Source organism: Zootoca vivipara, chromosome 16 (genome assembly GCF_963506605.1).
Source record: "Zootoca vivipara chromosome 16, rZooViv1.1, whole genome shotgun sequence".
Classification (NCBI taxonomy): domain Eukaryota; kingdom Metazoa; phylum Chordata; class Lepidosauria; order Squamata; family Lacertidae; genus Zootoca; species Zootoca vivipara.
Window position 1 is genome coordinate 21,767,303 of NC_083291.1, and position 114,085 is coordinate 21,881,387.

Genomic DNA, 114,085 nt, shown 5'->3' on the forward strand with positions numbered 1-114,085 from the left:
CATGTCTTCTGCCCTACCAGTCCTAATAGGAAGCAGGAGTCACTGCAATTACAGAAGAAGAGAAACAGGCAACAGAAAGCAAGTGAGTCACAATATTTCACCAATTCTCTTCTTCCATTCAGGATGCATGTCCGTAGTGACTCATGGAGAAATATAACAGATGGGCTCCACTGAGAGAGTGACATGGAGTAAACCTTTTGAGTGTAAAAGCCAATTTTATTTCAGAAAAATGTGCTTCTGCTATCCAAAGTATGATGAAAAAATACTTCTAGAATACAGAAGAAGAAGAAGAAGAAGAAGAAGAAGAAGAAGAAGAAGAAGAAGAAGAAGAAGAAGAAGAAGAAGAGGAGGAGGAGGAGGAGGAGGAGGAGGAGTAGTTTGGATTTGATATCCCGCTTTATCACTACCCTAAGGAGTCTCAAAGCAGCTAACATTCTCCTTTCCCTTCCTCCCCCACAACAAACACTCTGTGAGGTGAGTGGGGCTGAGAGACTTCAGAGAAGTGTGACTAGCCCAAGGTCACCCAGCAGCTGCATGTGGAGGAGCGGAGACGCGAACCCAGTTCCCCAGATTACGAGTCTATCGCTCTTAACCACTACACTGTATGAAAAATACTACTTTAATTATTTTGTAGGAGACATTTCAGCTAGTGTGGGTTTTTTTTTTACCCCTGTATATCTAGTTAGATGCGCCTATTGGAAAGTCCTTTCCCACAAGTATTAAAAGCTGCATTTATCCTCCTCTGCACCTTACAAATAGCACCACTGACACTTCTACACAACCAGCAATAGGAATGTAAGCCTGCAAAGTTCAAGTCAAATACCCTGAGCTGAAGACTGCCTGGCTGAGTCAAGCTTGAGACATTGTTCTGTGATTTATTAAGGTAATTTGAGTTAATGTTTCACAGCAGTGCATTTATATTAATCTAAATGTTGGGTGTGGGGGAGTGACAGGTTGCAAAAGATCCCTTATCAGCCTTTCAGCTCTGTATTCTATGAGGATTCTTGTATTTCCAGATGCCTTGTCATTTTCAAGGATTCTTCAGCTCCCCTTTGCAAAACTCTCTGCAGAGTCAGAGGGGAGTGGTTAGAGGGAGAAGACTGGCAGGAGGAAGAGTCAGAAGCTGAAGAGCTAACAGGGCTTAGTGAGCAGGGAGAGTCTGTGGCAGAGAGAAGCCCAGAATCAGAAACTGAAGCAGGAGAAGAATCATGGAAACATAGAGTTGAAGGGAAGCTGAGAGGCAAAGATGGTCCAGGCTCATGAAGAGGCATGAGGGTCTCCCCACTTGTCTGAGGATATACCAATGACTGGTACCTAGCCCAGCGTTGCTTCCTTGAGTTCAGGTCCTGCCATGATGGGCTGCAACCACCGCCCACCCTGAGACTGGGTAAGTAGCCATTAGCAGCCAATGGCACGAAGTGAGGACGTTCATAAGATAAAATTTCTGTCTTGCTGGGTGTGCACATTCCAACATTGGGGGGGGGGGAAGCCATTTTGAGGTACCTTTTTATTACCTCTCTGTGATATGTGCATTATAAAATACGCAGGCGCATGTACATCCAGCTCAGGGATGTCTCTCGGCTTCAGGCGTTTTCATACTGCCTATGTCAGGCATCCCCAAACTTCAGCCCTCCAGATGTTTTGGACTACAATTCCCATCTTCCCTGACCACTGGTCCTGTTAGCTAGGGATCATGGGAGTTGTAGGCCAAAACATCTGGATGGCCTCAGTTTGGGGATGCCTGACCTATGTGCTGGCTATTGCTGATGGGGAGTTGCACTGCTGGCTGAGACTGGTGGGAGTTGTAGTCCAAAGCATCTGAATGACACCTGGTTAACCAAGGCTGCTGCACATTTTCCCAGGCTTATGTGGGAATGACAAAGGTGACTGCAGCAGCAGTCATGCTTGGTGAGGAAATTCATGAAAGGAATCCCAAGTCTCCCCACTGCATCAACACAGCAAATATAGAAATCCTGTCATGTGGTATTGAGGGTATCACCCCTTTAAAGGAGCTATAAAATTTTTTAAAGAATAATTATTAACAACACACCTGGAGATTATGGTGACAGTTTTACACACACACACACACACACACACACACACACACACACACCAACACTAATTTGAGCAACCAAACACCGGGGTTATTTGTTTCTTCTCTATATTGCCTCCAGTGAATAATAACACAGAGAGAATTTCCCCTCATGAGGTCTCACATTATCTTTATTTCCCCCCCCCCTTTGTTAGGAAACACGTAGGCTGGAAGTGTTTGCTTTTCCTCTGTCCTTATCGTATTTAATTAAAGCTCTTAAGAATGTTTCTGATAAAGTAGTGAGTAGACTATTCTGTGCCTTACGCAAACAACAATTCTCCCACAGCCGATGCCTTAAGAAAAGCCTTGGTGAGGGGGCGAATGCTGCAGTTTGAAAGGGATTAATGGGCAGAATGTGACTTGTCACTTTCTAGCCATTATTATCATTATCCACGAAGGCTATTTCCATCAAGGCTGGCTCCCAGTTAAATTTTTCTCATTCTTGAAGTTCCTGCCCTCATCCTTTTAATCTGCTCTTGCTGGCTTGTAGCAGCTTCAGCCTGTGGTATGTTTGTGTGTGGTGGTCAGCCAATGTTTGCAGCCCAATCCTAGGTGTGTTTTTATGCTGAAGGAAGTCCCACCATGTTCATTGGAGCCAACTCCCAAGGAAGGGACCGTTTAGGACTGCAGCCTCTGTTTTGAAATACTGGCCTCCTTGGGCTTGGTGGGTCAGAATAATTAACAGGATATTGTTTTATGCATTTGCCAGAAGAGAAGGCAAAAGAAGACACAGGTTTGTGTAAAATGCACACATACTAATTTATCTGTATAGGTGCAGATATAGAAATAATTACTATGGGAAGGATTCCAGCAGTGAGTCCCCTCAGCAGAAGCCATGCAAAGCAGACTCTCCAAGTGTCCCTGTTTTCCAGGGGCAGTCCCGGATTTACAGAAGCCATTACAGTTTCTGATTTGATCCCGGAATGTCCCGCTTTCCCTTAGGACATCCCTATTTTCATCGGAGAAATGTTGGAGGGTATGGAATAGGTTGTCCCTATTTTCATAGGAGAAATGTTGGAGGGGACATTTTTGTTTTCATCGGAGAAATGTTGGAAGGTATGCAAAAGGGCTTACACTTGGGCAGCTGGGCTTCCCACCCTTGCCTCCCCCTGTGCACTGACCAAGCCAGCAGTAAATCACACTTTGCAAGCTGAAGTTAACTCTTTATTAGCAAAACAGGATCTGCACAGGAGTGTCAGGCCTTGCCCCCATGAAGCAGTTGCTGAGGCTAAAGATCCCTGCCTGCCCACAGCCGGCTATGTCTCCTCCCTGTGGCATTCTTGCCAAAAAGTCTGCTGGGCCCACTGGGTTACAAGAACCAGAGAGGCAATCTGCTCGGAACAAATGGGATCATTAGTAACAGGAAGAACACGCCTTGCTAAAGTGTGCCTGTTAATGTTCCTAGGGTATTTGGGTGTGTGTGTGTGTTGTGTTATCAGATATGCTTCTCTCCAGCCCCCACCATTTGCCACTGAAGCCTGAGGGTCAGCATTCGTAAAGTTTATGACACTAACCCTTTATCTGTTTTGGCAATCAGCTGGCTCCTATTCTTTGTTTGTTGTGAAAACAGAAATTTTTTTTTTTCCAAGCAAGCTTGTAAGTAAATGAAAGAGCCACGATTGTTCTCAGGTGGGGTGCTTTCTTCTTAATGGGCTACAGAAAAAATGGAGGCAATGAAAAGCATCTTGCTGCCCAAAGCAGAGGGCCACTCACCCTGGCTAGGCCCAATGCCTTGCTGCACTATTCGGACACCAATTCCTGCGTGTCATAGCAGCACCTGAAACAGGTTGCTTCGTCTTGCTGCGTGGCAGGACTGCCTAAAAGGCATTCTAACTGTGCAGTCCATTGCTTGGGCGGGGAGGTGGGCTGAAGGCAGCTAATTCACCAGCATGGGGCAGGGGGGCGCAGCTGCCCCCCCAGAAGGCCAAACCGCAGGCCCGACTAGGGAAGCAAATACCCTGTGCAGGCTTGTTGACATGGGAGGGGAGGGGGGAGGAAACGCTGTTGGTGCCGCGGCTCCTCTGCGGCGGCTCCTCCTCTCAGCCCGCCCTGCCTACATTTGCACCAATCCCCGCCCACTAAAGCCTTCGCGCCTCCCAATGGAAAACCTCTCCTACCAAAGAGTTCTACTGGGCTGGCAAGCAAAGGAGACACGGCTCCCTGCATTGGTTGCAGCCGCTGCCGCGCTCTGCCTCCCGGTAGGCTGCACTGCGATCGTCGGCGCCGCGGGTCTCATCTCTTCCCCAAACAATATTTATCTGGCCCTCCAAGACCCTGACAACTTTGGTGGTGGTTCAAGAAAGAAAGAAAAATGACACAATGCTGATATAGGCAGAGGACAGCCCCCTGATGGAGAGAGGCAGATGACTCCTTGCCCAGTCATCAGATTGATCACTTGATGAGCGGAGATTGAGAGTGATAACTCCATTCCTTGACTGATTTGCACAGATCAACTAAGGCCAAGGGAGGTTGCCTGCCTCTGTGTGTGTCTGTGTGTTCTATGTGAGTGTATGGAGTCACCATTTGCTCTCCTACTTTTAAGGCTTGCCAGGTTCTGAGAGATGGGTCTGGAATGCTTTCTAATGACAACGTGGCAGCCAGCTGCTGCTGCAGCTCTGCCTGCTCCTCCTCTCCCATTTTTTCCCAACTTTCCCCCTCATCTGCCTCTGAGCTGTGACCTCCCGCAAACCACTGTTGTATACTGTACTGTCTTCCTCTTCTTCCTCCCTGGAAGGATCAGGATGGGGAGGTGGTCTCCACCACTCCTCCTCCTCTGCCCAGTCCCTGACAGCCAGCAAAGTAGCTGTGCACAAGGTGGCCATGTAGGAGTCACAAGCACCTGATTGGCTAGTACCTATGACATCTTGAGTTTCCTATACTGCCCTTGTGGAACTTTGCACTGTGAAAAGTTAAAATGGCAGCCCCCGAGTGGGGTCTGGGAAATTAAAATAACAACTCACTGATCAGAGTACTGCTGTTGCCCACCACAGCTACCAAATAAGGCCAGCGAAGACACTCGAACTCAGGACAAAAAGGAGAAACATGCTAAGAGGAAGGCACATTTGGCAAACCCTCACCATGATCAACTACCACCCAGAAACCTATGTCCCCACCGTGGAAGGACGTGTGGATCCAGAATTGGCCTCCACAGTCACTTATGGACTCACTGTTAAGACTGTGTTCATGGAAGACAATGCTACGAGTGATCGCCAGAGAAGAAGACTCTCTCAATTACATAAGAACAAACATACTTCTAGGTTCATTTTTTTATTCTATTGTTAAAGGAAAAGCCAGTAATGGATATATTTAGAAAGCAGGGTCCAACCTACTCCTACCAGCTTCAAGCTATTCCTTAGATGTAGGTGAGGTTATTTCAGAAGGGCTATTCGCTATATGAAAGGGTTGTTTGCTTCTCTCTTTCAGACCAGCTTAGGGTCATGATGTGAATTGTGTGACTAAGAATTTTGATGAAAACAGCTGCTTTTGTCCTTCCTCTCAGCTGGCCGCAATCAGAGAGAGAGAGAGAGAGAGAGAATGTGTGTGTGTGTGTGTGTGTGTGTGTGTGTGTTTCTTGCATCTCACTGCCCCACAGCAAAGAGAATCAAGAGGAAATATTCTCTTTGAAGTCTTTGTGCTGTGTGCTTTATTTTAAAAAAAAGTCTTAAGGCAGCAACGATGTGTTCTTCAAAGAAGGCAAGCCAACTGGATATAAAAAGCACCCATCTTCTCCTATAGCCACCTGTGCAGCAGACCACATGAAATTTTTACCAGCGAATTCTAATCAAAAAGTGCTTCTAAGGAGCATCACATGGAATGGAATGTGTGTTGGGGAGGGAAGGAAATGTCTCTTGAACAGAAATTCCAGTGTATAGAAATGCCGGCTGGGTAATCTTGAAGCCACGGCCTGAATAGCATCTCTGTGCTAATTCCTCTGTCCTCAGAAAGACAAAATAGAGGACTGTATTCCAAGATCTGGTTAGTTATTTGAAATCAATATGTGAACTTCAGCCTACTGCTCCTGGCCACCCGCCTTCCTGCCCATTCTGCTTCCTCCTCAGCTCTCTTCAGCTGCCTATTCCCACCACTACTCCCATCATGGAGAATCATGGAGAGAGGATCATCTTGGATCCTTTGCCTTTCTTGGTCCCTCTTTTGGCCTTAAAGTTGTTAGGAGATTCCCCCATTCCCCTCACAGGGCTACAATTCTCAGAGTTCCCCATGCAAAGGGATTGATTGTTAAACTTATCTGGAAATTGTAGCTCTGTGGGGGAATAGAGGGCCTCCTATTTTTTTTAAGGGCCTCCTATGCATTGAAAGCACTGTGAAACAACTGTAAACAGCAATGAATTCTGGGAGATGTATTTTTTTTAAGGGCGCTGAGTGTAGCTCAGCGCCCTTAAAAAAAATACATCTCCCAGAATTCATTGCTGTTTACAGTTGTTTCACAGTGCTTTCAATGCATGGTGAGAAAATGTCCCTTCCCTACCACAAAATTACATTACAATGTAGTTAGTGGAGAGGAGTAATAATTCTGAATCACTGGTACTTTCTTGGGGATCTGATCAAAAAGAGCTGCTCTGTACGTTTTTGAATTTTTTAGCCCCTCTTTTGCATTTTTACTGTTCTTATATTGCAAGCTTCTTTGAACGCATTTATGTGGGAAAGTGGGAGCCAAAGTGAAGTAAATCCATAACAATTCACTTCGTATCTCTCTTGGAAATGCATGTTAAGGGTGAAATGATAGGTCATGAATAACTCAGATTACCTCAGGTATGCTCACAGGGGCAAACCTTGGTTACGGCTCCATCCTTTTTTTGGAGCCAGCTAAAGCACGAGCCTGGGTTTGGATGACACACTGACTAAACCAAACCATGGTTTCTCACAGCACGGCAGCAAAATGGTCAGGGAAGTGGAACAAAGTTGTGACAATCGCCTCTCTGGAAGCCCACATGCTTGTGGGTTCGTGATGTGAACCATAGGTGCTAAATAAAATTTTACACGCTCTTTCATGACAGGTTGGCCACTGTGGGTGAAGCATACATAATCGTGCCACAGTTACCTCAGACAGTACTCAAATGGTTACTTATTTTTCAGTGGTTACCCCAGTGTTATACCTATGAATTAAGGCTTCTCTCACACAACAGGGAAGGGGATTGCTTTGTTTGTTTATACAGCCTCTTTGTTGTTGTTACAGCTAAGAGCTACCACCACCTTGTGTTTACCTCTTTGTTTAGCCATTTAGAAATCTCTCCTTTTGCTTAATGAGCAGCAGTTGCTGAGGTTGTTAGCGTATCTTCAGAAGGAATAGTGGTTACATAGTGCTAGCTGCCATTCCTACTGACTGTCAAGCTGGTCCCAGCCTGTGGAATTTCCTAAATACATTTTCTCACCAGGAGGATCCTGTCTGATCATTCCAACCCACTCATTACATTTCCTTCATCCTTTGGTGTTGAGATGATACAGAGGCCACAGGAAGTGAGGAATCTGTATTTTGGATGTGCATATTAAGCGAAAAAAGAAAAAAGTATATTTAAGCTGCTTTATATAACAGCCTCATAAACCTCCCAATACAGAATAGTCATTTGAGAACTCTATAAGGCCTAAGTGTAAAATTTAAAACATTGCACTGTGCACTGGCATTGTGTGTAGTTTGAGGGAAGATACAAGTCTCCAAAGGACCATCTTCTCTCCAGGGTGTGTGTGTGTGTGTGTGTGTGTGTGTGTGTGTGTGTGTGTGTGTGTGTTTTCAAGGTCACGAATCCCAGCTCAGCATATTTCTTATCCACTGCAAGTTTCAAATTGCCAGTTGCTTGAGTGATAAATACTGTTTATATAATTGGATTACCAGCTCCTGTTTGTCATTCGCTCATCTTGCAAATGTTCCTTTTGGCAAGTAGTGCTTGACTACCTGGGACTTGATGTAACACGGGGAGGGGGGGTGGGAAGTATACAAAAATACTTTGATGTGGCCTGTAGCTTCATTTGAAGCAATCAAAATGGATCCAGTTCTTCAAGGGACTGAACAAGTCCTTACCCATTCATTTTCACTTGAGAGAATTAAGATTCTGCCTGTGAGTCTCCTTCATCTGTGCAGCTACTTTTCTTTCTCACGCAAGTAAGAAAGAGGTTACATTCCGTGCCTCGTCCGCGCCAATTTTCTCCCCTTCTTTGATGATGTTCATTTAAAAATAAATGCAAGAATGCTGAAGATTCTAGCTGTGCAAAACTACGGTAGGTGTTAGTACAGAGTGAGGCTCTGCAACTTCCTTGGGAGCAAGTCTCTTTGAACTTAATGAAGCTTGCTTCTGAGTATTGGGCTGCCAGGCCACAGACGTCAAAGGGTGGCAGTAATTTTCAGAGATAACTCACACAGGGCTGGCCTAAAACATTTTGGCACCTGAGGAGAATCTCAAAATGGCACCCCGCTTCCCTGGCGGGGAAGAAGAGTTGAGTGAAGATCTATATCAGGAAAAAGGGGGAAATGACAGAAGAAGAAGAAGAAGAAGAAGAAGAAGAAGAAGAAGAAGAAGAAGAAGAAGAAGAAGAAGAAGAAGAAGAAGAAGAAGAAGAAGAAGAAGAAGAAGAAGTAGTTTGGATTTGATATCCCACTTTATCACTACCCGAAGGAGTCTCAAAGCGGCTAACATTCTCCTTTCCCTTCCTCCCCCACAACAAACACCCTGTGAGGTGAGTGGGACTGAGAGAAGTGTGAGTAGCCCAAGGTCACCCAGCAGCTGCATGTGGAGGAGCGGAGACGCGAACCCGGTTCCCCAGATTACGAGTCTACTGCACTTAACCACTACACCACACTGGCTCTCAAGATGACGCCCTTCTTTGGGTGCCACCACCCACTGAGTTTTTCTTGGTGGAGGTGGTCCCCGTGACATGAATAGGATATACTAGATCTACACAACCGACTCATTTATATTAGCTGTAAAAACATTTTGTTTATTTTCCCAGGCTGCTAGAACAATGCTCTTGCATACAGCCCTTCTGCTTCGCGACGTCTGTTTCTGATTTTGATTGATGTTGATTGCATTACTGTATAGTATTATGCTGTGAGCCACCCACAGGACTCTTTTGTGGAAAGGCAGGATGCAAATCTAAACATAAATGTAAATAAACAGTACGGTGCCCTTCCGCGAAAGATCCCAGATGACACAGAAGAAGGATGGAGTGGAGAAAAACAATAGGTTTCCCTTTGAAAAGCTTCACCTCTCTTTTCAAGGCTCCAGCATCCCTTAATTTATATACTGAGAGATGTGCCTCCTATTTCCAAAGCTCTAATACAGAAGGAAGAAGCCAAGAGCAGTTGATGTCTCCTTAAATTAGGAGCAGCGTGGCATGAGATGACTCAATATTGACATGGTTCCTGCTTCCATACAGCTGCTGCCACAGTATTTTTACCAGCAGTGAGGTCTGTTCATAGTCTCGACATCATCCATATATTAATATTGTTACAAAAGGTGCCTCCCCCTCTCTCTGTTGAGCGGGGGCAAGAGTCCCTGGGGTTCCAGGCACTCACCCAAGATCTGTGTTCCTTTGGAGAACTGAGACCCGGCAGAGACGGTTGTAACTTTAAGAAATATGGTTTATTCTCCCATTCACACCTTCAGTCTGCATGGAGGGAGTCCAGATCTCACAGCACGGTAATTTCAAGAGGTGCTTTCTCCCCCACAGCAGTGCAGCCATGGAGTCTCCCGGCCTGCCTTCAGCCAGCCTGACCAAAATGGCTCCCAGTCTTTCTTCTTCCTCCCAGAACACCTTGCTCAAAAACTCTCTTTTCCTGTCCACACCCAATTACCCTGGGCAACCTTCCAATTCACCTGTCTCTCTTCACACCTCGGGGCAAGGAGGAAGGACAGTTCTCTTGCAACGCCTCACCTTATATTGTTTCTTAATGGTCCTAGCTTGGCCAGGTCATTTTACATAGGCTAGTCCAGGAATTCCTCTGCAGCCTGTATTTCTCCCTTCACACCCCAAACAATCAAAATTCTACCATTTATTAATTTGTAGGGTTTAGGGGAGTCCCCCCCCCCCAACAAAAATATATATAACAATATACAAGAAACATACGGCTTTGCCCTGGGAACAGATATACAGTTCTACCTCAGCAATGGTGGTCTTTAAAATGAGTTTGGGGAACCCTGAGGTTCCTTCAAAGCTTAACAGGGAGTTCCCCAAAAAGAAGGAACAGCAAGATAAGCTTACTGGAAAGATAGCTTTCAGTACAAAATCTTCCACTGCAACGCAGAGCCACAGTGGGTATTATCTGAACTAGGATCTGAACACACAGAGTTCCAACAGGCCTTGTCAGTGCCCTGCATGTTCGCCCCCTAAGGAGAAGTCCAGCAACACAAGGGTGCCGATGGCAGATGTGAGGAGGAGATGCCACCCTATTTTGTGGAAATATTTACAACATCTAATTAAGCTTGGCTTTAGGAGGCTGCACCGTATGCACTGGTTCATGCAAAGCCTAATGAACTTCTGGAATTCATTAGTAGGTTGGTGGCGGCTGCTAGTTTAGAAGCCGTTTTAAAAGGATTAGACAAATTAATGGGGGATAAATGTATCTGCAGTTATTAGCCTTGAGAGCTGAAGGGAACATCTGTGTTCAGAATACAGATGGAGAAGAATTTTATTAGGTCCACATTTTAAAGAGAAGCGACCTGATTAGCACCTTCCAGATTTATACATGGGCTGGAATGCAATTATGCTTAGAATTTTGCTGTTCTGCAAATTTTGAAATACAGTTCTCAGCTAAAAGATGTACCAAAATGCACTAAAATGTGCATTTTAGGATAAAATAGATTTAGAAATGCATAAAATAGTATTTAAGTACATATTTTGTGATAAAATACATATTTGTAAAGGTAAAGGGACCCCTGACCATTAGGTCCAGTCGTGACCGACTCTGGGGTTGCGCGCTCATCTCGCATTATTGGCCGAGGGAGCCGGCGTCATATTTAAGCATGTACTGGTAGTTAAATACAATTTTCCATATGGTCCATTAATCTGCCATTTGTCCTTAATGCAGATATATCACCAAATCGACTTATGTGGCACAGACTAAAAACAGACTGATCTGTACATCCTGAGTTCAAAAGCCCTGTATTTCTAAAAATCACATGGGGCAAGCAGAGGATAACTGTTGCCTTCATATCCTTGTTACAAACTGCCCAAGATATCTGTCAGAGCACGGCTGGAAACTGAAAATTATGGACTAGATGGATTCTTGGTATGATCTTACAAGGATTATCTTGAATTATTATACAGTATTAGTTTTAGATTTGGATGTCCTGGTAGTTTAAAATGTTCTGTTCTGCTTCACCTTTGGAAACAGTGTATATTAATCTGACCTTAGGAGGACCAGAGAAATCTGCTACTCTTACAGCATTCTCTTTTGCAGATTTCCACAGAGTTAAGCACCCAGCTATGATCAACAATCTCATCCACTGCTACTACCCCACAGTTCTGTTTTTTTGATAGGTCCACAAAATCCTCATGTTGAATATCCGATTTTACATGCAAGTAAGCGGGTGGCGCTGTGGGTTAAACCACAGAGCCTAAGGCTTGTCGATCAGAAGGTCGGCGGTTCGAATCCCCGCAACGGGGTGAGCTCCCGTTGCTCGGTCCCAGCTCCTGCCAACCTAGCAGTTCGAAAGCACATCAAAGTGCAAGTAGATAAGTGCAAGCAAAGTGCCAGCAGGAAGGTAAACGACGTTTCTGTGTGCTGCTCTGGTTTGCCAGAAGTGGCTTTGTCATGCTGGCCACATGACCCGGAAGCTGTACGCCGGCTCCCTTGGCCAGTAAAGCGAGATGAGCGCCGCAACCCCAGAGTCGTCCGCGACTGGACTTAATGGTCATGGGTCCCTTTACGTTTAAGTATTTTTCTAAAATTATATGTTCACTAGACAATTATATGTTGTCTAGTACTTACCTTTGCAGTGGAAGTAATTAGGATCCAGAATACGGCACCAATGTCACAAAGAAGCACAGAGGTGGTTATCTGATAACTCAAACCTTTGTTGCTGACAGGTTATAATAATCTGGCTCGGATAAAGAGATCTTTGTTGAAATAATCAGCACCACCCAGGTAGGTACACATACTTGTTTCTTGGTCTTGGTGTTGATGGCCAAGAACAAGAACAAAAAATAAAATTAAATTCTGCTGCATCTGCGGTCATGTGTCCTCAGCGAAAGTGCTTGATGACTCTTGGTAATGAATAAATGGAATATTGGAAGAATGCTTAATCTGCGAAAGTAAATAAAACCAGCCAGTTAGGTCAGAATTGGATCCTGTAACTTCAGTTACCTTCATGTAATGACAAAAAATATTGTCTGAACACATACAGCTGCCTACACACTATGCCTTTAGCGCATATTCAAAGCACACCATTTTCCTCAAAGAATTCTGGGCACTATAGTTTGTTAACTCTGTGAGGGGGGAATTGCAGTGGCCAGAATTCTTTGGGGGGGAATGTGCTTCTAATGCACTTTAAAAGTAAACTCTGCACACATCCTAAGTAATCATTTATTCAACAGGCCTACTGTGTAATGATTACTAGTCGAGAGGGTAGGATTCCTTTCTTTACCATGCCAGATTCAGCTGCCTCTGCAGTAACTGAATACAACCCAAGGTTGGCCTTTCCCAACCTGGTGATCTCCAGATATTTTAGACTAGAACTCCTATCGGCCCCACTAAGCATAGCCATGCTGCTTGGGGCTGATTGTTGTCCAAAACATCTGGTGGCAGAAACTCCAGCTCCTGGGGGCCAAGCACTCTATTTTGGGGGCGGGGGTGGGGTCCCCAATGCCCCAAAAGTTCAGAGGCGAAGCACGGAGTCGAACATGGCGCAGCTCCAGTGGCCGGCTCCTTCTGTTCCTCCTCCTGCCACAGAGGGAAGGAGGGTCAGCACCTCCCACCAGGAGGAGGTGGAAGAGGAGCTGCCGGCCATTGAAGCCACGCAGCTTCCGTGTTCGGCTCTTCCCCCAGCTCCTCCCAACATCCTGACATCATGCGTGTGATGTCAGCCCCATTGCCCTTGCAAGCTGACACCTCTGTCTAGCGGGCACCAGGTTGAGGAAGGTTAATCTAGATTTCGAAGCCATGGGGTGCCCTGTCCCAGGCAAGACACTGTAATAAAACAATCTGATGTTTACCTGGAAGGAAGTCCCACTGAATTCAGTGCAGCTTCTTGCCTCCCCTGCAAGAAAAGTGCATAGGACCGCAACATTAATTTCTTTAATATGATTAAATATTAAATGGTACATAATTAAAGATTATTGGGAAAGATTGAGGGCACTAGGAGAAGGGGACGTCAGAGGACAAGATGGTTGGACAGTGTTCTTGAAGCTACGAACATGAGTTTGACCAAACTGCGGGAGGCAGTGCAAGACAGGAGTGCCTGGTGTGCTCTGGTCCATGGGGTCACGAAGAGTCGGACACGACTAAACGACTAAACAACAACAACAACACATAATTAAATGTTATGCTAAATTCTGTTAGAGGACTCTGGATTCTTGGTTTCAAAACCACAACGATTAAATAATAGTATCAAACTTGTCCGTTGCTCCAAGTCACTGGCAACAAATTTAAAACACACATGCAAGTAAAAAATACATTGCAACCGAAGCACATTTACACAGAGCATCACACACACCCCATAACAGCAGCAGAAAGCAGCCAATTGCCATTGTCGTTGAGCACTAGACAAAAGCAGCATTGCCCCCTCATTTCTGAAGATATATTTTTATCTTGGGCACCAGTTCCAAGCCATTCTGTTTGTGGGTTTTTTTTGCCAGCTGTGATCAGGAATGCTGTCTGAAGCAAATGACAATAATTGGGATTTGCAAAATGGCCAGTTCTTTTCAAAAAGGGAAAATGCGGCACAAAAAGGCTCATCTGTTTATGAACCAGCCCTCCAGGCCCTTCCAAGTTAACACATGAAGACAAGAGTTTTTATATGACACAGCTCTATTTGGGGGAGACTCAATGACTTAATGGGGGAAAAACTTTCCCTTTTTACGCTCCTTTGCACCATCCTTTGGAGGCCGCCCGCCTAACAAAGCCCTCCTATTGTGAGAGCCATGCTGGCGCAGCTGCAGGTGTCCTGGTAGCGACTGCAGGACAAAGGCCATTTGTTAATCAGCCGTGTCACAAGGCCCGTGGTCCACTTCTCCAGGCATCACCACAGCCTTCAAAAGCAAAATCTACACATTCAGTCAAAAGACCTATTCTCCAAGAATTTCTTAGCAAGTACTGTCCCTGGGGTATGTGTATATAAAAGCAGGGGTCTGTCTTTGCCCCAGTGCCCAGATCTGGCTCCTGGTCAGCTTGGTGATTCTTTGAAAGAATCTGTGTGGAGACTGTTGAGGCATTAAGAAGTAGGGGGTTGGCTTCCTCTTAGCCCCTTTCAAGATAAAGAACCACCATCAAAACACTTTTGAAAGTGAAATTGTTAAAGGGCCATGGCCCTAGAATGGATGAATTATACCAAGTTGACGTTATTCATTGAGTAATACTACATTAATATAAGGGACCCAGGTGGCGCTGTGGTTAAACCACTGAGCCTAGGGCTTGCTGATCAGAAGGTCGGCGGTTCGAATCCCTGTGACGGGGTGAGCTCCCGTTGCTTGGTCCCAGCTCCTGCCAACCTAGCAGTTCGAAAGCACGTCAAAGTGCAAGTAGATAAATAGGAACCGCTACAGCGGGAAGGTAAACGGCGTTTCCATGTGCTGCTCTGGTTTGCCAGAAGCGGCTTTGTCATGCTGGCCACATGACCTGGAAGCTATACGCTGGCTCCCTCGGCCAATAATGCGAGATGAGCGCGCAACCCCAGAGTCGGTCACAACTGGACCTAATGGTCAGGGGTCCCTTTACCTTTACCTTACATTAATATTATATTCATTCAGTAATACTCAGTAATATTATGTATTCAGTAATAGTCCATAATGTTATAAAAAGTTACAGGTAGGTAGCCGTGTTGGTCTGAGTCGAAGCAAAATAAAAAAATTCCTTCAGTAGCACCTTAAAGACCAACTAAGTTTATATTTTGGTATGAGCTTTCGTGTGCATGCACACTTCTTCAGATATCTGCATGCACACGAAAGCTCATACCAAAATATAAACTTAGTTGGTCTTTAAGGTGCTACTGAAGGAATTTTTTTATTTTGTTATAAAAAGTGTTGGTTTTGTGTGTGTGCACGCACACTTAATTGTAGGTTGCTTCAAGACTTTTGGGTAACATTTGGCTAACAACAGGTAGGTAGCCATGTTGGTCTGAGTCGAAGCAAAATAAAAAAAATCCTTCGTATCTGACGAAGTGTGCATGCACACAAAAGCTCATACCAACATAAAAACTTAGTTGGTCTTTAAGGTGATACTGAAGGAATTTTTTTTATTTGACTAACAAGTCAAATAAATAGCAACAGCAAACAACATATTGCATTTTTTCTAACAAAATCAATATGGCATACATGCCGCACTTTTATCTTCAGAATAAAATAGTCTTGGCACCCACCTGAGAGGTGCCGGAACAGACTTCCGACTGAAAAAAAGCCCTGGTCTTGTATAATCTCAGGTTTGTTCATTATCTTACCAATATTTGTATTATTGTCAGCACTGGTTGGTCACTTGGCACAGTAACCATTTTGATTTTAGCTATCTATAGCTGTCTGTTCATTTTTTACATTATCTTTCCCTCCGACCTCAATCCTCCTCTCCATTCCCTCAACCCACATGGTTATGCACTCCTGACAGTTTAGGACTTCACATCATGCGCCTGATGAAGTGGACTTTGGCCCATGAAATCTTACGTGCCATAATGACATTGTTCGTCATTAAGGTGCCACAATGGTTGTTCTTGAAAAGTAGGCTAGGCTGAGAGACAGAGTCACTGTGGGTGGATTTGAACCCAGGTTTCCCCCCGTCTAAATCAGACGCTATAAACACTGCACCACACTAGATAGAAAGCATTTTACTTAAGGTGGTTTACAGCAAAAACCATGAGAACATTGTCATAACAATGCAGTTGAATCATTTAAAACCCAACACAGCAGAGTCAGCAGAAAAGTGGCTTTGAGTCAGTGATTTTAACAGTGCCATGGGTTTGGCAAAATAGCTTCCTCCCTCAACCTAAACCTTGGGTAGAGAGAGTTGCATCGCCAGCCCTCCACCGTGGACAAGCCCCTGCTGCAGGCAGCCACTTCCCAAATAAATAGCAAAGAATCCATGTTGGGGTGAGGATGGAGAAAGAGGTCTGCTTGACCACAGCTGCCTAAATCCATGATCTGTGCACAGCTGCAGGGAAATGGAAGTGTCTCTAGAAAAGTTCCACAAAGTCCACACTTGGGTAATACCTTTATTAGGACCAAGCAAAAACACTCAATGTGGCAAGCTTCCGAGTTCTCCACAACTTTTCCATAATTACCTTACACACATTCTACATAATCCAGGCAGAAGCCACAGTTGCCTTCATATGCAGCCTCGGCCGTCAGCCGAGGCGGGGGCACCCTGTTAGGCAGGGGGCAGGGGGCACCCATAGGCTGACAGCCGAGGCTGCATGTGGGCTGTAATAACAGGCTCTGCTGTTGAGCTGCTTTCAGTCTCTGAAAGTATGCATTGTACAAAATGCATTTTCAGTTACCGGTATATTACTTTCCAAACATTTTAAAGGACCCGTTTGAGAAGCTCAAAACTGCAGCACACAAGGGTGCTTCCAGACAGCAGTTTGGTGTGGAATTGGCGCTGTTCATGTTCTAAAGCAGGGGTAGGCAACCAGGCCCGGCTCTAGGGGTAGTCTCGGTGGCGCGGGGCGCCAGGCCGGCAGGAGGGCGCTGCGCCCACCCACCAGGGCGGGGGCGCCGGAGCGATCTCTACGCCACGGCGCCAGGGTGCCCAACTGGCTTGAGACGGCCCTGTAGGCAACCTCAGGCCCATGGGCCGGATGCGGCCCAATCGCCTTCTCAATGCGGCCCGCGGACGGTCCGGGAATCAGCGTGTTTTTACATGAGTAGAATGTGTCCTTTTATTTATAATGCATCTCTGGGTTATTTGTGGGGCCTGCCTGGTATTTTAACATGAGTAGAATGTGCGCTTTTATTTAAAATGTATCTCTGGGTTGTTTGTGGGGCATAGGAATTTGTTCATTTTTTCCTCCAAAATATAGTCCGGCCCACCACATGGTCCGAGGGATGGTGGACAGGCCCACGGCTGAAAAAGGTTGCTGACCCCTGTTCTAAAGTAAGGGACGCAGGTGGCGCTGTGGGTTAAACCACTGAGCCTAGGGCTTGGCGATCAGAAGGTCGGCGGTTCGAATCCCCACGATGGGGTGAGCTCCCGTTGCTCAGTCCCTGCTCTTGCCAACCTAGCAGTTCGAAAGCACAAAGTGCAAGTAGATAAATAGGTACCGCTCCAGGGGGAAGGTAAATGGCATTTCCGTGCACTGCTCTGGTTCACCAGAAGCGGCTTAGTCATGCTGGCCACATGACCCAGAAGCTGTACGCCAGCTCCCTTGGCCAGTAGAGAGAGATAAGCACCGCAGCCTCAGAGTCGTCCATGGTCAAGGGTCCCTTTACCCTTATGTTCTAAAGTGTTTTGCATTGTCTACCTGATGTTGCTGCCATCAAGGAAGAAAAAGAAAGGTTGTCCTTTTTATTCATTTAATCTGGATTTACCCATTCCATGGAAAGTCAATGAACAAAAGTAACCTGTTAAGCATCAACAGTAATTGCTGGTGGAAACTTTCGGAAAACTTCCTTATACTGAGTCCTTCCTTTCGGAAACTTCCTTATACTGAGTCAGATCATTGGTCTGTCTAGCTCAGTGGTTTTTACCTTGATTGGCAGCAGCTCTTCAGAGTTTCAGGCAGGAACTCTTTCCTATGTGGAGAACCTTACAATGACATTATCTCAAAGAAAAAGAAAAAATACAATTCCCATACTCCCCCCCCCCCACATGACTTCCCTCAACTTCCTCTTCTGGTTCTTTACATATTAACTTCTCCTGCTTATTTTATTATATGTTAATATTACATTCTTTAGATTAAATATTGTTCTATTATTCTCCTTCTTATACCATAATTGTTTTCAAATTGCCTCTTACACTATTATTTCCCAATTTTTACATCTCAGTCTCTATGTTCGTTTTGTTAATTGTCTGTACTCAAACCCTGCTTGTGAGTTCACTTCTTTACAATGTTTCTGTAAGTACAACATAAATGGTTCCCAGTCTTTTTTTGAATTCTCTATTGTTTTTGTCTCTAACTTTCCCCAGTTAGCTTCACCATTTCCGCATAGTCCATAATAATAATAATAATAATAATAATAATAATAATAATAATAATAATTTATTATTTATACCCCGCCCATCTGGCTGGGTTTCCCCAGCCACTCTGGGCGGCTTCCAACAGAAACATTAAAATATACTAATTTCTTAAACATTAAAAGCCTCCCTAAACAGGGCTGCCTTCAGATGTCTTCTAAAAATCTGGTAGCTGTTTTCCTTTTTGACATCTGATGGAAGGGCGTTCCACAGGGCGGGCGCCACCACCGAGAAGGCCCTCTGCCTGGTTCCCTGCAACTTGGCTTCTCGCAATGAGGGAACCGCCAGAAGGCCCTCGGAGCTGGACCTCAGTGTCCGGGCAGAACGATGGGGGTGGAGACGCTCCTTTAGGTATACTGGACCGAGGCCATTTAGGGCTTTAAAGGTCAGCACCAACACTTTGAACTGTGCTCGGAAACGTACTGGAAGCCATCAGTTTGTCTTGTCATTCTTCTTTAGTTGGTATCTTGTCATCTTTCCATTTTGGGGCTAGTAACATCCTGGGACCTTCTGCATGCAAGTCAGATGCTCTGTCACTGAGCTGTGGCCTTTCCTCAGTTTTGGCAAGTGGTACGTCATGTGCGTGGTGATGTCTTGATTGGCAATCTCTTATCTTATTCCTCACCACCTAAATACATCCTAGCTATTTGCTTTCTGCCAGTATAAACAATTAACGTGTGCCCATTTCCACTGACTGTCCTATGCTGAAAGGTAAAAGGTAAAGGACCCCTGACAGTTAAGTCCAGTCGCAGATGACTCTGGGGTTGTGGCGCTCATCTCGCTTTACTGGCTGAGGGAGCCGGTGTTTGTCCGCAGTTTTTCCAGGTCATGTGGCCAGCATGACTAAGCTGCTTCTGGCGCAACGGAACACTGAAACCAGAGCAGCGCACTGAAATGCCATTTATTTATCTTCCTGCCAGAGCGGTACCTATTTATCTACTTGCACTTTTTGGCGTGCTTTCAAACTGCTAGGTTGACAGGAGCTGGGACCGAGCAACGGGAGCTCACCCCGCCACGGGGATTCGAACCGCCAACCTTCTGATCGGCAAAGCCCAAGAGGCTCAGTGGTTTAGTGGTTTAGACCACAGTGGTTTAGACCACAGCGCCACCCGTGTCCCTGTCCCATGCTGAAGGCTTGCCCAAATTCCAGCAACCCAGAATTCCAACAATTCCTTTTATTGTCACAATAATCCTGTGAAGTACCTGTGAGGCTGACCAAGATCACCCAGTGAACTCCAATGACTGAGTAGCAGCTTGGATTCAGGAACAAGTTCAACACGCTTATTAAACCCCACCACCTCTGATTGATGGCTTGGTGAACTGAGGGTTAGGCAAAGGACAAGGGATGTTTGTGAAGCTCAGCTTTTCCTCAGAACTTGCAATTGTTTAGCAAACTTTTGGTTCCTTATACAGTGGTACCTCTACTTACGAATAACTCTACTTACGAATGTTTCTACTTACGAACGGAGCTCCGTCCGCCATCTTGGATGCGGTTTAGATAGGATTTTTTACTACTCACGAATTTTTAGATACGGTTGCTTCGACTTACGATATTTTTCTCCCAGCAGGTCACTTTGAGACTCTTGTTAAAAGCAATGAGTAATATCTTAACAACAACATACACCAAAAAGGACATAAAATCCACTTGTTATTCATATTAATAATATGTCACGAAAGCACTTCAGCAACAACAACACTGGGATTCAATCCATACAATTTATTTTGCCCTGTCTTGATAAAGGGTTCCATGGAGATGAGCTATTTAATATTCATAAAGCTTTCTGCACACAGATGTTAAAGAAAGGCTCGAGTGATTAATTGATTGGCCACTGTTGAGCTAGCGTGTAACTGGAGAATTACCTTTGTTAGAGTAGATTCAGAAGCCATTGGAAGGTTTTGTCGGGAATCTAGTAAATAAAAGATTCCCATGTCTTAATGACACAGTAGTGTTATTGTGCCCAGTGGTTCAACAATTTCTCTGGAGAACTAAAGAAAGGCAAAAATGCAAGATGCGATATTTCTATTTCAGCATCCTTTCCGTGAGAGAGATAGGGAAGATTTGCCATCGTTGTTACACCATCGTAGTGGCAGCCACAAAAGCCAAATAATAAAGGGTGATGTGGGGAGGTGGGCATTAAAGAGATTTCAAATATTGATTCTTGAAGTTAGGGAGTTTAATTGTCATGGCTTCACCCAGAGTGCCAGGGGAATGGTAGCTGTGTTCAGAGGCAGAGAACTCTGCCAGAGGTCCCAGCTCCTATACAACAAATAAACAGGTTGGAACCACTTGACACTCTTGGCTCACTCCCCAAAAATTTCCGGGAATTGTAACTGTGTCATGATGATACATATCCCTAAAAGTTTTGAGAGCTGAGTCACATTCTTTTTCTTTTCCTTTTCCTAGAGTGAAATTGAAGGCACACTTCGTTCCTACTCCCCCCCAAAAGGCTTTACATTTTTAGAGTGTGCAAAATAAATAGTAATGATGATGATGATGATGATGATGATGATGATGATAATAATAATAAACAACTTTTATTTGTATCCCGCCCTCCCTGGCCAAAGCCAGGCTCAGAGCGGCTAACAACAAGTAAAAATAGCACAGTGTAAAAAACCACACCATCAATTACCATATATACTCTTGTATAAGCCAAGTTTTTCAGCATATTTTTAATGCTGAAACAGCCCCCCTCGGCTTATACTCGAGTGAGGGTCCCACTTACCTGTTCTCCAGTGCAGTGCAGGAAGCCTGTCGGAGGAGCCGCCAAGCAGCCTGGAGCGCAAGGGCAGCGTGCGCTGGGATAGGCGCCTCACGCACTTTGTAGCCAGCGACTTCGAGCAGCAGATGCGTTGCAGTGCCTCGCCGGGCTCCGGCTGCCTCATCCCCACCGTGGACCCCATGGCGCTGCAGGACCTGGCGGCTCTGGCCCTGCAGGCAGCGGCGCAGGTGCCAGGAGAGTCTGGGCGAGGCGGTGGACATGAGCATCCGCTCCATGTACACCCTGATGGCGCGCTGCGAGAAGCTGGACAAGACGATGCAGCCGGTTGCCAGCCTTGGCCCGGCATATCCGGGACATGATGTGCCGGAGAGCCCCTTGAGCTGGAGAAACTCAAGGGGCTCTGCAAATAGGCCTTGCAAGTCTCACTTGGTGCCTGGCGCAGAAACAAAGTAAGCTGGTTTCCAGACAACAACTCCTCTGTCCTCGGCGCCGGTGGCTTCCCCATCAAAGCCCCTCTGGCCTTTTTCTCTGTTGATCTCAGGACAATTGCATAGCTTTCTCTTAACCAAACTTTTGTTCGAAACTGTGCAAAAATTTACCAGTAGCTGCTGCATTTCCCACCCAAGGCTTATACTCGAGTCAATAAGTTTTCCCAGTTCTTGTGGTAAAATTAGGTGCCTCGGCTTATATTTGGGTTGGCTTATACTCGAGTATATACATTCTAAAATCGATTCAGAATCAAATTAATGGCAACCATTGGGTTAGCGTTCTATGAGGATTACAGATGGAGGGGGGTCAGACTGTGCCTTGGCCAAAGGCCTGGCAGAACAGCTCTGTCTTGCAGGCCCTGCGGAAAGATGTCAAGTCCCACAGGGCCCTAGTCTTTTGTGACAGAGTGTTCCACCAGATTGGGGCCACAGCTGAAAAAGCCCTGGCTCTGGTCGAGCCCAGCCTAACCTCCCTGTGGCCCAGGATCTCCACGATGTTTTTATTTGGAGACCGTAAGGTCCTCCGTGGGACATACCAGGAGAGGCGGTCCCGTAGGTACAAGGGTCCTAGGCCATATAGGGCTTTAAAGGTTAAAACCAGCACCTTAAACCTGATCTTGTACTCCACCGGGAGCCAGTGCAGCTGGTATAGCACCAGGTGAATGTGATCCTGCGGCAAGGACCCTGTAAAGAGTCTGGTCGCGGCATTCTGCACCCACTGGAGTTTCTGGGTCAGTCTCAAGGGGAGCCCCACGTAGAATGAGTTACAATAATAAAGCCTGGAGGTGACCATCGTGTGGATCACAGTGAGGTCAGGGTGAGATATGTAAGGATCCAACTGCTTAGCTTGGCGGAGATGAAAAAATGCCGCCTTCGTTATAGCTGCCATCTGCGCCTCCATAGAAAGGGAGGTGTCTAAGATTACACCCAAACTCTTAACGGATGGTGCTGGCACTAATTGCACCCCCGCAAGAGATGGGAGTTGCCCCCCCCCCAATCCCATATCGTCCCGACCCAGCCAAAGGACCTCTGTCTTCGAAGGATTTAACTTCAACCGGCTCCCACGTAACCATCCAGCCACAGCTTCCAAAAGTGAGAATTACTCTAGGGCAAGCCCCTGTTTTGTGCAATTTCCCCTAACTAGAAGGAAGGAAGCTCACAGGAGTGATTCATGCAGCATCTCAAAAGGAGACACCTCAGAGGGCAGGTAATTCTGCTACACCTCTGTATCAGGAATGAGGCAAGCTCAGATCAGCGCATGCAAAGAAACAGGGGGCCGCCTTTCCTAAGGGCAGGTACTGTGAGCTCACAGAGCTTTTAACTACTTCATTAACTTATTTTATTTGTAATGATGCACTAGCAGTTTATTATGCATGGCACACTAGCATTCCCCTGCACATAAGTTTGGGAATTTCTGCCTTATATAGTTCTGCCTATAGTTCCTAGAAGTAGGCATGGATGAATCTGTTCATTTTGGTTTCTATCTGTTTCTCAATTTTCCCGTCTTAAATTCAGTTCTCCGTTTTTCTGCAGCACTTAAAAAAAAATTGTCATGAAAATTCATCAGCAGTTTATTGCGACTTTCTCTTAATATGTTGTATGCAGTTTGGGCTCCCATGCAGATTTTTGCAAGCTCTCTTCCCTAATATAATGCATTTTTCATGTTATTTTAACTAATGTATGCATTTTAATGCACAATTCCCTGTAAGATAATTTCCCCTGGTTGAATAAGTGCTTTGCAACATTCAGAGAAGTGTGAATTTCATAGGGTAGTTGTGTTCCATTCACGAATTGGTTCGATGAGTACAAATAGGTAGTCTTTAAAATACAAACAAAATCAAATCCCTCCCCCCATCTCTACCCAGGAGTACTTAGTTTGAAGCAAACCCTGTTGAACTGACTCAAAACTGGTTTAAATTTGTAGTCTCAAGAGGCAGCTGGCAACTACATTCCCATTTACTCCCCCCTCACACCGCCCTTGTTCTTTCATCTTACTCATTTGCAATTGCTTCCAAAATTTGCCCTTCCAGATAACGAAGTACAAAAACAAGGTTTTCTGTTCTCTGGTCCCATGTGGTTGTTGCGTCTCCCTGAAAAATGGCATATGAATCAGAAAATTTTATTTTTAGGTTTTGCTAAAACAAGCAAACTCTCTCCTCTTACTACTGACATGCCCCTTTCCTTCCTGCTAAATTTCTAGGGAAATACTGGGTGAGTACATACATACAATGACATAGATTTCTAACTGTGAAAACTACAGTAGAGCGGTACCTCAGGTTAAGTACTTAATTGGTTCTGGAAGTCTGTACTTAACCTGAAGCGTACTTAACCTGAAGCGAACTTTCCCATTAAAAGTAATGGAAAGTGGAATAATCCGTTCCAGACGGGTCCATGGAGTACTTAAATTGAAAGTACTCAACTTGAAGCGTACTTAACCCGAGGTATGACTGGACTGCCTGTTTTCAAGGATATTGTTCCAAAGGGAGAAGGTATGGGTTTATAGGGTGTTCATAGTTACAGCAGCAATTGAAATTTTAAATAATAATGACAAAACATCGATTTCCTTGCAACTGCATGTTTGCATAGAAGGCTACAAATATTCCTCGATTTAATAAAGTGCTATCCTTGCATCAGTGGTGGGAAAAAAGGTGAGGGGGGGGGAGACTCTTGAAAGAAATGCTAGGTCCCTCCAGCTGTTGTAGGACTACAACTCCCATCATTCTTAGCTAGCAGGACCAGCGGTCAGGGATGGTGGGAGTTGTAGTACAACAACATCTGGAGACCCAAGTTTGAGAAACACTGTGTGATATTGCATTGGTGGAGGTAGGGAGAGTTGACAAAGGAATGCTGCACGGGGGGGGGCATGCTAGGTTGTCATGAATAATTTTGGATTCAAATGGTGTTTGGGTCGGCTGTTTGTGTGCTTTTGTATTTTATGATTTGATTTCCCTTGGAGAATGGTGTGGAAGGCAGGGCTTTGTGTCATATCTTGGATATGCCCGCAGGAACGGTGGGTGTCAGATGTGAGAGTAGAACAGCATCCATTGTGTGCAGATACTGCCCGGCCGTTTTGCAGTCTTTGCCCCTGAGCAAGTCATTTCCAGAGCACTGAATTTTTATGGGGGTGAAATCATGGCTGTTGCTATGAGCCATCTACATATCCAGTGCAATGGCAACGAGAAATTGGCCAGGAGGGCTGAGACAAATTTCTTTTTCTTTTTTGACATTTTCTTAAATTAAATTTTCATATATACATTAAAAAAACCATACAAACATATCAATCTCCAAATATACAATCATCAAACACATATCTACACTTAAAATTCCATCCTCTACCTCTGTACCTCTATACCAGGCATCCCCAAACTTCGGCCCTCCAGATGTTTTGGACTACAATTCCCATCTTCCCCAACCACTGGTCCAGTTAGCTAGGGATCATGGGAGTTGTAGGCCAAAACATCTGGAGGGCTGCAGTTTGGGGATGCCTGCCCTATACCCTCTTGAACCCAACTCCCCCTCACCTGTGTGTGATCTCAATGTCCAAATTTTTCTCATTGTTGTGTTATATCCACGTTAATCCTCTTATTCTGTATTTATTTTCTTATTTGTTCACCCCTGCATGTTTCACATATTATTTATGAACAATTCAAATCCGGAACCATATTTTTTCATATATTCCTTTACTTCTTCCCATTCTTTAATTACACTCTGGTTTGAATTACTCAATTGCCGTCAATTTTGCCAGTTCCAAGAACTCACACAGTTTAATCTGCCATTCTGTTAACAATGGGATTTTCTCTCCTTTCCAAATTTTGGCAGAGACAGATTTCATATCACCGCCTGTGGGGCAGCCACCCAACTAGGAACAACAGGACCTGCTGAGGCTAGGAGTCACCAGCTGTTGCCCAGGCAAGGAAAGAGAAGACGCCCCAGCCCCAGCCTGAGCACTAGGCCTTGCTGGCTCTAGTGGCGGCAGAAGCAGATGAGCAGGGTTAGACCCCTGAGCATGCCTCTGCCCCACAACGCATGCAGTGGAGGGGCGGAACAGAAAATGGCAACGTGGTCCATTTCTGCTTCTTTGCCAAAGCTGCCCTCCGCTCCTTCCCTGTGAGGAATATTTTCCCTGAGTCATCACTTTCTCAGGAAGGAAGAGGTGTGCTTTCCCCCCACCCCTTTGCCAATTCCCCACTTCCTCCTCCTTTCCTGGGATACAGGAAAGTTTCCGAGCACAGTTCGAAGTGTTGGTGCTGACCTTTAAAGCCCTAAACGGCCTCGGTCCAGTATACCTGAAGGAGCGTCTCCACCCCCATCGTTCTGCCCGGACACTGAGGTCCAGCGCTGAGGGTCTTCTGGCGGTTCCCTCGTTGTGAGAAGCCAAGTTGCAGGGAACTAGACAGAGGGCCTTCTCGGTAGTGGCGCCCGCCCTGTGGAACACCGAGGGCCTTCTGGCGGTTCCCTCATTGCGAGAAGCCAAGTTACAGGGAACCAGGCAGAGGGCCTTCTCGGTGGTGGCGCCCGCCCTGTAGAACGCCCTCCCCAGCGCCGGCTCTAGGTAGACCCCCGGTGGCGCAGGGCACCATGGCGCCGGCCCGCCAGGAGAGCGCCGCGAGCTGCGCCCGCCCGCTGGCTGGCCGGTCCGCCGCGCAGCTGCGCACGGCGCCCACCGCGCTGGGAAACGGGGCGGGAGGGCGCCGGAGAGATCCGGCACACCACGGCGCCAGGGGCGCTTAAGACGGCCCTGGCCCTCCCACCAGATGTCAAAGAGAAAAACAGCTACCAGATTTTTAGAAGACATCTGAAGGCAGCCCTGTTTAGGGAGGCTTTTAATGTTTAATAGATTATTTTATTTCATTTTTCTGTTGGAAGCCGCCCAGAGTAGCTGGGGAAACCCAGCCAGATGGGAAGGGTATAAATAATAAATTATTATTATTATACAAATATGAATAACTACGGTATTTTTTAAAAACAAAGGGCATGTTAAGATTCCATGCCCGCCTGGAGAAAACCACTCCCTGTGAGATGACTGATTTCCAAAATCCCCTTCAGTAACCAGAAAACCGTAAAGTAGCAATGACAGAAGGAAGCCCTTAGATTTGTGTATATATGTCTGAAAATTGGTATATGCAGATTTGCACCTTATGAGCCTTTATACTGGATTTTTAAGTACTTAGCAGTACCAGTGAAGGCAGGCATCTTCCCCCTGTGTCTGAACTGTGGGACAGCATTCAGTAAAGGAAAACCACCGGGCCTAGGAGCCAATTCCTAGCGCCTATGGGGGCTTCACAGCCCCCACAATAAAATATTTGAGGCGGCTGGGCCCCCACAAAGTTGATGGGCATTCAGGGGCGTAGCCAGGATCAAAACTAGGGGGGGGCAAGCCATGGTCGTTCAGGGGCGGGGCCAAGGCACGGGAGGGGAGGGGCCACAAAGTGGGAATGTGGGCGGGGCTACAGGGCCAGCGGGCCTGATGACATCGTGGCGGCAGCGGCAGCGGCCACCTTGTACTTCTGGGGCTGGCAGCGTTGGTGGCTACCCTGCTTGGCTGGACAGGGAGGGTCGGGCAGGCGAGAGGGGGTGGCAGGGCAGGCGACCCCCTTTCTTGAATTGTCCTACTCCTAGGCATAGCAGCCAACTCCTAGAGGCCTAGGTGCCTCCCCCCCCCCAATTACTGGTAAATACCGTATTTGAAAGAGTCATCCCCCCATGTTGATGGGCTTTCTATGTGGGGCTTATCTGCCCCCCCATATTTTATTAAGGATGGAAGAGGGAGGGAAGGAAGGAAGAAATAGAGAGAGGGATAACTCATATTGTGGGTAAAATAAAAAAATTCCTTCAGTAGCACCTTAAAGACCAACTAAGTTTTTATTTTGGTATGAGCTTGGTATCTGAAGAAGTGTGCATGCACACGAAAGCTCATACCAAAATAAAAACTTAGTTGGTCTTTAAGGTGCTACTGAAGGAATTTTTTTATTTTACTTCGATCCAGACCAACACGGCTACCTACCTGTAATCATATTGTGGGTGTCTCTGGGTGACACTGTGATGCTGGAACTCTGCAGCAAGAGGACGGGAGGGTCGGGCAGGCGAGAGGGGGTGGCAGGGCGGGCGAGGGTGAGGCAAGGCATGGCCGCAGTCACGACAGCTCCGAGGCGTTGCTGCATATCAGCATAATATTTCAACCATGGTTAAGCCCCACCTTAGGAAAAAATTCCTGCATTGCAGGGGGTTGGACTAGATGACCCTTGTGGTCCTTTCCGACTACAATTCTATGATTCTATTGATATATTACCATAGCATATGCATCATTCTGCTTTCTTGAATTGTCCTACTCCTAGGCATAGCAGCCAACTCCTAGAGGCCTAGGTGCCTCTCCCCCCCCCCAATTACTGGTAAATACCGTATTTGAAAGAGTCATCCCCCCATGTTGATGGGCTTTCTATGTGGGGCTTATCTGCCCCCCCATATTTTATTAAGGATGGAAGAGGGAGGGAAGGAAGGAAGAAATAGAGAGAGGGATAACTCATATTGTGGGTGTCTCTGGGTGACACTGTGATGCTGGAACTCTGCAGCAAGAGGACGGGAGGGTCGGGCAGGCGAGAGGGGGTGGCAGGGCGGGCGAGGGCGAGGCAAGGCATGGCCGCAGTCACGACAGCTCCGAGGCGTTGCTGCATATCAGCATAATATTTCAACCATGGTTCAAGCCCCACCTTAGGAAAAAATTCCTGCATTGCAGGGGGTTGGACTAGATGACCCTTGTGGTCCCTTCCGACTACAATTCTATGATTCTATTGATATATTACCATAGCATATGCATCACTCTGCTTTCTTGAATTGTCCTACTCCTAGGCATAGCAGCCAACTCCTAGAGGCCTAGGTGCCTCTCCCCCCCCCCAATTATTGGTAAATACCGTATTTGAAAGAGTCATCCCCCCATGTTGATGGGCTTTCTATGTGGGGCTTATCTTCCCCCCCCCAGTATTTTATTAAGGATGGAAGAGGGAGGGAGGGAAGGAAGAAATAGAGAGAGGGATAACTCATATTTGTGGGTGCCTCTGGGTGACGCTGTGATGCTGGAACTCTGCAGCAGGAGGAAGATACCGGTACGCCTGTACAGGAGCCTTGTAAGCAGCTTTCTCTCTGCTTGATTTACAGCAGGCACGTCCAACAGGTAGATTGTGATCTACCAGTAGATCACTGGATGTCTGTGGTAGATCACTGGTAGGTCACTGGCACCCCTAAAAAAAGCTCACCCAAATTTTTCCTCCTCCCTAAAAAAGTTGAACTATGACCTGAAGCCCTAAACAAAAATAATGGGCCTCCCTCCCTCCTAAAAGAAGCTCAACAAGTTTGACCTAAACCCAAAAAAACAGGGCTTCCCTTCCTTAAAAAAACTCAACAGCTTTGACCTGAACCCCCCAAAAGGGGGTAGATCACCCCCAGTTTTAAACTCTGTGAGTAGATCAGAGTCTTGGGAGGTGGCCACCCCTGATTTACAGTATACAGATGCAGGAGAAGGGGCAGACTGGAACACCACTGCTTTTTATAAACATCACTGTGTCTGTCAAAGCTACAGCCCCCCCTTTCTTATTCACTTCCTTTTAGCCTTGCAGAGCCACCTTAGTCAAATTGAATCCTCTGAGTCTGCACCCTCATTAAATCGCCAATAGAACTCTTAATGCTCCTGAATGCTCATTAACAACTCCCACTTAAGAACAATAGGGTGAAATGGTCAGCTATCGAATCTTGCCTGGGGATATATGCTCCATTGTCTTAACTGCTTAACTACTGGTAGCCACTTTGCTTTATTTATTTGATGTGTTTTTGTTACAGCTGTGTCTCCCCCCCCCCCAGCAAGCAGAGACTTAGCTGCTCTTGCTAAAGCAAAGCCCTTTCCACTTCAGTTTTTGGAGGGGAAAAGTGCTGGTTATGGTCTGTAAAATACATTAATTTTTTGCTTCTAGGGGGGGCAGCTGCCCCCTCCTGCCCCCCTGTCTACGCCCATGTGGGCATTCCCATTCAAATAATGTGTGTGCACTTCGGCGTGATCGCTTATGCAGGGCGGAGCTTACCTGGGCCCCCAATATCAAGTTGGCACCCCTGCCACCAGGCAGAAAGCGTTAACCACCAAGCCACCCTACCACCACCCCTCCAATGCCCCAATCTAGATTAAGGATGCTACAGTTTTCTTGAAATTACAAGAAAGAAGACCCCCAACTAAACATCAGGAAGAACTGTTCAACAGTGGAAAGGTTTCTCTCAGGAGGTTGTGGCCTTTGCTTCCTTGTCTGTCACGGATGCTTTTGCTGACATTCCTGCATTGCAGGGGGTTGGACTGGATGACCCTTAGGGTCCCTTTCAACTCTACCATTCTATGGTTCTATTATTTTAAAGAAAAAGAGAGGTCTCCTTTGGTCCGGAGACTGTGCTATTTAAGAGTTGTTGGGAGAATGAAATCCTTGTGTTCTGTTGCTTGCAAGAGGAGGAAATGGGGAAGGAGGATGGGGTTACAGGGTGCGCTGGGGGAAGGGATCTAAAAAGGGGGTGCAGAGAGAACAGGGGGCAAGGGAAACGAGGGGCTGCAGAATGTGTGTGTGTGTAATAAATGATAGTGGGGTGTGTTGTACCTTGCTGAGGTCGGTGCACCTGCGGGGTGAAACTAAGAAAAAGCGAATTGGGTGTGAAGAGAGGTCGAAAGCACCTGTGGCGATGCCGAGAAAGGCGAGGAGGGGATTAGCCGAGACCCGGGCAGAAAGAAAGGAAACGCTCAGAAATGCAGCCAGGCGCCTCCGTCCGAGTTCGTGAAATGCAAAGGCGACCCTCGTTCGGCATGTATATCATGCATGTAAATCTCTCCCTGCTCCGGGCAGCGGGATGTTTGGGGAGGGAGGGAGGGGGGGCGAGGGAGGGAGGCGGGCTGCGAGAGGAGGGGCGATTTTGCGGCAGGAAGAGGAGCTCCCGCGAGCCTGCAGCCGGGAAATCCTCCTTCGCTTGCACACACTCGCACAAAAATACACACACCCTCAGCTTGCCCGGGCGGCGATCCTTGCTTAGCCGGTGTAGAAGGAAGGCTCGCTAGGAAGGCTTGGTGGATGGCGCTGCAGCCGAGAGTCTGGGAGGTAAGAGTTTCCTTCCTCGCCGCCGCGCCGCCACCATCCTCCTCCTCGCCTCTTTCATTCATTGCTGGTTTGCAGCCCCAGCAGCAGCTGCGGGGTCCGGGCTGCGGCGCCGCAAAGGGGAAGCGGAGTTTCCTCCTCGCCGCTGCTGCTCCCCAAAGTGACGTTTGCCCATTGATTCGCAGCGAGCAGGTACGGGCGCGCGCTTCCTTTTGCGCCGAACCCGCTGCATGAGAGCTGCAGAGCGAGGCGTCGGGCAAAACTTTCCCCTGGCTGTAGGCAGGGTGGTGGGCGGTGATCGGCCTCGGGGGGCTCCCATCGGAGGCCGAGAGAGCTCATGGGAAGCGGGGACTCAGTTCGCCTTGCGCGTGGACGGAATGGGCAACGCGAGAAACGCCACTTTCCTGAAAGTGTCTTGCAGGACTTTTCGAGGTTTTCTCTCCATGCGTTTTGCGTGGGTGGTTTGCTCCGCGACGCTTACACACGTGTTGCGTCCCCCCCCCCCGCGCCCCGGTAGCTGTTTCACTCTCTCCTGTGGTTCACGAGGCGAGCGTTGAACAACAGTAAGCGAGGTAGCCTTTTGTTAACTGCTTCCAGGGGGGTTGCATTGAACTGAATGCAATGCGATGCATTTAATGAAACGCGCCCGGCAGAGCAGATGGCTGGCCGAAAGAACTTGCCGAGCATTTCTTCCCAGTAAGTTACTGGCAACGTTGCAAGGTTGGCATGTCGGCTGTTCCAGTGGCAAGGTTTTCCTTGGGTGAGCGGGGCAGATGCATTTCCTCCGAAGCACATGGCTTGCTAAAAAGCAAAGCAAAAAAAAAAGCTCTGGCGCTGCCCGGACGTCTGACTGGACCTTGATCTTTCCAATATCCTGTGCTTTAAAAACCAGATTCCTCATAAGCTGTATAAAAGACGAGAGGGGGTTTTACGGAAAAGCTGTGAAAGTCCAGACTGTAATTAGATATGGTGCAATAACCATATTCCACATTTCTTTCAACTTGGCAGTGTTCCTGATCCTTTCCCATATGCCTGTTGCAGGATTGCAGAATATACAAGTGTTAGTTTGGTTTCTTCCCTTTGGTGTTTCTAGACTGCAACCCCCAATCTCAGTGCCCTGGAAGGAAGTCCCATTGAACTCAATGGGCTTCATTTCTGGGTGGACATGTTCCTGGATCACAGTTCCCTTTTTAAGTTGCCAATTTCCTTGACTCTTCAGCTACTGCTTGCTTGTCAGCCTAACATTTTACAGCTGCGAGTACAAACATTGTTAGTGTTTATTACTTACCAAAGAGCCATATTTTAAATGTTTTATCAGGACTTTGTTAAGTGTGTGCCCCAGAAAGGCAAATAGAGCCCACTGTGCGGGGATTTCCTGTAGGGGCATGACACACCTGTTAATTCTACCTATCTGAGATTGCTATAAGGGGGAGGAGGGTCAAACATTTGACAGGCCACAGGGCATGCTTAGCGGGCTGCATTTAGGCTGGGGAATCACACACTGCAAACCTTTTGTTACTGATCTTAAACAGAGGACAGCTGCAAATAAAAAGTTTTAAGTGTGTTGTAAAGTGCATTATACAGATGTGACACTCGATGGCGGTGGTGAGCTATGACAAATTCAATATATTTTTCAAACCGTTTTTTAACAAAGCATTTTCACAACGTTTTTTTAATATGTGTGTAGATTCCACCAGAGTGTTTTGAAGTCAGTGCAGTGATCCCAGGGAATACTCCCCCCCCCCCCTGCACTGATTGTGATGCAACTGAAGCTTACAGGCGAAACTCGGAAAATTAGAATATCGTCGAAAAGTGCATTTATTACAGTAATGCAACTTAAAAGGTGAAACCAATATATGAGATAGATGCTTGACATGCAAAGCAAGATATGTCAAGCCTTTATTGGTTGTAATTGTAATTATTTGTCTTTAGGCGGGTCAATTATAAATGGAATGTAATTAATGAAGTGTAATAGCGATGTTTATTTTTGTATGATTGTAACTATTTGTTTTATTACTGTGGGATTTCCAAAAGAAAGCATTTGTAAAAATTAAAAGAAAAAGAAAAAAATAATAAGTTGCATTACTGAAATAAATGCACTTTTCTTCGACGATATTCAGATTTTCTGACTTTCACCTGTAAGTACTCTTGGATTCCATTGATTTCATATCATAGAATCATAAGGTTGGAAGGATTCCTAAGGATTATCTCAACCCCCTGCAATGCAGAATTTACAGCTGTCCCATATGGGGGTTGAACCTGCTGAAAATATAATACATGGGATCACTAATTGCAAATTATTTACAGTGACAAAAATGTGTCCAACTTGGCTGACATTCCGTGATGGGGTATTCTGGTACCATACCTGGAAATATAATGTGTTGGCTTGATATCCATAGGCAGAACTCTTAGGACAGGCATCCCCAAACTTCGGCCCTCCAGATGTTTTGGACTACAATTCCCATCTTCCCCGACCACTGGTCCTGTTAGCTAGGGATCATGGGAGTTGTAGGCCAAAACATCTGGAGGGCCGCAGTTTGGGGATGCCTGTCTTAGGATTTACCATATGTAGCTGCTGTTGCTTCATACAATGTCTTCCATTGTATGCAGTGGTAGAACTGTGTGACTTTTCTCACCATGGGCAAGAAAACTTGAGGAGCATCCTTTAGGAAGTTTTCCTGTACTGGGCCCATTGAAATCAATGGGGTTGCACAAGAGTAACTCATTGATTTCAGCAGGTCTTGTGCAAAAAAACTTTTGGGGGAATTGTGCTCACACTAATGTAGTGCCAAACCTGTAGTATTGACTGATCATTTACTTTGCAAAACTTCATTCGTTTTCATGCCAACTTTTCAATATTTGAATAATAGCTATTAATAAATATATGTGTTGTAGGCGGCTTAGAATAGATTCTCAATTTGGAGGATTTCTGCAGGAGGAAAGCTTTAATGAAACTGCAGAAAAAAATGTAACTTACATCTCCATTGCATAGTACCCATTGTATGAGCCATATTTTAAAGCTCAGCATATATTTACATTTAAAGCATGGATTTGATTATATTCCCAGCTCCAAAATAGCTTGAATATGCAGATTTGGCACAAAGATTATGCCAGTTAAAATGTAAGTCGGCCAGGAAAAGTAACATTAGCACTGATAGGGGTAGGGAGCAATCAGTATCTGAGCTGTCAGTATAGAAAATCATTGCATATATTTTTACTGGGCCTGCAAGAGTGATTCATCGCTGATGGGATTAGGAATGATATGAAAAGTTAAAATTGTAATGAAACGGCACTTTGGTGGATGCTACAGAAGTGATACAGTAGTTAATGTTGCATAGAAGGCTGAAGTGCTGAGTAGTTATTTGCCACCATAGTTAATTGGAACATGAACCACACATGTAGAAAGGCACTGTATGTCTAAGCGTTAGAAGTTGAGGATGTTTAGAGGATTCCCTGGTTAGCCTGGTCAAAGGCCTGGAAACGGCTTATGAGGAACGGCTTAGGGAGCTGGGTATGTTTAGCCTGGAGAAGAGAAGGTTAAGGGGTGATATGATAGCCATGTTTAAATATGTTTAAATATATAAAAGGATGTCATATAGAGGAGGGAGAAAGGTTGTTTTCTGCTGCTCCAGAGAAGCGGACACGGAGCAATGGATTCAAACTACAAGAAAGAAGATTCCACCTAAACATTAGGAAGAACTTCCTGACAGTAAGAGCTGTTTGGCAGTGGAATTTGCTACCAAGGAGTGTGGTGGAGTCTCCTCCTTTGGAGGTCTTTAAGCAGAGGGTTGGACAGGCATGTGTCAAGAATGCTTTGATGGTGTTTCCTGCTTGGCAGGGGGTTGGACTGGATGACCCTTGTGGTCTCTTCCAACTCTAGGATTCTATGATTCTACCGTATGAGTTCCTAGAGCCGGGTTGGATTGCCAGTGGGCAGTGTTAGAAATTCAGATATATCAGCTGGACACCAAATGGCTCCCTAAACCAAGGTTACAGTTGCCAAAACGAAATGTATAGTTGTCATTTTTTTTGCAAGACAGCTCCAATGCCTTATTTTTCAAAGAATGGACTGACTGGTTGCTTATCAGTTAAACATCTGACTTATTCAGATGACAACCTTGAGCTAGGTTAATGAAGAAAAGTCACTTTATCCAGGGAAAGCCTACATCTATATTGGCCTATACCTACCTCTTTTTCTTAATGGTGGCATGGACCATTCTTCACAGCTGTGATCAGTGCAGTGGGATGGGATAAGACAAGCTACAACAATTAACTATAATGTTGTTTACTGCTCCTCCTCAGGCTGCACGGAAAAAGCATTTTGGTTCCTGAAATTCATTGTAATTGTGCAAATAAAATATAACAGGTAGAATTCTACAGGAAGGGGTATTAGTGTGTGAAAGCAGTCAAGATCCAGTGATCCCCAAGCATGCACCTCCAGATGTCAGGCGCCTTCCTGATACCCAGGCATTTTTAACTTAGTTGCGAGTTTCCAAAATGTGCCTGGCTAATTTTGAACACTGCCTGTGGCCTTCCATGTGTTGATGGACTACAACTTCCACCATCCCTGACCATTGGTTATGCCTGATGGGATTTGGAGTCCAAGAACATCTAGAGGCCCATGTTTTAGTCACCCTAGTTTAGAAGCATCTGGCTGAGTACTGCTAGAAACCAACTTTCCTATGTTGGGGAGCCCCACAGGTTGGCGTCAAAGAGAGTTATTTGTGCTTTAATCCCATGGAAATCAATAGAACAAATTAGTCTAGTTGAGGTGTGAGGAATCTGTGGCCCGAAGGCCACCTAACCTCAGGTAAAGGTAAAGGGACCCCTGACCATTAGGTCCAGTTGTGACCGACTTTGGGGTTGTGGCGCTCATCTCGCGTTATTGGCCGTGGGAGCCAGCGTACAGCTTTCAGGTCATGTGGCCAGCATGACAAAGCCGCTTCTGGCGAACCAGAGCAGCACACAGAAACGCAGTTTACCTTCCCGCTGTAGCGGTACCTATTTATCTACTTGCACTTTGACGAGCTTTCAAACTGCTATGTTGGCAGGAGCTGGGACCAAGCAATGGGAGCTCACCCCATTGTGGGGATTCGAACCGCCGACCTTCTGATGGGCAAGCACCACCTGCGTCGCATAACTTCAGGTAGCCCTTGGAATAGTCTGCATCCTAAATTGGGAATCTGAGGCCTAACTCCATGTGGCCCTTGGTCTAATTTCAAGCAGAGGAGCCAACAGGCTAGTGTTGCAGTTTGCAGAAGGAGGTTGAAGGCAAGAGGACAGGCCTTTCTTGAGGCTATCCAGATTGTTAATGTCTCAGCTAAGTCTCTCGCTTCAGTTCTCTGCTTCTTCTTTGGCGATCACTCCTATCCGAGTAAGATTGTCTTCCATAAACACGGTTTTAACAATGAGTCTGTAAGTGACTGTGGGGGCCAATTCTGGATCCACACGTCCTTCCACAGTGGGAACATTGGTTTCCGGGCGGGAGTTGATCATGGTGTGGATTTGCCAAGCGCGCCTTCCTCTTAGCACGTTTCTCCCTTGCGTCCTGAGATCGAGTGTCTTCAAAGCCCATGACACCTTTGGTAAAGGCTGTTCTCCAACTGGAGCGCTCGCAGGCCAGTGTTTCCCAGTTGTCGGTGTTCATACTACATTTTTAAAGATGTGCCTTGAGACAGTCTTTAAACCTCTTTTGTTGACCACCAGGATTACGCTTTCCATTTTAAAGTTCGGAATAGAGTAGTTGCTTTGGAAGACAATCATCAGGCATCCGCACTATATGACCAGTCCAACGAAGTTGATGTTGAAGAATCATTGCTTCAACACTGGTGATCTTTGCTTCTTCCAGTACACTGATATTAGTTCGCCTGTCTTCCCAAGTGATGTGTAAAAATTTTCGGAGACACTGTTGATGGAATCTTTCGAGGAGTTGGAGATGGCGTTTATAAGTGGTCCGTGTTTCACAAGCATACAGTAAGGTTGGTAGTACAATAGCTTTGTAAAGAAGCATTTTGGTTTCCCTGCGAATGTCCCGCTTCAGTTAGGTGCCACCACGCTCATTAACTCACTGCTTGGCTTTAGGCAAGCCACCGTCATGTATTCTTGTCACGCAGACTATAACAGTACTGGCAAGATCCTGTACGGGGGTTATCTATACTAGGGTAATGTATGCAAAGCACTTTGCAAACTTAGCAAAAGCTGCTTCTTAATGCTGTTCTTATTGATTACATTTCTATCCCACTTTTCCTCAAAGGAGTTCAAGGTACCTGCCCACCTGCTTTATCCTCAACAATGACCCACTGAAGGAAATCAGGCTGAGAGAGTGGCTAATCCAAGAGGTGGCATTCAACATAAGTTTTATTCAGAACAGACCTGTTGAAATGTTGTTGTTGTTTAGTCGTTTAGTCGTGTCCGACTCTTTGTGACCCCATGGACCATAGCACGCCAGGCACTCCTGTCTTCCACTGCCTCCCGCAGTTTGCTCAAACTCATGTTCGTAGCTTCGAGAACACTGTCCAACAACAACAACAATAATAATATTTTTTATTTATACCTCGCCCATCTGGCTGTATGCAGTAGTCCCATATATATATATGCAGTAGTCCCATATGGGGATTGAACCTGCAACCTTGGCGTTATCAGCACCACACTCTAACCAACTGAGCTATCCAGGTTCTCAAACTTTTTCCTCTAGCCCACACACTTTCAGAATAAAAAAATTGCCGACTTTTTTATTGATAAGAAATAACTCCTGACAAATTGAATACATTTGACTGGATATACAGCATGCATGGTCCGAGTAGCAATAATTCTGACTTAGTAACTTGCTATTCAACTGGTCACCTGTGGTGAGTAACAATTGCCCCCAGGCAAATAGGCAGGGAAGCTTTACAAAAGTTGGTTCCCTTTTTCTGTTTGAGGCACAAGTGACTAACATGGGGTGGGTGTGAGTGGGCTGGTAACAACTTTCCCTGGCATGTCATTTTGAGGATTTATTTCCAAGGCTGCAGTAAATCCTGTATTAAATGAATTTTTTTTAACTGTGGGACGTGATAGAGCTAGAGGAATAGATTAGAAGGGGAATTTTTCCTTAAATGGGTGTGTTTCTCGTGGGGTCCTTGTAAAGTCAGCTCCCTGTTTCCATTGTTGTAGAAGTGGACAATATAGAAGTTATGACAAAGACAGCTGATGTTCAAAACTTGATGGATTGATAACCATCATTTGTTTACCTTCTGTCTTGATCTTCCATTTGTTAACTTTCTGTAATTTCAGATACACACACTTTAATGATCTTGTCTTAACAGTGTGTGCAGTTAACTAAAACTCGGGAGTTGCTGTGTCTTCTTCCCCCACAGGGTGAGCCCAGCTTCCATCTTATTTTATTTTTAAAATATTTTTTAAGATTTCTTGAATTAACAAAGGTGCGTGCAGTGTCACTCATATTTTAACGTGTATCATTTTAGCAAATCGGCTTCCATCTTATAATGTGATATGTACACACGTCATTTGTATCAAACACTCTACTGTAGTCATTAGTTTTTTCCTTCACCCATGCCTTCCACTCATACATTTGCACCATTTATTCATCACATTTAACAAACACGCAGAGCAATTTTCTTTTGTAAAAGTTGAAAAACCGTTGTGTTGCTGGCATCTGTCTATCTCAGGGAGACAGTGAAAGAGCGTGCCTTCAGGGGTAGAGTCAAACCGTTGGAGAGTTATAGCACCTGCTATGACTGTAGAAACCAATACAGGAGAAACATGTTTCATTGTAGCTGGGGCAGATGAAGGCATCCGGTTTTGCTGCTAAAGGTGAACTATGGTGCTTCTTCTCTCTGTGGTCTTACCAGGGATCATTCCTCCTTTGGTCATGGCTGTGGATATACGACCTGACTGTCTTGTCTCCAAGCACTACGATTGTCTGCAAGGGATTCCCATACGGCTGGGTCATAGCTGCCCAGTACCCCGTTTTCCCCGGGAAAACCCCGTTTTTTACTTACCTTTTCCCGGTGGTCCCCCGTATCACTTCATCTCCCGTTTTTCTCCGTTATTTTCTCCTGCCGGCGGCCATTTTTTTCCGATTTGCCCTTCTATGGGCACCAAAAATGGCCGCCGCCGGCTTCAAAAGTCACATCTACGCATGTCCGGAAGTGCATAGGCGCGACTTCCGGTGTCGGCGGCGGCCATTTTTTGTGCCCATAGATGGGCGGAGCGACACCGGAACTTGCGTCGATGCACTTCCTGACATGCCTACAAGCGACTTTTGAAGCCGGCTGCGGCCATTTTTGGTGCCCATAGAAGGGCAAAGCGACACCGGAAGTTACGTCGACGCAACTTCCGGTGTCACACGGCTGCCGGTCCCGGATTCTGCAGTCCGGGACTTGGAAGGTAAGGGCTGGATTAATGTAATGTTGGTAGCCTTCATGCCACATTTCATGCCCTTGGAGATCCCGCCATCCTCCTTTCTGTGTACATGACCAAGCCAGTATAGATGTTGCTGAGACACAAGTGTTTACATGCTGGGAATGTGGGCTTGGAAGAGCACATCTTTGTTTGAGATTCGGTTTTTCATGACGTCACAGGTTCCAGCCAATTAGTGCTGTGCACATTGAGCTTTTCCTCTGGACACATGGAACCAGTTTTTTCTGTGCTCGGTTACCTTGATAAGATTTCTTCCCATGGGCATCTTGTTGGCCATTGTGGTGCCAGACTCGATGAGCCTTTCAACTGATCCAGCGGTACTCATATGTTACTCATCCAGCGGTACTCATATGTTCTTGATATAGAAGGAAATATTGTGTATCCTGTAGGGCAGAGACTTGGAAAGGACTTTAGCTCCCTAGTTGGCAACTAATTATGCTGTATTATTAGAAGATGGGCCTACATTTTAAAACTATTTCCAAATAGATATTGAATACGTCAAGTTTCAGGCCACTTAACTTCAGAATAATTGTACTAATGAGTGAAACTAATTCCAAATAGATAATTATCTGTCTGCCTGTCTCTCTATCCTTTAGTTGTCTAGTGTCGTTTGATTGCTCAGTTGAAACAGATGTTAATTATCCTTTCTTTTCTTTTTTTGCCCCTTCTCTTTCTTTGTGCATTCAGTAACAATACATTTTTCAATTAATCATCATCAGATTTTTTGATTAGCAGTGTGGCCAGTTTTTAAAACGAGGGCAATTAACATTTTCCATTATAATCCTTTTGTCTTCTTCTTTCTGATCCAATTACTAGAATGAAAAGAGAATTTTGATCCTGCTGGGGGCGGCAGCATTCAGGGATCTAAAACAATTAGCTGCTGTACTGTGAATTTAAGAGCCATAATTTGGGGGTCCGGAAAAAGCAAACATGGAACATTTTTAGAGCTCCTCATAAAATATCACAACCAAATGACTGTACCATACCTCCCATTTGCTGAATTGTAGGTTTTTCTTTCTTAGTTGTGACTGAAACACACCCAACATATGGTAAATTGGTCAATCAGCTTAAGTAAAAACAAGCATTTTCCACACAGTGTACAGTAAATAAAGCAATGATTTCTTGAATTGAGAATGATGGGAAGGAAGGAAATAATAAAATGTTTTCAGGTCATTTTAAACCATAGTTAAACTAAACTATGGTGTCAATCTGAATGTGCAGCTGATCTTCATTCCTCTTGTGCTGCCAGGACCTAAACCATGGCTTGGCCGTAAGCGAAGAATAAATCTTGGTTACAGCACATGACTCATTTAGGGAGAAGGAAACCACAACTGTATTTTCAGAGGTCCCTCCCAGCGGCAGCAACACCAGCTTGCTTTGCATTTACATTTACACCATAGTTTAATTTAACTATGGTTTAAAAGTGACATATGGACCTGGCCACTGGGCTGCTGTAGCTGTTATCTAGTTTAAGGATTTGTATGGTGAAATGAAATCTTAAAATATTTATCGTTTCTTATGCTGCCATCACATTTATTCCACAAGAAGAAGAAGAAACCACTTTTTAAAACTGAGTACGGTACACCTTTTATATTGATCAGCAATGGCAACATGGAGCTGGACCTTTCCACAGAGTTTTCCATGAATTTTACTATTTGTGTGGGTAGATTCACATAGACAATGAATTACCATAATCTTTTTGGGGGGAGGAATGGACAACGGGGAACACTTTGTGCATCAGTAGTTTGCCAAATAAAAAATAAAAAAAAAATATTCTTCCAGTAGCACCTTAGAGACCAACTAAGTTTGTCATTGGTATGAGCTTTCGTGTGCATGCACACTTCTTCAGATACACTGAAACAGAAGTAACCAGACCCTTATATATAGTGAGAGGGTGGGGAGGGGTATTACTCAGAAGGGTGGTGGGAATGGGTGATTGACTGATAGGTGTGAAAACCCGTTGATGACTGTTAACGACTGCAATTGGTCTTACAGGAAAAAGCAAGGGGTGAGATGGCTAAAGATAGCTTTATCATGTATAATGAGATAAGAATCCAATGTCTTTATTCAGACCAGGTCTCTCCATGGTTTTAAGTTTGGTGATAAGTTGCAGTTCAGCAACTTCTCTTTCCAGACTATTTCTGAAATTCTTTTGCAACAAGACAGCTACTTTGAGATCTTCTGTAGAATGTCCTGGGAGATTGAAGTGGTCTCCTACTGTTTTCTCTGTCTTGTGATTCCTGATGTCAGATTTATGTCCATTTATCCTTTGGCGTAGGGTTTGGCCTATTTGTCCAATATGTTTGCCACACAGGGAACTTTGGCACACTTCCCGCACTGGTTTGACAAAACAGGTGGTGCTTTTGATTTCATCGCTGCTGTTCCTATTACTCTAATCATATTGCCAGAGACTTTGTGAACCTTATGTAAAGTAGGAAATACATGCACAAAGGCCCAAGGAGGAGCTACAGCAGGAACACAGACATGGCAAAGTGTCGTCCATTTTGATCCAACATGGCTGCTCTACTGTCTGCATAAAACATACCATGACTGCTGGGTGTGACGGAGGCTATGCAGGCCTAGCAGGGCTCACATACCCTCCAATCTCACCCCTTGCTTTTTCCTGTAAGACCAATTGCAGTCGTTAACAGTCCTCAACAGCTATCAGTCAATCACTCCCACCCACCACAAGGAGGGAGTAATACCCCTCCCCACCCTCTCACTATATATAAGCATCTGGTGACTTCTGTTTCAGTGTATCTGAAGAAGTGTGCATGCACACGAAAGCTCATACCAATGACAAACTTAGTTGGTCTCTAAGGTGCTGCTGGAAGGATTTTTTTTAATTTTGTTATACCCTCCAATATTCCTCTGATGATAATAGGGACGGTAAAGGGACCCCTGACCATTAGGTCCAGTCACGGACGACTCTGGGGTTGCGGCGCTCATCTCGCTTTACTGGCTGAGGGAGCCGGCATACAGCTTCCGGGTCATGTGGCCAGCATGACTAAGCCGATTCTGGAGAACCAGAGCAGCGCACGGAAATGCCGGAGCGGTACCTATTTCTCTACTTGCACTTTGACATGCTTTCGAACTGCTAGGTGGGCAGGAGCAGGGACCGAGCAACGGGAGCTCAACCCATTGCGGGGATTCGAACCGCCGACCTTCTGATCGGCAAGCCCTCGGCCCTGTGGTTTAGACCACAGCGCCACCCTCGTCCCTGAAAATAGGGACACCCAGTGCCATTTTTTAAGCAAAAGAGGTGCAGAAACACACCACGAACACCTCTCTTGTTCTCTTAGAATGGCAATGGCGCCTACCTAAGAGGTGCTGGGACTGAGTTCCTGTGAGTTCTGGCTGGAAAAAATGCCCTGGAGATGTCATATTCCATACACTCCAATGTTTCTCCAATGAAAATAGGGACATCCTAAGGACAAACGGGACATTCCAGGATCAAATCAGACCAGAAAAGCTTCTGTAATCCAGGACTGTTACTGGAAAACAGGGACACTTGAAGGGCCTGGGCTGAGATTAACACACAGTGTGTCTTTGTGTGAGTACTTATAGTGCTCATTAGTGATATATCTGGTTACTGCTCGATGTTTTTTAAGCCATAGAGAAATTGACTGACTTCTTTTTGTGGCAGACAGTGATACGTATGTTTGTCAAGTTCCTGTTTGATTCATGCTGAAACTATTTCTTCCGCTGCCCAACCCATTCCTATGTGCTCTTTGCTTTTCCACTATATTTGCAAAGGCGGTGTGACCAGGTCATAGAATGAACCTCATACCCCAGATATATGAAACTTATCTCCAGGTGGACAATAGGCATTGTATATTCTTCTAGGTACTTATTGTTAAGGCCATTGCTGTGGAATGTGTAAAAAACAACAACAGCCTGAACACCTTGAATACAGTCCAGAAAAAGTCAAGCACTTGGAGGTCCCAGTGATCTCCGTGGAGAAGCAAAACACCTGCTTTAGTTTTCCCTGTTTTTCGGGAACAGTCTCTTAAGGGTCTTCCAGCTTGAGATTTGTCGTTGGGAGAGGTAAGAAGCAAAAAGACGCAACGGGCATGAAAACAAAGGGAATTGCTATGCAGGGCCAGCTCTACTGTTAGGCAGAGTGAGGTGGCCACTTCAGGCAGAAGATGCTGAGGAGCGGAGAATGGACAGAGCTGTAAGTGGCGTGCAGTCTGCCCTGCACCCCCTAAGCTCGCCTGCTGCCCTCAAGTGCCCCCTCTCTGTCCCATCACCAGTGTTGTTGTAGTAAGAATCACTTGCTAGTCTGGTTGGCTTTTGTACGTACCATAGAACGAGGTATGTACTACCTTGCTTTTTGATTCAGGTAGCAACATGTCTTGGGGCAGCCCTGACTGTGTGTTACAAGAAAAAGGAGCCATGTGTTATGTGAATTCTCTCCTTGGTATCTATAATATCTTACTTAGTTACAGCCTGTGATTGGGGGGGACGGGGGAACGCCTCAACAAAATGCTGCCATTTTTAGCGGCAGCCTTATGTTCTCTGTAATGTGTACTTTTTGGGCCTAAAGGCTTCATGGGAAAAGTGGATTTCCCATGCATGCAGAGCTCTGAGTGGCGTTCCTGGGGTTTCCTTTGAGAATTTTGAGTAATGAATAAAGGACATGCTCCTGTGTGCAGACTCTGAGTCCTGTTTCTTGATTGTGGTAGAGTGTGATGGAATGTGGGAAACTGGCTAGATACATACACATAGTTGTTGTGTGTTTTTTAACATAATCTTTATTAATTTTTTTGCTACATAACAACTAAAAAAATCCTTTTTCTATCACTTCCAGTAGTTTCCTTATAGCACAAATATATACACATCGTGATAGGTAATGAAGATCAAAATAGGTTACATATATTAAAACTATAACATATAAACTCCATAAATTCGAAAATAGAAGAGGAAATAAGAAAGAAAAGAAAAAAGTTATTTCCCTTTCCCGACATTCCAACCCTGCGACTTCCTTTCTTCTGTTTTCTGCTGTCGTCCTTCTCGTTGGCGTTGTTTCTGTCATTTTCCAAATACAGTTTTTATTTCTTATTCTATACAGATGTCTAAACCAGATATTTACAATATTTTAGCACTTATTTTCTTGTATAGTTTCAACACTCAACATTGGTTTGGCCATTCATCTTATATTTTTCTTTTTTCCTAATTTGACACTTTACATTCCGTTTTGCGGTTGTTGTCTAATTTACTTGTAATTGAGTTAGTCACATATTTTATCGATAGATTTCATAAATTTGCTCCATTCTTTCAGATGGGTTTTATGAAACCCAGCAATGAAACCCACCTGAGACACATACACATAGTTAAGAATGCCAGTTTAGGTTTAGGTTTCATGCGTCTGATGGACTGTGATCCACAAAAGCTTATGCCCAGGATTTGTTAGTCTTTAAGGCACCACACTGCCCTTTGCTGTGTGTGCTTAATGGTTGTCCCACTAAATTCAATAGGACTGAAAAGTGATTAACGCTGAATGGATTGTGCCACGTAAAACATATGTTGTGAAAAAGTAATGCAAGCAGGCAACCATTCTAGTTAAGGCATAATGCAGTTTTTCATGCCATAGGCTGAGACACCTGTGCAGGTATCTGCACGGGGGACGGTGGGGCAGGGCCTATTACTGGAATTGTCTGGCACTGTATCAAGAGAAGAAGCAGTTAAGGGTCCTACTTCGGGGATCATCAAGTCCAGCCCCCTGCAGTTCAGGAATCTTTCCACCCAACGTGGGGCTCGAACCCTTGACCCTGAGATTAAGAGTCTCATGCTCTACCAAGTGAGCTATCTGGGTGGGAACTCTGCAAGCAGCAGCAAAAAGGAGGAACTCCTCAGTTCCTGTTTTAGGGCCAGAGCAGCCAGGTGGGTCCTGTTGCCAGGCAAGGGAGCGTGTGTGACAATACCCAACGGGGAAGCATTCATGCTACAGTTATTTTTAATATCCGCACACCGTATGATGAGCCCTACTGAAACAGAGCAAAAGCCCTTCTAGTCCACCTTCCTGTTTTCACATTGGCCAACCAGATGCATGGACCTGCGCGTAACTGCAGGATGTATGGAAATGTCCCCATATCCTCAGGGCAGCTCCACACTTCATCTGTGGGTGCTGTCATTTCCTTCAGCAGTCACATATAATGTTAATGGCAGGCGCTCATGCGTTGGGGAGGATGCCTGGCATATTCAAATAGGCACTTGCAAATTCTCCTCTGTTGCTTATGGGTTTGTTTGTTTTTTGAGGGGGTGGGGCACCCCAGAAAGTAGAATAAGTTTGTGAAGATGGGGAGGGGCAGAAATTCAGAAAGTTTTAGAGGAGTGGCATGGTGTGAAGGTCTTCCTCAAATTTCCCTGTATAAAATTAATAGCAGTGACGTGTTCTCTCTTTCCAGGTAGCTCAGTTGCATGGCAAGACAAATTGTTAAGAGCCGCTACACGGAGTGCAAAATGAACAGCGAAGCTCAACATACAAGATGCAGAGGGCAGTCCAAGTGAAGCAAGCGGGCTTGAAAATGTCTGCGTGTAGTGATTTTGTGGAACACATCTGGAAGCCGGGCTCTTGCAAAAACTGCTTCTGCCCCAGACACTTCCACCAGCTGCAGGCGCCGCCCCTGGACCTGGGGGTTAGCTGTGGCCTCTTGCAGGATCTGAATGGAACCAGAGCCAAAGCTGAGCCCACGGCTCTGGAGGATGACGGAGTAGTTTCCTTGCCTTACTCCAAGCCAACAATTGCCGTAAAACCGACGATGATAAACTCGGATGTTGCCGATGTGTGGGCGGATGGGAATCTGAGTGCTGATATCCCACAGGTAATGATTAACAAGGGAAATAGTGTGTTTTACAAGGTTCTTCTGTTGTAAAAAATAATTATTATTTGACGTAGAACAGTACTGGTATTTGTTATGACACAATTCCTGTAATTTTTCTTCTATTAGCAAATGGCTTGAGATTCTACTGCTTTTTGGTAACATAGGAAACCCTTGCAGAATTTCTGGGCGTGTTCCTAGGTTCTTAGTGGGCAACATCCTCTGGGGTTTCAGAGAAAGCTAGAAAGCTTTGCATGCTTCCTCCAGGGTGAGCTTACCTGTGAACCTCCAAATATTCTTGGTCTACAAATCCCAACCCCATCTCTGGCCTTGCTGTCTGGGGCTGCTGGGAATTGGAGTCCTGCAACATCTGAACGTCCACAAGTTAGCCACCCCTGACTTACTTTCATGCAAAACCCTTGCCAGCTGTCATGTTATCCTTTGGATCCAGGTGAGCCCTGCTGCTGCCCAGACTGACACAAGCAAGTTTTCATTTGCCCTCTTCTAGGCATCAGAACCATAGCTGCCAAGTCTCCCGTTTTCCCCGGGAAACCCCCGTTTTCCCAGCTGTTCCTAACTGAAAAAATGGATTTTTTTGTTTTTCCCCGGTTTATTCTGACGCGGCGGCCATTTTGGAACTGGGCGGAGCATGCTCAGAAGCGACTTTTGATGCTGCTGTACCCAGTTCCAAAATGGCTGCAGTGCGACTTCTGGCGCGGCGGCCATTTTGGAACTGGGCAATGCAGCATCAAAAGTCACTTCTGAGCATGCTCCGCCCAGTTCCAAAATGGCGGCAGTGCTACTTGCGGCCTGCTATTTCCGGCCGGTCCCTTATTTCTCTGGCAGCAACTTGGCAGGGGTATGATCAGAACCTTCTGACCCCAGCTGCTCGTGAGAGTCATTGAATAGGAACAGCACTGCTGCTGTAGAGAGTTGGGCAGCCAAGAATCGACCAGCCCTCCTTATATCCTCACCCCTTAACTACACAACAATCCAAACATCAGGTGCTAGGCTTGTGGTCAGAGGATCTACTGCTTCTTGTGGCTTCTAGGGATCCTAACCCACAGGACGCTAGGCTTGCCAGAATGGTAGGGAGTACTTTCCTTGATAAGTGGGCTTTTGGAGTTTGACAGCTGCACTATAGGGAGCTCTCAAGCTGCCCCAGGTGTGAATACTTGAGGAATTAGAGCTTTACGCATTCCAATACGAACTGATTTGTAGCAAAGCTTCAATAAGCACCAACTTCCATACTTCCCCAATATTTAGGGTTGCCAGACCTCAATAGTGGGCAGGACTTCTGTGCCTTTAATTGCCCTGCTCTCTTTTGAGTCTGGAAATCTTAAAGAGAAACCAGCAGACCCTTTGCTTGGAAATTAAACAAAGGGTCTGCTGGTTTCTCTTTAAGGTTTCCAGACTCAAAAGAGAGCAGGGCAATTAAAGGCACAGAAGTCCTGTCCTCTATTGAGTCTAGCAACCCTACCAATACTCAGATGTAGTTTACGGCTAAATAAAGAGTATTTTGAAATGTGTATTTTTTTTGAGAGAGAGAGAGAGAGAGAGAGAGAGAGAGAGAAATTGATTAAGTGTATTTAGAAGTGGTAACAAGAACTGAAAAACAGAAACAGGGCAGATTTATGAGTAAACACATGCAAAAGTGGCATGGGCTGAAAATAGACTCATTTGTAGATTGCTGGTTCCTAGGGGATCCCACCTAGGGGGTTCTATTAAACTCAGTCCTCTACACTGACTTGTCCCATTATAACTAACATGCTTGGAGCAAAATAAAAAAAAAATCCTTCCAGTACAACCTTAGAGACCAACTGAATTTGTTATTGGTATGAGCTTTTGTGTGCATGCACACTTCTTCAGATACACTGAAACAGAAGTCCCCAGACCCTTATATATAGTGAGAGGGTGGGGAGGGGTATTACTCAGAAGGGTGGTGGGAATGGGTGATTGGCTGATAGGTGTGGTAAACCTGTTGATGACTGTTAACGACTGCAATTGGTCTTACAGGAAAAAGCAAGGGGTGAGATGCTTGGAGCAAGTATAGATTACTTATCGGGAGTGTTTGCAATTGGTTCACCAATTCTTGTGCCAGAGTGAGAGGTGAAAATAAAACGAGGAAACATGGAAGTTGACAACTGGGAGGGTTTTATAATTTCGGATGGCAGGTTGAGTTCTCATACACGTTTTTGTAAAAATTGATAAATTAAGCCACCATGTTGAATTAATTCCCCATTTTAGAGACCTAAGAGCAGCAAGGCCCTATTTGAGACTGATCTTCCCCTATATGGGGCAACTTCCTCATGCTGGCAAGGTTAAGAATATTCTGATGCAGCTTCCACTGCAGTGAATAGGCACAAAGAAGTACCAGGGACATTGTCATTGGCTACAAGGGACAGATGGCAATGGCATTAGTTCCAGAACTGCAGTAATATCTCATGTGAACTGAAAGAAGGTGGGGGGTTTTCCCCCTGTGACATTCTGTTGGCAGGAAGCCGTTCCTAGCCGGCAGATCTGATGTTCCTTGAAACATCCGTCCAGATATCATGATGCAGGATATCTCAGCAAACGTGGTCTCCCACAAACAGACATTGAAGTGGAACATGAATCAGTACTTCCACCTGGGATTTGCCTTGAACTGTTCTGCCTCTTCTCCTGCTGAAGGGAAGGTTGTTAATAATGCTACAGAGTTTACTGTCATTTCTTAAACTACAATGTGTTGTAAGAAGCATTTCAGGCAAAGATGTTTGAACACAGCCGCCGCTGCCACCACGACACATCAAGAATTGTCACTGGTATTTTTTTAAAAAAACCCTTTTTGCTGCCTATTTAATGCCTTGGCTCTTTTCCCCAAGCAGGCATTTCCGCATTAGCCTTGATATTTTGCTCTAGGCAAAATTTGCCGGCAACTCTTTAACTGTAGATAAGACTTATTAAGTAAAGAAAGAGCAGAGTGGTTGGCAGAATGAGCAATTTATTTCATGCACTAACTTGAAAGTACTAGTGTTTCTAATTGGGCTTGGTTTTTAATGAGCAAAATTTCATCAAAACCAGTTAAAGCAGAGTTCAGCGTTCAGTTACCCACATGTGCCACCGAAAGCCTTTTCAAGCAGGCAGTGAATGAATCATGTCAGTTTGTGTGGAGAGGATAGAAGAAAGGCTTTTGTGCTTAAGGGCTTCTGCTTCTGAGATTCTGGGTATCTTTTTTATATTCATTTTTTAAAAAAGCAGTACTCCAGCCCTCTTTGTCCAGGAGAAAATGGAATGTGCCTCAAAGCTGCAGATTTGAAAGGGGAAAGAAAAATATATTCAGGAGCCCTACATGTATTATGCTTTCAGATCCCATGATTACAAAGTCTATTTGAAGTTTTCAAAGGCTTACTTTGTAATTTTGAACTTCTGGGATGAGTAGCTCAGGCATTCTTTGTCAGAGCATCTGATTGGAAAACTCACCTTTCCAGGAAGCGGGGTCTCATCATATTTGATATGAAATTGTGGCCTGTTAATACTTGCCACCCTTTTTCTCTGTTCAAAGCTGTGCACCACCTTTTTCACTGTTAAATTCAGATTAAAAATGAGGCTTCCAGCTTTAATCAGTAGATTAATCAAGTAGTATGTGGGGAGAAGAGTTTTAACTATTCCCTTCTCCAGAAATGATCCCCATGAATATTCCTCCATGTGGCGAATACTTGTAGGCAAAAAAAAACTCCCATTGACCCACAACCCTGTTGACAATGCTGTGCATTACACATTTAACTCAATGTGTAGTTAAGCCCTTACTGCAATGTTTGCACAGAAAGAAAAAGTAAAGAAAGAAGCCCATAACTTTGAAAAGTTGACACTGTGTGTGCTTACTCAGAATTAAGTCCTGTTGAGTTAATGGGACTTGCTTTCAGGCAAGCGTGCACAGAAGTGCAGCCATAACATCATTCTGGATCAGGGTGCAAAAGTGGCTGCTGGGTGTGTTGATGCGCAATGGATATCTCGTGTTTCTACTCAGCGAGATCAGAAGTGACCGATTCAGAAAATTATTTCCCAGACACAAGCCCTGTTGTTTCTGCCGTTCCTGGGAAGAGAGTCGCCCCACGGCTCTTTGATGTTCTTCCTAATGCACAGGTTTCCCTTAATGTGGATGGTTCCTCTCACGGCTTTTGAACTGCCGTGACTTTGCTTCTCAATAAACCAGATTCCAGTTCACAAGGGACAACGCCTACTCCTTCGTAATGCTTATAACAGATACGGGCAGCAAGAAAGCTGCTCCATTTTATAGCACGAAGTGGGAGAGGAAATTATCAGTTGCCCTGAACTTGGGGTGGGGGGGATGTCCTTACCAGAGTGGCTTTTGTTTGATCACTAACATTAATGAACATTTTTCTCTCTTCTCCACTCTTATTTTCCCATTTAAGTACATGCAGTTTAGGCTGAGTTCTCACTGAGATGATAAAACTGTGTGTGGGCTGCACTGTGCAGATGTTCAGTAGATTGTTGTGTTTTATTTTTCTGTTGGAAGCCGCCCAGAGTGGCTGGGAAAACTCAGCCAGATGGGCGGGGTATAAATTATTATTATTATTATTATTATTATTATTATTATTATTATTGCAAGTAGGAGGGCTTCACATGAGTCAACGGCCTTGCTTGCTTGCTTACTTACTTACTTTAAAAGGTAAAGGGACCCCTAACCATTAAGTCCAGTCGTGGATGACTCACTTACTAAATAAATTCCCTGCATGTTGGAAACTGGCCTTTCAGGGAGAAGGCTAGTAGACCTCATCTCTTAGAGGGTGTTTTGTCTCCTTCCTATCGGCGGCTAGGGGAGAGGAAGGAAGGAGGAGAAAGGGCTGCTTTCTCCTCCTTCGTTCCTGTCCCCCTGCCGCCGACAACAAGGACAGGTCCCGGGGTTCGGAGACGCGCTGCGCAAGCGCTTCTCCGAACCCCGGGATGTTCTAGCGCCCGTTTACTCAACGGGCTGAATTACACTAGTTCAGAATAAGATTATAGACTGAGAATAGATGAGAGAGGATCGTATTTTTGAATGTGCACCCACATTAAAAACAACGTGTAGCGTGTAGTGAACTATCGCACCAGGGAGAACGGATCTCTGACCTGCTTGGACAGGGTGTGAGTGATGTGTTTTTGTTTTACATCAATAACTAGCTGGCCCTGCACGCGTTGCTGTGTGTTAGTCTGTGCGATGGAGGGTAATAGCCCCCCTTCAGATCCCCCTGAGCCTCAGAGTCCCCCTGAGTCGAGGCGAAATACTGTGGAGAGGGCAGGTTTCATCCCTGTGTCTCCCCCCACCCTGTTGTGACCCATTACCTATCCGGGCCCCCATCCCCCCCCAGGCAGGCCCCTACCTCCACTTGGCAATGTTGGGCCTTGTTGCTGCAAAAGGATCTGGATCGTTGTGTCAAAATTTCAGGACGATCGGTCAAGCGGTTACGGAGAAAAGTGGAGCCCACACTTTCATGATTTTTATATATATAGGAAGATGTGTCGTCCACACATACAAAGTGATGCAAACCAGAATTGCATTGCTCTCTGTCTACCACCTTGGTCAGTGTCATGTGTATTATTATTATTATTATTATTATTATTATTATTATTATTATTATTAAAATTTATATACTGCCATTTATCTGTAGATCTCAGGGCTCTTTAGGCCTCCTTTGCTTTCATTTCTCCAAGTGAACGTTTTAGGCCAGGGGTGGAGAACAGGGGGTGGAGAAAAGTTTTGAGTCAACCTTCTATCATGCTCATCCTTTTGGGGGTTGCATGCAGGTGGGGAGTAGGTGCCAGAAGCAAAAGGTGGATAACACCAGAGGCAAATTGCTCTATTCTAGCCACACAAAAGTCAGAGGTTTGCAACACACACAAACACACATATATTTCCACCCAGCCAAACATTATATCCTAGTTCAAGGATACGTTCCAGCTGGGCAAAAGCTGTTGAGAAGTGTGCAGAGCAGGAGTAGTGAGAGGTGCAATTTAGGGAGCAGACTCAGAGCATGGACTTCCAAGACTCCCATGGGCCAGAGGGGCTTTGGGGGCCACAATAAGCCCCAGAGCCTGAGGTTTTCCGCCCCTGGTTTAGGCCTGCATCAATTTTCTTGTACCTTCTTGCACAGTGAAGTATGGAGAACCTGTGCGTGGCTTGTGTACTTCAAGATGAGGAGAATTTGTGATTTTAGAATACCTGGACAAAGGGCTTTCGCCTTCTGCTCTTCAGTGTTTAATATTACAGCAGGTCCACCCTAGTCAGTAGGCTTAATGGCTATGAAGCCATTGCTAAGACCAGGCATCCCCAAACTGCGGCCCTCCAGATGTTTTGGACTACAACTCCCATGATCCCTAGCTAACAGGACCAGTGGTCGGGGAAGATGGGAATTGTAGTCCAAAACATCTGGAGGGCCGAAGTTTGGGGATGCCTGCTAAGATCATTGGTTGTTTAGTCTGTTTGAATGTTTTGTGTTTGTTTTCACCTAGGTATTTGGTTAAATCTGATTTTGCTTGTTTCTCTTATATAAAAAAAGTTAATTTGTTGTTTGTTGAACCTGTTTGTATGGTTTTGTAATTTTGTATCTTGTTGTTTTTCTCTGTTTATTTTTATTACTTTGTTTCCTGCTTTGGGACTGAAAGTATTCAATGAAGAAGCAGGCTATAAATACTGCAAATAAATAAATATCCAGTAGAACCATTCTTTACGCTTTTGAAACATTGTCATAAGTAGGTATTGTTTTGTGGATGTTAATTGTTCTGGGAAGGAATCAGAAATACTATGGAACTGACTCCCTCAGGCGGTTGTGGACTCTCCTTCGTTGGAAGTTTTTAAGCAGACGTTGGAGAGCTGTCTGCCATGGATGCTTTAGCTGAGATTCCTGCATTGCAAGGGGTTGGACTAGATGATCCTTGGGGTCCCTTCCAACTCTATGATTCTATGACTGGAATTATATTGATATTAGGTGTCTGTTTGATGGCAGAAACAGTAAAAGAAAACCTCTATTGCAGAAGTGTGTCGTATGCTTAGAGTCATCATGGGGTGGAATTACCTAATCTGCATCTAATTTCAAATGCTTTGATGTTACTTTTCATTTGTACTGCATTGTCCTCTCTTGGTATTGAGCAGAAGCTGTGTCCTTTGGATATAAAGTTCATTTCACTTTGTCACATTTTACTGGCATTAAGGCCTGTTATTGTTTTGGAGTCATTCTTGTTATGTCAGATGATATTGTTATTAGTGCGGATGTCTGAGGTAAATCTTTCAGATCTTCTGTTTTTATTGTGCTTATTGCTGTCCTTGTTCTTTACAAACAGAGTAAAATAATCCTTTGTAAATAGATCCCCATAGCATGTACTTGAACGATAGAAGAGTAAGATTATATTTTAAAATAGATTTATTGAGTCTTGTATTTTTGGTAGCAATGGCAATATCAAACGTCTGTTTTGTTTTGTGAGTTTGATGTAGGAGATGTTCCTGGATATAAAACTTTAGGCAGGCTTTTTGAAACAATAATTCTTGTTGGAGTGTCTGTTTCCATGTTTTTATATTCACGAGAGTCTGTTGTTGTTGTTTAGTCGTGTCCGACTCTTCGTGACCCCATGGACCAGAGCATGCCAGGCCTCCCTCAGTTTGGTCAGACTCATGTTGGTGGCTTTGAGAACACTGTCCAACCATCTCGTCCTCTGTCGTCCCCTTCTCCTAGTGCCCTCAATCTTTCCCAACATCAGGGTCTTTTCCAGGGAGTCTTCTCTTCTCATGAGGTGGCCAAAGTATTGGAGCCTCAGCTTCAGGATCTGTCCTTCCAGTGAGCACTCAGGGCTGATTTCCTTCAGAATGGAAAGATTCGATCTTCTTGCAGTCCATGGGACTCTCAAGAGTCTCCTCCAGCACCATAAGAGTCTGTATAATCATTGAAGAAATAAAGAATATGTTCAGCTGATACGTCTTGTAGAAAGAAGTATCCTCTGTTGATAATGAAATAAATTTGTTAATAGATCTAATTTTATAAATCTCAAGTTAGAAATTACAGACCTATATAGATAATATTTTTGTTTATCAATGCAGGTCAACAAGAGAATGCCACCCAGAAATCTTGCCTTGATGAAATCTGGAGAAGAACAAAGAGTGTGTATCGACAAATTCAGCAACAACATCATCATAAGGAAGCCTGTCATTCAGAATACTCCAAGTGATTGTACTTTGCACAGTCCTGCTGGCTCCTCCAGTCTTGAAAGCAGTGCAGCGAGAAATGTCGCCTTCAGTAATGTGGCATTTCTGAATGATATGGGTGAACGGGAGAATGGAAATGAAGTGGGCAGCAAGGAGAAGTTATCCTTGCCATATCTGGGCTTCTGCCACAATTCATCCTTTTTGAGTGACAGATGTGTTGGCTCTGCTGTGGACCCCGTAAGATACTCTCCCATCCACCAAAGAGAGGAAGCATCCCTTTCAGAGAGAGCTGGTATGTTCAATTCTTCTGATTTAGAAAGTGAAGGTGGGGAGTACTGCTCCATCACAGACTATTGCAAAGAGGCACCTGTCCGCCAGGGATTTGACAGCACCAAAACCAAAGAGGTGTGGCATGAAAACCCTGTTTCAAAACTTCAGGGGCCAGAGGCTGTGACAGATGCAAGAACCGAGCCTGTAGTCATGAGTTTCAGTGAAGGGGAAAGCCGAGCCTTGAATTCAGACTTTCAAAGGGAGGAGAAGCATCCGCCGCACAGTTACGTATACAACCACTTATGTACCGAAATGGACACATTAGCATTTCCCTCAGATACTGGCAGTGGCCCCTGTGGTTCACCCAAGGGCAATTATTGCTGTCCTTTGGTTAGAGAATCAGATCAGACTGTAGGCAAGCGTATAGAAAATGCAAGCAATTCCGCAGAGCAACATCTTTCCTCTGAAGTGGCCTCTCAAAACGAGCCTATCTATGCCGAGAGCACGAAGAGGAAAAAGACGCCGCTAAATAATGCCAACACACATGCAAGGAGTGAGCCCTTGGCTTATAGCCCCTGTAAAGATAAGCAAGATGGCCTCTGGAGAGGGAAGGCTCTCCACTTGGACTGCGAAAGAGAGTTCCAAGAATCTGTCACGCAGGTACCAGCGACTATTACCATTGTGGCGGCCCACACAGAAGATGACAACCGGACTATCTTTCTTAGCAGTCCAGACTCAGCTGTAGGGGTCCAGTGGCCAAGTCCTAGCCCAACCTCTAATTCAGATGCTAGGAAAACATCCCCTTTCTCCGAATACAGAGAAATGTCGCAAGCAAGCAGCGAGATGAGCCCAGTGGAAAATGGCCCAGGTCTTCAGTCCCAAACAACTAGCAGAAATGGGATTGGCGAGACTCCTGCTATCCCCCCAAAACTGTCCAAAGGAGAGGGGCCTTTCACACAGCCTGCAAGTTCTTTTGTGGCAGAAACTTGTGATAACAACGGCCATCGGGGTCTTGACATTCCAAAGAACAGCGCAGATAGCACAATCTTTGAGCCCGCATCGTCCGTATGCCCTCATGTGAACAAAATCTCTCCAGAGGAGTCGAACAAAGGTTCAGCGCCCTTGAGCTCTGAGAGGAGGCAGAAGTACTACAATCTCTCCTGGAGCAGGCAGTGCAGGATAGAGGAAGAAGAGGAAGAAGAGCAGGGATTCTTGAAAAGCACACCAGAGACAGAAACGGAGAACCGGGCAAGCAGTCCCTCAAGTATTTCTGATTGCCATCAGGGGGGGAAACACTCTGTCCAGGAGAACAAGATTGCAGGAATGAGCAAATCAGCATCTTTTGCCTTCGAGTTCCCTAGAGACAGGAATGGAATTGAGGAATTTGCACCACCTCCTCCACCTCCAAAGAAACAATCAAGGTACAGAAAAAAAAATGTTTTGTGTGCATGCTTGTTGGTAGCCAAAGATCAATAAGGTTGAGATAAGTGACAAAATCCAGAAGATAATTATCTGTCCTTCCTCCTCTTCCCCACAAATCTGGTGGAACTAACATAGATGTGTCCTTTAGCAGAAATTCCATATATATGAATGTTTCATATATATGGGATTTCATATATATGGATTCATCTAGCTGATGAAATACTTTTTAAACTGAAAAATTACATTAATGGGCTTTGGTATCAATACAATCGTATCTTGGTTTTTGAACAGCTTAGTTCTCGAACGTTTTGGCTCCCGAACGTTGCAAACCTGGAAGTGACTAGTATCTGGTATCTGAAGAAGTGTGCATGCACACGAAAGCTCATACCTATGACAAACTTAGTTGGTCTCTAAGGTGCTGCTGGAAGGATTTTTTTTATTTTGTTTCGACTACATCAGACCAACACGGCTAATTACCTGTAACTGGAAGTGACTGTTCTGGTTTGCGAACTATTTTTGGAAGCTGAATGTCCGATGGGGCTTCTGCAGCTTCTGATTGGCTGCAGGAGCTTCCTGCAGCCAATCAGAAGCCGCTCTATGGTTTCCGAATGTTTTGGAAGTCGAATGGACTTCCGGAACGGATTCCATTCGACTTCCAAGGTACGACTATATGTGCTAAATTATCACTTGGGGGGGGGGGTGTAGCAAAGTACTACCACCACAATTACTGATTGACGCAGGGCTTTTCTATATAACAGGCTTAAATCTGTTCCATTGTCACAGCCTAAGTACCCTGACAATCCTAGTTATGTAAGGGGCTGCCAAAAGAGGATTTCTGCCTGTTCAGTCTCCTGCCTTTTGTGGTGTAACATGTAGAATAGTTCCTAGTGCTGCTTGTGGAAAGTTCAAATGAACTTTTTGCCTCACATGTGCAGAACTCTTGATAAGAAGGCTATACTCTGTCTCCCAAGGAGTCTTTAACACAGCACGAAAACCAGGAGGTCAATTTCTGTATTTTAATTTTTATGCAGTTGTAGGGAACAGTGTGAGTGCCCATTCATGTTTGTGTAAAGTGAATTCCCACATGGTGTTGGCAAGCAGTTCCCAAACTACCCCCTGCCCAACTCATCAGCTGAAAATTGTTGAGGGTTTTGGGAGACCACTTAATGATTTATCCCTTAAAAAAAAAAGTTTTATTGAATATTTTCTTGTGTTACGAAATAAACAATTAAACAAGGGAAAGTACATATAGCGTCTCCACTTTTGATTCATAGAGTCTTTTTCACAGTTCATATTAATGTTCAGTATGAGACACTTAATGCCATAGACATATTACAGCTAGGGGGAGAGAAGGGGGAAAGAAATGGGGAGGGGGGGGATATGGGGGTATTGTTCTATTGTTCTATTGCTTAGTGCTAGTGTGGGAATTTGTGTCAGCATCACATGGTTAGGTCCTTTATTTATTTATTTATCTTTATTGCCATTGCGAGGGGTTGGAGCAGGCACCCCCCAAACTTCGGCCCTCCAGATGTTTTGGACTACAATTCCCATCATCCCTGACCACTGGTCCTGTTAGCTAGGGATCATGGGAGTTGTAGGCCAAAACATCTGGAGGGCCGCAGTTTGGGGATGCCTGGGTTGGAGGATCCAGAGTTTGGTGGGTTGTATTCAGTTGGTTGCAGTGTGGCTTGTTTGTATGGTTGGTGGGGGGGGGGCGTTGTTGGGTAAGGTTAGCCATATTGCTTTTTCTTTTTTCTTTTTGGACCTGTTGTGGTTCTCATAAAGCTCTGTGCTGGTAGATGCTGGATTATTTTAGTCATGTTTTTTTATTGCTGCTTTTATTTCTTCTATCTTGTACTTCATTGCATTTCATAGAATTCAAATTGTAATATAAGAAATTAAAGCAATAAAAATACAATTAAATATCAGTATGAACATTTAACGCCATGAATGTGCAGCACCACAGTTTGGGAATCCCGGCGTTGTCCATTTTATCTGAGGGGGGGGGAAATGGAGGGTAACACCAATAAGCAGAAGAACAAGGACTTCACATGAGCTAGGAAATAGGAGGAAATACTGTAAGGAGAGGCAGTAGCCCAACGTAAAATAAATAGAATCATAGAATAAAACTGGGTTGCCCCTGAAGAAGGGTTTCCCATACACACTGGGCCATAACATTTCTTTATAGTAATCTCTCTCCTAGCACCTTTCCAATTTCCTCTACCAATTTTACCCAGACCATTGCAGCCCTTCTCTTAGGCACCATATGGAAAACTATTAAGAGCATTTTTCTGTGTCTTCGGTGGCTGATGCTCTGCAAATGTAGCATTTGAGTCAGGCCTCTGAAACTTTCTTTTCTTTTCTGTATTGCTGATAGATAAAACGGGTGCTTCGTTCTAATGATTCAGCAATGAATCAGTAACGTCTCTGGAATTCCTTCCCTCCCACGAAAGCAAAAACACAGGTTGGGGGTGGGGTGGGGGAAGCAGATGTGTGTCGGAAAAGGCTTCACTTGCCATGGAAATATCTTCTTTAAATTTCTCTATGTGAATCTGTTTTAAACGCTTGCCCTGCTGAGTTATTTTATCTCCAGCAAAGAGGAAGTCATAACAAAAGGACTTTGACTAGTTGGAAGGTCAAAGATTGACTATGGTTAAGGGGTAATGTTCTTAGGAGAGAGAAACAATTAATTGGAGAAATATGGTTCTCTTACACAGAGATTGTATGGGGCTTGTCCTTTGTTTTCCATGGGGAATTCCTCTGGGGGTTTGGTCAGAGGCCCCATTCTCATGAGAGAGAACAATACGTAGTAGAAGTTACATAGTGGAGTTCCCCTTTCCATGGGTACATACACCCAAGACAGACGTTTTAATGTGTATAAATTTCTATCTGTATTTCAACTTCCCCTTTGTGGGTTTGTGGGGATCAGGTATCTGGCCACTGTTTAGGGAAGCTTTTAATGTTTAATAGATTATTGTATTTTAATGTTTTGTTGGAAGCCGCCCAGAGTGGCTGGGGAAACCCAGCCAGATGGGTGGGGTATAAATATATTATTATTATTATTATTATTATTATTATTATTATTGAAATGTAAGGACACCAGAAATGTAATATGGATGATTGGCTTCCCAAATTGACCAGACGAAATCTCAGGCAGTTGTACATATTATAAAACAGATTTATTAAAACATTTATTGCAATAAATGGTGGCAGTGAGAATGAGTTTCTCATTCTGCCCGACCCATGGGCATACACAGAGTGCTTTTATACCTTTTTTGACAGAGTGAAGTGAAGATCAGCCTTTCTGCAGTACTTCATCAACCAATCAAGAGAGAGCACCCCAAGATGCAAAGTCACCCGCCCAACTCTACTAGGTGGCGTTATGTACCTGGTACCTTCATACACGTGTCTATGTGGAATTTTACAGGCACAATTGTGGTTGTGCTCTACTTAGAACTTGCGGTGGGCTGCATCCTCTTGCTCTTGTGGTTTATGCTAGAATTTCTTAGAAGTGCTGTGTGTGGTTAGATCTTTGCATTAGATGTGCAAACATGCTGTGCCTGTTTGCTTTCTATCAGAGGCAGAGAGATTTAGAATTGAATATACAAAATGGAGTTCCTCTTGCTCTTATGGCCTGACCAGGATTATTCTGGCCCTGGTCATTGCCACCCTATATTCCCTCCTCTTCAATATGGAGATGAAGAACAGGTGTGTTTCTGCATCTCCATTTGATTGACCCATCGCACTACAGTGTTTCCTGGTGTTTCCTGCTTGGCAGGGGGTTGAACTGGATGGCCCTTGTGGTCTCTTCCAACTCTATGATTCTACAGAGGAGCCAGCAGCTTCCCATGCTCCAATGTTAGGCCAAAGGATGGGCAACAGAGAGCAAAGTAAGTGAGGAAGCTTCTGCTGACTTTTCCCAGGCTTGTTATTCAGCTTGTCTCAGAAGGGCTACCAGAAGCTTTATACAGACCAAGGTTCTGCATAGGGCTAAGACAATAAGAAAGAAAATTAATATTATGAGCAGAATCTCTTTTAACTATGACCAACCTGGGAGCCAAGAACTAATCTAACTCCATACACTGGGTAGACCTTCACCGTCTAGGCTAACCTTGTGGTACAGATCAGCCTGCTTCTTAATGTTTTTAACATCACTCTCAACACGTTTACTCTGGTTGTATACCGATGTTAGTTCCCTGATCCGTCCAATATCGGTCACCACGCGTTGAGCCTGATTGATGTACACACAGCAGGAGGAGTTCAGAAGGGCTACCTGGCCAGCTGCGTCTAGTCCTGAGAGTCTGGCCAAAACCTCATGCTTTTTTATTGAGAGACTTCAGAGCCCTCAGAAGATTGCTGGGCTTCAAAGAAGTATGTAGGGCAGAAGAAGGCTAACTGGAAGCTTGCTCAAATGTTAGGTTTTTGACTTCCAGGGAAATAGTGCAAGGCAGATAGATAACTTCGTGGTGGGGGCTGCCTTTTCTACTGAACAGTTAAAATACCTGACCAAGGCTGTTAAATGTTTCTTAGTGTCACCAGAACTAAAAAGGTTCCAGGAACCTCCGGCTGTGATCAGGAACTAGCAGTCATTAAAGACATAGTACATTGCTTTTCTTAAATCAAATAGCAAAATATTTTACAAACAGACCTAAATTTTGTTACCTGGCACATTCAGACCTTCATTTTGAAACTTCTTAACTTAAGGTATACAAGCTAGTGTTTCTAAAACTTGTGAATAACGTGCATTACTAAGCAGTTTCTTAAAAATGCTACCACACATACACATGGGGTTGGAAACTTTCCTAAGGGGGAAAGGATAATTCATTGTTAGGATAGACACCATCAGCTAATTCATAGGGCTATACACAAACTCTGAGAGCCTGTAGATTAAGGCATTCAGTCTGCAGAACTGTCAGTGTAAAATAACCATGAAAGTTTTTTTTTTTTCTGCTTCAGCTTGATGCTATAAAGCAGAGTAAAAATGCTTGCTGAATTTAAGCCTGGTTCAGCTTTTGATTAATCTATTTCCATAACTCCTAAGCATTTTCTGTTGAAGTTTTTAGCCTTCGTGTTGTTAGACCTAACTGGGAACACATATTTGCATTATACAAACATCATTTTTGTCGAAGCACAAGTGCCACTTTCTACTACATTGCATTTCCATTTGAGGCACAACAAAAAAATCGCAATACAGACTTTTGGCAACAAAGGGTTCTTTCTCTCAGGTGGGCCATGAATCTATAATGGCCACACTAGTCTTCAGAGATACTAGGATACTATAGTTGCTGGAAATCTAAAAGCCAAGGGGCTTTAGCCACTGTTTCCAAAACTTTATGTCAGCAGGAAAATACACAGTTCTCTCTCAGCTCAGTACTGGGCTTCAATGCAAATCAGTGGGTTTCAAGAGTTCCTACACAGTTCTAAAGGCCAGGAATATATATATATATATAAAACAATTGGAGGTTTGTCCTAGCTGAGCATTTGGCTACAGAAAGAATGGCTATTGTTCCAGTTTGCCAGAATCAGGAGAGGCTTGCATTAGATATCAGTGGGCTACCAGAAGCTTCTCCCATCATTTCCAAAACCAGAACTGAGGGGTGCACCTGGCCAACTTCTTCCAGTTACATCCCCAACCCAGCTATAGCCCTGTATCACCTAGGGAGTTGCTGGAACCCTCCCCATGGTTCAATTTCTGAAACTGTTTTGGGTCTGTTCGCTCAAGTGAGGCAGGTACACTGCCCTTCCTTCCAAATTAAGGATACTGCTTTGGGGGCAGGTAGACTTCTACTGTGGGTCCCACTCAATTGATGCCTCCCATACAAATATACATACATACATACATACATACATACATACATACATACATACATATATAAGGGTCTAAGATTTACTGCGTCTCCTTGTCTCCTTGATGTTTGGTGCTGCATAAGATGGACATTCCTCAACCCGTGCGTCGAGTGACAGCGTCCGGAGTGTCACAGCAGGGGCTACTTCGGTTTCCCATGCGCTGGGCGTCTTTTGCCGGTCAGACGCTGCAAGGGGAAACTGGTGCACCGTGCGCTGGGTACCCACTCCTGATTAGGTACAGCAGGGTGTGGATCCAGGGGGTCATCTCAGGCACTTTCACCGGATGGAATGGATACCTCACCACCTAGGAATGAAGAGGGTCTCGTCTCCCTTCCTTCAAGGATTCACTCAGGGACTCGCTAGCGTCAGGCTGGAACCATCGTGTCAGGCTCCGCAAGGCTACACGCTCTTCGCTCGAGTGATTTCCTGTAGATAAAAAACAAAGGAGGGGGGGGAGAGAGATTGTCCTTGTAGCTGCCGCTGCTGTTTTAGAACTTCTTGCTGGTTAGTCCACCACCAAACTCTCCGAGGTAGTGCGTCCCACGTATTGGACATTGAGGTGTGTCTGGCACACAGAAGTCATCTCTGGGATGTAGCAGCAGTTCCTTACAGCAGTCTTCGCAGAATTTCACAAGGCTTGCAACAGGATTCCACGTCTGGTCCATCTTTCAGGATCTCCCCGTGGTTTCTCTTTCCTTCCACAGAACTTCATGCATGTGCAGGGTTAAGGAGGGGTCCTTTAAATCCGTATTTGCCTCCCATCCAGCTGCCGACGGCTGAGTTCTGCTAGGATACTGAAGCCTGTTTTTCAAATTATGCAAAGTCTTGTGGTTTCTAGAAGAAGAAAAACTTACAGCTGCTTTGTAGCAACGGGCTGTTTCCGTGAGACATAAAAATTTTAAAGTCAAAGCATTTAGAGCAGTAGTGTTTTTGTAAGCCGAAACATGGACCTCCAAAGCATAACATCTTTTTCTCCCTACTTTCACAGCAACTGTCTTGGTCACACAATGTCACACAATAGAATGTCCGAAATGGCAACACCAGCCAGGCACAGCCACAGTCTCCAAGTGCAGGTTGCAGGAGAAAACAAGTTGTGCAAATACAAATCATGCAGAATCGCTTGTGTAACCAAATAAGGGGGGTTACGCCACACATCTCTGCCGGAGGTTTGAGAGTTATTGAGATGTTGCAGCCTGTCTTCCAACGTAGTGTTAGATTCAAACAATGTCTTTACACACAAATCTCAATTCAGTATAACTTCCTTCTACCTTATCCTGAATTCTTTAGTTGACAGACATTCATTTCATTAAAATATGCACTTCTACAAATTTTCCAACATGTTGCTGTCACAAAAACATATGAAATGGGGTTGCAGGTAGGAGGGTTAAACCCTTTAAACGTAGTTTGCTTTTTGAAGGACTCAAATGTCTCTTTTTCCCCATTCTTGTAAGTTTCCCCAAAAACTAAAGTCTGCACAGTTCCAACAGGACTTGGGGAAAAGATTTTAATTGTTCAAATAAAATCTATTGTCTCTTGCGTTGTGAACTACTTAAGTACATAATTTTTCTTTTCTTTTCTTTTGAAGCCAGCTGAAGCATATGAAAACATTTTCTGAGCACCGTTACTGGCATTTTGTCAGTATCCTGTGCGGCGGTAGCCTCATTTCTAGTGTGGTGAATAGCATTCTAAAGGTTGCAGAGATGATTTTTCTGAACCAATCCTCCGCTGTCTGTTTGTACAGCCCTTTTAGGCATAAAATCAGTCTGATGCTTCTTTTGGCTTTTTGGGGCTGTTTCAAGGATATTTAAAAACAGAATACTGGGTGCCTATGTTTATAACAAAGTCCAGATGCAGGTAACTCTTAAGTCACCTTGACCATGGCTCCTTGCCATGCCTGCCAAGCCAACGAACTCTCTTCTGCTGGGACCCCCTTGTCCCATCTTTCTCCGAACACACTTCCTTCCTCTTTTACATTGACCGAGACATCTCCGTCCTTTAAGGTCCAGTGGTTCCTTTCCCTAGCAACTGACCTTCACCAGTGACCTTTGAACCCCTTCTGGTTCCTCACTGGTCCTTGAGCCATCATTTGTTGCCGTTTAACCACTGCCTTTCTCTTCCTCTTCTTTCTCACAATGCCTTTCTTCTCTTTGGGGGAATACTGGTTTGCACCACCTTTTTTCTCTGAACTTGTTGTTGGCAGGACTTGTAAATTAAATTTCTTTTATGGCATTCTGAATTTATCTATCATGAATTTTAGGGAAATCACATTTTTCCCTCCTCTTTACCACACTCCTCCCATTTATGGCCCTGTAAAGTATCCCCTCATTCACAGCACACACTGCAAACTTTGCCACACATACCATGCATTGGACACTTTACCACACTCTACCTCCCAGTTTTTCCTTGTTTCCTAAGTATCTATTTGTCAGGGGACCTCCTCCCTACTGACTACTAACATACACATTTTCCTCCTCCCTTTGCCTCTTACCCAAAGCGCCTGGTTTTCCCAGTTGACCTCTGATTAACTGAGTACTACCAACACGCTGGAGATGTGATCAGGATCTCCCTTCCCCTCATTAAAGGGGGCCAATTCCCTTCAAGGTACCTTTTCCCTTTCTACTTACCCCAGCCGGCTTTTCCTGTTCTTCCCTTCCAACCTCGGTCCTTTTGCCTCTTCATCCAGGGCACGGAAACTCAAGGGCCACCTCTGATCCTCCGGAAAAAGTCTGCCGGTGTGCACCAGACCAGAGGCGCCGTTAGGAATCTGCGCCCTGTCCAGTGGGGCAAAAGGGGACTGCCTCTGGTTCAGGGAAATGCCTTCATCCGAGTCACGCACGGCACCAGAAATGTAAGGACACCAGAAATGTAATATGGATGATTGGCTTCCCAAATTGACCAGACGAAATCTCAGGCAGTTGTACATATTATAAAACAGATTTATTAAAACATTTATTGCAATAAATGGTGGCAGTGAGAATGAGTTTCTCATTCTGCCCGACCCATGGGCATACACAGAGTGCTTTTATACCTTTTTTGACAGAGTGAAGTGAAGATCAGCCTTTCTGCAGTACTTCATCAACCAATCAAGAGAGAGCACCCCAAGATGCAAAGTCACCCGCCCAACTCTACTAGGTGGCGTTATGTACCTGGTACCTTCATACACGTGTCTATGTGGAATTTTACAGGCACAATTGTGGTTGTGCTCTACTTAGAACTTGCGGTGGGCTGCATCCTCTTGCTCTTGTGGTTTATGCTAGAATTTCTTAGAAGTGCTGTGTGTGGTTAGATCTTTGCATTAGATGTGCAAACATGCTGTGCCTGTTTGCTTTCTATCAGAGGCAGAGAGATTTAGAATTGAATATACAAAATGGAGTTCCTCTTGCTCTTATGGCCTGACCAGGATTATTCTGGCCCTGGTCATTGCCACCCTATAATTACATTGCTGCTGCTGCTGTGCCAGGGAGTGTTTGGGAGGACTGCTCCCCCTGAAGCCCACTTCCACCTGGGGCTTGGGGCAGGTCCCCCACTCCTCCACAGCTTTTGAGGCTCCTGGGAGGCCTGGAACATTGCTGCTGCTGTGAGTCCTGGAAGGACTGCTCCCCCTGAAGCCCACTTCCACCTTGGGCCCGGGGGCGGGACCCATACTCTACCACAGCTTTAAGGCTCCTAGGAGGCCTGAAACAGTGCTGCTGCTGCTTTTCTTGTAATTCTGATGTGTTTGTAACTTTTATTGTTTTTGGTTTTTGTTTATCGTTTAGTCTGTTAGTTTGTTTTCTGTATTGGTTTTAAATTCGATTTTAAGGGGAGGGGTTAATTTTAGTTTGTAATTTTGTCTTTGTTTGTATTGTTTTATTGTATTAGTTTGTTTTCTGTATTGGTTTTAAATTTGATTTTAAGGGGAGGGGTCAATTTTAGTTTGTAATTTTCTGTCTTTGTATTGTTTTACTGTATTTTTTGATTTACATAGGTTTTAGGGAGGGATTTTTAGCCGGGTGTGGGAATCTGTTAAATTTTAGTGTATTTGTAATTTTTATTGTTTTATTGTGTTTTTTGTGTTTTTCTTTTGTTCTGTTCTTTGCTGTTTTTTACAGAGGTTTTATTTTGTTTTTAAGGGGAGGGGTCAGGGCTGCCCGGGAGGGGGTCCCAGCAAGCAAAATGGCTGGGGCAGATTCCACAGGGGGTGATGCACTGGGACAACCGATCTCAGTGGTCACGGGTAGGAGGAGGAGTTACGCTAAGACCAGACCATGTCATTACCGAGGAGGCAGACTTAGTCGTTGTCTGAGGACTATCCCTGCCTCCGGGTCTGGTCCTGACCGGACGGATATTGGAATCAGCAAGGGATACCCACATGACCTGAAGGTGCTGCTGTGCAATGCCAGGTCGATGATGAATAAGACCACTGCCATTCACGACCTGATTGTGGATGGAGGATTTGACCTGGCATGTGTGACAGAGACCTGGTTGGATGAAGCCGATGGGCCCGTTCTTGGCGCTGCTTGTCCACCAGGTTTCTCTTATGCACAGCAACCCAGGCCATCTGGGCGGGGAGGGGGGGTTGCAGTGATTTTTAGGAAGTCATTAGTTTGCACCAGGCGTCCTATTGGTAAGACTGAGTTTTCTTAGTGCATGTTCTGGAAGTTGGGCAATAGGGGCAGTACAGGATTCCTTTTGGTGTACCGACCTCCCCGCTGCACCAAGGATTCCCTGCCCGAGCTGCTTCAGGTCGTGTCGGATGTGCTCCTGGAGACACCTAGCTTGGTTGTCTTAGGGGATTTTAACATCCATGCCGACACGACCTTACAAGGAGCTGCTCAGGACTTCATGGAAAGCATGGCCTCCATGGGGCTGTCCCTGAATAAGTCTGGCCCAGCTCATAGCCGCGGACATGCCTTGGACTTGGTGTTTACCTCTATGGATGTTGGTGATCTGACATTAAGTAAAAGCGAAACAAAAGAAGTGCCATGGTCAGATCACTTTCTGGTGCAACTGGACTTCTCCGCAACCCTTCCCCTCTGCAGAGAGGTGGGACCGATTCGGATGGTCCGCCCCCACTACTTAATGGATCCAATTGGCTTCCAGAGAGTGGTAGGGGATGTTTTATCCCATGTCGATGGCCTTTCAGCTGATTCCCTGGTGGCCCGCTGGAATGCGGAGTTAACCAGCGCTATTGACTGTCTGGCTCCGAAGCGCCCTCTCAGATTGCATGGAGCCCGGACAGCCCCGTGGTTTTCCCCGGCGCTGAGGGCGATGAAACAGTCGTTGAGACGGCTAGAGCGCCGGTGGCGGAAAACTCATTTTGAATCAGACCGGACACGGGCTAGAGCTCAACTTCGAGCCTACCAAGTGGCAATGGCGACGGCGAAGAGGACCTTCTTCGCCGTCTCCATCGCATCTGCAGAAAACAGCAGCAGGAGACTCTTCCAGGTGGTTCACAATTTAGCGGAACCACCTGCTCCATCCGGGCCCAGTACGGGCCACATGATCTCCTGCAATGATTTTGCAAAGTTTTTTGCAGATAAAGTCGCTCAGATTCGGGAAGAGGTAGACTCCACCGTGGGAGCAGGGCCGGGGCGGGGGAGTGCTAGAGTCCTGTCTAGTCAAGTTTTGTGGGATCAATTTCAATCTGTTACCTCCGAGGATGTGGACAGGCTGCTTCGACGAATGAAACCAACCACCTGTCTCCTTGATCCTTGCCCATCCTGGCTTATAAAAGCTAGCCAGGAAGGGCTGGGCGATGGGCTTCGCGGGTTGGTAAATGCTTCTCTCCATGAAGGAGCCTTCCCAGACCCGCTGAAAGAGGCGGTTATTAAACCGCTTCTTAAAAAACCATCTTTAGATCCGGCCAATATGGCCAACTATCGCCCAGTCTCAAATCTTCCATTCTTGGGCAAGGTGATTGAGCGAGTGGTTGCTGAACAACTTCAGGCACGCCTGGAAGAAGCGGACCATTTGGATCCCTTCCAGTCAGGATTCAGGCCTCATCATGGGACCATTTGGATCCCTTCCAGTCAGGATTCAGGCCTCATCATGGGACTGAAACTGCCTTGGTCGCACTGGTCGATGATCTCCGGCGGGCTAGGGACAAAGGTAAGAGCTGTTTCCTTGTTCTGCTGGATCTCTCAGCGGCTTTTGACACCATCGACCATAACATCCTTCTGGATCGTCTAGAGGGTTTGGGAGCTGGGGGCACTGTCACGCAGTGGTTCCGCTCCTTCCTCCTGGGCCGTGTTCAGGAAGTGGTGGTGGGGGATGAGTGTTCAGACCCCTGGGCTCTCACTTGTGGGGTGCCTCAGGGTTCTGTCCTCTCCCCCATGCTTTTTAACATCTATATGCAGCCGCTGGGAGAGATCATCAGGGGGCTTGGGCTGGGTGTCCATCAGTATGCTGATGATACCCAGCTCTACCTCTCTTTTAAATCAGAACCAGTGAAGGCGGTGAAGGTCCTGTGTGAGTGCTTGGAGGCGGTTGGAGGATGGATGGCGGCTATCAGATTGAGATTGAATCCTGACAAGACAGAAGTACTGTTTGTGGGGGACAGGAGGCGGGCGGGTGTGGAGGACTCCCTGGTCCTGAATGGGGTAACTGTGCCCCTGAAAGACCAGGTGCGCAGCCTGGGAGTCATCTTAGACTCACAGCTGTCCATGGAGGCACAGGTCAACTCTGTGTCCAAGACAGCTGTTTATCAGCTCCATCTGGTACGCAGGCTGAGTCCCTACCTGCCCACTGACTGTCTCTCCAGAGTGGTGCATGCTCTAGTTATCTCTCGCTTGGACTACTGCAATGCGCTCTACGTGGGGCTACCTTTGAAGGTGACCCGGAAACTACAACTAATCCAGAATGCGGCCGCTAGACTGGTGACTGGGAGCGGCCGCCGAGACCACATAACACCGGTCCTGAAAGACCTACATTGGCTCCCAGTACGTTTCCGAGCACAATTCAAAGTGTTGGTGTTGACCTTTAAAGCCCTAAACGGCCTCGGTCCGTTATACCTGAAGGAGCGTCTCCACCCCCATCGTTCTGCCCGGACACTGAGGTCCAGCTCCGAGGGCCTTCTGGCGGTTCCCTCACTACGAGAAGCCAAGTTACAGGGAACCAGGCAGAGGGCCTTCTCGGTAGTGGCACCCACCCTGTGGAATGCCCTCCCACTAGAGGTCAAAGAGAACAACAATTACCAGACCTTTAGAAGGCATCTCAAGGCAGCCCTGTTTAGGGAAGCTTTTAATGTTTGATGGATTTCTGTATTTTAATGTTTGATGGATTTCTGTATTTTAGAATTTCTGTTTTGTTGGAAGCCGCCCAGAGTGGCTGGGGGAACCCGGCCAGATGGGCGGGGTATAAATAATAAATTATTATTATTATTATTATTATTACATGCTGCGGTAAGATCTGGGCTGGGTTACTGCCATGCACTCTGCATGAGTTTGCTTTTGAATAGCATTTGGAAAGTTCATCCAGTCCCGAATTAGGCTTCTAACAAGGACTAGGCCTTTGCTCTTACGCCAAGAGAACAGCACCAGCTTCCCAGTTCGTTTACATGTTGAATGCTTATGTTAAACTTTCATACTCTACGCTAGCGGAAGTCAAGAAAGCATACCAGGATCTCCTGGTAGATCTCTTGAGTGATTTACAGTAGGTTTTGCGGAGTTTCTGACTCCCAACTGTTTTAACAGTAACAACGGTGAAGAGGCTCTCCCTCCTCTTCTCCACTCAGGTTGCTGGTATGAGGGGAGTTTAGGAAGAAACCAGGAGTGGGTTTTGTGTGAGCTCGGCACAGCCAGCCTTTTGGTAAAGTGGGGTGGAGCAAACTGCTTTGGTGTTAGATCTGGACTCCCCCGGGAGAGGTGATGGATCCATCCATTGGCTTCCTCCACACTGAGTCAACAGTGTGATGTAGCAGCTAAAAAAGCCAATGCAATTCTGGGCTGCATCAATAGGAGTATAGCATCTAGATCAGGCATCCCCAAACTGCGGCCCTCCAGATGTTTTGGCCTACAACTCCCATGATCCCTAGCTAACAGGACCAGTGGTCAGGGATGATGGGAATTTTAGTCCAAAACATCTGGAGGGCTGAAGTTTGGGGATGCCTGATCTAGATCAAGGGAAGTAATAGTACCACTGTATTCTGCTCTGGTCAGACCTCACCTGGAGTACTGTGTCCAGTTCTGGGCACCACAGTTCAAGAAGGATACTGACAAGCTAGAACTTGTCCAGAGGAGGGCAACCAAAATGGTCAAAGGCCTGGAAACGATGCCTTATGAGGAACGGCTTAGGGAGCTGGGTATGTTTAGCCTGGAGAAGAGAAGGTTAAGGGGTGGTATGATAGCCATGTTCAAATACTGTATATAAAAGGATGTCATATAGAGGAGGGAGAAAGGTTGTTTTCTGCTGCTCCAGATAAGCGGACACGGAGCAATGGATTCAAACTACAAGAAAGAAGATTCCACCTAAACATTAGGAAGAACTTCCTGACAGTAAGAGCTGTTCGGCAGTGGAATTTGCTACCAAGGAGTGTGGTGGAGTCTCCTTCTTTGGAGGTCTTTAAGCAGAGGCTTGACAGGCATATGCCAAGAAGGGTTTGATGGTGTTTCCTGCTTGGCAGGGGGTTGGACTGGATGGCCCTTGTGGTCTCTTCCAACTATGATTCTATGACTCCTTTTGGAGCATTGTGCTGTTACAACTTCAGTGTGATTTTAAAAATGGAGACCCACAAGGAAGGAAGGGCCACAATAGGGGCATGGCACAGTGCGGTGCTGGCGTGGGTGAGGGTGTCATGAGCAGGGAAGCCCAAATACTGAAACAAGGGCCTCCCTGATCCATTATTCACAATGGTCTCTTGCCTCTCATGTCACCCATTCCTTTTTTTACGTTCTGAATTGGTTCGGAAGAAGCCTTGATGCAAGGAGAGTTGGGAGCGTTGGTTTTTATCTGTAAACGCCCTTCCAATCCACACCTGGACAAGACTAGTTTCTGTGAGAGGTGTACTCAAAAACCGTCAAAATGAAATATGTCGCCATTTTACCAGCCATCTACTCGGCCGCAACCATTTGAGTCTAACCTGCATCTCAAATTGGGCTGTGATCCTCATGCCCCTTAAAAACCTGGTTGTTTTTGGCTTTTTATTGAACCAGCTCAGTTCTCAGTGCTTCTAAGGAGACCAGCAGCCCTAAGCCATGTCTACTCAGGAGCAAGACCACCAATTTCAGTGGAATTTGCGCCTTGAAGTTCTAAGTATAAAAGGAACAAAAAAGAGGAGATCTCACAAGCCTCAAGTCCTATTCTACAAGGTCTGGATTCTAGGACATTTCCCCCCAATTTTTGTCTTTGGATAGAGCCTTGCTGTGTCACGTAAGGGCTTAGGTTTACAAATAATTCCCTTTCCTGTAGGTGGGGAGGGACGGGACAATAGTGGTTTGCCTGGTGGGGCAGAGCCACAGTGCCCAATTGCACTGTGGCAGCTCCATCGCTTGTGCGCTGACTTACTTCCACAGAAAGAAGAAACTACAGAGGGGTAGCCAATGTGGTACCTTGCAGGTGTTGTTGGACTACAACTCCCATGATCCCTGACCATTGGCCATTATGCTAAGTGAGGCTGCTGGGAGTTATAGTCCAACAACATTTGGGGAGCTGCTCCTGTATCCAGTCACAAACCAAAACCCCTGCATGAGAGCTACATTATTATTATTATTAAGCTCCTAGGTTGCATCATTTGTCTCCAAACTTGAAATCCGTGAACACTTGAAGAAATTAAATTTAAATTGTGCCCTGTATTTCTAGATATGACCGTTCTGAATTTCTAAACTGTTAGGTTGCGATGGAGGGGGAGAAGGGACGTTGTGAGAGAACCTTTGTCTCGATGAATGGTCCATGAGCAAGTAATCTCCGCAAAAGATAATCACCCATTTTGTGTTAAGCCGTGGAGAGGGAGGGTCCGCCTTTGTTGCGTTACCCTGAAGCATGCTGCAGGCAACACTTAAAGAAGGAAAAGGTTCACTGTGAGAGATGGAAAGTAATTGACCACCATTTAGTTATTTTTAGCACTTGAATCCACGACCCCTTTGGAAAGGGAACTGTAGAACAACAATAAAAAATAATGATTGGCAATATGTACATCTTGAGACTTTCCGCCTTCTAGATCCAAATTCATACTCAGATTTGGTTTATAACTTAAATTAAAGGAATATGGTTATATGGTGCACTTAATTTGGGAGTAAGTCAGTAGGCCTTCTAAATATATGTGTACAGGTATAGGTTTGTTTGGGCTGCGTACATTTATTTCCTTGTGTGTTGTAAGTCCTTCGTTTCTTTCAACTTCAAATGGCTTTTAAAGATGTTCTCTCCCCCACCAGTTTACCTAGAGAGAAACTAGGGGTCGGCCTTGAACTTGTGCTCTTTGCTCTTTAAAGAGGTTTCAGTCTTGCAGATTCAAGGTGATCCCAGTCTTTGTCCAGGTAAACATGGAATTTTATGGCGAGGGTGAGGCAGGGGAAAGATCATATAAACCCGAGTTCTCTTCTAGTCGGTCTCCTGCTCACAGTTCTGAAGAGTGAGCAGTAACTCCTGGGTAGCTCCCAAGATTCGGTTCTCCCAAATTCATGGATGGGGAACCTCAGATGACCATGGCTGTAATATGTCCTTGAACTCTGATAATGCCTCCTGCTTGCCTGAATGGAGGATGAAGAGGTGTGTGTGAGAGAGTGTGTGTGTAGAAGCTGAGCTGTCAAGGGTGTTTCCAACCCAAAGAAATGCACACGGCACATACAGTGGTACCTCGCAAGGCGAATGCCCTGCAAGACGAATTTTTCGCAAGACGAATTGACTCGTGGAACGAATTAAATTCGTCTTGCGAGGCACCACTGTAGCTAACTCTCTATTGTCAAAGATAACATAGTAGCTTCTATAGCTCTGGAACCCTGTGCACACTGATCTAGCATCTACGTATCTATTCCCAGATCCATGCTTTCTGGCGCAGTTGCAGCAACCAGGGACCTCGCGCCCTCCACCAATTTATGTACCTTCCCCCGACAGGCTGCACACATGCAGCCGGAAACTATGCCTGCATAGAAACTTCCTCTGCTCTTCGCTTTTCATTCCCCTCCTTGTTCTGGGAGACAGTGGTGCAGGAGAGGGTGGTGAAGCACCTGGCCCTTCACTTGCCTGACCTACCTTTTCCTCTGACCCATCCTGTGCTCCATTCTTCAGCTCTGAAGCTTCTCCTGCCTCTGACTCTTGCCTCCTGGATGGTACAGTTCCCTGCAAATCACTGACCCCGTCTCCCAAATCAGACTGCAGCCTGCTTTCCCCCTGTGTACCCTCATCAGTGTCCTGTCAGTCTATCACACTAGCCTACTGTACAAAGTAAAATTCAGAGTTCCTTCAATACAGGAGGTAGAATTGTACACGTACATAACTGTGTTGGGGGTGTCTTATTACATGTATATATTTTTCATTTTTGCTTTGCTATCTGGTTTGCTTTGCTAATACAGTGGTACCTCAGGTTAAGTACTTAATTGGTTCCGAAAGTCCGTACTTAACCTGAAGCGTACTTAACTTGAAGTGAACTTTCCCATTGAAAGTAATAGAAAGTGGATTAATCCGTTCCAGACGATGAAAAACACCCCCTAAAACAGCAATTTAACATGAATTTTACTGTCTAACGAGACCATTGATCCATGAAACGAAGGCAATAATCAATGTACTATACTATAAAATAAATAAGACAGTATTGTAGATGAAAAAAATTAACATTGACTGTACCTAGCAAATTATGTGTAGAAAGGAAATTTATAAATTATTCAGTTCTCTTGGGGAAATCACACAAGATAAAACCTTAGAAGGAAAGGGGAATCCCCACCCCAATGGAAAATGCCCTGTCATTAGCAATAGAAGTTTAGATCAGCCCCCTCAAAAAATAAATAAAAAAATAAGGCTCTATAGTTTTGAAAAGGATCTTTGCTTTATTCACATGTAGAAATCCCTTGGTCTAGAAATGTCCACATTTGTGTTAATTCATTGGTCTTGGTTAGCAGAGAAGAAGCAGTGCCATATATACTTTGGAAAGCACAGGGATATAATTGTGCCAGTTCCCCCACCTAAGTTCTGCAAAAGTGTCAAACCTGGCACCTCATCTCCTCCAAATTTTCCTGCACGCCCTCAGGCGCTGTGTATTTGGCATTGCTTGTGACTGTAAACTATAACAGAAGAAGGAAAATTTTAGCACACTTTCCATATTTTCTGGGGATTATGTACTTCTTTCATTTGTTAATACTGAAATGTGGGGAGTGGAGGAAGAGGTTATGAATCCAAATGAGGGCTGCTGTTCTACTTGAGAGTAAACCTAATTGAATTCATTGGGACTTAGGAGTAGGCAGGTATAGAATTGCACCTTTGGAGTGTTTGGTAATGTACGCTTGGCACACCTCAAAGGTGCCAAGAACGCCACTTATTTCAAGAACCACAGTTGACTGAAACTTTTGTCTCAAGCTGTGCAAACAAAATGTATGTTGTTCCAGTTTCTTTTTTTTAATGAGCAAATGTTATTTGGGATAGTGAAATCCAGGAAGGGAAGAAATCAGTTCCTACCTATATATTTTATTTAGGTTTCTGTACTTTAAATATGTTACACGCTTGAATTGAATGTGACATCAGAGAACAGGATTTGATCATTTTTGAGGTGAAAGAGATTTTATAGTCAAGTGTATGACCGAGGCTGGAGTGTGCTGTTAGTTTCATTGCATTCTTCTGAATTTACAAGCTTGGTAATACAATATTTATTGGACTGGTTGTTACAAAAGTACAAGCTTTTGCATTTCACAAACCTCTTTTCCAGGTATAGAATGGGAAATTTTGTCTATAAATGAAAAGGGATGCCAACTTCTTCATATGAATTGGTGTTGAGAGTAGGTTAAAGGTGTGCAGCCAGTCTTTTGGCTGGTAGATTTCAACACATATTAACCCTGCTCAGTTGGAGGACCATGGAAAACAATTTCTTCTCCCCCTTCACCTTGTCCTTGATGCGTGGTCTCTGTGCACACACTGGCTTGGTTCACACATAGCAATAAACCATGGTTTATTAAACTGTGACTTACTAGTGATACCCTGCCCAGCACCTTACCATCAACAAACCTCAATCTCAAGACATGGCTTGCTGCCAGCTTACAAGCCTTTGTCAGGTTTAAGTATGGCTTGGTGTTACATATGAACCTAGCACCCTTAATCATGGTTTGTTTAACCACCGCACCTCAGAAGCTCACCACGCCTCAAAGGCAAGACGCATGAGCTGTTGGAGAATGAACAGCACTTAGAGCAACAACAAAAAACCAAGCTATGGCTTGTGTGCAACAACTCATGGTTTGTTAAGCAAACCATGGCTTAAGGAAACCACAGTTTAGGATGAAGACTGAACCAGGCCACTGTGTCCATGTTGTAGAGCTTGGACAACCATTCAACCCCTGTCAAATCAACTGCCAAACAGCCAAGCTTGTGTCAATTATCTCCCTCAAGAGCACACTCACATCTTTAAAAGGTAACTTGATAAATGGCTCAGTTAGTGATTGTATTAAGGTGCCAGAAGCACTCTTGATTTGCTGTTTTCCAGAGAGTAGTCCTGGTGTTGGAACCATGGTAAACATTTTGCCATACTGCCAACTCCCTTGTGTTTCTGTAATGTTAACATGCAGAATATAATCTTGCACAAAATTGGAAATTTGTCTTGCTGGTTGGCCTGCCCATGCTTGCTGCCACTTTGCTCTCTAAGCTAAAGCCTAGGAGGACAGAGTACGGAGTGGAAATGGCAAACACTAAAGAAGCGCTTCTGCTTCCACCGCTTTGCAAGACTCCTGGAAAGAAGTTCAGGTTGTTTAATTGTATCACAAATGTAAAAGAAAAGGTCAGTTTGAGAACTGTACATTAAAGCAAAACAATACCAGTAAAATTATACCATTTCGTTTCCAGGACAAGAAATGGTGTGAGTCTTTCAGCAACTCGCTTCTTAGACAAGAAAAGGGAAGGGTAACACCCTGGGAAACTGGGTATGAATTCCTGTGATTCTTATTTAGGCAAGACATAGTTGGGAGTTTTCTACTTGGCCGGCAAGTCGACTGTTTATTAGCAAAAATTCCCATGAAGTATCATTTTGTTTTGCTCGTTTTCAGTTCCAGTACGGAAAAAATATATAGATGATCCCTGTGTTTTCACCCCCTCTCTGCCCACTTTGTGAACACACTGATCTTGTTATCTCCAGGCTCACCCTTGAACTCCTGTAACCTTCTTTTCTCTGGCTGTCCTTTATCATCTCTCAGTCTTCTCACCTCTGTCCAAAACTCCCTCCTCCAAAAAAACTCATTGCTTCTCATTGCTCTGATCAGGTGATGCACCTCCTTCAGTCCCTGCTTTAGCTTTCCGTCACCTTCTGGATCTGTCATGAATTCTGTTCTCACCTTTTGAGGACACTTTGGGTGGTATTTCCCTGTCCTACCCACTGAGACTCCCTTATTCAAGTAAAAAACAGTACAGGCTCAGCAGGAGTTCAAGAACAGGGCAGGAAGCTCAGAATCAGACAGAAGCAATGAAGATGTCCCAACAAGGTTTCCATGCCCGCCTCGCCGAGCTTTTAAAGACAAGGCATAGTGTGCTCACTTGCAAGTCTTGCTCGCCTTGCAGGATTGTGTAGGTAGTGGGCCTGCTCCTATGACGGTGGCTTCTGGTTTTAGGTGACAAGACTGCACCCTCCTGTTCAGTCACTTCTACCTTCCTCCTTCATCTGCTCAAAGCCCACCTCAGCCTCCACTGAGGCTCTCTGCTCTGCGGGAAGGTCAGGGACGAGAACCACCATCCCTGCTCCCCTTTCCAAAGCAGCTGAAGTTGGGGCGGATCCCTCTCCCTCTGACCCACTTCCTCATCATTCAGTCTCATTCCCCAATCACCTATTCCTTTCTCCCACTGCTGCATCAGAGACTGCCAGCCCAAACCCAGATCTCAACAGCTCTGTGGGGTTCATGGCATGAATCTCAATTGCCACATTTTCTTAAAAGTGATCCTCATTTTGTAATTTAGCATTACAGATACTGTACCTCTCCTCTCTGCCCCCCTCCCTACTTCCCTGACTTTCATCTCTGCTGTTGGAATTTCAGATAGAAAGCTCTCCTGAGCAGGGATTGCTTTTGTCCTCCCCACTCCTCCAGCCTGTGTGTGTGTGTGTGCCCCTGAAAAGTGCCATGTATATTTATATGTTAGATCAAAAATAAACAATACTTTACAGAGAGTGCTGGAGGTTATTATCTGGTGTGGCAGTAATAGGCAAGGCCAAGAGCGACTGTTCCCCAAGCAGCGGTGATTTCTGTTTCTGTTTTATCCCCTATTCAGAAAGTGCATTTTGTATAAGGCACCAGGGCAGTGGGAATAAAGAGAGCTCTCCTCGCATATATGACTTCACAACAATCAGGGCTGTACTTTGCAAATGCAGCTAGCTAGCTTCTGAAAAGATTTCCAGTCCCGAAATGCGCCACTGAATGCTTATGTTGCTCTGCCGGTGTTGGTGTGATTATCCCTTAGGATGTCAGACCCTCCTGAACAAAAGTTTGATCTGGTATTGCACCATTTACTGGGATGGTAAGTTAGTCTGATCTGGTTTTAAACCATTTGCTGGGGTGGTATGTTACCTATGGTTTGCATGTTCCAACTATTTTTGTGTTATGTTTTTGCTTTTTTTAATATTTTAGTTGCTATGTAGATCATTAGATTGCAAAGTCACAATACACATATTTTAAGAAATAGATATTAGCATGAATAGATAACATGGATTTTAAAAGAGTCAACTTAGATGTGCTTACCTGGAAGTTGAACTGGTTGGGAATGGCATTCAAGAAAAACTTGCATTGGATTGATCAATTAATATATTTGTTCCTGAAAAATCAGGAACTAATAATTTCTTACAGAATTTATAATATGTTGTGTGTAGATTGTGTGTCCGAGACAGAGAGGAAAGAGAAGCCATAAATGAATCTTGGATCTGGAAAAGATTATTGGATAGGGGAAATGTGTGCCTTATCATTTATGATTGATTTGACGTTCCTGCATTGCAGAGGGTTGGACTGGATGATCCTTGGGGTACCTTCCAACTTTACAGTTCTATGTTTCTATTATTCTAATCCTAACCCTTAAATGAAGCTTAAGATGTGCTTGATAATGAGGCCAATTTAGAGGAGAATAGGAAATTGTATTAAGGATTATTGCTTATAATATGAGGTGTAACTCTAAAAGGAGGCTTCTGTAATGTTAATTCCTGCGGGGTCTTTTTGTATATTTTTCTTGACTCCGAACATGTTGGAGATATATCAACATGAAGGAGCTGTTTCATTATAGAATATCAAAAAAGTGGCAAAATTTCCCTGTGTTCGTCTATTAGACATTTTTTTGTTTTCTGTTGTCTGCTTTAAACAAAAAACTATTTACTTAAATATGGTTCCCTGCCTAACCAGCAGCCAAGATAGCTAACAAAATCCAATATAAACAAATATAAAACCACAACAAGCTTGCTAAAAATATAAAAAAGCAAACAGCCAAGCGAAAAGAAAGCAGCAGGAAAACACAACAGTCTGCGTAGTACTGAGCTCACTTGCATTATCCTTCGAATGCCATCCAAAATAGCCAACTTGCTCAAGGACCAGTAATGATAGGTCAGTGGAGGGTGTTCCACAATTGTGGTGCCATGACCCAAAAGGCTCTGTATAATCCACTCATCAGACGTCGTATGATGGAGGGGCATGGAGAAGGGTCTCTGGTGTATCCCGAGTAGTCTGGCTCACCCTAACACCATTAGAATTGGGGTGGCCCTCCAGATGTTTATAGCCCCCACCCCCATCATGCCTGATCATTGACCACACTGGTGGGGGTGGGGCTGGTGGAAGTTGGATTCCTAACACCTGGAGGGACAAAGTTTCTCCATCTCTGCATTAGAATGAAACCTTCAAGTTTCTGCCATTCCAAAAAAACAAAACCCCAGAAATCCACAAAACATGATTGGACATACGTATGCATGTGTATATATTGCATGAGGTTTTTTTTCAAGGAAACAAATTGGGTCAGATAGAAATGAAATATAAAAATTATACAGTCAGTTTAGTAATGTACAGTATATTACTATAGGGATATCAGACAAGTTTAAGGCTGCATATTGTCTTGAAAGTTAAGTTTGACTGAAATGACAGGGAATTACAAAATTGTGCTTGGGAATTGGGGACTAAGCTGTTTTATAAAGAACATTAAATAACTGAAAAGAGATAATGCAGAAAAATATCATTGTATTGTTGGCGTAATGGGGAAATGAAATTGTAAATCATGGTAAGAAAACACCGGTAAGTCTTGTGAGCTTCTGTTGTGATCTTTAGCTACAGATAAAGACGTGTTGGTTCGGTAGGCATTTGTTTTAATCGAAAAGACATTGCATCTTGGAAAAGGAGCTTTCAGCACAGTGCTTCGCTTGCTTTCTGCAGATATCCTGTCTGCAGATATCCTGTCTGTAGAAAATAAAAGCAAATCTATTGTTTTACCTTCTGCATGCATGTAGAAACCCCAGAGCTAGAAATGGAGGAATCCTTTGCAGATGGAAGGTTAGCCCTGTAGATCAATTTGAGTCCTTTGGGGGAAAGGGCAGGATATAAATTGAATAAAATTAATAAAGATTGCCTGTACAGAAATAATGCTACTGCGGCAATACAGTGCCGATAGTCAGGGATGCAAAGGTGAATGCCTGGTAATGCTGGACAGACCTCACGAAGAACAGTGTCCCCAGCATTGCGGCAGCCTGTTGAGCTTGCATTTGAGTCCTGTAGTTGCCTTTGAAGTGACAGCTTTTATTGACTTGCAGAAAGGCTTATTTAGAAGGAAGAGCACCAGTGTGTCACCAGAAATTGTATCTTTGCATGCCTGCTCAGAAATAAACTGTTTTACTTCTCCCAAGCCATCACATACCAAGGTGTTGACCAAGCAGTGTGCTGAGACCATTCTCTGATTCTCTCTCTCACCTGCATGGCAGGTGTGGCCTCCCAACAGCAACATCTCCACCAATAACTGGTAGCAGCAAGCAATGTTAGAAATTAACCAGGTGCATTTTGCTGCTGGCATAGGTTCAGTTATGACCTACAGTACATGGAGATTTCTGGGCGCCAGTTTGGCAACCACAGTTTAACAACCTCTGCCTTAGCTCATAGTACAGTATATTCCTGCGTATAAGACTACTTTTTAACCCAGGAAAATCTTCTCAAAAGTCGGGGGTCGTCTTATACGCTGGGTCGTATTTCTTATATGGCAAGTATATCTCAAACTCTATATTTTGACTGGAAAAGTTGGGGGTCGTCTTATACGCCCAGTCGTCTTATACGCCGGAATATACAGTAAATACCATTTCCGTTTACACTGTGTGTGTTTCTCCTTCTTGCATGCTGGGACAAGTGAATTGTTGCAAGAGCAAGCCACAGTCAAGCAGTGCAGTTGAGATAGAATTGTAGTGTTGCAAGGGACCCCAAGGGTCAACTGACCCAACCCCCTGGTGAACAGACGTTCAGTTTCAGCGATCGTAACCTAGGTTTAAGGTGATGTTTGGCGCCTAGCTTCTATATCTGAGTTTCTAACACTGGTGGTGAGGTGGCTGGGGGGGTCTGCACTGTGTGAGCAAACCAGGGAGCCGATCCAGTGCTCCTGCCTGTGTCCACACAGCGCTGATCTCTCTACCACCTCTCCCAGTAAGGAGTAGCAATGCCGCTGCTGGAAAGCCAAATGTGTGCTGCTGACCCTCCCCACTAGCTGCCCCTGCATGTATGCAAAAAACGAGCAAAAGCAAACAAGAAAACCTCAAAACAATATTAGGACAAAAGAAATAAGAGAGGAACAAATCAAAATAGGATCACAGGCGTTATTGTGTAGCCACATTCTTCATTCTGCTGCTGCTGCTCTGCCAGGGAGTGTTTGGGAGGACTGCTCCCCCTGAAGCCCACTTCCACCTGGGGCTTGGGGCGGGTCCCCCACTCCTCCACAGCTTTTGAGGCTCCTGGGAGGCCTGGAACATCACTGCTGCTGTGAGTACTGGAAGGACTGCTCCCCCTGAAGCCCACTTCCACCTTGGGCTTGGGGCGGGTCCCCCACTCCACCACAGCTTTTAAGGCTCCTGGGAGGCCTGGAACATTGCTGCTGCTGCTGCTGCTCTGCCAGGGAGTGTTTGGGAGGACTGCTCCCCCTGAAGCCCACTTCCACCTGGGGCTTGGGGCGGGTCCCCCACTCCTCCACAGCTTTTGAGGCTCCTGGGAGGCCTGGAACATCACTGCTGCTGTGAGTCCTGGAAGGACTGCTCCCCCTGAAGCCCACTTCCACCTTGGGCCCGGGGGCGGGACCCATACTCTACCACAGCTTTAAGGCTCCTAGGAGGCCTGAAACAGTGCTGCTGCTGCTTTTCTTGTAATTCTGATGTGTTTGTAACTTTTATTGTTTTTTGTTTTTGTTGTTTATCGTTTAGTTTGTTAGTTTGTTTTCTGTATTGGTTTTAAATTTGATTTTAAGGGGAGGGGTTAATTTTAGTTTGTAATTTTTTGTCTTTGTATTGTTTTATTGTATTAGTTTGTTTTCTGTATTGGTTTTAAATTTGATTTTAAGGGGAGGGGTCAATTTTAGTTTGTAATTTTCTGTCTTTGTATTGTTTTACTGTATTTTTTGATTTACATAGGTTTTAGGGAGGGATTTTTAGTTGGGTGTGGGAATCTGTTAAATTTTAGTGTATTTGTAATTTTTATTGTTTTATTGTGTTTTTTGTGTTTTTCTTTTGTTCTGTTCTTTGCTGTTTTTTACAGAGGTTTTATTTTGTTTTTAAGGGGAGGGGTCAGGGCTGCCCGGGAGGGGGTCCCAGCAAGCAAAATGGCTGGGGCAGATTCCACAGGGGGTGATGCACTGGGACAACCGATCTCAGTGGTCACGGGTAGGAGGAGGAGTTACGCTAAGACCAGACCATGTCATTACCGAGGAGGCAGACTTAGTCGTTGTCTGAGGACTATCCCTGCCTCCGGGTCTGGTCCTGACCGGACGGATATTGGAATCAGCAAGGGATACCCACATGACCTGAAGGTGCTGCTGTGCAATGCCAGGTCGATGATGAATAAGACCACTGCCATTCACGACCTGATTGTGGATGGAGGATTTGACCTGGCATGTGTGACAGAGACCTGGTTGGATGAAGCCGATGGGCCCGTTCTTGGCGCTGCTTGTCCACCAGGTTTCTCTTATGCACAGCAACCCAGGCCATCTGGGCGGGGAGGGGGGGTTGCAGTGATTTTTAGGAAGTCATTAGTTTGCACCAGGCGTCCTATTGGTAAGACGGAGTTTTCTGAGTGCATGTTCTGGAAGTTGGGCAATAGGGGCAGTACAGGATTCCTTTTGGTGTACCGACCTCCCCGCTGCACCAAGGATTCCCTGCCCGAGCTGCTTCAGGTCGTGTCGGATGTGCTCCTGGAGACACCTAGCTTGGTTGTCTTAGGGGATTTTAACATCCATGCCGATATGACCTTACAAGGTGCCGCTCGGGACTTCGTGGAAAGCATGGCCACCATGGGGCTGTCCCTGAATAAGTCTGGCCCAACTCATAGCCGCGGACATGCCTTGGACTTGGTGTTTACCTCTATGGATGTTGGTGATCTGACATTAAGTAAAAGCGAAACAAAAGAAGTGCCATGGTCAGATCACTTTCTGGTGCAACTGGACTTCTCCACAACCCTTCCCCTCTACAGGAAGGTGGGACCGATTCGGATGGTCCGCCCCCGCTACTTAATGGATCCAATTGGCTTCCAGAGAGTGGTAGGGGATGTTTTATCCCATGTCAATGGCCTTTCAGCTGATTCCCTGGTGGCCCGCTGGAATGCGGAGTTAACCAGCGCTATTGACTGTCTGGCTCCGAAGCGCCCTCTCAGATTGCATGGAGCCCGGACAGCCCCGTGGTTTCCCTAGGCGCTGTGGGCGATGAAACAGTCGTTGAGACGGCTAGAGCGCCGGTGGCGGAAAACTCATTTTGAATCAGACCGGACACGGGCTAGAGCTCAACTTCGAGCCTACCAAGTGGCAATGGCGACGGCGAAGAGGACCTTCTTCACCGTCTACATCGCATCTGCAGAAAACAGCAGCAGGAGACTCTTCCAGGTGGTTCGCAATTTAGCGGAACCACCTGCTCCATCCGGGCCCAGTACGGGCCACATGATCTCCTGCAATGATTTTGCAAAGTTTTTTGCAGATAAAGTCGCTCTGATTCGGGAAGAGGTAGACTCCACCGTGGGAGCAGGGCTGGGGCGGGGGAGTGCTAGAGTCCTGTCTAGTCAAGTTTTGTGGGATCAATTTCAATCTGTTACCTCCGAGGATGTGGACAGGCTGCTTCGACGAGTGAAACCAACCACCTGTCTCCTTGATCCTTGCCCATCCTGGCTTATAAAAGCTAGCCGGGAAGGGCTGGGCGATGGGCTTCGCGGGTTGGTAAATGCTTCTCTCTATGAGGGAGCCTTCCCAGACCCGCTGAAAGAGGCGGTTATTAAACCGCTTCTTTAAAAACCATCTTTAGATCCGGCCAATATGGCCAACTATCGCCCAGTCTCGAATCTTCCATTCTTGGGCAAGGTGATTGAGCGAGTGGTTGCTGAACAACTTCAGGCACGCCTGGAAGAAGCGGACCATTTGGATCCCTTCCAGTCAGGATTCAGGCCTCATCATGGGACTGAAACTGCCTTGGTCGCACTGGTCGATGATCTCCGGCGGGCTAGGGACAAAGGTAAGAGCTGTTTCCTTGTTCTGCTGGATCTCTCAGCGGCTTTTGACACCATCGACCATAACATCCTTCTGGACCGTCTAGAGGGCTTGGGAGCTGGGGGCATTGTCATGCAGTGGTTCCGCTCCTTCCTCCTGGGCCGTGTTCAGAAAGTGGTGGTGGGGGATGAGTGTTCAGACCCCTGTGCTCTCACTTGTGGGGTGCCTCAGGGTTCTGTCCTCTCCCCCATGCTTTTTAACATCTATATGCAGCCGCTGGGAGAGATCATCAGGGGGTTTGGGCTGGGTGTCCATCAGTATGCTGATGATACCCACCTCTACCTCTCTTTTAAATCAGAACCAGTGAAGGCGGTGAAGGTCCTGTGTGAGTGCTTGGAGGCGGTTGGAGGATGGATGGCGGCTAACAGATTGAGATTGAATCCTGACAAGACAGAAGTACTGTTTGTGGGGGACAGGAGGCGGGCGAGTGTGGAGGACTCCCTGGTCCTGAATGGGGTAACTGTGCCCCTGAAAGACCAGGTGCGCAGCCTGGGAGTCATCTTAGACTCACAGCTGTCCATGGAGGCACAGGTCAACTCTGTGTCCAGGGCAGCTGTTTATCAGCTCCATCTGGTACGCAGGCTGAGTCCCTACCTGCCCACTGACTGTCTCTCCAGAGTGGTGCATGCTCTAGTTATCTCTCGCTTGGACTACTGCAATGCGCTCTACGTGGGGCTACCTTTGAAGGTGACCCGGAAACTACAACTAATCCAGAATGCGGCAGCTAGACTGGTGACTGGGAGCGGCCGCCGAGACCACATAACACCGGTCCTGAAAGACCTACATTGGCTCCCAGTACGTTTCCGAGCACAATTCAAAGTGTTGGTGTTGACCTTTAAAGCCCTAAACGGCCTCGGTCCGGTATACCTGAAGGAGCGTCTCCACCTCCATCGTTCTGCCCGGACACTGAGGTCCAGCTCCGAGGGCCTTCTGGCAGTTCCCTCACTACAAGAAGCCAAGTTACAGGGAACCAGGCAGAGGGCCTTCTCGGTAGTGGCACCCACCCTGTGGAATGCCCTCCCACTAGAGGTCAAAGAGAACAACAATTACCAGACCTTTAGAAGGCATCTCAAGGCAGCCCTGTTTAGGGAAGCTTTTAATGTTTAATGGATTTCTGTATTTTAATGTTTGATGGATTTCTGTATTTTAGAATTTCTGTTTTGTTGGAAGCCGCCCAGAGTGGCTGGGGGAACCCGGCCAGATGGGCGGGGTATAAATAATAAATTATTATTATTATTATTATTATTATTATTATTATTATTATTATTATTATTATTATTCAAAATCTGATGCATAAATTGCTGTTTTCTCATTATGTATTTCCCACGTTTAATCTCTAGGCATTTTCTAAAAATGAACAGAAGCAATTCTGAGTTGGAGAAGCTGAGCAGTGATTCTACAGAAAACCTCAGTCCTGCTTTCCAGGGAATCCACGTCACTTTCACCGCTGGCTCCACGGACAGTTTGAATTTGGACACAAATGCATTCAGCAATGGAGGTAGCTAAAAGTTGTATGTTAGTGTGGGGTTGTGGGGTTAATGTACAAAGCATGTTCTGTAAATTGTGACATATTGACCCAGTTTGCACATCACATTAAACCATAGTTAATGGTCTACTGTGAATATGGAGGTGGCTCCTGCCTTGCTGGCCCCTAATTGGTGCAACAAGCCATAATCCCCGTCTTTGTATTATATCTGATTGAGAGATTATTGACTGAGAGATTATGCTTTATTTCACTCAAAGAAACCACGATTAATAATATAAGTGAGTTTGCAGCAAACCATTAACTATGGTTTACTGTGTTGTATGAATGTAGCCAATAAACAGGCCCTGTAAAGCTGCATTTAGAATTTCACTTCCCCAGGGAAGCTTTACATGGTCTCTTCCTTTCACCTTTCAGGTGGGTATAAGCTGTCCTTAGTATCCATGATACTTTGCTGTTTTGAATGCCCATTTATTCGGCTCTGTTGCTAATGTGCCAAACTATCCCCAAACCAAATGGAACCTTTGAATGAATGACAGGACGTCATGACTACAAAAGCAGTCGTAGAACTTGAAAATAGATGGGCTGAATGTAGCTTAAATTCAAGGTGTCTGGCATTTCTTATGATGAAGTATCAGAGCACTTGGAGGACCATGCTTCCTGTGATGTCACCGAAATTAGGAGCAGGACTTGTGCCCTCTACAGGCAACGAGCTGCACTGCAAGGGCTAGCCATGGTGGCCAGCTATCAATCATATGATCAACAGGAAAGCCAGTAGCCATCCCTTGCACTATTTTTTTGTCTTAAGTGCTGCATGTGAATTGTCCTAACTTTTCAAATATCTTGGGCTTGTCCTACAATAAGGTACTACAAAGTAGGAAAAAAATAGTAAGTAATAAAATTCTCTGAGTCCTCACATAGCTTACCATGTTGCTTAAATATTTACCCTGTTCCAGCTTCGCTGCTCTTTGGCAGCCAGTGCCCAGTTCTGTGACAGAGAGCCAGGTTGTCTTCAGAAACGCTATGCAATGTTAACTCCACCTTCCAATAACATTCCTTTACTCAGTTGGATAGATTCATTCACAGCAGGGGATATACAGGTTACATTGTGCTTAGTTTGCAGAGCTTAGGTAATTGTAATAAAAGTCACTTTGGACTTCCCACTTCAGTGCTAAGGTTGCTAGTACCAGAACTTGATGGGTTTTAAAATGAGGAGTTAGGGATGCGCAAACATCCCGCTCTTTGACCCAAACATGAATTGCCTCCCCCTTTCCATCCAAACCACAAAACCCCTCAAGCGATTTGGGGTGGGTGGGTTTGATGATCGTAAAAACACCCAGGGAAGCCTGGTTCCCAACATGCTAGCGGAGAAAGGACTTCTCTCCTACGGCATTTATTTGCTGGCTGAAAAAGAGGGAGCTTCCCTTTCTCCATGGTGTCAGGAATAGGCTAGAAATAAAACAGCGAAGTTAACTCTTTAGTCAAAGAAACCAAAAGAGTGCAGGCCTAGTGATCATAGCAACTCTTCCCAGTAGGTCTTGCCCCAATGAGGATTGAAGGTCCTCACAATCTCTCCGCTCCCTAAGTCTCCTCCTCTGCCAGGTCCTTCCTAAGCAAACTCTAATCTCTCATTGCTCCACCTTCTTCATTCGTCTACATCAGTGTTTCTCAACCTTGGGTCCCCAACTGTTGCTGGACTGCAATTCCCATCATCCCTAGCTAGCAAGACCAGTAGTCAAGAGTGATGGGAGATGTAGGTCCAATAACAGCTGGGGACCCAAGGTTGAGAAACACTGCTCTACATGTTCTGGGGGACCTTGGAAGAGGTAAAGCCTGTTACCTCTTCAGCTTCCAACACCACCTCCTCTCAGTCTGCTCTCTCTTCTCCCTGTGGCCATTCATTGTCATCCCACCACCAATCCCCTGGCTCTGAGCCTTCTTCCCCATGGGGTTTCCTTGGGGGTTCCCCAGCTAGTGCCTCCCACCATTCCTCTGCATCCAGCCAGTCCACGGCATTGGTTAGCATTGAAACACAGTGTGTTCTGTGGGTGGGGAAGAAATTGGATTCAGTTCACATTTCATGGCAAATCTCCCAAACTTGCACTGCAGCCAAGCCATCCTTCAAAATCCACACTTCTCTGAATTTCCTGATGAAATTCTCCAACTAGATAATGTATAGGAAAAACATATTACGTTAAGAGAAATTGTTTGCACAGGTAGGATATTAGGCAAAGTTGCACACTGAAATGCTGACAAATTCTCACGAGGACTTAAAAAAGAAAATTGGCAAAGAGCTGCCAAAATGTGGAGAGCTAAACTTAAGATTGGAAAAGTAAGAAATGGACAGATTTGCAGAAGGTGACAAGGTAGCTTTTCCAGGTACCGATATTGCTAGCAACAGTGCTTCTTGGGCAAAGTGCCTTGCTTTCCCTGCATGGCCCGGAAGACTCTCCTCCATGCAAAGCAGGAGAAATAAAGGCACTCTGCCCAGAAAAGAAAGAAAGCTCCCGCTGGGCAGGGCATCTTTTCCCGCCCTGTTCTACAAAGAAGGGGAGGCTTGAGGGGAACCGCGCTTCCTGTCCCGATTTTGCTTGTAGAAATCAGATAGGGTTGTTTGCCTGTTCATCCCTAGTATATAGGGAACATGTCTGGCAGGATTTGTGGGCAAGATGATGAGACACACCATTTTGGGAGAGCTTGAGAACAAACCTTGTCATGCCTGGCATTAGCCTGGCATAAGCAAAGGCTTGTCAGGAGCTGCTCTTCTGCTTTTCAAAAGTCACTTATTTCAGTTTACAGGTGGCTAATGTAGGCGCTGTGGGTTAATCCACAGAGTCTAGGGCTTGCTGATCAGAAGGTCGGCGGTTCGAATCCCTGCAATGGGGTGAGCTCCCGTTGCTCGGTCCCAGCTCCTGCCCACCTAGCAGTTCGAAAGCACATCAAAGTGCAAGTAGATAAATAGGGACCGCTCCGGCGGGAAGGTAAACAGCATTTACGTGCGCTGCTCTGGTTCTCCAGAAGCAGCTTTGTCATGCTGGCCACATGATCCGGAAGCTGTCTGTGGACAAACGCTGGCTCCCTCGGCCTATAGAGCGAGATGAGAGCCGCAACCCCAGAGTTGGACACAACTGGACCTGATGGTCAGGGGCCCTTTAATGTAGGCGTACGCAACCAGATCACCTATTTTAAACACGTTGTGGCTTAATACCAGAGCAATGTGTGGTGTGCAGTGGATGGAAACTTGAACTGAGGAGACCTGGGACTCAGCTCTGAAACTTGCTGAATGACCTCCTCTGTCGGTCACTTCCCCTGAAGATAAACTAGACATGGTGATGATGGCAGGACTTAATCCAGGTCCAGCCTATTCCCTGTAAAGGCAAGGAGAAGCAGAACCCCAACTCATCTTTTTCCACCCAAAATCTCTCTGTCTCTTGGCAGGGGTCACATCCAGGCATGGACTTCCACAGAGGAGAAAAACAGCTTTTTAAAAGTGGTTTTGCGGTGAGGAGCATGCAGGCAGGTGGGAGGGAGCCATTCAGCAAATTAGGCTTATAGAAAGGATCTAATATTACTTGAGTATCAAAACCAGATAGTATAGCCCTGTGTGACAACAACAGGGAGAAGAAGGGAAACCCATAACTAAATGTGAATTTATTTGAGGAAACCCAGATTTACATGGCACTGATAGATAAAATGCAGAAAATACAGAAAATGATGAAATGATAGAAGCAAGGGAGAACTTAATTTAATAAACTAATTTAGTCCTGTTGATTTCCACAGGTCTACACTCAGCCCAGATACCACACATATATTATAAACACTTAACTCCCTGTGCCTTTTTTCCCTTAATACTTAAGATAAAAACCCGTGCTTTTAAATTGCCTTTTTAATTTTTCTTGCATGCACATACACCTTTCCTGGCAATAAATTCCACCTTTCTCATAATTCTCTCTGTGAACCATCATTTTTATTCATTGTGCCCTTTTTGGAACCTAATTGCTTTGCGTTACTAATGAAGGCAGAAGCTCGAACAGCACCATACAGACACACACACAATGTCTCATAATTTTATCATACTCTAGCGTGACTTTGACCCCATGTACAAAGGCCATTCTCGTTTTGGCTGCTACAAATGATCTTGGGCTAATCTGGGTGCAAAGTTTCATTACCCTTGGCTGGCATGCTTACCTTTTTAGATGGAACTTGATCTAGGCCTTGCATTGTAAAACATCTTTTTTTATCCATGCTGGTAGGAGTCCCGGCTTATAATTGCTTTATTGTCTGCATGCGTTTCAGGACAGCCGTGCAGAACGAGCCTCCGCTCACCCACCCGTACTGGGAAGCCGACCTTTCCTTCAACTCACTTCCCCGCATGTCCCAGCAAAGACAGGCCTCACTGCAAACCTTTACAGCCGCCTCCTCTGCCGCAAAAGAAAACCGTCAGCCGAGCTGTTTCTTCGCCAGATGGCTTTTACTGGGGCCCGGCTTCCCCAGCTAGAGCTTCGGGTCCCCCGAGCCCCAAACTGAACTTCAGTCAGTCGGAAAGTAACGTCTGCATCCGCGAGGAGTCTCCGTTTGGCTCCAGCTTGGGAATTAACCGCCAGACCTTTTCTTCTTCTGAGTCACTGGAGAAAGCCTTCAGAGGTTCCCATTCCCCATATCCCTGCCCTGCTAAGAATGGCGGCGCCTGCTGTAGCCAGAGCAAAAACTTGCCGCCTCGTTCCTCCTCCCAGCACAGCATGTCCACCACGGTTTCCTCAGGTTCTAGCTTTCAGCTCCACAACCTCCTCAGCAATATTGACAACAAAGAGGGGGTGTACGCCAAGCTAGGCGGCCTGTATGCGGAATCCTTGCGCCGCCTCGTTTCTAAGTGCGAGGACTGTTTCATGCGCGACCAGAAGAGCGAGCTGCATTTCAGCGAGAACAACTGGTCCCTCTTCAAACTGACGTGCAACAAGCCTTGCTGTGATTCAGGGGACGCAATATATTATTGTGCCACCTGCTCCAAGGATCCCTCCAGCACCTATGCCGTGAAGGTATGTCATTGCAGAATGCTTATTTTGTAATGACTTGCTTTGTGCTTTTGGCCTTTTCACTGCTCTCTGGCTGCCGTGAACTCAAATCATATGATGACCTTCACAAGGATGGGGACATATGTACAGTGGTACCTCGGGTTACAAACGCTTCGGGTTACAAACTCTGCTAACCCGGAAGTAGTACCTTGGGTTGAGAACTTTGCCCCAGGATGAGAATGGAAATCGTGTTCCGGCGGCCCGGCAGCAGCAGAAGGCCCCGTTAGTGAAAGCGCGCCTCAGGTTAAGAACGGTTTTGGGCTAAGAATGGACCTCCAGAACGAATTAAGTTTGTAACCCAAGGTACCACTTTATTGGGGTCTTTCAGAATTTTTCAGGTGTGTTGCCTGATAAGGAACCTTGAAATATGCTTGAATTTTGCTTTAGAGGGGAATCTGCTGTCAAACTGGTTCTATTTAGGAACACACGTACCAAAGATTTTGCTGGTCTGCTATATATATATATATATATATATATATATATATATATATATATATATATTGCAGGGGGTTGGACTAGATGATCCAAGGGCGTCCTTCCAACTCTATAGTTCTGTGATCCTGTGATATTATTATTCTATTCTGCTGAAATTCATAGGGTGTTTCGTCTTAGAAGGAACTGCCAGGTTCGCTTCAAAAATTTCTTCCACGCAAAAATTCAGTGGCAAATAGCACCTAGCAAAACCCGGGTACATGGCAGGTGAATTGCCTAAAAATACCAGAGATCAAAGAATCCAGAGTCCAAAGTTTCTGGTCAGAACAAGCAAACACTCGAGAGTCGAGCTCCAAGAGTTGCCCAATAAGAACCAAAGGGAACACACAGAGTTTACACACAATCCGTTGATTAGCCTGCCAGCAGTAAATTCTCCTTTTTTTTTTGCAAGCAGGACTGATGAGAAGGCTGCAGTAAAGCCAGTAGGGCACAGCTGGGCCTGGTTGCCATGGCAACCCTCACAGCACAGGTATAACAGAGCAGGGCTGGGAGCAAGTCTTCATACCTGAATTTCCAATTGATGTACTGCCAAGAGAGGGCAAGTCATATATCCCTGTAATCCAAGGGGTACTGAATTGCTGAATGTTGCTTGTGAAATAGAGGCGCACAGGCCATGGCTCCCGGGGTTGTTTTTTCTCTCTCTTGAATGAACAGGCTCTGCCACCTTTTCCCTGGCCGCCTTTTCTGTGAGTGGGGATGGGAGGACCTGCCAATTTCTTTTCTCTTGGTTTCTCATTTTCCCCAATCTTAAATTAAGTTCTCCACGTTTCTGCAGCAATCTGCAGTTTTGTTTGTTTGTTTTTAAATCCTCATGAAAAGACGTTAGCTGGCATTTTAGTGGAAATTTCTCCCAATTTTTAATTTGCTGTCCTGACTAGTGTTCAGTTTTTCCCCATAATGTAGTGGATTCTTTTTCTCTTTTAAAAAAAATGTTTTTAATTAGTTTTCCAATATACCCCAATAATAGCCAAATTATAACAATGACTTCCCAAATTATACAATTATCAAAATGCCAATCAACTTCCAATTAATACATTTTAGTTAAAGTGGCTCCCCGCATGATGGTTTGGGTGCACTTCCGATCTTATATCACTGTGTTCTGTAATCTTAATTAATGCCAGTTTCATTTCAGTTATTATAATAATAATAATCCCTTAGTCAACAGCTACATAATTACCGGTAGTGATTTCCATTCGTGATGTTACAATATGTAAATTTATAGAGCTTCAAGTGAGGAACTCAAACTATTATTCTGCCTTGCGTGTGGACAGGAAAGCAGAAAAAAAATACATTTGGCACCAACTTGGCTGCAGGCTTTGTTAGAATGAAGCATACCAAGGCACCATCCAGCTGTCTTAGGGACTCCACTCTGGATTTGTGTAGTGCAGGTACCCCCAAACTTCGGCCCTCCAGATGTTTTGGACTACAATTCCCATCTTCCTCGACCACTGATCCTGTTAGCTAGGGATCATGGGAGTTGTAGGCCAAAACATCTGGAGGGCTGCAGTTTGGGGATGCCTGGTGTAGCGTTTACTCCTTAACACACAAAAAGCACTTTCTAAAAGCAATAAAGCATTTCTACAAAGCTCTAAAAATGACAAAACTATATATTATAAAGTCTAGAAAACCATAGAACCCTATTTACAAATATACAGTTAAAATTCCATTAGCAACATACACACACACACCCTGCGTGGTAAAGCCTTCTTGAATAAAATTGTCTTGAGTGTGTGTCTAAACGCCTGTCTAATTTTGGCTTAGACCTTAGAAGCTGAGGCCTCCTTAGAGGGCCTGAAACTGCCTAATTTCTAGTCCCAGCGCCTTTTCCTCCACACTGTGTGAATTGCGGGGCTCATTTTCAATGCATCACACGGAGGGGCGTCTGCGCTGATGCTCATTTCACAAAGGGGGAAAAAAGGCCTGCTTTTCTGCCACTCCGCCTCCTTCACTCGGTTTGGGCTCCCAGTGGATACATGCTAGAGAGGGAGCGTGATGGCGAGGGAAGGAGACAAACCTTGTTTTGTGTTCGTTTCAGACCACACGTGTGTGTCGCCGCATTACAAAATGCGCCTTTATTGTCTGACTCTGGCAGACAGTAGCATGCTAAAGCTGAGACAAAGAACTAAGACACAAGCTCCGCTCCTGTGTGTGCGAGTTCTAAGTGGGGAAATGTAGCTAGGCAACTTTTTGGAATGCTTTCATTTTTGTCGTCTGAATATTTCTGACAGACAGTAGTTTCAGGGCTTTCCTTTTTCTTTCCCTGTGAATGTGATATTGTTGCACTGACTGCAGACATGAAAGGAGCTACTGATCTGATTGTTGCCTCAAGTCAGGCTTCAACAGGCCTGTTTCAAAGTTTGAGCTAAGATGAGCTTCCTCTCCTCTCATCCCTTAGAACCCAAGATCATGCAAGTGTTTCGACTCATATGCATGAATTGTGGGGAAATGGAGCCAAAATATTCTCTTTTCTTCCCCCCCAAAAATCTTCCTTTTATCTTCAACAGAAGACCAGGGGACTTGAGAACATGGCTCTCTACCAGAGATGTAAAAAGAGGTGGGGGAAGCTCAATTTCAAGGTGCGCAGTAGCAAGGGGAGGGGTGCTTAACCCTTCTCCCACCCACTACTTCTCCCTTTTTCCTTTCCCAGCCAGGGTCTGCAGACATGTGCGCTGTAGTTGGGGGCGCGTGAGGGTGGGAAGGCCTGGAAGAGAAAATGAAGGGGGAGAAATGGATGGCAGGGCCTTCTCGGTGGTGGCGCCTACCCTGTGGAACGCCCTCCCAACAGATGTCAAAAAGGAAAACAACTACCAGACTTTTAGGAGACATCTGAAGGCAGCCCTGTTCAGGGAGGCTTTTAATGTTTAGTAGATTATTGTGTTTTATTCTTCTGTTGGAAGCCGCCCAGAGTGGCTGGGGAGACCCGGCCAGATGGGCGGGGTATAAATAATAAATTATTATTATTATTATTATTATTATTATTATTATTATTATTATGGCAGTGCTTGCTACTTTTCCTCTCCAAATTTCATCCTCCTTTCCCTCTGCTCACCCCACCCAAAGCTTTTATAGAAGCTCTGCAGAGACTCAGCTTTCCAAATTCCATTCTTCTGCCAAATGTCTAGTTTGGCACTAAAATATATATTCCTCTGTGGTGGCCCTATAAACACACTTGTAATTCAGTCACGTGACCAGACTCTTCAATTTGTTTGTTGCTTGATTATTACTTCTGCACAGTGCATTTGCAAGGTAGGAAAGGGAAGCTGAAGTCCCTGGTCTCCTTTGGGCTGCTTCCATCCTATTACCGCCAGCAGAATTCTACACAGTCTGATTGTACACAGCAGCGCCGCTCTGGAGAACAATAGCAGCAGGGAAATGTGCTCCATAGCTTAAAGGAGCCCATCAGTGTCTCAGAGCAGGCAAGAGCATCTCACAACCAGTAATGAATAATATTACCATGTGGAATACACTTAAAATGAATTTGCTGTCCAGAGATTTCATTAGACCCATTCCCAGCCACTGATGCTATTAGGATGCAAGGGAAACAACAGAAGGCACTTTAAATCAATTGCTGCTATTATTTGGGGATCCTTCTGTACCTCTTTCGGACTCGATACCTTGTTTTATTTAAACAAATATTATTTTCTAAACATACTTAACCAAAAAAATCTAAACAAATATTATTATTTATCTAAACAAATCAGGGTGGATTTGATTTAAATCAAACTGATTTAAATCACGATATAAATCACGATTTAAATCACTAGTCAGTAAGGCTTGATTTTAATCATAGTTTTCTACATAAAGACTAATTCTTGTTGGTATAACTTTAATATGCAAGTAATAATAATAATAATAATAATAATAATAATAATAATAATAATAATTTATTATTTATACCCCGCCCATCTGGCCGGGTTCCCCCAGCCACTCTGGACGGCTTCCAAAAAAACAGAAATTCTAAAATACAGAAATCCATCAGACATTAAAAGCTTCCCTAAACAGGGCTGCCTTGAGATGCCTTCTAAAGGTCTGGTAATTGTTCTCTTTGACCTCTAGTGGGAGGGCATTCCACAGGGTGGGTGCCACTACCGAGAAGGCCCTCTGCCTGGTTCCCTGTAACTTGGCTTCTCGTAATGAGGGAACCGCCAGAAGTAGATGAAGATTTTTAGAATAACAACTTTTCATATTAGTTTTTTTTATCCCCAGTTTAATAGGTTAATCATTCATATTTGGACAACTTTTCTGTTGTACTTAGGAAGGAGAAAAATAATCCTTACCTTAATAATAACAATTTAAATAGATTTATTCAACTGAAACAATAACATTACAGCATATGTTATTTGCTTAAACAAACATCCATGTTTGTTAACTAATTTGGCTAAACAATCATTGATTTTTATCCACCCTGAAACAAGTGATATTTTCATGGAGGGTTCAACATGAATCATAGAATTGAAGGGACCAGGAATCTTTTTGCTCTGTGGGGCTTGAACCCACAACCCTGAGATTAAGAGTCTCATGCTCTACTGGCGGAGCTATCCTGGCCCATCTATGCTTCAAACAGTAGAAGCCAGTGGCCCCACTCTCAGCCCTCCCTGCACTGATAGCTTACATCAGGCATCCCCAAACTGCGGCCATCCAGATGTTTTAGCCTACAATTCCCATGATCCCTAGCTAACAGGACCAGTGGTCAGGGATGATGGGAATTGTAGTCCCCTCAATAATGTCTGGACATGCTGCAGTGTGCCAGGCATGCTGCTGTGTGCCCATCACGACACAGATCCAGCTCAGGAGTATGCCAACGGTGTGCTGAATAGGCTCCACCTGGAGATCCTCCAACACTGTGCTTTGAGGCTTTCGTTTTATCATTGTATTGCAAATCGTACCAGTTTCGCTGGCGACATTTTTGCAACCTGCCCTTGACCCATTTGGGGTGAAAGGCACAAAATAAATAAATTGAATAAGTAAAGTTTTGGGAGGTTTTGGACCATGCCACTTTGTTTTATTTAAACTAAGAAAATAGGAGCAACGAAAAGTGGACCTGGATTCCGCTTCACATATGGCATAATAAATTGGTTGGTTTTAAAGGTGGCCCGGGGTTTAGTTTTTCCACTTCAAGATACTTGAGTTTACCCCTCGGAGCGTGTGGGGAGGAATTTTAAAAGAATTCATGAAACTGTATCAGCCAGCTTTTCTTTGGGGTTTGGCTGTTTTCCATTGAGTTACAATGGTCCTCGTCTCCATCCTTGGTGTGCCTTAGCCATCCCCCATTACTAAGTTTTTAGCTACAGCCCCATGAACGCAAAATAAAATGACAACAGTGCAACGGTCTACAGGTGTAGATGCACCCTCAGTTCCTCCGTTTACGTTGCTGGAGAGAGGTCTGATTACTCAATTGTAGACACCAAGATAAAGAGTTTCCCTAGTTGTTAAAGTTGTTTTTACCTTTATTATAGATCTGGGTGTTTTTGAACTTTTAAACTTGCAGGTTTCCAGACTGCCCATTGCTTCTTACTCTGCTGCTACTTGTCACTTTCATATATATTTTTGTGCGTGCACGTATGTTTTATTTTTAATTTTTATCCAAGTTTTGGCAGAGATAATTTTTTGAGAAAATTTTATCAGTGGTGGAGAAGCGAGACTTCAGTAAGACTTTAGGATGGGGTAGCCAACATGGTGCTTCCTAGATGTTGTGGTTTATTTTTAAATGTTTGTGTTTTGTTGTTGCCTTCCTGGGCTCCTTTAGGGAGGAACGAGGGGATAATATTGATACTATTAGGTTGTATCCAACAGTTGTGGCCCACATTGAAATACCTGCTTCCGTTAGCTGAAGTCAGTGCAAGGACTTGCACTAGTGCAACACGACTTTTTCCCATCTCATCTCCAGATTTGCCTGTTGTGCCTCTCCCAGGTCCATTTTGGAGGGTTAGGAGAACCCCGCAATCTTGTTAACGCCACGTTGAATTCCACCCATGCACTGAGTAAACCTTAGTTGGATGCAAACCAATAATAATTGGCCATGGGCTCCTTTGGGGAGGAAGAACAGAATTATTATTATTATTATTACTATTACAACTACTACTACTACTGTTGTTGTTGTCATCCTCATCATTAGAATAACAATAGCGGCCTGATCAGTACCTACCGTATTTACATGCAGACCCTGATGCTTTTGGGGGTTCACATTTCCCTGAATCAAGTTCTTCATTCCCTTACCTCCTTCCCTATCCCACACGGAACTGACCTTAGACTTTGCTTCTGTCCCTTTCCTGCTTTCCGTTCACAGATATGCAAAACTCAAGACACGAAAGCTGCAACGTCCTGCTGCAGCCCTTCCGTCCCGGTCCACTTCAATATCCAGCAGGACTGTGGGCATTTTGTTGCCACGGTGCCCTCCAGCATGCTGAAAAACGCTTCCGCCGATGGCCAAGGCCCCTCCCGCGCCGCCGCCGAGCAAGACTGCGTGGTCGTCATCACCCGCGAGGTCCCGCACCAGACTGCCGCTGACTTTGTGAGGGGTTCCGGCCCTTTCCACAAAGCGAAGCCGGAGCTGTACGAGAGGCGTGTGTGTTTCCTGCTCCTGCAGCTCTGCAACGGGCTGGAGCACCTCAAGGAGTACAGCGTCATCCACAGAGACCTTTGCCTCGAGAACCTGCTGCTGGTCCACTGCAGACCTCCGCCCAACTGCAGCAAAAGCAGAGAGGACAAACATCTGCCGCGGCTCATCATCAGCAACTTTTTGAAAGCCAAGCAGAAGCCGGGCGCCGCCGAGTCCAAAGCGAAAAAGAACCAGGCTCGCTTGGCCCCGGAGATCGTCTCTGCCTCCCAGTACAAAAAATTCGACGAGTTCCAAACCGGCATCCTCATCTACGAGCTTCTGCACCAGCCCAACCCCTTCGAAGTGGGAGCCCACCTCCGGGAGCAGGAGTACAGCCAGGGCGACCTTCCCCCACTGCCCCACCTCTCCATTTATTCTCGGGGGCTCCAGCAGTTGGCTCACTTGCTGCTGGAAGCAGACCCCATCAAACGCATCCGCATCGCGGAGGCCAAGCAGATCCTGCAGTGCCTGCTGTGGGGTCCCCGGAAAGACTTGACGGATCAGCCTCTTAACCACGAGGAAGCGCTTCGCAACTGGGTCGACATGAAGCGGGCGTTGCTCATGATGAAGTTTGCCGAGAGGGCAGTGGACGCAGAGCGCAGCGTTGAGCTGGAGGACTGGCTCTGCTGCCAGTATTTAGCCGCCGCGGATCCACCGTCTCTCTGCAAGTCGCTGAAACATCTCCAGCTCCTTTGATTCCCCATAGCGTGTGAAAAGGGTGTCGTTAGTTCTAAGGGCAATGGAGGAAGCGCTTTTCCTTACACAGAAAATGGCACACACCTCCCAATCCCCTTTATGGAATTGATAATTGTGTGAAACAGACCATATTTCATACACAAACACAACGCAGAGATCAAAACCTATGTACATTTTGGGATAAATACCATTTATTGTAAACAGTGTTGTAAACAGACAATACTGCTGCATTCCACCACCAAGTGTATTGCTTCTTGGGTTATTCTTGGAGGTAAATTAAAGAAAAAAGAAGATATGTGTATTTCCTAAATGGGAGGACGGTTTCATTCTTGTCAGATTTTGTTGTTTTACTTTTCCTAGTGAATGTGCTCAGTCTTGGGGCAGAGGCTTATTCGCTGTGAAATATCCTAATATATTTTCTATTAAAAAACCCAGCAATGTTCTGCGTGATTCCAGATGGCGGCTTAATTTTATACACAGGTTGTTCAGATACTGCAAAGAAGCCATTGGCGACAGAGAAAAAAAGAGTACGGCATTTTGATGCCAACAGTGCTGTGTGGATGCACACATGAGGAGCCCCTATCCCATAATATTTGACTGTCTGGGAGTATTGTACAGTGGTACCTCTACTTACGAATTTAATGTGTTCTGAACACACATTTGTAAGTCGAAAAAAATTGTAAGTTGAATCCCATAGGAATGCCTTGGGAGAAAAAATTCGTAAGTCGAAGCAACCCTATCTAAAAATTCGTAAGTACACTGTAGAAAAAAATCCTATCTAAACCGCATCCAAGATGGCGGACGGAGCTCCATTTGTAAGTAGAAAAATTCGTAAGTAGAGTTATTTGTAAGTAGAGGTACCACTGTATGTCTCATCAAGAAGAGGAGTTGGGGGTAGTGCTATGCAGATAGGGGCAGGAATGTGACCCTAGTCCACCCCAAACCCATCCAGCTTTGCCCACTCAAGCCTTCCTGGCAGCCATGCTCCAACTTGACCCTGCCCAGAGGGATCACCAACCTCATAGATGTTGAAACAGGGAAGGAAGGCAACTTGAAGAAGAGAAATAAATTGAGCAAAATGGAAGAGATTCTGGAGTCTGAAGTGTGCTCTCTCATTTTCAGGGAAGTGAGCATTTTCTGCGTCTCTTCCTGCACCCATTGAAAACAAAAGCAAAACCTTTCCCCTTCAACCCTCTCTGTGAGCTCATCCATACTGCCATGTAATGTGCAGAGGGGGTGAGTTTCCTTGTACCTTGATTAGTTCTTAGTTGTCCATACGACTTTCCCCTTCAAATCACTGCCTTCCCACACTTTTCCGTCCCTCAATCTGGATTTTCTCATAAAATATATACTTTAAAAGAGAAGATGCAGATTGAGGGAGGGGAAAGTGTGGGAAAGCATTGATTTGGAGGTGAAAGTTATTTGGGCAGCAAAGCATTAATGGAGATAAAGGAACCTTACTGTCTGCTTTAAAGAACTGTATAACGGCGTAAGGATGATAACTGCAGTGTGTATGGACTTGTAGTTGGTTAGTTTCCCTGAACAGTCATAGCAAAGAAAGACCATGCTCTTTACAACATTCCACTGAAGGAATGGGTACTCTGTCCCATACTCTCTTATGTCATGTACAGTAAAATGTGAAGCATTTTCTTGAAGGGGGAGAGAGGAAATGGATCCATTAATCTCTCACATTCAGATGGACCCATTTTAAAATATTTTTTCTAGGAAAAGAGGTGCCGGAACTCAGCATGAATGCCCCCCTTGTTCTCTTCTAATGGCAATGGCACCCACCCGAGAGGTGCCGGAACTGAGTTCCGACGAGTTCCGGCTGGAAAAAAGCACTGTTTATAAGAAAACTTGAAAGAAAAAAAGGAAACAAAAGTTGCCTTGGTGTGATTTGCCAGGGGCTAGGGACTGGCAAACTACAGTACCCTACCATTATGTAGAAAAATAATCACTAAGTAGTCCAGATCAAAATCCTGGAACGTAAAAGAATTTTGATACCTTTGCAATGAGCAGCAGCATTGAAATGGTTATTAGGAAAAGTGGGGGAGAAGCTGATAAGCTTTGCTGGTGTATACCAGCAAAGGTTTAGCGCAGGCATCCCCAAACTGCGGCCCTCCAGATGTTTTGGCCTACAACTCCCATGATCCCTAGCTAACAGGACCAGTGGTCAGGGATGATGGGAATTGTAGTCCAAAACATCTGGAGGACCAAAGTTTGGGGATGCTGGTTTAGTGTCTCCAGCAGCTGTCTTGCTCCAGATGCACTACTCTAGTGTAAAATTTACAGGAGACTCATAAGCAGGCATAGGCAAACTCCGGCCCTCCAGATGTTTGGGACTACAATTCCCATCATCCCTGACCACTGGTCCTGTTAGCCAGGGATGGTGGGAATTGTAGTCCCAAACATCTGGAGGGCTGGAGTTTGCCTATGCCTGCTCGTAAGTGCTGCTTCATAAGGCAACTTGTCCTCTCATGGGGATTATTTTCCATTTTGGAAACTGCATGCACCATGGGCAAAAGGTCATGTGTTTTTCCCACTGTGAGGATTGTGAACAGTGCGGCAGGTTTGACTTTCTAGGGCAAAGGCCTGCGATCTGGTAAACATCCTTTCCTTCAAGAAACCTGCATTGAGGCAATCAAGGAAGCAGTAAAACCCTACCAGCCAAATGGTCTACAGAGAAAGGAGAGGAACAATGGAGAGTTTACTTTACAGGCCTTGTGCCATGCATATGAACAGCAGCATCTGGTTTATTAGTTATATCAGGACTGGTTTGGACACCTCCCCAATTTCCCATAGAATATGAATACGGCATCCAAAGCAAGGTGGTTTTTTGAGGGACTTAGCACTGGGATCAGGCAAGATAAGCGGACTGGAAGGGTTTGCAGAGGAGACTTTTTACCCCTGGCTGATTACTAGCCTTACTGTTGGACTACATCCTGGTATTCCCTTCCCCAGCAGGCTTGCTATGAGGTCCCTTCACCATAATGCTGCCTAGACCAGGCATCCCCAAACTTCGGCCTTCCAGATGTTTTTGGACTACAGTTCCCATAATCCCTGACCACTGGTCCTGTTAGCTAGGGATCATGGGAGTTGTAGGCCAAAACATCTGGAGGGCCGCAGTTTGGGGATGCCTGGCCTAGACAGTTGAAGTTGAGAAGCCCAGATAGTACTTCATAGGCTAGGTTTGGGTCATGGGCAACCATAGCTGACCCCAGGTTATACAGTATTATAAATTATACCATCACTGTAACCATTCAGCAATCCACCCTTCTATTTGATTAAATTAACACAGATGAATTGAGAGGTGCAATGAGCTGGGAGAACAGAGAACCTAAAATAAACAATACCTCTCAATAGAACTTTCCTTACTGTTTATCTAGTCTTGCTTCTGTATGCTTAACAGCAGCTTGGCACTCAGAAATTAAACAGGTGCAGCTTTTATTGGTGTAGGAGAGTTTCAGCTCCAGAATTTCTGCATGTATCTACAGCACGTTTGACAATGATACGTGTTGGAGGAAGCAGCATGAAATTTATACTCAAGGTGTGGCCTTTTTTACCAGCCAGTTTGGAGTAGGTGGAGGGGTGATCAGTGGATCTATGCAAGTCAGTTTGCCAGTTACTTACTAGCCCAGATCCTGTGCTTTTATGCTAGCAATAAGCCTAATGTACTAATACGGCAACAGTTCTGACATACCACCAGAAATAGTGATGGGAAAAACTTCACACATTTTTTAATGATGGGCTGCTGTTAAACGCCATAAGAACCAGTTTCTTTTACCCTCCCGAGCCAGGATCCTGCCCACAAAGGACCTGCAAAGCAATCAGGCCACATACAACCAAGAGAGAACTGAAAGGCTTCCTGTTTGGCCCCCAGCAACATATGGTGAGAACCGGTGAGCATTAATATGTAATAGACCCCTGTTAAGAAATCAATGGGGTTACAGTTTACTGAGTCTGGCGACAGCTGGGAACCTGGCAGCTAAGCTGTGTTTGCTCTCGTAACTTCGGACAAGAGGGAATTAGCAACAGGTGGGTCATATTGTTCTCAAAGGAAAATATTTGGATCCAACACAAAAAGACGGAAATTGTGCTCACTCAGACCAGTTGGGCAAAGTTCGTGCAGTTGCACAACATCCTCCCTCAAGTCCTTTGCCCTGTAGGCTAAAGGTGAACTGAAATGGACCAAATTGCTGGACTGCAGAAATGAGATTTGTGTGGTGACAGCACTTGCTAGAGGCAAACCATACCGATTATGAGCTTCAAGGCACAGGTCCCACGACAGTTGATAGTTCGGATGTGCCCTGACCACAGCTAACCTGCTTTCCCCACTCCCTCTTCATCTACCAGTGAAGGGATGGGCGGATGGATGGTGGGAAACAACAGTTTCTGAGAGTTCATCATCCATCCATTGTAGAGACCCTGGCTAGCAAGTACGGTACATTTTCTGGTGGGTGACTTTGGGGCTGTTCCACAAATTGCACAGCCGCAAATTCAGATCAGCCAACAAGTGGTACCCTGCTTCCTGACATGTGCTTGCTTGTGTGATACATGTGTATACAACAATCACCTTTTGTCACATCTGTGCTTTGCATTTTTAGTTAATGTGAAATGCGTGAAGAGGGCCTAGTAGGGAGGAAGGGTTTGAGACCCTCCCTCACCCACCACCAACTGCCTCCAAATCCTGTTGCCAACTCCTCAATACACCTTCACTAGTGGCTTTTGAGCAGAGGTTGGATGTTAATCTGACATGGATGCTTTATTTGAGATTCCTGCCTAGCAGTGGGTTGGACTAGATGACTCTTGGGGTCCCTTCCAACTCTACAATTCTGTGACCTCTCTGCATAGAATGACAATTCAGTAGAGAGCCGGGTTTGGCCCTCTGACCTGTAGTTGCTAAGTCCAAATTTGGGCATCCTGGTGCTCCTGAACATCTTCCACTCAACTCAGCTGGCCATCACCTGTTGACTTAAGTCTGCAGAACAGCCTCCCACAACTTGGCGCCCTCCAGATGTTCTTGGGACTATAACTCCCATCAATCCCAGGCAGCATGGCTAAGAGTGATGGGAGTCATGATTCAAAACACTGCAGAGCTGGGGGAGGCTGCTATAGAATCTCTTTGAGGATGCTCTGCTATCCAGCCCCAACCAATCCACACATGAACCAGAGCTAGGCCAGCATTCTGATTGGCTTCAGAGAACCAGGACACTACCTGTGCCTTGGGATGAACCGGGTAATTTGTAGTCTTTTGATAATGCACCCATTGGTGAAAGATAGCCCCAGCATAACCAATAATAGGACCTTCTCTGAATGTGCCCACCTGGCCGGTTGCTTGTCGAGATTAAGGGTCCATCTAGGCTGGAATTCTTTTTCAGTAGTGTCTAGTCCAGGCATCCCCAAACTTCGGCCCTCCAGATGTTTTGGACTACAATTCCCATCTTCCCCAACCACTGGTCCTGTTAGCTAGGGATCATGGGAGTTGTAGGCCAAAACATCTGGAGGGCCACAGTTTGGGGGTGCCTGGTCTAGTCAGATCCCTCTGGAAGCTCACAAACAAGGCATGAATAAACACACAAATAAATGCACCATCCCATTGTTTGCTCCCTGGCAACTGGTACTCGGAGGTAAACTTCTCGGAATATGAAAATCTCTATTTTGCTATCACAGCTAATAAGAACATAAGAGCTGTCCTGCCGCATCAGATCAAGAGTCCCATCTAGGCTATAAGCACATTAGTGGCTTAAACTTGCCCTCTGCTGCATTTCACCCACTGCATGTGATGTGATTTGTTCTCCCACCCCTCACAAACTCCAATGAAAATGTCACTGAGCATGTGGCTGCCTGAACTGTACACATCGCAGCTTAACTGCGGCTTATGTTTTCAAATCGTATGGAAGCTGCTCTGACGGGAAATGCATCAAATGGGAGCATTCCTCAAGAAACTGTAGGATACATTCAGTTTGTGGCAAAGGTAAAGGTACCCCTGACAGTTAAATCCAGTCGCAAACGACTCTGGGGTTGCGCCACTCACCTCACTTTGCAGGCCGAGGGAGCCGGCATTTGTCTGCTTCTGCAGACAGTTTTTCCGGGTTATGTTGCCAGCATGACTTTCCGGGTTGTGTTGCTAACTCCCAGTACGTTTCCAAGCACAGTTCAAAGTGTTGGTGCTGACCTTTAAAGCCCTAAATGGCCTCGGTCCAGTATACTTGAAGGAACGTCTCCACCCCCATCGTTCTGCCCGGACACTGAGGTCCAGTACCGAGGGCCTTTTGACGGTTCCCTCGTTGCGAGAAGCCAAGTTGCAGGGAACCAGGCAGAGGGCCTTCTCGGTGGTGGCGCCTGCCCTGTGGAACGCCCTCCCATCAGATGTCAAAGAGAAAAACAGCTACCAGATTTTTAGAAGACATCTGAAGGCAGCCCTGTTTAGGGAGGCTTTTAATGTTTAATTGTTTTATTTCATTTTTCTGTTGTAAGCCGCCCAGAGTGGCTGGGGAAACCCAGCCAGATGGGCGGGGTATAAATAATAATAATAATATATTATTATTATTATTATTATTATTATTATTATTATTATTATTACTAAGCTGCTTCTGGCGAAGCCAGATTAGCGCATGAAAATGCTGTTTACCTTCCCACCAGAGCGGTACCTACATATGTGCACTGCTTGCTTTTGAACTGCAGGTTGGCAGGAGTTGGGACCGACCGAACAATGGGAGCTCACCCTTTCACGGGGATTCAAACCACCAACCTTCGGATCAGCAAGCCTAAGAGGCTCAGTGGTTTAGACCACAGCGCCACCCACGTCCCTCAAAATTGTGGCTAACTGGGTTCAAACACCAGTGCGGGGAGAGCATTGGAGCTGGAATAAACTAATGTGCCCACAGCCATAGACTGAGTTGCTAAAGTATTCTTTTACAAAGCAATCTGCTGTCATGTATAGACAGTGGGGAGGTAGAAGGAACCCTAAATAAATTGTATATTTCTTGCTGCCTCCCATGCATCGTACTTGGTGCTCGGAGAGAAGGAACTCTCAAGCATGTAGCTGTAACATTGGGTTCTGCTGCCACCTGGTGACATTTTTAGAAGGTACTGCCAGCCTGGTTTCAAAGGAATAATTCTTCGGTAGCTAGCCAGTGCCACAGCCCATAAAGTTTGGGGCATATCTAGGGAGCAGCAAGAGGACTGATGGGCTTTAATGATGGCATAGAGCAGGCATCCCCAAACTTTTGGCCCTCCAGATGTTTTGGACTACAATTCCCATCATCCCTGACCAATAGTCCTGTTAGCTAGGGATCATGGGAGTTGTAGGCCGAAACATCTGGAGGGCCGCAGTTTGGGGATGCCTGGCATAGAGGCATGCCTGTTCTTCTGCTCAATGTCACTGTCCACTCAAAAGACAAGAGGCAAAACTGCACCAAGGTACTGGGGACTGCCAAAAAGATAGGCTAGTACTGGAATAGGATGCCAAGCACAGTTACAGCACAAGGCAGTATCTCTGTATACTGCATTCATTTTGTAAGAGCCAAAGCATGTGCTTCGTTGCAGAACCATCACACTGAGTCCAATTATGTAGCAACCACAGGACTTGGGAGAGGAAGCAACAGCTGCTGTATCTCCAGCGATATGGGGGGATTTAAAGGCATGTACCCTGCAACAGTTGCAATCCCTAAAACAGGCAAAACACATGCAAAAAAATGGCAATCAGAGACACGGCTCAGTTGGTGGAGCATGAGACTCTTAATCTCTCGGGGTTGTGGGTTCAAGTCCCATGATGGGCAAAATATTTTTGCATTGCAGGGGGTTGGACTAGACGACTCTTGTGGTCCCTTCCAACTCTACAAATTCTGTGTCCTTAGGTGGACATGGTGAAGATGAAGAGTGGTGCTGGAGGAGACTCTTGAGAGTCCCATGGACTGCAAGAAGATCAAACCTATCCATTCTTAAGGAAATCAGCCCTGAGTGCTCACTGGAAGCACAGATCGTGAAGCTGAGGCTCCAATACTTTGGCCACCTCATGAGAAGAGAAGACTCCCTGGAAAAGACCCTGATGTTGGGAAAGATTGAGGGCACTAGGAGAAGGGGACGACAGAGGACGAGATGGTTGGACAGTGTTCTCGAAGCTACGAACATGAGTTTGACCAAACTGCGGGAGGCAGTGCAAAACAGGAGTGCCTGGCATGCTATGGTCCATGGGGACACGAAGAGTCGGACACGACTAAACGACTAAATAACAACAACAAGGTGGACATGCTCAGGCAGAAGACAGATGCAATCTTTTAAAACTGGTCAATAGTCCTTGACTGCACTGTTGCTGCTTTGTAAACAGAAATACTTTATTGTCATCTATGTTTTCTGAGTGGTTTTAATTGTTTTTGAAAAAGCATTGTGTGTTGTTGCTCTTTTTTTCAGGTAAGGGGAAAATGGGGGGGGAGAGAGAGAATAAAAACAAGTGCAGGCTTTACTAAAAGCGAAGGGGAAAGATGGGAGGCGCAAGATGAAAGACTTCACTTAGTTTGTATGTATGTTAATAATGCAAATCACCTTACAATGTGGCCTTGCACCTTGGATGAAAAAGCTGCTGCAACTGTTTTTAAAATCCTGCTTCTGTCTACACACCTCCATCTAAGGATGTGAAATAAGCTAGTGGGGACCAATGGGGCTGCTCACTCATTTTTTTACTAACAGGAGGAGCCCAGTGACAGAGACTAGTGGAAAGAAGCTATTGTACGAAGACAACAGCCGCCAAAGCATGGAGACACTCCTCATCTCAACAGCAATCAAAATGTACGCCACCACTAGTTGTGTATGACACCAGGTCACAGTTTGGTACAGCAGCCTCTGAAGCCGGGATTTTGCCACTGAACCGAAAAAGCGATGGAAGCGGTAGTCTGCTTCCACCATAAGGGCCCAGCACAGAAACCCAAAGACCTGTCCAGGGTGGAGGCCATGCCACCAGGCTGAGAAGGCAAAGGTGGCCAGGAGAGGATGTGAACTACTCTGCTGGAATATGAGCCTCCTCAGCCACTGGGCTGTGCTCTTGTTCCATGTTCGGGTAAAGCCAGCAATTGTGTTGGTTGTTTCCAGGGTCCAAATGTCTGTGTCCATGACGACTCCGTCGGCAGCTGCTGAATGTTGGTGGTGGCCAAGATCCAGCCCCAAACCGGCAGCAAGGAAGAGGGACTCGTCGAGCAGCCAGTGAGAGTAGTAAGTGAGCCTGAAGGACAGGGCTGAGGTCCACATGACATAAACGCAATCAAAGTGGGTGCAGTCGATTAGGTCGTCCAGAGGGGAAATGTATCCCCTCACGATATTGTTCAACAGGCCCAGAGTCAGAGCCCCCAGGCCTTTTCGAGTGGCAGCCCAGAGGAGACCAGGAGAAAACGGAGCCTCGGAATACCTTACCCATGCCTGAAATCTGCAGAAAGAACACAGGGGGCCTCCCAGCAGGGTGGGGAAACACAGCAGATAAGTACACAGTGGCAGTGCCTGGAGCAGGTGGCAGCAACAGGATCTCCTCTCTTCAGATGGCAAGCCCACCCTCACTTTGTTTTCATGGATATCCAAAGCCAGTGAGGTGACTTTCTGGGTCATCAGCATGAGGGCAGAAAGGGCAATGGGCAATCTGAAACAGAGCAGAAGGTTAGCTCAGCGACAGAAGAGCACACAGGTAGGTAGCCGTGTTGGTCTGGGTCGAAGTAAAATAAAAAAATTCCTTCAGTAGCACCTTAAAGACCAACTAAGTTTTTATTTTGGTATGAGCTGTCGTGTGCATGCACACCTCCTCAGAGCACACAATTTGCATTTAAGAGCTGCCCAGTTTTAGGTCTCGGCAATTCTGTTAGAGAGCTTATGTCACCTACCATTTTAAGCATCCGAAAGAATTCCAGGAGTTGTGGTTTGGTGGGGGTGCTGAACATTCTTCGTTAGATACCGTATATCAAATCGCCTCACAGAATTACAATTCCCTGGATCCCATGGGCAACAGGAAATGGCTAATAAACCAGTCTGTCTGGTTTATATTTTCTCCCTTCAAAAGTAAATGGAGCTGGAGCTACCCGCTTGTCTTTTAAGTCCTGTATACTTTTCATGGTTCAGGATCTGACTTTTACGCAGATCCTTTTAAGAGCAAAATTTGTATGTGTACGCTTGCTCACCTTGGGCCTCTTTTTGCAGGGGAGTCTGATCCGGGGGACAGAATTGACCGGAGGGGGGTGGCGGCAACACATCACTTACTCAAAAGTCCAAATGTGCTCATGGAAATAAAATAATAAAATAATACTGTAATAATAATTTATTATTTGTACCCCGCCCATATGGCTGGATCTCCCCAGCCACTCTGGACGGCTTCCAACTAAGATTAAAAAATATTAAAATGTCACATATTAAAAACTTCCCTAAACAGGGCTGCCTTCAGATGTTTTCTAAATGTCAGGTAGTTGTTTATCTCTTTGACATCTGATGGGAGGGCATTCCACAGGGCGGGTGCCACTACCGAGAAGGCCCCCTGCCTGGTTCCCTGTAGCTTTGCTTCTTGCAGTGAGGGAACCGCCAGAATGCCCTCAGCGCTGGACCTCAGTGTCCGGGCAGAACGATGGGGGTGGAGACGCTCCTTCAGGTATACTGGGTTGGCTATCTCTCCTCAAAAAGAAGCTCAGTGCTTAGTGATTGTTTAGTTTGTCCTAATAAAGCTATTATACTACTGCTATGAAGAAGTGTGCATGCACACGAAAGCTCATACCAATAACAAACTTAGTTGGTCTCTAATGTGCTACTGGAAGGAATTTTTTTGTTTTGTTTTGACTACTGCTCCTGTTTATACTGGGTATAATTCCCATAAGGTTCAATGACAATAAAATTAGTAATAAAAACAGTTACACCACCCAGGAAAGGACACTCTGAATCCAACTGGTCCGTCTACTGTTTCTATGTGTACTGAAAAAATGCAAAGTAAACTGCTCCGAGACTAACTCTGCCAGCCAACCAATACACCAGAGTAGAGCGAGCACATCTTTACCTGATACATGCAGCTTCTTGTAGGTAATATTCTTTGTAATGCAGCCCAAGATGGCACAGTGTTTGCCAGGTCATCTGAATGAAGAATGCCCATGTGTGGACCTGCTGTGGGCCAGTGGAATGGATTACAGCAAAAGAGGAGATGGCAGATATAAGCAGCAGCAGGACATAGCACCCCATGGCAGCCCAGGCCAGGAGGAAACCACCCACTAGGAGGAAAGTGTACCTAAAAATAAACAGACATGTTTTCAAAGTCATGGTGGCAATTTTTCAGGGTAAGAAGTTTCTAGCCTGGCAGGAAAGCGAACAGGGGAAGTGTGGCAAGGCAGAGGTGGGGAGATCTGGGAATCTGTACTCCCTGTGTAACATCTAGTTCCCAACCAACCACTTTTGTAACAAACAAAAAATCAGCCAGGTCATCACACTAGTTCAACCTGCATCAATACCCAAAGATGCCATTTGGTTCACTGTTAGAAATAAGCATTAATTACTAGTGCACATCAATCCACACAGGGCTGCCTCTTAAGGCAGTGCAAAAGCTTCAACCGGTGGAGAATTCTGTGGCATGCTATTGGAAGAAAGATGGCAAGGAGCTCCAGTTGTAACTGATTTTCTTCCCAGCTAGTTGTTGCTTTTAAAGTCCTACACATTCCTATTATACAGGGCTTTTTTCCCAGCTGGAACTTGCTAGAACTCAGTTCCGGCACCTCTCAGGTGGGCACCATTATAAGAGAACAAGGAAGGGGTTCATTGTGAGTTTGGGCACCTCTTTTTATAGAAAAATAACACTGTTCCTACAGCTCCCAACATCCCCAACCTTTGGCCATGCTGAATATGACCGATGGGAGTTGGAGTCCAACAACATCTGGAGGGCCACAGTTGTCAAGTTCCCTTTTTTTAAGGGAAATTCCCTTATGCTGAATAGGCTTCCTCGCGAGAAAAGGGAAAACTTGACAGCCATGCACAGGTTCCCCATCCTCTGGTATATACAATAGCCTCCTGTCCACACAGATAAGGCCTCTTTTGTATGTTCCCTTTTCCTGAGGACAGAACCGTTCAGGCATGGAGAATATATCTTCCCATTTTGGTACCCAGAGGTGGTTGCTAGGTACTTACAAGACCTGGGAGATCAACACAGATGACACAAATGTCTATAAAATTAGCATGTGATACCTACAGGTATAGATGTTCCTGGGAAATTACAGCGGCAAATGGTTGGAGCTCACCTACACGGTTTTGCTATGTGCCCAGCTTCCTTAGAATTTTTTTCAGATAATTGTTTTATTTTGTTTTTTTTAAGGGGAAAAGGGCAAGAAATCCTGGGCATGCTACAAATGACATGGGGCTCAGGTCCCCACAAACATCATGGCTGGTGGCACCTTCTTTTGCATCTCACTTTCTGGAAAACAATTGGATTGGCCCTTTCCTTACCAATCCACTTTTCAAATATCCTTCTCCACAGGTGAAAACTTTTTCTTTCTCGACTGTTTCCTAGTTCCTGATACATTGAGCTTATTATTTTCTAGAAGCTGCTGTTTTTTGTTTGGCTTTTTTAAAAAAGTATATTTTATCTTTTAAAAAGGATTTCTTAGTTGTTGTTTCTATTGTAGGCTTTTAAATTCTCGTTTTAGACCTTGCTTTGTTTGCTGTTTATTAGTCCAGAAAAATATAACATTTTAAAAAAAGTAATAATATTTAAAAAGTTAGATAATGATACTTACCTTGCATTTATAGAAAGATTCCCAGAGGCACATAGATAATGGAACAAAATAGCAAATGGAAAAGCAGCTAGCTGGTATAAAGCTGTGGCTTGAAAGAAAAACGGGGTTTGCCAGTTCATGAAGACCCTCATTCTCAAAATGCTATTTTCCTGGTTGTCTTCCAGTCCTTTCTCACCTAAATGAAGTGTCTCTTTTCCCTATATTGGAGTAGGCTAATAATGGAAATCACCCAGATAATGAAGCTCAGCGTATCAGAGTTTATAACTATGGAGACGGGACATTCTGCCTAAAATATATCATTGGAGTATATTATTTGTGCAAATGCCATTTTCACTGAGCTGCTATGCCACAGAAGTCGGATTGTCATCCGATGAGGCCCTTTTGAATACTGATTATGAGGTGGAAGCAAAGATAAGAGCCTCATACCAAACTGATAACATCTCCATGACACACAAAATTGCCATACTTTCAAAGAATCAGGGAAGCATAAATGGTTGTTCTTATCCTTCCCCTGTAATATCCATCATAAACATTACCAGAAGAATACACAGTAAGTCAATATAAAAAATGGCAACTGTGGAATATAAAAGAACGGCAGCTGTGGTAGGCATGGATGGAAAATTGTTTTAATACATTGGATCGTAGTGGGTATAAGGGTCAGTACAATAGTTAGGTTTCCAAGCACCCATGTTTCTCACAGATGGTCCATGGCTAAAAGGAGGCATGTGGTGAGTTTCACTAGAAATGAAAAAGCAGAAGGAAAATTGAACATCCCTCCCCTGTGTGCCACCGCAGTCCTGGTTCATATCACTCCCACCTATCCCCAACCCACCCATAAGGCAGGCTGAGGCAGCCACCTTGGGTGGCATAAGCCCAAGAGGCAGCGCCCCCACAAGTGCCCTTGGTCACCCTACCACCAATGGTGGAGAAGCAGCAAGATGGCACCAACATCTCAAGAGATCTTGAGCGCTCCACAAAATCTTGTAAGAACTCTGTGAGATCTCATGGTCACTGTTGCTGCTTCGTGGGCACTCTCCAGGTAGGGGAGGCTGTTGTGGGGCAGCACCTTCCTGACGCACTTCGGGTGGCAGAACGGGATTCGCCACCCCTGCCCAGAGCCACCTGTTGGAAAATTCCCAATGGCACACTTAGATACGTGTGTTGTTTGGCCATAGTTGTCTCGGGAACCAAACCCATGCTACTCCCTTCATTCCACCACAACACTGGGGTGGCTTGTAGCAGTTATTAGTGTGGGTCAGAGTCCAACTAGGGCAGGCATAAGCAAACTCGGCCCTCCAGATGTTTTGGGACTACAACTCCCATCATCCCTCACCACTGGTCCTGTTAGCTAGGGGTGATGGGAGTTGTAGTGCTAAAACATATGGAGGGCCAAGTTTGCCTATGCCTGAACTAGGGCAGCTAAGGGTGAAATCTCCCCTTGGCCATGAAACCCATTGAGCTGTCCCTTGCCTCAACTACCCCACACGGTTACTGTGAGGATAGCCTTGATCTCAGGGTTGTGGGTTGGAGCCCCGCACTGGGCAAGAGTCCTGCATTGCAGGGGGTTTGTTTGAGCACAAGCCGATCCTTGTGATCCCTTCCAACTCCACAATTCTATGATTGTGCGTTTCCGAGCACAATTCAAAGTGTTGGTGCTGACCTTTAAAGCCCTAAACGGCCTCTGCCCAGTATATCTGAAGGAGCGTCTTCACCCCCATTGTTCATCCTGGACAATGAGGTCCAGCTCCAAGGGCCTTCTGGCGGTTCCCGCACTGCGAGAAGCGAGGTTGCAGGGAACCAGGCAGAGGGCCTTCTCAGTGGTGGCTCCAGCCCTGTGGAACACCCTCCCATCAGATGTCAAGGAAATAAACAACTATGATGTATGACGTTTAGAAGACATCTGAAGGCAGCCCTGTTTATGGAAGTTTTTCTGTTTGATGTTTATTGTGTTTTTAATATTCTGTTGGGAGCTGCCCAGAGCGGCTGGGGGGGCCCAGCCAGATGGGCAGGTAATGAGTACTATAAGTAAGTACTATAAGTAAAATAAGTAATAAACTAAACTATAAGTAAGTAAAATAAGTAATATAAGTAATAAATTGTTGTTGTTGTTCCATGAACCATTGTGGGAGAAGCAAGCACACCACTTGAGCATGATATAAATGTACTGCACAAATGCTGGTTCCCATGTTTGTCTGTTTACACGAAAAAATTCAAGATGCATAACATTGCGTGGCGCGTATTAAGAGATTAATACACGCCGCCGCACGATATTAAGCACATCAATGGTAACCCAGAAAGAGAGGAGGAGTTACACACTCCAGGGCGGGCTCTCATTGGCTACGTCGCTTCCATCCGGCCCGAGCGCAAGGCCCGATGAATCGATTCCCGAGGGCCACGTTCGCCACTCCTTTTACTGTATTCTCGTTGGCATCAGCTGGCTGCGTCGCCGCCGGCCGAGCAATGGATGAGAGGGCGGAAAAGATGGCGGAGAAGGCGCAGAAGAGGTGAGCAGATTCGACCTGGTCCGGTCTCTTTGGTGTTGGGCTTAACGGCGGTCTGGTGGATGGCAAGTCTGCAATTTGGCTAAGAAGGTGGGCGGGAGGCTGTGGGATTGGAAAGCGGAGAGCGGAGCCCCGGTCTTCTTCCCGGTTCTACAATGCCCGTCCTCTTTTGCCCGATGCAGAAGATAAAATTAGCATTATTCTCTCCAGTTGCCACGGCTGCCCGTTTACTCTCTTCTGAACCATGTATGCATTTTTGCTCTGCTTAGAAATGTCGCGTAGCCGCTGCTGCCCAATATGTTTCATGGGCTTTTGGCGCCACTATATCCATTTTTCTCTCAATCGGATCGCGTAGCAGGCTTCTGCTTTTTTATACCAGGGGGAGAGAATATTTTTAATAAAAACATAAACATCCCCCATTCCTCCTTTGGGGGGTGGAGCAGTCTCATTGTCTGTGTCACAGACTTCAGGCTTCTAAAATATTTTTGTTTTTTTTACTAGAACCCTGGTTAGGTTTCTTACTTTTTGTAGCCCCCTCCCTGAGGGACACGATGGAACCCTGAGATGAACTGTCAAGCCTAAATTCTCTTAGCACCCCTTTCTTGAATTGCCCATCAAGGAAAATCTGGAGCCACTCTAACTGACCCCAGTTACATCTGAGTAACACCACCCAGCTCTCCTAATCTGGAATTAAAAGCCACTGAGTGGGTCTAAGATTGCTTCAAATATTCTGCATATATTTTCATATACAGTACATGGGCTTTCAAGGGAGATGCAAAACACTGTTGTTGTTGTTGTTTTGTTGATGTTCTCTTTTCCAGTGTAAAGATTGCTCCTGGAGCTGTTGTCTGTGTCGAGAGTGAGATCAAGGGTGATGTGACAATTGGTAAGAGAAAGTAATTTGTGTGGTTACTGTAGGTGTCAGAATCTCCAGAGTTAATGTGAATTACTGTCAGATTAAGGATACCATTCTACAAAATAGTC

At 45.4% G+C, this 114,085-nt stretch overlaps 3 protein-coding genes across 8 annotated transcripts in view; 2 read left to right on the forward strand and 1 right to left on the reverse strand.

The window, feature by feature from the left end:
• The first annotated feature begins 969 nt into the window (after positions 1-969).
• PRAG1 (PEAK1 related, kinase-activating pseudokinase 1) lies at positions 970-98,306 on the forward strand. Of its 6 annotated transcripts, none has more exons than XM_035140797.2 (6): positions 970-1,387; positions 45,569-45,985; positions 54,051-55,846; positions 84,863-85,020; positions 89,302-90,041; positions 96,856-98,306. In XM_035140797.2, exons 2-6 carry the CDS (start codon positions 45,650-45,652, stop codon positions 97,861-97,863), a joined length of 4,038 nt encoding a protein of 1,345 aa, XP_034996688.2. In that variant the 5' UTR covers positions 970-1,387; positions 45,569-45,649; the 3' UTR covers positions 97,864-98,306. The 6 variants fall into 6 exon arrangements, with proteins under 6 accessions (XP_034996688.2, XP_034996687.2, XP_034996689.2 ...); XM_035140796.2 differs by lacking the exon at positions 970-1,387 and adding an exon at positions 30,558-30,740; XM_035140798.2 differs by lacking the exon at positions 970-1,387 and adding an exon at positions 30,757-30,929.
• Positions 98,307-106,231: 7,925 nt separating this feature from the next.
• On the reverse strand, positions 106,232-110,771 carry MBOAT4 (membrane bound O-acyltransferase domain containing 4). Its single transcript, XM_035097177.2, has 3 exons — positions 110,601-110,771; positions 108,881-109,105; positions 106,232-107,488 (listed from the first exon to the last, which is right to left on the reverse strand). The coding sequence occupies exons 1-3, from the start codon at positions 110,729-110,731 to the stop codon at positions 106,534-106,536; spliced, it is 1,311 nt and encodes a 436-aa protein (XP_034953068.2). The 5' UTR covers positions 110,732-110,771; the 3' UTR covers positions 106,232-106,533.
• Positions 110,772-113,025: 2,254 nt separating this feature from the next.
• The window catches only part of DCTN6 (dynactin subunit 6), a 7,607-nt gene continuing 6,547 nt past the window's right edge, over positions 113,026-114,085 (forward strand). The window contains exons 1-2 of the mRNA XM_035097308.2: positions 113,026-113,104; positions 113,923-113,987. Coding sequence (XP_034953199.1) covers positions 113,061-113,104; positions 113,923-113,987 — 109 coding nt within the window. The 5' untranslated portion in view covers positions 113,026-113,060. The remainder of the gene's footprint in view (positions 113,105-113,922; positions 113,988-114,085) is intronic.

Excerpts from the sequence above, each read along its gene's own strand:
- PRAG1 (XM_035140797.2), top strand. The coding sequence starts at position 45,650 with ATGCAGAGGGCAGTCCAAGTGAAGCAAGCGGGCTTGAAAATGTCTGCG. Across the intron at positions 45,986-54,050 it reads TGAGTGCTGATATCCCACAG|GTCAACAAGAGAATGCCACC; the intron begins GTAATGATTAAC and ends TTATCAATGCAG. Across the intron at positions 55,847-84,862 it reads CCTCCAAAGAAACAATCAAG|GCATTTTCTAAAAATGAACA; the intron begins GTACAGAAAAAA and ends TTTAATCTCTAG.
- MBOAT4 (XM_035097177.2), bottom strand. The coding sequence starts at position 110,731 with ATGAGGGTCTTCATGAACTGGCAAACCCCGTTTTTCTTTCAAGCCACA. Across the intron at positions 109,106-110,600 it reads AATCTTTCTATAAATGCAAG|GTACACTTTCCTCCTAGTGG; the intron begins GTAAGTATCATT and ends GTTTATTTTTAG. Across the intron at positions 107,489-108,880 it reads CAAGAAGCTGCATGTATCAG|ATTGCCCATTGCCCTTTCTG; the intron begins GTAAAGATGTGC and ends GCTCTGTTTCAG.